Source organism: Scleropages formosus, chromosome 2 (genome assembly GCF_900964775.1).
Source record: "Scleropages formosus chromosome 2, fSclFor1.1, whole genome shotgun sequence".
In the NCBI taxonomy this organism is placed as follows: Eukaryota; Metazoa; Chordata; class Actinopteri; order Osteoglossiformes; family Osteoglossidae; genus Scleropages; species Scleropages formosus.
In genome coordinates, this window is record NC_041807.1 from 1489708 (window position 1) to 1630387 (window position 140680).

At 46.1% G+C, this 140680-nt stretch overlaps 8 protein-coding genes and 2 long non-coding RNA genes across 23 annotated transcripts in view; 6 read left to right on the plus strand and 4 right to left on the minus strand.

Annotated features, from left to right (window-relative positions):
• The window catches only part of syt10 (synaptotagmin X), an 8548-nt gene extending 1064 nt beyond the window's left edge, over window positions 1–7484 (plus strand). For both annotated transcript variants that reach the window (XM_029259443.1, XM_018751285.1), the window contains exons 2-7: window positions 563–929; window positions 3058–3616; window positions 5042–5162; window positions 5360–5531; window positions 7115–7244; window positions 7348–7484. In XM_029259443.1, the coding sequence (XP_029115276.1) occupies window positions 563–929; window positions 3058–3616; window positions 5042–5162; window positions 5360–5531; window positions 7115–7244; window positions 7348–7419 (1421 nt within the window). In that variant the 3' untranslated portion in view covers window positions 7420–7484. The remainder of the gene's footprint in view (window positions 1–562; window positions 930–3057; window positions 3617–5041; window positions 5163–5359; window positions 5532–7114; window positions 7245–7347) is intronic.
• On the minus strand, window positions 1033–3155 carry LOC108933895 (uncharacterized). Its single transcript, XR_001966093.1, has 3 exons — window positions 3084–3155; window positions 1314–1384; window positions 1033–1153 (listed from the first exon to the last, which is right to left on the minus strand). It is a non-coding gene; the product is annotated as an uncharacterized LOC108933895 (long non-coding RNA).
• Window positions 7485–23908: 16424 nt separating the features above from the next.
• Window positions 23909–28585, minus strand: LOC108933876 (uncharacterized). The gene is made up of 2 exons (XR_001966092.1): window positions 28513–28585; window positions 23909–23982 (listed from the first exon to the last, which is right to left on the minus strand). It is a non-coding gene; the product is annotated as an uncharacterized LOC108933876 (long non-coding RNA).
• On the plus strand, window positions 28197–42332 carry pkp2 (plakophilin 2). The gene is made up of 13 exons (XM_018751265.2): window positions 28197–28868; window positions 30968–31035; window positions 31299–32005; window positions 32108–32246; window positions 32629–32836; window positions 33279–33456; window positions 36194–36311; window positions 36583–36726; window positions 37060–37236; window positions 38507–38660; window positions 40177–40369; window positions 40891–40978; window positions 42032–42332. Exons 1-13 carry the CDS (start codon window positions 28661–28663, stop codon window positions 42098–42100), a joined length of 2451 nt encoding a protein of 816 aa, XP_018606781.2. The 5' UTR covers window positions 28197–28660; the 3' UTR covers window positions 42101–42332.
• Window positions 42333–45615: 3283 nt separating this feature from the next.
• On the minus strand, window positions 45616–69106 carry bmal2 (basic helix-loop-helix ARNT like 2). Of its 7 annotated transcripts, XM_018751326.2 has the most exons (19): window positions 66082–66155; window positions 65881–65992; window positions 64625–64812; window positions 58264–58408; window positions 57969–58007; window positions 57821–57862; window positions 57220–57377; window positions 56695–56774; window positions 56355–56447; window positions 55252–55369; window positions 54921–55070; window positions 53878–54118; window positions 52669–52775; window positions 52264–52414; window positions 52061–52122; window positions 49748–49862; window positions 48919–49009; window positions 48454–48553; window positions 45616–48349 (listed from the first exon to the last, which is right to left on the minus strand). In XM_018751326.2, exons 4-19 carry the CDS (start codon window positions 58353–58355, stop codon window positions 48192–48194), a joined length of 1797 nt encoding a protein of 598 aa, XP_018606842.2. In that variant the 5' UTR covers window positions 58356–58408; window positions 64625–64812; window positions 65881–65992; window positions 66082–66155; the 3' UTR covers window positions 45616–48191. The 7 variants fall into 7 exon arrangements, with proteins under 7 accessions (XP_018606842.2, XP_018606845.2, XP_018606841.2 ...); XM_018751329.2 differs by lacking the exon at window positions 64625–64812; XM_018751325.2 differs by lacking the exons at window positions 64625–64812; window positions 65881–65992; window positions 66082–66155 and adding an exon at window positions 69016–69106.
• Window positions 67386–83090, plus strand: LOC108933916 (serine/threonine-protein kinase 38-like). Of its 4 annotated transcripts, none has more exons than XM_029249667.1 (14): window positions 67386–67450; window positions 74337–74476; window positions 75057–75108; window positions 75237–75359; window positions 75578–75661; window positions 76103–76226; window positions 76341–76495; window positions 77739–77841; window positions 78324–78385; window positions 78488–78605; window positions 78694–78817; window positions 79092–79187; window positions 80216–80307; window positions 80492–83090. In XM_029249667.1, the coding sequence occupies exons 1-14, from the start codon at window positions 67397–67399 to the stop codon at window positions 80617–80619; spliced, it is 1455 nt and encodes a 484-aa protein (XP_029105500.1). In that variant the 5' UTR covers window positions 67386–67396; the 3' UTR covers window positions 80620–83090. The 4 variants fall into 4 exon arrangements, with proteins under 4 accessions (XP_029105500.1, XP_018606849.1, XP_018606847.1 ...); XM_018751333.2 differs by lacking the exon at window positions 67386–67450 and adding an exon at window positions 70000–70185; XM_018751331.1 differs by lacking the exon at window positions 67386–67450 and adding an exon at window positions 70179–70244.
• Window positions 83091–83588: 498 nt separating this feature from the next.
• med21 (mediator complex subunit 21) lies at window positions 83589–85698 on the minus strand. The gene is made up of 4 exons (XM_018751334.1): window positions 85601–85698; window positions 85163–85277; window positions 84504–84604; window positions 83589–83948 (listed from the first exon to the last, which is right to left on the minus strand). The coding sequence occupies exons 1-4, from the start codon at window positions 85640–85642 to the stop codon at window positions 83769–83771; spliced, it is 438 nt and encodes a 145-aa protein (XP_018606850.1). The 5' UTR covers window positions 85643–85698; the 3' UTR covers window positions 83589–83768.
• Window positions 85699–86425: 727 nt separating this feature from the next.
• tm7sf3 (transmembrane 7 superfamily member 3) lies at window positions 86426–100839 on the plus strand. Its single transcript, XM_018751355.2, has 12 exons — window positions 86426–86748; window positions 88821–88975; window positions 89892–90042; window positions 90276–90390; window positions 92464–92629; window positions 93825–94002; window positions 94126–94212; window positions 95109–95189; window positions 96736–96888; window positions 97050–97147; window positions 97593–97755; window positions 99057–100839. The coding sequence occupies exons 1-12, from the start codon at window positions 86673–86675 to the stop codon at window positions 99308–99310; spliced, it is 1677 nt and encodes a 558-aa protein (XP_018606871.2). The 5' UTR covers window positions 86426–86672; the 3' UTR covers window positions 99311–100839.
• Window positions 100840–103323: 2484 nt separating this feature from the next.
• On the plus strand, window positions 103324–115964 carry slc17a8 (solute carrier family 17 member 8). The gene is made up of 12 exons (XM_029248644.1): window positions 103324–103646; window positions 105690–105942; window positions 107297–107415; window positions 108759–108873; window positions 109000–109087; window positions 110634–110720; window positions 111568–111710; window positions 112105–112254; window positions 112588–112720; window positions 112878–112988; window positions 113939–114066; window positions 114234–115964. Exons 1-12 carry the CDS (start codon window positions 103546–103548, stop codon window positions 114561–114563), a joined length of 1758 nt encoding a protein of 585 aa, XP_029104477.1. The 5' UTR covers window positions 103324–103545; the 3' UTR covers window positions 114564–115964.
• Window positions 115965–130580: 14616 nt separating this feature from the next.
• gas2l3 (growth arrest-specific 2 like 3) overlaps window positions 130581–140680 on the plus strand; it is a 12045-nt gene continuing 1945 nt past the window's right edge. Inside the window, exons 1-9 of one of the 4 annotated variants that reach the window (XM_029249909.1) lie at window positions 130581–130600; window positions 135042–135097; window positions 136053–136230; window positions 136360–136478; window positions 136590–136731; window positions 136911–136974; window positions 137092–137230; window positions 139329–139436; window positions 139681–140680. The exon at window positions 139681–140680 is cut by the window's right edge and continues 1945 nt beyond it. In XM_029249909.1, the coding sequence (XP_029105742.1) occupies window positions 135074–135097; window positions 136053–136230; window positions 136360–136478; window positions 136590–136731; window positions 136911–136974; window positions 137092–137230; window positions 139329–139436; window positions 139681–140680 (1774 nt within the window). In that variant the 5' untranslated portion in view covers window positions 130581–130600; window positions 135042–135073. Of the gene's footprint in view, window positions 130601–130702; window positions 130760–135041; window positions 135098–136052; window positions 136231–136359; window positions 136732–136910; window positions 136975–137091; window positions 137231–139328; window positions 139437–139680 lie in introns of those variants that run through there. The other 3 variants (XM_029249911.1, XM_029249908.1, XM_029249910.1) reach the window with 3 other exon arrangements.

Consider the following 140680-nt stretch of genomic DNA (forward strand, 5'->3'; position numbering starts at 1 on the left):
GATTTACGCGATACGCTGTATTTCTACCTTTTTCTAAGACGCGCTGTTCATGAGGAGACGGACATGTAACACATTTCATATCCCTGGGCTGGGAGTTTGAACATACTTACGTACTGCATATACGTACATGCGTATAGAAATCGTGGAAAAGCAATGTGAGGGACGATGCAAGTTAATGTACATTTTTCAAGTTACATCATGTTCCTTTTTACATTCATAAGAAAAATATTTACACCTGATGCCTTCAGCTGGTTACTTGGGCAAATCATATTAATATGAATTACAAGTAAAATAAAGAGAAGAAAAAATCATTAAAGCACTCCTTCTTATCTATCTTACATGTAAGGCATTATATTGAACGTATTGGTAATTATAAGCATTATGTACTATGTATAAATATATTGGCTCCAAATCAGATTTCTTGAAGAACTTTTGATCCCCTTGTCTTTCTCACAATGTCCCTTTTCTCTCTCCTTTTCTCTCTCTTTCATGTTTGTCTGTCGTACTCATAATTATGGTTTCTGTTTGTCACACTGCTTGTCTGGGTTCTTGTTGTCGCCAGACATCTCCGTCAGTCTCCTTGCCTTGGTCGTCAGTTTCTGTGGTCTTGCCCTGTTGTTAGTCTCTCTCTTTGTGTTCTGGAAGCTGTGTTGGCCAGTTTGGAGGAACAAAGCTCTCACATCTCATGCCAATAACGCCCCTCAGAGTGTCTCCGCCGCACCGCCGCCCGAGGAACCGCAGCCCGAGGAAAAAAGGGAGCCCGAAGTGAAGGTAAATGGCAGGAACTCGGTGAAGGCCCTGGACACTGCCATGAAGATCAGCCAGACATCTCCTGACATCCCAGCTGAGGTACAGACCACTTTAAAAGAGCACCTCATCAAGCATGCCAGAGTCCAGCGACAGACCACAGAGCCCACCTCCTCCTCCAGGTACCTTCTACCTGCTGTAATCGGCTAGCATTTACTCCCTCTGTCAGGTTGCTGGAGCGGCAGAGACGACCAGTTTCCCCATCGTTCTGTGTATGTCGGGGTTTCTTCGGTAGTCCTTCCTTCCTTTGTAGTCCTGGATCGATATTTCTATGTAGTCATGAGTTCCAGTTCAGAACAGCCCCCCAGGTGTGACAGAGGTTGGCACAGGAATGACTGAAGATGTACTGCCAAAGTATTAGTTCTAATTCAGACTAGCGCAGGCACATCTAACAATTGAAATGTATTTTTCCACAAGGTGGTATCATACAAAAAATCCAAATTGCACAATTGCCAAATAATAAAGGCAGGAGATGATGTGAAAAAGCACCAAGAATTACTTAATACCTTAGTACCTTGAAGGGCCGTGTTCCTTCACTCACAGACAGGAAGATTCACCCACTGTTTTGGCGTCGTCCCTATAATCACAGAAAAGCCACATATTCTATTTTAAGTAAGTGAGTCATAATGGCATGGCAACAGTAGTAAACGATCCTAGCAATTAAACAATCAATTCCTTGTCTTTTTGCGCTGCGACCGTGTATTTATTGAGCACGGTGTAATTAGTGATGTAGCGCAGTGGAGCTGATGTGACAAAGGTTTGAATCCCGCAGGACCTGCCAAGCAGCTGCGGCAGAATGCGTCTGCCCTCCTGAAGGGGGCCATTACTGATGCCTGCGTTAGCCGGTCATTGGCACTTTAGTGACATTTAAAGACCCGCGTCTGTGTCTTAATGAGACCCTGATGCTAAGTAGGGGAGGTGTGTGCGCAGGAGCTATTTCTGGGGAACACGTGCCGTTAACACGTAATACATGTCCGGAACTGTATGTTTTATTGAGCAGCATTTCCAAGCGCCTCTGTATCACGTTCCACTCTTGTGTGTCTGGTGACCTTTACAGAGCACAGCAGCCTGTAGACACCCAGCTTAGACTAATGTGCTGTGCTGTTTAGGGCAGCTTATTGCTGTAGGAGATAAATAGTGCTGTCCTTACAGCTGCAACAGAGGACTGAACGTAATGCCTTTGGACTGTGTTGATCACCCTGGGGGGCTGTGCCGGACCACAGTCTTTACAAGTTTCTATTGCATTCATCCCTTTCGTTTTCGCAAGTCTCTTTTGCGCTGATTCTAAATTGGAACATTGATCTTCTTAACAGCTATCTGAATCCAGTCCTGCTTTTTAAATGAATTAACTAAAGTGGATGTTAACATTGGCTGTACACTCCAGAGGCAGGCTTAACATGTTCAGTTCAGTACATCGCGTTAGTGTGCTCACCCGCTGCAGTGCAGAATGTTACACTGTATAGCATGGTATAAACCACACTATACGCATTGCAGCATGTCAGAGTGTATACACAGCAGAGTACACGAAATTGGAGCAAGTTGATCACAAGTAGTAAATGTTACAGAATGTCGGTGTGTGCTTACCCAGGCCAGTACAGAATTTGACAGCTTGTCTTCTGAGGAAAATTTTGTGGACATACTGTATCAGTATAAGCCACTTAAAACATGCCTATCAAATGTGAAATGTTTCCGATTTATTTGGCTGGATGCTGACATTTTACTCAGTGCTAAAAAAAATGAAAAATGTATATGCTGATGCCAGGAATCATAGCTTTCATATTAATAAAAATAGGCATACACCATATTAGTTTAACTTTGCTTCTGTTTACTATTTTGTTTTCTTGTTTTGTTACTTGAACACTAATGATGGTTTTGCTGTAATCATCGCATTAGCTGTTTGTGGTAAAAGGTGATAGTTGCTAGGAGACAGGTAGCAAGAAAGAGTCAAGGCTCTCAGCATACAGGTCTTTTAGGGAAAAGATGAATGAGCTGCAGTTCTTTTACGAGGATTTCTGCACCTTTGCTAAAGTCTTCAATAAAATAATTAGATAGTTAGGATCTCCTCTAATAAATTGTCAAACCATAATGAACATACTAACACCAAGAGGCTGTTGTGCCTTTTCAAAAACTGTTATTCTGAATGAACTGAAATTTTGGGAGCGAGTATTGACATGAGAACATTGCAAACTGTGACTCAGCCAGAGATCCAGGTCTTAATATACCTGTCCAACACCTGTGCATATCCACCAGGCACAACTCATTCCGACGTCACCTACCACGGCAAATGCATGTGTCAAGTGTGGACTTCAGCATGGAAACTTTGCCCATGCGGCAGCCCTCCAACAGCCTGGGTAGGATCAAGCCGGAGCTTTACAAGCAGAAGTCCGTTGACTCAGAAGATGGGAACAAGGAGAATGTAGAGACGTGTGGCAAGCTGAGCTTCTCACTGCAGTATGACTATGAGAACCAGAGCCTGGTAGTGAAGATCCTCAAAGCTCTGGACCTTCCAGCAAAGGACTTCACCGGTACTTCGGACCCCTATGTGAAGATATACCTGTTGCCTGAGAGGAAGAAGAAGTTTCAGACACGAGTGCATCGCAAAACACTCAACCCTGTGTTTGATGAGACCTTCCAGTTTCCGGTGGAGTACGATCAGATATGCAACAGGAAGTTGCATTTTAGTGTATACGACTTTGACCGTTTCACCAGCCATGACATGATAGGGGAAGTGTTGGTAGACAACCTCTTTGAGCTGTCTGACCTCTCCAGAGAAGCAATTGTGTGGAAGGATATCCATTGTGCTACAACGGTGAGTATGGCATTATTTCTCTATACAGGTCTGTGGAACTTGGAGCTGTAAATTTAGTCATGAACACCTTTTCCTCCAGCCTTCTTTAAATACTACAAGTATATAATTATTTCATGCTGTAATCACTCAATGGATTTATTCACATACTCTGAAAGATGGAAGCACTTAAGCACCAAAAAATGGCAGCTCCTTGGCTTAAATAGCTAGAAGTATCTGCATGTCTGTTGTAATGTGATGCTGTGGGAGTGGGATGGCACTGTCTCAAAGGAGAACATGGGAATATCCATTATAACTACATTCATGAGTAAAGACAAAGGATCATTACCATTACATTTACTTTTATTCATTTAGCAGACACTTTTGTCCAAAGCGACGTACATCTCAGCAAAAGTACAATTCATGCATTACATTGAGAGAAGGAGACATAGCTGCAGACATGAAAGTCTCAAGCAAACCTAGTTTGTTCCCTACCACTTGCTGCACCGAGGTTCATCGTTCAAGTAGGTGCATAAGACACAGACAAATCCTGATACCCACACCAATTTTCTTTTTTTTTTTTTTTTGCCATTAGCTCTTTCCAGGCCTTAGATGATGAAAGGAAGACATTAGCTCAAGCAACCAAAGCACAGCATCACGATATGGCTGTGACTAACATATCTTTGTTGGCCTTTATGTCAGAGGTTCCTGTCCTTTTCTAACCTAAGGACACATTGTAGAGAAAGACAAATAAAAATTTAAAGAAAATGTTGCAGTTTGTCATACTGAAAATTGATTACATTCACATAGAATTATGTCAGACTGCAATAGCATAGTAATATTTTATGTTTAACTTTTATTTAGTTAGAGATTCTTATTTTCAAAGCAAGCCTGAACTTCAAGAACCTCTGATTTATGGAGATGTTGTAGTTACTGCCTTTATTCACTGATGTCTGTGAACCCATAACTTGAGAACATTTTAGCGCTGTTCCGTTTATCGTTTTGGTCATCTTGTGAATGTTTGAAGCAAGTTCGTCTGCAGTAAATATTATTTGTAATCAGTTATGCACCAGGGATGAATGGGGGATTTTCTAGGCCTGTTGAGGCATTCTAAACCCTGGATATGCCAATACACATTATGTACTGTTCCACTGAACTGTGCAATTCAGCTTTTAACAATATCCCTTAAAACCAATTTCACTTAAACCAATATTCTATACCTTTAGTGCTAGAGTAAGGAAATGAGGTGAACATCTATACGAGAATTTCAATGCAAGTGTTTGTAATTGTGGTGTTTACGCGGCATTGAGCAAAAGTTTATACATGTCGTAGTCTCAGATTTTACCCTGACACTTTTCTTATGGCCATAACAGCTTAGCTTTTGGATCACTAAAAAGTAGGAGTGTAGTATCTGTCTCACGCTTGTAGTAACTCCTGTGTGTCCTGTAGGAAAGTGTCGACCTGGGAGAGATCATGTACTCACTCTGCTACCTGCCCACGGCTGGGAGAATGACTCTGACTGTCATCAAGTGTCGAAACCTCAAAGCCATGGACATCACAGGTTACTCAGGTATGCCACTGGCAAACTAGCCAGCCTCTGTAAGGAAGAACTTCTAGCTTGCTAAGAAATTACCTTATTAGCAATGCCTGCAATTAAAAATAAACGTTTCAAGGTTTCATTACTGATTGGCACATTGGTAATTAATGTTTTCATTGTTTCTTTTAAAGAGTAAATAATGATAGGAGTGTTTCTGATTTCTTGTGCAGACCCTTATGTTAAAGTGTGGCTGATGTGTGAGGGACGGAGATTAAAAAAGCGAAAAACAACAACAAAAAAGAACACGCTCAATCCGGTTTACAACGAGGCCATTATTTTCGACATCCCTCCAGAGAATGTGGAGCAAGTTAGTCTGTCCATCATAGTGATGGATTATGACCGGTGAGTTTAACAACTGATGTAATTTAAAATGCCTACTGGTACATTTACAGTTTCCCCAAAGCGGTGTTTAAGTGTAGAAAACTGCAACACAACAAAGAGGTTTAGATACAGATGTACCATTCTCAAGTCACTTTCTATGTCTGATTCAAAAGATTTTTGCTAACATGCCTTATTTTAGTAACCTATAAAATTGAGAGTCAAGACAGGATATACAGCAGGCGTAATGCTAATTTATGTAGTTCTTAGGAGATGAGGAGTGAACGGGATCACAAAGAGATGGGTTTTGAGACCCTTCTTGAATTTTGGAAGGTTCTCAACAGTTCTGAGGGAAAGAGGGAGCTCATTCCACCACATCAAAGTCACTACCAAGAACCTGCAAACTTTGGATTTTGGACCCCTTGCAAATGGAACTGCTAAGCAGTGAACGATAGAAGACCACACCAGGGTACTGATCCTCTGACTGATTAGCCAATGCAAAGAGAGGGGAGACACAGGAACACTTTTACCAGGTTGAACACAACTGGTGTCACCTTATTTTGGATCAGCTCAAGAGGCTTGTTGGCAGAGGTCAGAAGACCAGACAGAAGGGAGTTTCAGTAATTCAGGCAAGATATCATAACCTGGACCAGGAGCTGGGCACAGTGTTGTATGAGATGCAGACGGATTCTTTGAATGGTTTGAAGAATTTGTCCATAGGATTGGGTTATGGCTTCATTGTAGTGTAGATGTGGTCAATCATTCAAGCAGAGATGTCCACGAGGCAAGTTTCAGTGCAAGAGGATACATCTGTGGCGGCTAGGAGAAAAGAGAATAAAAACTGGGTATTGGACATGGGTCAAAGTAGCAGTGATAGGAGAACCCATGCCGAGAATAAGGGGCTCTGTACTAAGCCCTGCAGAGCACTGTGCCATGCCAAACCACTTGGTAAGGCATATGTGATAGATATGACTCATTTCATTGAAAATCCTTTGACTCCAAGCTGTTCCAGTTAAGAAAGTATCATCCAGAGGTTGACAGTGACAGTGTCAGTACGGAGAGACCAAGAAGAATGAGAACAAAGAAAAGGAGGCAGCTCTAGCTGAGACAGCTTCTTGCTCCCAGACTGACACACATCAAGGAGATCATTTTGGTCTTAGAATGCAGACAACCGGTTGCATTTCTATTCAGCAGCATATAATATTTCAATTTCCTTTTCAAATTCTCATTTTCTTCACTGCCATTACCTTCGTATAGAAATGGTACGAGGTATATCTCATTATCAGACTTCCACCAGTAACCCATCCCAGGTTTTATCTGTATACTTTACTACACCCAAATGCCCAGTATAAATCCACCTATATGCTTCAAACTGCCACTGGTGGACCTTCTTTATAAGGTACATACCCCTAGCAGCAGACTTTCTATGATAGCTTAGCAACCCTACAGTTATAAAATATCAAATATATAGAGGGTTTCTTTGTCTACACTTACTTCAGTAGGGTTATCACGTTTTGTTTTCCACTTCATGAAGGCCTGCATAATCAGCGGTGTTTTATAATTCAAGTGTTTTGATTTTGCTGAAGGTTCTATATTCTGTTTCTCAGGGTTGGACACAATGAGGTGATTGGTGTGTGCAGAGCGGGACCAGATGCCGAAGGTTTGGGTCGAGACCATTGGAACGAAATGCTAGCCTATCCTCGAAAGCCCATCACACATTGGCATGCCTTGGGAGAGGTAAAGGGTTCTTGTTTTTTTTAAGCCTTTTTCAAGAAAACAGCAACAGTTACGGTCATTAATATGAAACACCCCTCCTTTTTCGTCTGCTGTCTCTCTACAGTGGCCAGGAAGGGCCAGCAGCTTTGACAGTCAGGGGTCCTGTCCATCACCCAAGCCTTCTATGACTCCGTAAGACAGCCTCAACATGAAAAAAATACTAACTGATTCCTATAGATTTTGTTCACATTAGCAACATATTCTGTTTTTTGTTTAAGGTATGGGAATGTAAATTCTACAATGACTGTCTGATATGGTTTTCTCAAAACCCAGTCATCTAGAACTTTGTTTTAGCTTGACCCATTCCAGAACTCCAGACTTTCACCCCGATTTAAGAACTAGAGGGGAAACAATGCCTATTTGAGAAATAAGATTTTAAATTTGAAACAATTTTCAAAAAGTTTTAAAATGTGTCCCCCCAGAGGATAAGAGACCTTGTGGTACCATAGTGTGAGTGTTTAGAGCTTGTATTTCAGTTTCTTGACATAAAAATGTGATCTGGTTACACTTTAGAACATGAGAAGTAATGTCTGTTTCAAAATAATATCAGGTAAGCTTTGGTCTCCGTTTTCAAGATTGATGTAGGTATTACTGTTGTTGTTGATTACAAACATTAAGAAAACCTAATCCTGGCCAGAAGATGCCTGGCCAGTCTCTTTGAACTAGGAGCTAAAATAGCAGTGCTCATCTTGGGGGAAAAAAATGCATGTTTACATCTTGCTGTGATACTCCAAAAAGCTGTGTTCTGTGCAAGGTGAAACTGTAACTCTCAGAAAAGTATATATGCCAGATTTAATTGTTTTTTAAACTCTTACCAGTATGCCATAATGTGGGAACACTTAGAAGCAATGTAAAACTGCTGAAAGCAAAAAACTCTTTCTACAAGCTGCAAACACATTGGAGGGTTTTACAAGGGACATCTGGAGTGCTGGAAAAAAAAATCTATGTAGACTTTGAGAACTGGAAATGTGTTCGGTGCTGTGAGAATACTGTTGATTTCTTATTTTTAAAAAAGTGGCTGATTTGGGCCAATTGATCAAACCGCTCAATGGAACTTGATATAACATGGCTTGATTTTGTTGGGATTATACTTTCATATGTGATGTGTTTCGTCTTGTCACGTTTATGCTTATCACAAGGTTCTGTCAGGCAGCTTGTTCTTGGACAATTGTTCATCAGAGCTTTTGTTTGGTATCTCACAAGCTCATTAGAGGTGCTGTCGAGCAGCATGAATTGTGCTTTGTGTTGCTTGTAGGACCCAGTACGGTAGACTGGGGGAACGGTAGCCTAACGATGTAGCTGAATGTTTCATAACAATCACTCTCTTGGGACGAATTTAGACGACACTGCGGCGACATCCACTTCAAAATCAATAAACATCAGGGATGTCCTGAGGGTATTGGATGGGGCAGATCAATTCCTATTTCTGTTCTCAGACACATTCATACAGTCATTAATAAAACAACAAAGAACACCGGAGCTTTGATATGCAAGTCCTAAATGTTGTATAGCTCAGCATTTCCAATGGGCTTTGAGTACATTCCGTCTTTCTTTACAGTTTTTATCAATAACAGGAATCTCATGTGGTTCTCTGTATATCCATGTTATTAAAAACAATATATCGAAGTGTCAAGCATGTAATGTAAACACTTTTACGTGAATAATTGTCACTGATCAGTGAATTTGAATGGGTCATATTTGTAGTACGTTTTGCTATACTGAATAATGTATTGTGTATAAACACCAGGTGGTGTCTGTATATATTTATTTTTAAGAACATACATTGAATATGTCATGTCTTTATTAGTGGAAATTATGAAATGGTATTTATAATAATGTATTTTGTAGGATTGTTGGTTGTTTTCTTCTGTGTTTATGGAAATATTTTGTACGCAATTTGTTGCCTTTATAAAAACTAGGGAAATTAGTCCACTCTTCTTCCATGCCAGGATTAAGTGTATCTGCTACTTGACATAAAATGGATGTTTATTTTTTTTATGTATAACTCCCACAACAGTACTTAAATGCTACAAAATGTTCTGTTTACATTTTGTGATAACTTTTGTAAAAAGTCGCAGTAAACTTGAAATTTATATTGTATGGTTCCAATGTATTTTTATTAAAGAATCTCAGATTAAAATCAGTAATTTTTTACCTTGAGCTTTTACAAGAAATTTTTTTTCGGTGCAACTATTACATGGTAGTAAACACATATGCAAGGTATTACCAAAATTGTGGTACACACTGTGACTTTACCATTAGCCATGACTATACTTATTTTAGTACTGCTCATAATTTCAGTATACATCTAGACTGTTCAGTTTAGGCCATGTCATGAGGAATAGAAACAGCATTGTTTGACTGTTTTCAAAACCTTACATTGTCAAAAATTCAAACCTAATGACCTTCATAAATGTAAACCTTGCCTTAGTTTAGGCCAAACATATTCAATATTGCTCACTTACGGTTTCGATTTAGACGTTACGATTAACAGTCATTCGTGTTTGTTGTGTAAATTTTTCCATTTGAAACCATCTGAAGCCGCTCGTCCCATACGGGGTCGCAGGGAGCCAGAGCTTCACCTGGCAGCACAGGGCAAGGGGCTGGAGGGGGAGGGGGGCACACCCAGGATGGAACGCCAGTCCGTCACAAGGCACCCCAAGCGGGACTTGAACCCCAGAGGCACCAGAGAGCAGGACCCAGTCCAACCCACTGCACCACTGCACCCCCCCATTTGAAAACAAGAGGGCATTATCTGAATGTTCTTACTGTTCTCTCTGTTCGCCCAAGACAAAGAGATATTCTTTCTGTACAAAACAAACCCCTTTGAAACAATCTGTTCGTCGATTTATCTGAGAGTTTTCAAATCCTTCCACAGTTTTCACATTGCTTTTTTTTTATCTCTCCACTTTAGCTAAATATTAGAGTTCACATCTGAGACCAGGAAAATGAAGGTTATATTTAGCCAAAGACAAATCACTAAAGCTGTGGGTGGCTTGATGAAAGAAACAGTCTGCAACATGGGTGACTTAGTACCCAGACAGAAAATCACCTGATAAAAAAAGTAATGGTAATGATTCATGCTCAATGTGTCAAAAGTAGTTCTGTAGGGGTTTCAGAAAGCCTCTGTTCACCCTTATAATTGACTTTGTTTAGTGTCAGAAATGAGATCGATGCAAAAGAAATCACTTTCCTTGCAACTGCTTAAAATTACAGGAAACATTTTGCAGTTGCTCACGAAACTGAAAACTATGTAAAATCCCAGACATAATAAAAATGTTATGCTTTAGCCTTGAGTTGGTCAGGGAAACATGTCAACCTGTTGCTCACTATCAGCTGAGAGGCTTATGAGAGAACATTGCTAACTTCAGTTCCTTTGTAGAAGCTCATTCCTTGCTCTTCAGAAATCCCAGTAATGGACATGACCTGCAACATGAAACCAGAAAATGACGGAACCATTCACTTTCACACAGACTGAATGGAAAGCAGAGAGTATTAATGACCATCAGTACTACACACCTTTGATTGAAATAAACCCAGCTAAAGAAGGGAGCCCCAAGCATGAGATAGAACATGAAATTACAGCTGGAAAAAACTTACCCAGGCATAGTTTAAGACTGTGCCAGTTTTCTCATGTAAAAATAAACATGACCAGCTGGCAAAATAACACCTGGGGAACTTGTCCTGTTTTTTGAGACACATAGGGACCCCATTTTCATTTCCAAATTCCTAAGTATCAACTGCCAGAAGGAAAATGCAGCTTGATCTGTTGATTTATGTCACATGGTTTAACCTGGGATAACAAATTTTATACGTTCTGAGCCTATCCTAGAAGCAGAGGGCAGAGTAAAGTCTAGAAAGGACGGCAGTCTGTCACAAGGCACATTCATTCGCTTACACATAAAGTCTCTACAGCTAATTTAGAGTCACACATCCAATAGAAGCACATGTTTCCACTGTGAAGAAACTGGAACATCCAGAGGAAACCAACACAAATGCAGGAAGAACATGCAAACTTCACGCAGACTAAGCCCAATCCAATCCCAATTCTCAACCCACAGCCCAGGAGTTGAGAGACACCAGCACAACCCACAGTGCCACAAAACCGCCCCAACAGACAGTTCTAAAATTACATTTTATTGTATTTGGTAAATAAGCAATGTAACGACTTATCTAAACAGATACTACAGTATAACATCCCCTTCAAACAAATTTGTACGGGTTTATGATTTATCTCTGGGCAATCCTTGGACTTGGATGCCTGTGCATGGGCTTTATTGGTAGTGGCAGGTAATGGGGCTAAGTATGGAGTCTCCAGGCAACAAGCAAAGTGCTTTAGCTGTGTGGCTAACTACAGAGTCTCCTGGCAACAAGGAAACTACTTAAGCCATGTGGCTAATTGTGAAGTCTGCAGGCAGCACAAACACCTATGTAGGCTCTATGTGGTTGTCTACAGGGCCTCCAGAAAAAAGGGTGAACCTCTATAGATGTGTAAACTATGAGTTTCCAGCCAGACAGGGTAGTGAGCTGTCTGATTCATCCTCCTTCCCCCCCATGACTCCTATCATGTGGTGGCCCTTCACATTGTGGAGCCTGTCAGGATAATTGCAGCACTGTCAGTCATTAATGCAGAGGTGTGGGGAAGGCATTTAGTAATATGTAGGCTATTAGTATGAGAGAAAAGGTATATACCCCTTGTTCGCCAGGAAATGCCACTTCCCAATGCTATGATTTTAAAGAAGCATTAATGCTCACAGTTTCAGAAGATGCTTTAACACCGCATTGCCCTATTGCCTTGTTGTTTTGTTTACAGGATTTCCTAGCTCTTCATAAAAAAACTTGTAACCTCAGAATCAGAAAAGAATTAAAGGAGTTAAATGAGGATCAGTTTAATGAATTGAGTTCTTCTGGAAGGATAACAACTCACCATCCTTCCTTGTTGCAGCAACTAGATTGAATTGTTTTTTTATCACACTTGTTTGAAATCTACACTGATGTATCTTGTCAGTTACTCTATTTTAAATAATTTGACATTATGCAGAAAATGTATCAAATTAAACATAACTGGATAATAAATGCATTACCACTGTTTTCAGTTGCAGCATCTGTACAGCAGGACTGAGCTTGTTGAAATGTTCAGCGATATCAACTCTGAATGGAATCTAATGAAACATGACATTTATGTCTGATAGGGAAATGGGTATTTTGAGATATGTGAATATATCTCCTTAAGGATTACTTTTCCTGCAATGTGTTGAAAACAAACCCGCACTGTGATTTGCAGAACATTTGCCATCAGCAGGTCTTGCTATGCTACCAACATGCAGTGCTGTCAACACAAAGTCCTTAAACAAACATTGCAAAGTTTGTAAACCTGCCAGGTCTGAGAGTTCTTCCAAAAAGAGGAAGAGCAGTTTTAACAGCCAGGGATTTATGGGTATTTTTGAATAAATATTGATATTGGGATTTCTGATATTTTTGATCACGGGGCTGCTGGGGTGCTTGTACATATAGTGGGCTGGCAGTTATTGGAGCCATTGATGAACTTCATGGACAGGTCCCCACTGTCTGCCCCATGTCAATATCAGAAAATGAAGACCAGCTGCTGATGATTTGATAATCAAGCTATGATATTTACGGTCACCAGTACATGGAGAGAGAGACAAGTACAAACTTGGAGAGAGCTGACATGCAGCAACAGCAAAACTTCCAGATGCTACAAGTGGTTTAGGTATTGTGTTTTATTTAGTTGAAGAATATTGACTTTACTAGCGTTCAAGTTTCTCTATACATTAGCCTTGATGGGCCTTCAAACCACAAATTTTACTCCTTTTTTTATTTACATTTTGTTGAGTGGTGCTTTTAATACATGGTAGTCTTGTAGTTCATAATTGTTATAAGTACAGAGAAAACTGAAATATTCAGTTTTATCCAGGATAAAATTCTGAATTTATTGTTGAGAAAGTAGCAAATTTACTGCAAAGGGGGAGGTATGTAGAATACCCATCATACAGAGAATATCAAGGAGACATACAAGAGAGCATAAAGTACTTGGGAAAAATTAACCAAGTTAAGCATTAAACATACTCTTTGGATTTTCGCTTTTAAAGTTTATAATATACTTAAATCTGTAGTGTCACATTCTCTATTGGCCATTTCAGAACACTGAATATGTGTTAATTACATTTACATTTATTCAGCAGACACTTTTCTCCAAAGCAACTCCCAGTGAACTCTATGTAGTGTTACCAGCCCACACACCTTATTCACCACAGTGACTTACACTGCTAGATACACTACTTATAATGGGTCACTCATCCATACATCAGTGGAACACACTCACGAACTATGGGGAACCTGAACAACATGTCTTTGGACTGTGAGAAGAAACCAGAGCACCCAGAGGAAACCCACACAGACACAGGGTGAACATGGAAACTCCACACAGACTGAGTGGGGCTCGAACCCACGTCCTCTCACACCACCCAGGTGCTGTGAGACAGCAGCAACTACTCGTTGTGCCACAGTAATGTATCATTGCATAATGTAAATATGTTTTCATGCATATTACAATAATGTTCTTATGTAAGTTTCTTGAAGAACTCCCTCTTTTATTTCCACAGGAAGTCACAGAGACAACAAGATTAATATCCTGCTGGGCCTAGGAAATCCCTCTTATACCACTGGATAGAAGCAAGTCCCAGTTCAATTTGGGATAGAATGTCAGCAGCCTAACAGTTCTCTCCGTTTAGTCCTAATGGAGGTTTAATTTATACCTTAGAGTGACTGGCCACATCCCATGCGGAAATGCATCTCCCCGCAGTTTGGTGTCAGATGGAAATGTACTACTGAAAGTGCCCTGCACATACATTAACAGTGACTAATGCAAAAGAGCTTTTCTTCCAGGCATACTCATTACTGAAACTGAACCACTTGATGTGCTTTTTGAGGGTCTGAGACCATGAAGTTTGTGTATAAACACACACCAGAGGATGATTAAATTCACATTCAGTTTTCATTCCAAGTAGAAGAAAGGATAATAATAAACCATTGTCTTACTATTTTAAAATCGTATTTCATTTTGACACTACCTGCTGAGACACCTGCCACAACACATTAGACCAGTTTATCAAAGTAAATGTAAGCATTGCCAGCTCAGCTCTGCTTTTTTGTAGGTTACTGTTTTTAAATGAGACCCTGAAAGCTATTTGATGTCTTTAATTGGTTTCCAGCACCTCCAGCCACAGGTTTGACCTGTTAAGTGCCCAGAGAAGTTAAACTGTGTGCAGGCCAATAATCACATTTATATCACAAATAAAGCCATGGCTAGCGATTCCACCTTCGTCCGTGTTCTGCAATAAATGGTTTAGAACAAGTAGGAGATGGAGATCTGGCGACACTGGCATGTTGTACACCACTAGTTATGTCACTGTTTTGGTTCCTGAACTTGTGAAGACTGGTTTGTTTCCAGTATCTGGATGAAGTGGACATGAAATTGGGGCAATTTGTACGACATCATCTCAGACTATGCCCTGCAGGTAACCAAAGCAAAGCAAACGTACTTCATCAGAAGGCAAACAACAGGAAAAGCACTGCTCCTCTTACACAGCAATCAGAAAATGTGAAAGGAATCGTATATTGAAGTAAAAATATAATGAGGCCCTCTAGAATACTGAGTACTTTTAGATGTTACTTAACATCATGTTTCCCTTGCCTGCGAAGTGTTCAGCAATGCACCTCATAATATCCAGACTTAAGTGACCATGACTAAATAGAAATGATAGCAACAAAATTTATTGAAATATTGTTCATTTCCAGAGACGTTTTGATATTTATCTTAGATTCAATGATACAACAAACACAATACAGTCTCTGTTGTTTCTAGTTTTTTTTGTCGAAATACAATTTCCTTAGTGTAATTAAACATTCCATTTCCATTTGATATGATCTGACATTTTAATGTCATTACCTCGTGTATTAGGTAACCACATTAGATAACTTCAAAACACGGGTGGCTGGAATCATCAGGTTCCACATAATGTGATCAGAGCGGTAGCTTCTATCATAGACAAAGCCTGATGACACAAAATTCCTTAGATTTCCCTTTATCTACAAGTAGAAGGCCTAAACTCAATGTTCTGGTCTACCTAGGGTGACCCACACTAAACCCTAAACATTGGTGTGCTTAAAGTGCAATCACATGCTTCTTGTGACTCTCTAGACAGTTTTAGGATTTAAGCAAGACACATCAGCAAATGACATAACGCTTGTTCACTCACTCACTTATCGAGAACTATTGATCCTAACGTATGGCAGCGGTGGTCTGGAGCCTACATTAGAAGCACAGGGTGCTACGCTATGCTCAACATATAGTGCTATGAAAAAGTATTTGCCCGCTTTCACATTCTGTCTCTTTTTGCATCTTTTTTTGGCATTATTATTTCACACTTCAAATAAATGTATAAAAACAACACTGCCATAATTTTTTCTCTCAGGCTACATTTATAAACTATTAAAACTCACAAAAAGAATTGATCAGATTTAATGTCTAAAAGCTGTAAAAAAACGGAGAAAACTGAAAATGGGCAAATCATTTTTATAGCACTATATCTCAATGCACTGAAAATAAAAAAAAAGCTGCAAAACATATACAGGGTCACCAACAGATTTTGGGGTAACTTCTATATTGTTTGGGATTTAGTCAATGAAAGAACACAAAAGCAACAGCAGTTGGCAAAAATAAATATTTATTGTGGTCATTTACTCTGAAACATCCAGAGAACATGATTATCTATAAAGAATAAGTAGGGACTGAATTTGTAAGTAAAAAAAGAAGAGTTGTTAAGGTTTCATTTGAAAGTGACTGTCTGAAGGACCTCAATTCAGGCTTCTGTTACATGTTTGTTTATTCTCTCTGATTGAGCTAAAAATGTGCAGCCAAATGAGAGGCCCAGCCATTTCCTGCCAGCTGCCTGCATTCTGCTGGCAATGAAAAAAAACAAATTTAATCTGGCCACAAATAGCTAATGAATTTATCAACTGAACAAGCCTGAGTAAGATGAATGACATGCCACATAATGCTGTATGACTAGAAGAGACACGTGGACATCAGCCTCTGTACAAATATATCCTGAAATGTTACGTGTTCTAAAAGTAACCCTTTTCAAGTCCTCTGTTAAATAACATTCCTCAGACAGACAAATAACTCCGACTTATAGCTACCGTAGTTTTCTTCTTTGGTTGACAGCCAGCACTAGTTGCTGCTTATATTACACCTTACACTAATGCGTAACACCCTGGACCACAGATGCTAAAATGTATGCTGGTTCTCAACGTTAACTCTTGACTAACATGGAAATAATCTTTTCTCCTGGTGTTTCAGATGTTAATCCATTGCAATCAGGTAGTGTAAAGCATACAGTGATGGAGGACCATGTTTGGGAAATGCTGGATTACATAATGTAATTACTGCAACTTTTGTCTTTAGATCATCCAAAAACAGTTCTCAAAAGTATATTGTATCGTGCACAGAAAGACAAATATGTGTGTGATGCCCATTATACAGCAGGTATAAATTAATCTGTAGTAACAGGTTTCCCCGAGGGCAGAATGTTCATAACAGTCTGGCTATTGTATTAAACTTCCAAATAAGCACCTCCTTTTCATGAAATTCTAGTGAAGTTGCTAGTTGCAAACAGTGGGAGATACATTGCTGCTCAAGTTGGATCTGGCTATCATGCATAGCACCCCAAAAACTTAATGAATATTATAGGAATATGAAATAAAATCCATAGGCTAGATAGGATGGGTGCAGTAGTGTACACTCTGCTGGATGCGCTGGAATTTAGACAGTTGACGTTAAAGAATTAAACTGAGCAACAGAAAATTATTAATATGGGGTGAGAATTAAGGGAAAAGGAAACAGATTCTCTGCTGACACAATCTGTCATATGAATATCTGCAGATGACAGCTTGGGGAGGGGGGATGCTGACCCCAGAAGCCACATTATAGATCACCAGTCATCTTGGGGGAAGGTGACTGCAGAATGCTTCAAGCTGACAGTCTTGAGCTCCAAAGCAAACCCCTTTGTGTTTCTATGGAAACATGCATCCCCACAAAAATTGCCTTTCTTGCTCAGCCCCAACTTGCTTCAAGCATTCACACAGTGGATTGTGAATGGGTCGCTACAGTTCTTGTATTTCATAAAAATACACCAGGAAAATGTCTGATTGTATATAGGCAGAACAACAATCCAATAAGCTGATCACATTCATAAATGTAAATATTTAACTGTCAACAAGTGAGCAATTCAAAAAATACAGTTTCAAGATCTCAGAATATATTAATGCTTAACAAGAATACTGCACTGAGGTAGAAGGTCAGTTACCAGTCACAATAAAGTTAGATTTTCGCACTTTGAAATTCAACCAAGGTGAATTTTACCTGTGCTGATGGTTACTTCAAAAAAATTCACTATCCATAAATGATCATTTTTGTTCTTCCACAGCTAGGCAAACAACGAGGTATATCGGGTCACTTATCAAGTTTGGAAGAGGTATTATGTTTATCACATGGGTGCATTCAGCAATGGATTAAAATCCATTCAGCTGAATCATACACAATCTGACAGGCTGTGCAGCAAACCAAAGACCGCATAACAATCCGATTAATTCTAAGGAGCAAACTTGTTTACTTTAGTTTGGTTCTGCTTCAAGACATTGTCTGAATTGTACCTGCAACCCTACTGTGATAGCACTACCTTGTTTCACTGGTGAAATTACTGATAAGCAAAGAAAAGGGTTCCATTTACTGCGCTTCTCTTTATTTTTTAAAAATTTTGCTACTGCAGTCAGAACGTTTCAGGTGCTCTGGCGCCACCTAGCGAACAAAAGTAAGTGCTGTCTGTGTTCTGCGTTGGTTTCAGCACTTTAACTCGCCTATTCAAGTTACGACCATTCGACTTATGATGACTTTCAGTGAATTCTGTTAGAGGGTTTTGACTTAAAAAGCATTTCTTCGCATTTACCAGGACTTATTTTGGATATGGCCCGTGTCTCGAGCAGCACGAAACATTTACATTAATTCATTCAGCAGACACTTTCCTCCAAGGTGACCTACATTGATTAATTACTAGTATCTAGTTTACACCTTCATCCAAGGTGACTTAGTCACCTATTTATACAGCAGAACTATGTGTCGCTCTCTCTCTCTCTCTCTCCCACACACACACACACACACACACACACACACACACACAACGAGCAGTTTAGTGTGACCAATCCACCTGAGACACTTCTTTGGGAGGAAACCATGGAGAGAAAAAACACAATTGACACACTAGGGATGTCGAATCGTACAGCCAAGGTGGTGTGAAACAGTAGGAAATAGCTCGGACAGGCAGGTAGACAGTCACACAGTATCAAAAATGCCTTGTTATGTTGTATTACTTCAATAGTTACAGTATGTTAGCTATTGAAATCATTGCGCCCATTTTCATGAGAGGTGGTGATATTTTCAGACAAATCGGTGTCACCAGAGGAGATCAGGAAAGCATATAGCTTTTACAGTTAGAAGAATTGGTAATTAAGTTTGGAAATTATGACAGTTTGTGTTAGGAAGGGCTTCGCAGGACCACCTACCTTCATAAGGTGGTGGAAGACTGTATACAGTATATTGTATAAACAGCCCTTGTGTAACATACAAAAAAAAACTGCTGCAGTGACTAATAAAAATGTATAACCTTTTTCATACATGGTTGTTATTTGGTAGAATGGAATTTTTGCCATTACATCATCATTACTGTATATACTTTGTACGTCTTAGCACAGTCTCAACCAATGAAAACCTGCAAGTAAGGCAAGAGAAATACCAGATTCAATACTATAATAATAATAATAATAATAATAATAATAATAATAATAATAATTTTTCAGGAAAGGAATTCAAACCCGGATCCTTTGAGAAAATTGAGATATGCAACTATGAACTCAGCTATTTAAATCATATAAGCAGCTTGAAAAATACAAAGAACCGTACACTAGCATAAACAAAGCCTTAATTTCTTAATCAAAATGAAGGCCATCTAACATTAAACACTCTGCAATGTTACAGCAGCTCTAATGGCATATTGTCCATGTGATTTTCAAAGTGAAAGACACATAGTGATCTTGTAAACTTTACTTACATTTATTAATTTAGGTTATGCTTTGTAAACTCCACCGAGGGATTCCTTCGGGGTCCCCTGCCGGTCCCAAGCCCGGATAAAGGAGGAGGGTTGGGCATGGGGCTAAGCGACCCCATCCCGTAAAAAACCCACACCGCTACAGAAACGCCAACAAGTACTCAAGACATCTCGGCCTTGGGCGAAGATGGACTTCCAGCTGGAAGTCTTATGACGCGGAATGGTGAAAGCCAGAAGCATCTGGAAGCTGCTCAGCCGATCACCATCCTTTCAACCAAGGCCACCCTTAATATCGGGACGTGGAATGTGAGGACCATGTACGAAGCTGGAAAGGGGGCACAGGTGGCCGCAGAAATGAGGGCCTACAGACTCACCATCTTGGGAATCAGCGAGTCACGGTGGACTGGCTCAGGCCAGAGAGGCTATTATCGGGAGAGATGCTGCTGTTTTCAGGACACGAGGAAGACAACGCCCCCCACACCCAAGGTGTGGCTCTGATGTTAAATAAGACAGCCCAGAGAGCTCTCACCGGATGGGAGGCCCAAGGACCACGCATCATCACAGCAACCTTTAGAACTAAGATGAGAAGGATTAGCATGAATGTCGTGCAGTGCTACGCCCCAACTAATGACAGCGATAAAGAGCAGGAGGAGGAATTCTACAACAGACTGCAAACCGTCATCCAGAGTTTGCCAGGAAGACACGTCACCATTGTCATGGGAGACTTCAATGTCAAGATTCGTAGCGACAACAGGGGCTATGAGGAGATTATGGGGCAGCAAGGACTAGGTGAGATGAATGACAATGGAGAAAGATTTGTCAGCCTATGTGCCACAAGCAACCTGGTCATTGGCGGAAGTATCTTCCCTCATCGAAGGATTCATAAGGCAACCTGGGTTTCACTGGATCTATCTACAGAGAACCAGATAGACCATGTGTGCATCACAAGGAGGTTCCGGAGATCCCTGCAGGACATACGCGCCATGCGAGGAGCAGATGCTGCCTGAGACCATCATCTCTTTGTGGCTCACCTCAGGCTCAAGCTAAAGAAGACATGGACAGGAGAGACAAACCAGCGCCAGAGATACAACACCGCCCTTCTCAAGGAGGCAACAAAGTTAGAGGAATACAGACTAACCCTCACCAACAAGTTCCAGGCTCTGCAGGAGCTTCTGGATGAGGAGACTATTGATGTGAAATGGAAGGCAGTGAAGGAGGCAATGATAACAACATGCCAGGAAGTACTAGGCCCCAGGAAATACAGCCACAAGGAGTGGATCTCAGTAGAGACCATGAAGAAGATACAGGAAAGGAAGGAAAAGAGGTTAGCTCTTAACAACAGCCGCACACGGGCCGAGAAAGCCAGAGCACAGGAAGCATACAGGGAGGCCAACAAAAGTACAAAGAGGAGCATCAAGATTGACAAAAATAAATACTTTGACTCTCTGGCTATTGAGGCTGAAGAAGCAGTTCGACAAGGGAATATGAAAGATCTATACACCACTACAAAAAGCTGTCCGGAAACTTTAACAAACTAGAAAGGCCTGTAAAGGACAAGGAGGGAAGGACCATCACTGAAGATGAGGGACAGAAGAAAAAATGGGTAGAGCACTTTGAAGAGCTGCTTAATAGACCAGCCCCTCAGGACCCACCAGACATCCAGCCAGCTGCTGTAGACCTGCCTATCGATTGCAGGGAGCCCACCAGGGAGGAGATCCGTAAGGCCATCAAACTGCTGAAAATTGGCAAGGCAGCAGGACCTGACAACATTCTAGCAGAGGCATTGAAAGCAGACATCGAAACCACAGTAGAGATGCTATACCCCCTTTTCAAGAAAATCTGGGAGGAAGAACTTGTCCCAACAGAATGGAAGGAGGGATACCTCATCAAGCTACCAAAGAAAGGCGACCTCAGCAGCTGCTCCAACTATAGAGGCATAACACTCTTGTCGGTTCCAGGCAAGGTGTTTAATAGGATCCTCCTCAACAGAATGAAGGACACAGTTGACCAACAGCTCCGAGACCAGCAGGCAGGATTCCGGAAAGAGCGATCCTGCACAGATCAAATAGCCACGCTGCGTATTATATTGGAGCAGTCAATAGAATGGAACTCACCACTCTACATAAACTTCATTGACTATGAGAAAGCCTTTGACAGTGTAGACAGAGACACCCTGTGGAAGCTGATGAGACATTACGGAATACCAGAAAAGTGTACCAACATCATCAGGAACTCCTACGACGGGATGACCTGCAGGGTGGTGCATGGTCAGCAGCTCACTAGCGCTTTCCAGGTGCGAACAGGAGTTAGACAAGGATGTCTCCTGTCACCATTTTTGTTCCTGCTTGTGATTGATTGGGTGATGAAGACCTCCACAGCTGAGAAGCGACTTGGGATCCAATGGACACCTTGGGAACAGTTGGATGACTTGGATTTTGCAGATGACCTCGCCCTTCTCTCACATACCCACCAACAAATGCAGGAGAAGATCAGCACTGTGGCAGAGAACTCAGCACGAGTAGGTCTCATCATCCACAGAGGGAAAAGCAAGATACTGAGGGTCAATGCAGGCAAGGACTCTCCAATCATACTTGATGGTGAAGCGTTAGGAGAGGTGGACAGCTTCTCCTACCTTGGCAGCATAATCGACAAGCAGGGTGGGACAGACGTCGACGTCAGAGTCAGAATAGGTAAGGCAAGGGCAGCTTTCCTGCAACTGAAGAACGTGTGGGGGTCCAGAGTTCTGACAGTTAAGATCAAGACCCGAATTTTCAGCTCCAACATAAAGTCAGTCCTACTTTACGGAGCAGAGACCTGGAGGACCACCGTCACCACCACAAAAAAGATACAGACATTCATTAACAACTGTTTGCGACAGATTCTCAGGATCCACTGGCCCGTGATCATCAGCAACCAAGAGCTATGGCAGAGATCAGGACAACAACCAGCTGAGGATGATATCCTGCAAAGACGCTGACGATGGATCGGCCATACTCTGCGAAAGCCAGCTTCAAACACTGCAAGAAGACCCCTCACGTGGAACCCCCAAGGCAAGAGGAAGCGAGGCCGGCCAAAAAACACATGGCGACGCCACCTGGATGCAGAAACCAACAGGATGGGCCACACCTGGGGAAAACTGGAAAAACTGGCCCAGGACAGAGATGCCTGGAGAGCCCTTGTTGACGGCTTATGCCCCAAGAGGGGTAGTAGGCATTAGTAGTTAGTAGTAGTAGTTATGCTGTGTAACACACCGAGGTGGTTCAAAGGGGGGGCGGAGCCGGGGAAGGAACAACGGCAGCTGACAATAATCAACGCTTCTATTTCTTCCCCCAGCAGTGAAGTGAGTGAGTCTGAGGACCTCACAGGAGAGACGACCTTGGGAAGTGAGACAGCACGACCCTGAGAGCGACAGCGACCCCGAACTCCGCGTTCCCCACCTAGCACCCCTATGGGACATCAGGTCCCTGCACCCCCGTTTCCGCCTCCCCCGTCTTTCTGTGAGCCCCGCAACCCATAAACCCCCCCCACACTAGCAACTCACGCGACTATGTCTGCCCCTTCTTCTTACATGCTTATTTCCAAAGGAACTTACAATTATTTACCCTTTTATACAGCTGAGTAATTTTACAAGAGCAATTTTAATGTAAGTACATAATTCAAGGGGACTAAAGCTGGGAGTTGAACCTGTAACCTTTGGGTTCAACAGCAGTGATGTTAAGCACTATACTACCAGCAAAGCCATACTAAAAGCTGATTTCTTTGTATTATAAACATTCACAAGCCAAATTATCTGAATGTCTCCATCCATGGTGTAGCCTGCTTCGTGCCGTTTCCCAGATAGAATACAGACCTCTGTGACCCTACACTATGTGTGCAGGAATTAATAATGAATGAATATTATAAAATATGTTGGTGCTATTGTGGCCATGCATAAAAATACCTTTTATTCTGGAATTTTAATTAACGTGTTGACATGTTTTTGTCTAGGAACCAGATATTTTCCATAAGAAATAACGGTAATTTGACCCCTCTCACAATGGGAATTCACACAAAGGGGTGATTTCATGGACAGAATTAACCCTGTTGCGTGACAAATGATTATACATAAATTAAATTCAGATGGCTTATCCACAAATGGAAAGGATAGGCTAATTAATATTTTAAAATTTTGCTTAAGACTGTTTGAAAGTGTTGAGTTTTATCACGATAAACACAGGTAAAAATGAAGCATGTAACTTAGCAATTTAAGACATAGCCTGAGAAACCTGAAGTTTTGCAAATACCTTTCTCCCTACCTGTCATGTTATCAAGGAGGTGACGGACTCAAGTGAAGGTCCACTGTTTATTTAGCAGAGGTATCCGATAAGGGGCAGGTGAAATAGAGCTGGCTCAGCAAGGTTCCGCGATTCGGTCGATCTGGTGCCATCCTTTTATGTGTCTTCTCCCTGATCTGCCACAGGTGCACCCGTTTGTAGTGAGGACGTTGGGATCTCGGAGCCAGCCGATCCGGGTGGTCCCTGTGAAAATCAGAGATAAGGACAGGATCCAACACATCACGGGCTGGCACCCAGCATTGCTCTTCTGGACCATAGACCTCCCAATCAACCAGCTACTGCAATTCCCCTCTCCGGCAGTGGGAGTCTAGGAGTTCCCGGACTGCATGCGCGGACCCCCCACCCACTTGTACTGGTAGAGGAGGAGAGACTTCCACAGGCTGTTGGTGCAGGGAAACAGCACAGGACTTCAAGAGGGACATGTGGAAGATTGGATTTACCTGCCACTTGGGGGGAATTGGAGCCTGTAAGAAACTGCAGTAACGCGACAGAGGACCTTCAACGGGCCGATATACCGAGGGCTGAGTTTCTTGGCGGGCAGCTTCAGCTGGAGATCTTTGGTAGGCAACCACACTCTCCGGCCTGGCACAAGGGATAGCAGGCGCCGATGTCTGTCTGCTTGTTGCTTGTACCAAAGCCTGCAGAGTTGGAGGTGCCACTCACCAGGTTTCTACGTTTTCCTTGTACTGAGCGGCCACCATACTGTAGCCCCGGATAAACCGCCTGTAGAAGTTGGCGAACCCCAGGAACCTCTGCAATGCCTGCACTGTCCTGAGACGAGGCCACTCTGTCACTGCTCGGACTTTCTCTGAATCCATAGCCACCCCTCCTTTGCTCAGGAGGAAGCCGAGGAACGTGACCTGTTCCTGGTGGATCAAACATTTTTCCGCTATCACAAACAGGCGGTGGTGTAGTAGGCATTGCAGAACCTCCGTTACCTGTGTGATGTGTTGTCTCTTGGACCTGGGATAGATTAAAATGTCGTCCGGGTACACTAGAACCCCGTTGTTGACCAGGTCACCCAACACATAGTTCACGAAAGCCTGGAACACACTGGGTGCGTTAGCTAGGCCAAAGGGCATTACGAGATACTCATAGTGGCCCAGGGTGGTGCTGGAAGCCATCTTCCATTCGTCCCACTCCCAGATCCGAACCAGATTGTACGTACTACAGAGATCCAGCTTGGTGAATATCTGTGCCCCATGCACTTGCTCAAGTGCCGCAGTAATCAAAGGTAAGGGATGAGGATATTTGATGGTGATGTTATTGACACCCCGACCATCGATACATGGACGGAGGCCCCTGTCCTTCTTACTAATAAAAAGAATCCAGCTGAGGCCGGAGAGGTCGATGGTCTAATGATGCCTGCCTCCACAGCCTCGGTCACATAATGGTGCATGGCCTCCTACTCCGGCAACAAGAGGGGGCAGACCCTGCCTCGGGGAGGTGTTGTACCTGGGAGGAGGTCTATGGCCCAGTCCTGGGGTTGGTGTGGGGGCAACACTGCTGCTTGCTCTTTACTAAAGACCTCCTGGAGATCATGATATTCCACAGGAACAACAACCTTTTGGGGATTTTCAGAGCCGTCTGCCGAGGTGGCCCTGCGTGGCACAGACAGACACGTCTTTCTGCACTGAGGCCCCCATGCGATAAGCTCCCCCTTACTCCAGCAAAACACTGGATTGTGCTGGGCCAGCGAGGGAAAACCCAGGATGAGGGGAACATCTGGGGTTTTGATTAAAAAGAAGCTAAGCTGCTCATGATGACAAGCCCCTACTCTAAGATCCAACGAGGCCATTCGGACCTCCACCACCCCGGTCCCTAGGGGTTGTCCGTCAAGGGCGCTCACCCGTAACACAATGTCACATGACCTTCAGGGCACACCCTGGGTTTCTACAAAGCCGATATCCATAAAATACCCCGCGGCTCCCGAATCCACCAGGACCCACATGCAAACCCGGTCCTCCCCCAAGTACAGGACTATAGTGAGTTGTGAACCCATATGGCGCACACCACCAACCTTGTCTCCCAGATGGGCTGGGCAGGCAGCATGGAAGTGACCTGAAACACCACAGTAGAGGCACAAGCGGTCCCGGAAGCGGCACTGCCTTTCTTCTGAGGTCAAGCGTCTGTGCCCGATCTGCATGGGTTCGGGTGCGTCTCCGGGGACGTGGGGAACTGGTAAAGGCAGCCGGGGTCTGGGTTCTCTGTCACGGGCCAGGTTATCAATGGCCACTGCGGTCTCGATGAACTGATCCAAGGTCCAGTCCTCCCCTCGATACTGGAGCTCTGCTTGGATCTGGCGACTCAGGCCAAGTCGAAAACTCACCTTGAGCAATGCCTCATTCCAGCCACTCTGCTCCGCCAGGGTCCGAAACTCAAGAGAGTAATAGGCCACTTAGCGATCTCCCTGTCGTATTCGCATCAAGCGATCGCTGGCGGCACAGGCTGACAGGGATTGGCCGAACTCTGCCTTAAAGCATTTCTTAAATTCGGCATACAGTAGGTGATCTGGGCGCGTTTCATCCAGGCAGCCATAGCCTACTCAAGCGCCAAACCTGTCGGTAAAGCCAGGAGATAGTTTATCTTACTTTCAGATGTCTGATACACATAGGGCAGGCTGGCGAAGGTGAGCTCGTAATGCATGAGGAACCCTTGACATCGTGCAGGCATGCCGTTGAAGCGCTCTGGGGTGGCTAGACGTGGATCTTGAACCGGGACGGGCGGTGCTGGGGACATAAGCACCGCTGTGACTCCCTCTGCGGTCTCAGTCTCAGTCAGGTCCAGTACTCCCTTCTCCTGCAGAACTTGGGCCAGTCACTGAAATGCCTCGGCGAATCTGGTCAAAGTCTGCTTGTGGGAACTGAGACGAGAGCACCTGCTGTAAATGATCCAGCACCGCTGGGTCCGAAGGTGAGGTGGAGCCTTCTGTTATGTTATCAAGGAGGTGATGGACCCAAGTGCGTGTGCACTGTTTATTTAGCAGAGGTATCCAATAAGGGGCAGGCGAAATAGAGATGTCAAACAACAAGCAGGAGTTACCGATGAGCTAACATCAGAACAGGAGGAATAATCCAAAGCCGTAAACTGAAGAACAAAGCCAAAAGGTCTGGACACCAGGAAACCATAGAGAAAAGGGCACAGGAATTGGGAAAATGATCACGGGAGAGATGGTAGGAAAGCATTGACAAAGATGTGCAGTTGGCTCAACGAGATCCCACAATTCGGTGGACCTGGTGCTGTCCTTTTATGCGTCCTCTCCCTGATCTGCCACAGGTGCGTCTGTTTGTGCTGAGGACGTGGGCGTGACACTACCGTAGCAGCATCTTTTGAAAAAGGTACTTTACCTGAACTGTCTTAGTAAAACACCCAGCTATATGAAGTGGGGGGAGGCACGGTGGTGCAGTGGCGCAGTGGGTTGGACTGGGCCCTGCTCTCTGGTGGGTCTGGGGTTCGAGCCCCACTTGAGGTGCCTTGCAATGGACTGGTGTCCTGTCCTGGGTGCATCCCCTCCCCCTCCAGCCCTGCGCCCTGAGCTACTGGGTTAAGCTCCCGCGACCCCGTATGGGACAAGCGGTTCAGAAAGTGTGTGTATATGTATATGAAATGGAAGTCTTGGTTTGGATTAAATCTTCACCTAAGGAACAGATTAATACATTTATTCAGTAAAAAGTTGATTTTATGAAGGTTATCTCATCGAAGAAATTCTTAAATATAAAACTAGGCAAGGTAAGTTGAGATAAAAGGATAGAGCCAGTATGTAAACAACATTTAACTCTTACTGTTTGCATAAAGCAAAAATACTACACCTTGCCACTGAGCACTGAATGAAGGTCTACACCTCCAGAACTAGGTGTCACAGCAAAGAGCCTAAGAACCCAGTCCATTAACACAGCCAAGATTTAGCGCTTTGCTGACCCAGTGCCAAAGCATGAAACCGTATACAGAACAGAACACATTAAACCTCACCCTCTTCCCACCACCACCTGTGACTAAGCACCTCATTTATGAATAATTTACAACTGAGCAAAATGAGTCTGACACACAAAACAGTCACTCACCTTTTCCCACTATGGTTCAAGCCTTTAGTGATCACATTGCATTAGGAACCTGGTTTGAAAGACAGTACCACATAAAGGGTGGTCTTCACTGGATGCAGAGACTGCTATTGAGGCAGTAATAACTGTCAATAATAACAGAGCCAACTACAGATGCCAGTGGCACCAACGTATGTAACTTGCTGATGTATGTTACTGACTGTAACTAGGCTATAATTTTCAAGAAACATCTAGTAAATTCCAGATTACAGAAACAAGGCAAGATAACGGGAAGATTTGTGCTTCTAAAGAGAAGCCAATAAAGCCCGTAATTTCTAGGGGATGTAATAGGATGTAATGCGTGGAGATGAACGTGCCTCGACCGGCTTATGAAATTAGGAGACATTAGTGACATTTGTGCGTGATACTCGGGCGTTGTGCCAGTCACCCCCCTCCCCCCAAACCCCGAAAGCAAGGCCTCTGGTTCACTGAGGGAGGGAGTGGGACGGGCCTTGGTTTCAGTGCAGGATATTTACAAGAGGACTCTAACTTCCTCAAACTGGAGCTGCAGAGAGGACAAGGCAGGAAAAAAAAACACACAGTACTACTGTACTTCCTCCACTGGCTCTTGTAAAAGAATAGACCGGCGGACCACACCCTCGACGGGACGCCTCACCTGAGCTGAGTCACCAGCACACGCATCGCGGGCCACACAAAGGCGACAGCAGCTCGGCTGACTTTCTCACACACGTCTGCGTGAAAGTGCTACGTGCACAGCGCAGACTTGACTGGCGAAAAGCGAAACAAGCGCAGGAACGAGGGACATGGCATCGACCGACACGGACTTCTTCATCAAGTCGGCGCTGCCCGCACCGCAAGGCGCCGCGCTGCTGGCTGACGACACGAGCCTGGCGCTCCCGCCAGAAGGGGAGATGTGCGGCGCGCGCGGGCTTTCGGCCGACAGGAGCTCGCGTGTCCAGCGCCAAGTGCAGCTCACGCTCACGCGGAAGAGCGCGAGGAAGCCGCCCAACGGTAAACGGACGCTTCTCGCGCCCGATTCAGTCGCTGTGCGGGCTCGCGCTCAGAAAGGCGCGTAGGAGGCGTGTGAAAGATGATGGGAGGCGTGACTGCCACGTTCAAAGTGTAGAAACAATACTATATTCTATAGTACAATATTATATATTTGCTGTAAAACAAAAGTTAACACGACTCCTTTTTTTATGTAAACATCATCTTCAATAATGTACACAAACTGTATGTGTGTCTCTCTTGAGGAGTGTGTGCCCGCCTCACTCTCTGTTCATTTTCTGAATAAACACCTGAAATAGACAATAGTTCATTAGGTTATTAAAAAGGATAAATCATAATATTGTAAGATATCTTTTTTTTTTTTTTTTTCCTGTAGTGCTTGTTTTTGAAAATAATTGAATTTTGGGATGCATCTACCTTCTTGAATAATAATTATGGCGCCACACAGTACCAAACCATATGTAAAAGAATCACACACTGTTTAGAAATTAAGAAGAATTTCAGTAATGAAACTTGGAAATATATTCGTTAATAAGAAGAGTAATATATAAGTCATGTAATAATTTCCTGTTAAGGACATTACAGCAAGAATTAGATGCTCTGTGGGGACTGAGTGTTACTGTAGACTGAGGTAAAATGAAATGCCAAGTTGAACTGAACAGCTAATCACAGTTTCTCTTTATTTATATGTCCTCAGTGCTCTTTTGGTAAAACCCAAATAAATATCCCCTCAAAATGTTTTGAAAATCATTTGCTAAGGAATGACCTTATTAAACGTAGTGTGCATTCTGTTCTCTGTACCCTGCTCCAGAAATGCAGATTTATTTAAAGGTTATGTGTAATAAACACTGGTATACAGTGTATTTTCACTTGCTAAACATTCTTTGTTTACTTTCACTTTGGTGTTCGCAGGAAATACAAGGAGATTCTGGTTTAGTGGCCTCTCAGACATGCCAGTAATGGTGCATTGGTTCTAATATACAGACTGTAGTTATTATTTGTTATTATTGTATTGTTTCAGTTTTTGAATGCAGCTGAATATTTTACTGGAGTCATTCAGGTTTTTATAGCGCAACCTGCTGCGTTCTGCCTGCGTTTACTGTACATTTACATGTATTCATTTAGTAGACACAACGTACATCTCATAGAAAATACTGTGTTCATTGCATTAGCAGAAAGAGACAGAGCTGCAGATGTGTGATTCTTGAGTACAGTTTGTTTCCTTCACCATATAAACCGATGTTCACACACAAGTAGCTGCATAAAACTTTATCAGAATATCGACAATTCCTGATCACCTTCCTAGTCGTTTTTTTTTTTTGACATATGTATACGCATTTACATTACATTACAGGAATAGCTGCGTAAAGGATTGATCTGGGCACGATCTTAAAGTTATAGTGTATGAACATTTATACTTTACATGAACTTAGGAGATGATGGGTGAAGTGAGTCTGGAAGAGGTGAGTTTTAAGGCTCTTTTTAAATGTGAACAAAGATTTAGCAGTTCTGAGTGAGATGGGGAGGTCGTTCCACCACAACGGAGCCAGAACCGTGAACCTCCGTGCTTTACCTTTCGTGCGCGGGACCACTAAGTGGGCAGATGTGGAGGAGCGTAGCGGTCTGGTTGGGGTGTATCAGTTGATCAAGTCTTGTGGATAGCTGGGAGCAGTTGTACTGATGCTTTTGTAGACCGTAACCAGGGTCTTAGGCTCTATATGAGACCTGCTACCCCACAGAGAAGAAAGACACAAAAAGTTGGTTGACATGTCTGCTTACGGAAGTTCTGTGGCATGCAGCAGGAACTGAGTCACATTGTAGTTAAGGCTACATGAAAGATCAATGAGGAAGATCCTGGTTCAAATCTTGCTTTAGCTGTACTACCCTCGAGCAACATACTTACTCTAAGCTGCACCAGTTAAAAACCCTGCTGTTACAGGTAATTATAAGTAGCTTGTTCTGCAAGTCTTAGCATTCTGTGTTGTCTCTGTGGCAACTAAATAGTAATAATGTCAAGGCGTCATACACTCAGAATGGGAGAGGTCCACGGGCCGCACATATCTTGTCATGTTTTATCAGACAATATATCTACTTCTTTTTAGGGATCCTGCAATCGCAGGACCCCACCAGCACATCTGGCGATGGAAGAGGATTCCACTATGTAGCGCAGGTAAATTTGTTCATTTGTTGCATCTCGGTGTTTGCTGTTTGCTTTAAAGTTTGTTGTCACACTTGTGTCTTGGAGAGGCAGGGTTCTTTCTGGGTTTGGGGCAAAGCATTTAACTGTGGCTGCTGGGTGAAGGGATGGACAGGAATTATGGAACAATTTTGAGCCTGAGCCTAACTGGTGGTGTTTGTCTGATGCGTGGATGTGAGCATATGTTGAGAGACAGTGTATCTGATTGTTTGAAAATGAATGTGATTCTTTTAAAGGACCTTGGTCATGAAAGCGAATGGAAGCAAAGGTGGGACACGGTCCGGAAGAGCCAGAAGGTGTCAACGTGCAGGGCGAAGGGGTCACTTGTATCCAGCCCTGACCTGTCCGTCCATGCTATCCCAGGCCACAGAATGCTCTACTCCGAAACAACGCACCAAGGGTCCTACACATTACCCACCCACAACCTTGTTGCATCCAGGACCTCCCAGCTGGGCAGAACATGGGCTTCTGGCACCCCCAAACACCACTACAGCGTACATGAAACCTCCAGGAGTGGATTAGGGAGCATGCGTGAGACCTTCAGGAGTGGAGTGGGAAGCATGCATGAAACCTACAGAGGAGCACCAGGGAGCATGCGTGAAATCTACAGGGGTGGAACAGGGAGCATGCATGAGACCTACAGAGGTGGAACAGGGAGCATGCGTGAGACATACTGGAGCAGAGCAGGGAGTATGCGTGAGGCTAACAGAGGGGGTGTGGGCTGGCGCCAGCAGAGGTCCGATGCAGACAAGCCACAGCCAGACAGCTTGGCCTTCCTGGGGACACTTCATAAGGACATCGGAGCCCAGATAAACAATCAGGGCTCTTATGCAGCTTCTCTGGTCAGCATGGAGGTGGACGGCCTGATGGGGCAGACAGGCCTGACGCAGGACATAATCCACTCGGAAGTCCAACAGCTTCCTGGAGAAAACCTGATTGGACAGTAAGTAGTATCTTTTTTTAATTGAGAAAAAAACTTGTGACACATCATTAAAATTATGACCTTTGGGGATGATCAGTGAAGTAATGTAAAAATTTCATACAGAAACCATGAAGGACCAGGGATGGAACTGATGCTGGAAAGGGCTGTGAAACTACTGGGCAAGGAAACCCCCAGTGTGCAGGTTTCTGCCACAAACTATATTCAGCACAAGTGCTTCATCAATCCAGAGGCTAGGAAGAAGGTAAACCAAAAGTATGAAGTTGACCAGCAATTTTAGGACCCCTCAAACACTCCCCCAGAGAGAGCTGCTACATGGTGGTTTAGTTCCATTACTAGGAGGCTAGTGGGTACAACCCAAGGGCCCTGACTATTTGGACTTGATGATATGAATGTTCTGTTTTTTCTTTATTCATCTGTCTACCTCCAGAGAGAATGTAATACCCATCTGATGTACTTCTGATCCACGAATAACCCCCAAATCCACGTGCATACACACCGTGCCTCAGACAAAGTTACTTAAATGCTTATTTGTTGCAGTTGAAATTGCCATATCCTGTTTCAGGGTGGGTCTATTCATTGTATTTGGTGAAAAAATGTCCTTCTTTGTTGATGTGTGTGCCCAGGTGTTGATCCTGCAGGGTATACCCAGACTGATCCAGCTGTGGCACAGTGACAACGAGCAGCTCCATAAAGCAGCTGCTGCCACTTTGCGCAACATCGTCTTTGAGAACAATGACAACAAAATGGAAGTTAAGGACAAAGGTGGCATTGAGAGCTTGCTGAGCGTGTTGAAGAGTACCAGGGACACAGAAACCAGGGAACAACTTACTGGTGAGTGCAGTGAGAGGGAAAAATAAGCCAGCGGTGGATGGAAGGGAATGAAGCTCCTGCAGAACAATGTCAAATTATAAAGAGAAGGGAGAAAAGCTCAGAACTAATAATGTTCACTGTTTAATGGAAAAGGCTGAGGCTCTTGAGAAGCTTATAATTTTACCCTTTGGCACTTATTAAAGATGGAAAGTCTTCTGTCTAGCTGATCATTTTTTATATCAGCGGCAGGGCCCCTTCTGGGACCGACCCATCAACTTTTCGGCTGCTAAGCAAGCCCCATAAATTTTACGCTGCATGTACCCTCTTTGCATTTAGTGGTGGATGCCAGAAAAAATACATAACCTTTGAAATGATAAAATCATATCTGGACAGCTGTATTTGCGACCGCTTTTGTTGGCTTATGGATATTTTCATTTTAAAAGGTCCTACTTGCGTTTTCCAGGCTTACTTTGGAACCTGTCATCCCATGACCTTCTGAAAGACTACCTCTGCAGAGAGGCCTTGAAGAGCCTCACAGACACAGTCATTGTACCCTTCTCAGGCATAGCTGAGGGAGAAAACCCAAAAGATGACCTCCTGACTGACCCTGACACCTTTTACAATGCAACAGGCTGTCTGCGGTAGGTACTTATCAGTAAGTGTGCCTGGAATTAGACCAGCATGACTTTCAGATAATGGAAGTTAACACCTTCTGAGACACTAACTCCAGCAATTAAATGCATCGTGACATTGAATAAGTAAGGGTTCAATATGAAGCGCACAGAGCAGGGGTCAGACGATAAGAAGCCTTGTACTCATGGAACTCATTATTGGGGGCAGCTGGTAACACAGTGGTTACAGCTGCTGCCTTTGAACACAGAGGTAACAGGTTCAAATCTCATTTCTAGTTGTAGTATCCCTGAGCAAGCTTCCTACCTTCAATTGCTCCTGTGAAATTACCCAGCTGTACAAATGGGTAAATAATTTTAAGTCACTTTGGACAAATGTAAATATAATGCATTTTAGTATATGGCTTCAGATATGTCATCCTTCTTACCACAAACTAATATTTTGGCTCAGACTGCTCCTGAACTGCACAGTCCCTTAAGGCTTAAGGTTTCTACAACTGGAAGCTCAAATGCTGAGATGGCAGCGAAGGAATCGGTGATTATCCTGAAAAGTGTAGGCAAAGCAGTGTAGTACAATAATGTCATTCTTCATGGTGCTCAACTGAAGTTATATATCCTCAAAGCCACTTAAAGATAAAAAAGTGATCCTTGAACATCTGAACATGGTTGACATCAAAATACCTGCCTGCATGATCCTGTTGTCTGTAACTTCTAAGGAAAGGAATTTTTCCTGTCATGCTGCCAGGAGAACCAGAAACCTGAATCCATGCCCAGTTCTCCAGCCGCAAACAAACGTGTTCCACTGAGAGTTGTGGTTACCTAGCAACCCGTTTTAATACAAAAGCTGTTCAAATAAATAATTAATTAGATCTCTTCCTTCTTAGAAAGCAAAATGTGATGCCCAACATTTTGAATAAACACAAAAAAAGATTTATTAACAAATTTTACTATCCACATTTGCAGTTCTCACTAGTAAAGATTCTGGCAAACTGTGTTATAAGGGTCCAAAGTTTCTGCTAAATAAATGGTCACAAAACACAAGGCTTTTCTCCAGAGCAATTTACAATATCGTGCTGTTATTTACCCTTTTATACAACAGGGTAATTTCTACTGCACTCACTTAGAGTAAGTACTTTGCTCAAGGCTACTACAGCTGGAGGTGGGAATTGAACCTGTGCCCTTTGGGTCTAAAGGCAGTAGCTCTAACCACTACTGTACCACCTGGCCCTGATATTAAAATAGTTACTGCCCTCATACTGTAAACAGTTCTTTATATGAATAGTTGCATTTTTAGTGTTGCATTAAAATAGTTGATGAAAAATAAATTAGGATTGACACTCATTTTATTGTTTTTTTTTTTTTTTTACATGAGCAAGGTAAAGTACAATAATTCCAAGAATTATGCTTTAGAGTGAAACTGTAACTTGCTAAGCAAAACACTGCAGTTTCCCAGTTCCCCAGGTTTCCACAGCTGCCTTTTTGAGAGCCACATTGTGCCAAGGGCAAAGGCAGCAATCAAACCTAAATTTGTTGTACAACCAGGAATATTCACGTCAGCTTGGTAATCAAACTGATCAGTGAGTCACAGCTCAGTAGTCGAATGTGTGATAACATCCGGATTCTCTGGGAAATCACTGGCAACCGTCCCGCTGGGAAGCAACAAAGAACCTTTGTCCGTCTAAACAGTGGAGCTACACACTGATCGTTTGGCACGACCTCTCTTTAAAATACTGCCGACATCACAGGAGTTTGTATTCAAACTTGACATGCAAAGTGGACGTCTTGTTGCTCGTTGCCAGCGGCAGTCCGAGTACTGTTGCCAACAAGAGGGAGTATGTCTGGAACAGGAAATGAAACATATTCAAAGTAACCCTGAGAGATAAATGTTTTATTATTTTGTAGGATTTGTGTTTGTTTACATTTATTTATTTCGCAGGCATTTTCCTCCAAAGCGACTTCCAATGAACTCTATGCAGTGTTACCAGCCCAAACACCTTATTCGCCACAGTGACTTACACTGCTAGATACACTACTTACACTGGGTCACTCATCCATACATCAGTGGAACGTACACACTCTGTGTAACTCACACACTATGGGGAACCCTAACAGCATGTCTTTGGACTGTGGAAGGAAACCAGAGCACCCAGAGGAAACCCACACATACATGGGGAGAACATGTATACACCAGAGTATACTGTTTCTAGAAGTATTCTTTCAGGTGGCACTTCTGAAACAATTCCAGTTATGCTTGAAAGGTACATTATGAATTAAATCTGTTGATAATGTTATATGTAAACAGCAGGGTACCACAGTGAGTAGTGCCACTCTCAGAGGGCCTGGGTGGTGCAAGAGGACATGGGTTTGATCCCCACTCAGTCTGAATGGAGCTTGCCTGTTCTTCCAGTGTTAGGGTAAGTACTTTGCTCAAGGCTAGTACAGCTGGAAGGGGGAATTGAACCTGTGCCCTTTGGGTCTAAAGGCAGTTGCTCTCACCAGTACTGTATCACTTGGCCCTGTTCAGGTTCCCCCATAGTGTGTGTGTTCCACTGATGTATGGATGAGTGACCCGGTGTAAGCAGTGTATCTAGCAGTGTAAGTCACCGCGGTGAATAAGGTGTGTGGGCTGGTAACACCGCATAGAGTTCATTGGAAGTCGCTTTGGAGAAAAGCGTCTGCTAAATAAACGTGATATTTTCTGCAATTAAAAGCAAGCTGGTTGTGCGACTGAGCTCTGTTTCACCTGCAGCAACCTGAGCTCAGCGGGGCCTGAAACTCGTGGAGCGATGCGGAACTACATACCCCTCATCGACGGACTGGTGCACTACGTGCAAGGAACGATCGCGGACCACAAGCCCGATGACAAGGTAGCTGGGATTCTGCATCTGGAGCAGCGACAACAGATTTGGCAGTTAGGCTGTAACCAGGAGAGGCCGGCTTCTGGCTTTGCGTGTGTCTGGTTACGTTTCCTGCCTCAGGGGAGGAGGGAATGTAAAACTGGTCGAGGGAAGACCGTGAACGTTTTGTATATTCGTGGCATCCTGAAAAACATTTCCGTATCGCTTTGGCCACATGTACGGGCACTTTTGAAACGAAACTCTTGAGAACCTCAGGAGGCAGTAATGTCTCTGCTCCCAGTCCACAGAGAACTGCATCTGCATTTTGCACAACCTGTCCTACCAGATGGAGCATCTGACCAGTGTTCACCAGTCTCTGCAGAACTTGGCCCCTAGAAGCAAGGCTCTCGGTTGTTTTGGGTCCCGCAGCAGAGACATGGCACAGGTAGCATGTCACAGGGAGGAGTTCCACTGGTTCATCCACTGTTTCTAATTGATTAACCGTGTAAAATAAACTGCACAGCACCAGCAGCATTGTATTATCATCGTTGACATTTTAAATATTGACCACGTTCTAGTGTTTCTTCAAAACTGCGTCTTTCCTTTCTCTTGTAAAGAAACCTCGTCAAAGTTTTAGGCTGGGTCCAGCGGGCTGTAGTGTCACAACGTTACTTTTTATTAGTATTTTTTTGTTCCGGAATCGTAGTAACTCATAGAAGTGGTAGCCGGCAACTGCTGTACTCCTGTGGTGACACAGGCTTTTCTTCTTGGGCTCCAGCGCTCTGAGAAGCATCGTGCTCTTTTGGAAGAGAAGAGAAGCCCACATGGTGTGGAGTGGCTTGGGAGCCCCATCATTGTACGCATGTACCTGTCTCTCATCGCACGCAGCAGCCGCAAATACACGCTGGAGGCTGCCACCGGAGCGCTGCAGAACATCACAGCTGGGAACGGGAAGGTAACCATGGAAACCCCAACTCCAAACTCAGGCTGAATGTGGCATAATGCTGGCACCGGTCAAATCAGTCACACAACATGTCTGTTTTAATAAACTAAGTGTGATTGATATGAGTACATTGCCTTGCAGTGCTCAGCTCCGCCATTGTATGGGTCCTTCTGACACCGTGTTGGAAGTCTTCGGGAACGAAGACCACACCTATATACAGTTGACCCTTGAACGACGTGGGGGTCAGGGACGCCGACCCCCAGCGCGGTCGAAAATCCGCGTATAACTTCTGACTCCCTAAAAACTTAACTACTAACAGCCTACTGTTGAGCGGAAGCCTTACCGATAACAAACAGTCGACTAACACATATTTTGTATGTTATATGTATTATATACTTTACTCTTACAATAAAGTATGGTAGAGAAAAGAACATAAAATAAGAGAAAATACATTTACTGTATTTGATACTGTAGGTTTACGTCATCTGTTTACAAGATGAATCATCTATCAGTACCTACATCAATATTCTCTTACATGATACAAAACACTGTAGATGTTATATGTATTACGTGCATGTTTTATGGAAGTTAATAATAAAATAGACTAGTAGCGACATATATTTTATGCATTCAGGACATACACAACTTTTTCTTAATTTTTTCGATATTTCTAAGCTATGCAGTTCGTCTGCGAGTTTTTTCAAATTGTCACAAATCTCCAAAAAATTTTTCGATATATTTATTGAAAAAAATCTGCTTATAAGTGGATCCGTGCAGTTCAAACCCGTGTTGTTCAAGGGTTAGCTGTATTTATGAGGTGGCGAGAAACATTTTATATTAATTTATGAAATAGCCAGCTTTCTGTGGTACTATGTGTGTCTTCAGTTGTAAAAGACTGAGCAGGACTAAAATATACAAAAACTGCATAGGCAGCTGGTAGCATAGTGGTTAGAGCTGCTGCCTTTGGCTCCAAAAGTCCCTGGTTCGATCCCTACCTTTGGCTGTCGTACCCTTGAGCAAAGTACTTATCCTAAAATTACCCAGCTGTGTAAATGGGTAAATAATTGTAACCTTAACACTGTAAGTTGCTTTGGCAAAAAGCATCAGCTAAATGAATTAATGTGAAACATTTATTTAATGTCCCCGATCCTTTTAAAACATTTGTGCAGGGCAACATTTTTGTAACGGAAAAATGAGTAGCGGTGAGAGTAAGGGTGGCATGGCACTGCGTCTTGTGTTAACAGCTCAGCATATGATTCATTGAGGGGATTCTTTTTGGCAGCTGCCATTTACCATGGTCTACACCATCGTGCAAAAGGAGAATGGACTGCAGCAGGTGAAAAGAATGCTACATGAGGGTGAACCTGATGTGAAGAGGGCAGCAGTGTCCTTACTGAGGAACATCTCCCGCTATAGCGAGGTGCATGGCGAAATTGGTGAGCCTCCCAACAACACAACAATCCTCCTAGAGGATCCCCTGCAGAGTATCTACTTTTCGCTGGGTTAGGTATCACTAGTGAGTACGTACGCGTTACGCACTCACGCTTGTATACATGTAAGAAGGTTGCCGGACATCACTAGGCCGGAAGGTGTGTAGGTGCAACTAAGGAAATATTATCTTCCACCCTTCTTTAATTATACAATTACTTGAAAAGCAGGACTGACCCAGCATGACCAATATGCACTAACTGGCCATTTTATTATGTACATCTGCTTGTTAATGTAAATTGCCTGTTCTTTCAAACGGCGACTCATGTGGTTCCGACGCACTATACGGTCGACTCCTGAGATACATCTGAGTTAAGGGAATTAGACTTCTTCATGTAATGCCTCTACTGTGTCTTACAAGGCACTTCTTCATTTACAAGGACTGAATTTAGATTTCACACGCCTCCAGACAGCTGAGTAGCATTTATTAATTTAGCAGAGGCTTTTCTCCAAAGTGATGTACAGTGATTATTCTGTAGTATTGGGTAGTAAGTGCAAAACAGCTCAGTACGATAGTGGTTTGCAGAAAGGCATCTCAGAATGCACAACTTCTGAGCCTTGAAACAGATGGGCTTAAGCAGCAGAAGATCACAGTGTTCCACTCCTGTCAGCTAACAACAAGAAGATGAGATTACAGAGGGCATGTTATCAGCAGAAAGAGTGAAAAATTATTACCTGAGCTGACATATCTCGATTTTTGCGACATGTCGATGATGGGGGTCAGAATTTGCCAGCACGAATCCATCAATCCATTCATGTATGAAAGGTGTCAAGGTGTGAGGAAAGGTTTTTCGGACACATCGGACCCCTTAATGGCAACGGAGCATCTCTGGAGTACTACGGTATACAGTAAGTAACCATCATTGCTGCCCGGGTGCATCCCTTCATGGCCAGAGTCTCCCCATTTGTAAACGGATGCTTCCAGCAGGATAATGCAACATGTTGTGAAGCATGCATCATCTCATTATGGTTCCAAGAGCATGGAAATGAGTTTAGCTTACCTCGGTGGCCTGCATAGTCCCCAGATCTGAACCTAGCCTTGGAGATAAGATAGAATGGAAGGTTTGCAGTGTCAATTTGGGCTGAACAATCTGCAGGAGCACTGTGATGCTAGTTAGTCAGCATAAACAGCATAAACCAAAATCCATGAGAAATGTTTCCAGCACCTTATCAAATCCATCCCTCAAGGAATTCAGGGTTTTCTGGAGGCAATAGAGGAACCTACCTAGTACTAGGTAGGTCCACCCAATAAGGAGTCCAATGGGTGGGAGTTATTAGTGGCTAATAGTGAAGGTGTGCAAATGTCTACCTGTATTATCTCTGGATCTTCTGATGGTGAGCCAGTCGCTCCACATCCATAGAAGAATTCATGAAGTAAAACCTAGAGACAAAGCAATTGATTTGTTCATTATTATACATAATCCCTTTACCAGGCAAGCAATTTGTCGTTATCCCTCCCTCCAGTGCAACAGGTGTTACCCGAGCTGGTTGCATTGCTACCCAGCTCGGATTCCAGTGCGGACCTCCCTTCAGAGGCCGCGGTGACGGTGTGTCAGATCCTCATCAACCTTAGCCGGAGTGAAGGCTTCAATGTGCGCGCCATTGTAAACCAGGGCGGACTGGGAAAGATCATCAGCATGAGCACCAAGGAGAACGGGTTATTATTATTATTTTCTTCTTCTTTGTCTTATTTATTATTAATTTGATGCTTTGCAGAAGCTTTTATCCAAATGGATTCACGATACTTGACCTATTTATACAACTGGGTACAACGGTACTATAAGCAGTAGCAGGATTTAAACGACAGCATTCAGGATACACATCTATGGAACATAGTGGCATCATTAGAATAATTCCTTCACCCCTGTGTTGCTCCATCAGGAGTGAAAATATGTAGAGTTGTTTGAAACTGCTGCTTAGCCTGGACTAGCAAGATGGATCACTTTAGTACGACACACGTTTACAGTGTATAATGCTACTTAATCCCTCAGTAGTGACAGAATTCCTTCGGTACCACTTCAACTGTAAGCAGAGTGTGAAAATATTCTGAAGGATTCAAGACAAAGTTCTCCACTATGTACGGAGGTGCTTATGAAATTGCATTAGTTACAGAAAGAGGGAGCGGTGCAGATGGTTGCCTCGGCTTTGCGAGGAAACGACGGTGCTCCTGTGTTTCAGGTTCGGTCCGACCAGGACTGGGCAGGCGGCCTCGGTTCTCCTTCATGCCATGTGGAAACACAAAGAGCTGCATTCGGCGTACAGAAAGGTGAGTAGATGGAACACGGTCCGTAAAGGGGCTTGGCAGGAAAGAATAGAAATATTCTGCTTTTCTTTGAGTAAGAATAATTAAAGTATATTTTTCTACTGTTTATTATTATTATTTTCTCCAAAGCAACTTAGAATGTAGAGCTACGTAATGTTATTTACTCATTTATACATCAGGGTAATTTTTACTGGAGTAATTCAGGTTAAGTACTCAGGTGTTGCTCAGGGGTACTATAGGGGAGCTGCATTTAAACCTGGGTTCTTTGAGGGTATGGTGGTGGCTCTAGCTGCTGTGCTGCCTGCTTTTAACATTTCTTTTTGGGTGTTCCTGCTTTAATAATCCTTCTCGTCCATTCAGCTGACGTGGTCATAGTCACGGGGGTGCCGTGCAACGCCAAACCCTTCGAACACCAGATCATGCTTTCTATATCATGCACCAGACAGCCAGCGTCTGCAAACTAAACTGTCATATTTTGACCGAATAATTCCTCATACTTTGTCATCTTTCACTGGGTGCATTATGGGTATTCTGCAACAATGTCAAGCTGAGCAATTAATATACACCAGAGCACACAATGGCCATTGTTTATCAATACCCAGAGTGAGGACTTTAGGTTGTAACATTTGCTTTAGTGGTTCTCTCATTACACGGCCACACTGAAAATCAGGATGCGCACACAGGAACACGATGCAGCATTTCATGTAAATACAAACTGCGACGGCATCCCTTCCCAGTATCCTTAGGCTATAAGCATATTTATTAGCGTGTTCATGTGCTGGGGTTGGTTACCAGTAAAAGTGGTTCCATGAGTGGTACAAGTTGTAGAGTCCAGATAAGTGTCTGAGTAATAGGGAATTGGTGTACCGCGTCTTACTCTATTATAGATGCTGCCCTTGATTTTCAGATTGATAAAACCTACAGATTTTGCTTGTACTGGAACGAATCCATGCTGTTGTTTACACATCAGGCCAGACTGACTCTTGAGCAGGATGCAGATATGTTTGACCTTCCATAACAATAGTTATATGGTATTCTTTCCTTGTTCTTCTGCAGGCTGGATACAGGAAAGCCGACTTCATTAACAGCAAGACCGTCAAAGCTCTCAATTCAGTAGAAAATTAGATGGGAGAGAATAGGCATCTAATGACACATGTAAAAGTGAAGCTTTATGTGAAACAGCCCTATGTGAACTTTGTACATAAATGATCATTTGACTTACAGAATACAAACCAATATTTATATTGCAGTTGTGTGGCAAGAATCATTTTCGGAACAAAATCATCTGTTACAGACATTTTCATACACACATTTTCAGAACCACTTGTCCCATACGGGGTCACGGGGGAACCGGAGCCTACCCGGTAACACAGGGCGTAAGGCCAGAGGGGGAGGGGACACACCCAGGACGGGACGCCAGTCCGTCGCAAGGCACCCCAAGCGGGACTCGAACCCCAGACCCACCGGACAGCAGGACCGTGGTCCAACCCACTGCGCCACCGCATATATACTGGAATTACAATTCTCCCATGACAGCATTGCACACAATTTTTTAAAAGATTGGTAAACTTGTGTAAGTATCAGTTTGAAAACATTTTGTACCAATGCATTATAGAGGAACTTGAGTGTCAGTGCAAATGCTTCAAATCTGGCAATACTTCAGTGAAAGAACATGTATGCCCAGATAAGATGCCAGAAAAAGTTTGTAAAACCTTTGGAATTATTTGGATTTCTACATTAATGTAATCTGATCATTCTCTAAGCCATGATAATAAACTCTTATTAAACATGTACATTTTACATTTCCATGTCTGTTTAAACCATCTGTTCAATAAAATCAAGGTCATTGATGGAAAATGTATGTGAACCTTTACGAAGATGACATTTTAGAAAGAAGGTAACTGCAATCAGACGTTCCAATCAATCCAGCTGTGGGTTTGACCTACCCTGGTGTATTCAAAAACTAAAGATGTTTTGGTTACATGGTCTTCACAAAGGAATTCTGTTGATGCAGCCTATTTAAAAGATATTTCAGAGCACCCTAGAAGAGTTGAAGTTCATAAGATTAACAAGTTACAACAGATCTGGGCCTCTATCGGTCCACAATTTACATTTACTCATTTAGCTGATGCTTTTCTCCAAAGAGACTTACAATGTTAATGTTACAATTATTTACCTATTTATACAGCTGCACAATTTTACTGGAACAATTCAGAGTAAGTACCTTGCTCAAGGGTATTACAGCCAGAGGTGAGGCTCAAACCTGCCACCTTTGGGTCCAAAGACAGTCGCTCTAACCACTACGCTACCAGCTGTCCCAATTAGGGAGATTATTTACAAATGGAAAGAATTCAGCATCACTCCTACTCTCACTGGACATGGATATTCTACAAAGATCAGTACACTAGGGTACACTGTACAATCCACAGACAAATTACAAAGAACCCAAGAGTGACAGCTAAGGATCTACATGCATCTCTTGAACTTGATGAGATCTATGTTCAGGGGTGTAACATAAGAAATACCCTGAAGAAGACCGGTGTTCATGGGAGGGTACCACAGCGGAAACCACTGCCCTGTAAAAAACATTGCTGTCCATCTCAAACACCACATCAATGTTCCACAGCACTACCAGGACAATGTTTTATGGACAGATGAGACAAGAGCTGAACTTTTCGGCAAAAGTGCAGTGTTATGTCTGGAGAATACAAACACTGCATTCTAACACCAAAACCTCATCCCAGCTGTGAAGCCTGGTGGTGGGAGTATAATGCGGTGGGGCTGCAACAGAATGGTAAGGTCTCTGTCTATCTAAAACTCAGACACTGGGTCATACGATGTGACACTGACTCAAAATATGAGTAACTCAGAAAGAATTGCTCAAATAAAATTCTTCTTATTTTATAATGGCCAAGTCTGAGTCCTGACCTCACTCTCATGCAAATGCTGCGGCGGTTATGCAAGCAAGACATTCCAAAAACACAATTTCAACAAGTTTTTATATAGAGAAATGGGCCAAAATACTTCCTAAATGTTGTGCAGTTGTGATCAGCAGCTACATTTGGTTGGCGTTATTACTGATAAGAGGTTCCACTAGTTATGAAACATAAGGATCACATAATTTTTCCATCAATGACCCTGATTACTGAACAGAGGGACTAAACAAAGATGGAAAATGTTAAGCTTGTTGAATGAGAGTATTTATTGTGACTTGGATTAAAGATCAGATCACATTTTAGGAGCCATTATGCAGAAATCCAGGTAATTCCAGCAGGTCCATAAACATTTTTAACAACAGTACTTCAGTGAACTTTTATCAGCTCAGACAGGTCAAAAGATCAGAAGAGACAGCTGAAATTTGCACAAAAAAAAAAGTGTGCGCTGCAATAAAACTCGCCAATAATGATTAAAGTTTGACGCACTGGTACAGGTAAAAAGACTACATGGTGAATGTGGGGGTTCCGGCTTTGCCTGCAGCCCCTGTAGGGGAAAGAGTCTGCTTCCAGAAGCTATGCTCACCAATCTAGAGGTGACTGCAGGAAAAGAAAGCTGGTTTCACCAAAATGTTCTCAAACGATTGACTGATAACAGTAAAGGTTTTTTACTGTTCCATACATTCACAGACACCTGCTGCTGTCAGCCAAACTCATTCCCATAACCAGATCTAAGACTAAACTGCTTCACGTGACCGTGATAGACTGAGCGGGATTCCTATACCTTTCACACAAACTGCTGAAGATGCCGAGGATCACGTGGTCTTCCAATGTGGAGAAAAGCATCACAGCCCTTGTAGAGTCACGCCTATCAAAACACTGTATACCGCGATTACATCGGATGAGGGTTACCTTGGCGGATGCCAGCAGGTTCTGGTCACCAGGAGTGACGGTCACTTTCCGCCACAGAAACAGCTGAGCGGCAGGCTGTGCGACTAACTGGCTGTGAAAGGTTTCCGGCTTAGAGAAGTGTTCACCGATGATGGACACAGAAACAGCAAACATTTGACCTTGAAGGGCAAATAAAACTTCTGTCTGAGCCCCAAAACTGTGAAAAAAAATTCCCTGCCTCCACAGTACATACACAGGAGTGCATTTCCATGAAGAGCAACAGCAGGTCATAGAGCTCCACCCTGTGGAATGTTGGTATATTATTTAAAGTCAACTTTGTCCTGTATACAGCATCTCTCGCTTAACATTGAAATTAGCAGTGCCTGGGACACCACAGATTTGAGGGGGGGGGACTAGTGTTTATTAGAAATGTACCTACGGGACACCCTGGAGATGGGCAGTACTACCCACACCAGGCCACCAACAGCAGCAGCAAAAGACATTACAACGAGCTCAAGTGCTTCATTGTCAACAAAATAAAATCTAACTGCATCGACGGGACCAACGTGAGCGGCTCTTCCGGCACGTTCCAGAATTTGGTCTGAAACACACCGTACGGAACTTGCAAGGTCGTCCCAAAGCTGAATCGGTACAAAGGGTTATGTGTTTCTGGAGCCTGATTTGAAAGCTGCTTCACGTGGCCCAGTAAGGCAAAACAGCCATTTGTCCTAAAACTTAACAGTTTTAAAAAAAAAAAAAAAAAAAATGAAAAGCAGCATGCACACTATTAATTCAAAAACAAAAAAGGAAGGGGGAAGAAAAAAAAAAAAAAAAAAAAAAACACAAGAAAACCCTTTCAAACATGATATTACATATGCAATGATGATTACTAATGATTACTATATTAAGTATATTGCTAATGATTAATATATTAACATAGGACTGGAACGCCGGAATGGGTGCCCTGTGTGTCGGCATGCAGTCCCTTAGAGCCCCACTGTCCTCACACATCCCAGGCGCCCATCCAAAGCGCACACACATACAGTACTTGAAACGAGAAATGACATCTAGTGCCTACTTCCGGCACATACCACGGAATGGCACGTTCTATCAGTTCACCTGCTTTTTTGGAAAAGGCCTTTGACATAAAATGCAATTTTTCCCCACACGTTCGACCCTCGAGACAATTTCCTCAGAAAAAGTTAAGCCCCAGTCGTCCGCTCGCCGCAAGCAAATGGTTTTCTTCAGATGCCCTGAACATAGACCCAGCATGAGGAACTAATTCAAGATAGCTTTAGGAGTTTACCCTTATTACCAGGGTAAGCTGGCAATTCTGCCATAGAATGCAGCGCTCCCGTGTCCGTGCAGAAAGGTGCAAGGCACATCGGGGCTGCACCGGGCCTTGGTTCACCTTCTCTTTTACACGCAGCCTTCCTGGTTCTGGGTCCAAAATACAGGGCAGGGGGTGGGGTGGGCAGAGCTTCTGCAATGATTCCAAAAGGCCAAAGTTCTGAACATCTCTTTACTGGCACAAAAATGATTTTAAATAGTCAGGTGGAGCAGAAGTAGAGACAGCTTGGTAAATCTAGGAGGTAGACTTGAATAATACTCTGAGACCAGTAACACAACACAATAAATTATTATTCTTTATCAAGATCCTGGTATCCCAAGTGAAACATCTACCATCCCTCAGATATGGCTATCAGACCGTGGCAGTAAATGGTTGTACCACTATGTTTACTTCAGCCAAAACCAGGCGCGCTCCTGCCTACCGCACCCAAAAGAACCGTCTCCCAGCACAAATCTTGTCTTCTTACCGTTCGCTGGGGTTGCCTTCTTCAGCTTACACTTTCAAAACTTTTTTACTTTTTGTCTGGCTTTTTACGAAATGCTGAGATTTTACAGTTCGGATTCAACCTCTAAAAAAAAAAAAAAAAGTATCTAAATGTATTTTACAGACCCCAAGTAACAGATGATGGAAGCCATATTGTTCAGTACAAACTCATGCTTGGATTTTTTTTCTTTTTTTTTTTTTTTTTTGTAAATTTTAAACACAGCAGTTGTTTCATGTTGATATGCCTATGGCACCACCCTTACCGCACATTCTCGAGCCCTAGCCATTCTCACGGGAGAGAATGTTCAGTTCAGAAAGGCAAGCACATGGGTGAAAATCTGACCTTTCAAATTGTTCATCCTACATAGCAGCATCCAGGTCCGTGTAAAGTCACGAGGCAGGTGACGTGGGTAACCTTGGGCTGTAAACCAAGTGTACAGCGGAGAAGCTACAGCGAGATGGGGAATATTCACCCAGATGGCATTTCGTCAGGACTGGATTCATATTCCTGCTCCGATGACCATCACTGTTACACAGTTAGACATGCGTGATACCAGAAACCTCCAACGAAAACCAAAAGTGCTTCGCACGACTGAACAGGTGGACATCTGGGGCGCCACCTCCCTGCCGCTCCCTGAGTTACACACAAGCTGTATGAATGTGGACCGCTTTAGGTTCTCATGTAATAGCACACTTTTTTGTTTTTTTGCTTCCGCTGCAGACCTTCCCCTACTGCTGGCTGTTGATTTAAGGCCGAGTCACACGCAGAAAGTTAGAGGTTCGCCGATGGAGGCCTGTGCTTCGGGTTCACATGGCTTGCTCCATTCTGGACGCTTGGTTATTGTTTCGAGCTTATGGCAGGAGTGTGTTGGGAGTTGCCTGATCTTACCGAAAGACGAAGTTTGTGACCGAGCAGACTCAAAGTGAAGCACCCCCGCACCCACGTCCACCCCCGCAGCCCCAAAAATCTTACGAAACCCCCGGCAAGGAGGCCTCCGGAGCCTGCCATCTCTCTGTTGAGGCACAGTCCTCCAAATCCATTGTGCGTTGCTACATACATCCTTATTTCAAGTGTAAAGTCAATGGGGGGTGGGCAGGGCAGAGGAGGTAAGCGCATCCCCCCCCCACCTCAGTGGAGTTCAGAAATTCACAGCGGGGGGCAAGCCAGAAAGCCACGGTCACAAGAGTCAGTCGTCGTCAGAGTCACGGTCGCAGTCAGTCGTAGTCAGAGCCTTGGAGTCCGAAAGGAAGAGCGAGGACCACACAGCAGTCCCATTCTTGTTCTGCGTCCACTTGAGGCACAGCTGTGTGCTCTGATCTTCCAGGCTTTTGGAGCACAAACAAAAACATTTCGCTTTCTCATTTAATCCTGCATTCAGTCATTTGTGTTCTCTCAGAAAAGCAGCATTCCCCCAACGAAAATAAATAAAAACTGAAAATGGAAAAGGAAAAAAAAAAAAAAAAAAAAAATGTACAGTTGCTGCATAGTGAAGACCGACAAATACCTAGAAGAATGTTGACAAAAATCCCAAAAGCACATGTCATAGAAGGCCGAGTTCTACAGGGACCAGTGCATCTCGTCAAAATCTACAGCCTCTCCCAGATTGGCGTCCGTGTCCAAGAGGCTCATGATCACCGCCATGGCGGCCTCGTCGTTGCTCAGGCTGCCCAGACCCGGCCCCACCACACTGTCCAGGTCCAGCTGGGAGTGGTCCCCTGCGGAACAAGCAGCACCCGGGGACACCGTCACTACAAATTATTAGAAAATGCCCGTTTCTATTGCGCGGGTAAACGTACACGTAGTATAGACAGGGCTGTACCTGCGAGAGGCTCGCATGCAGGAAACTGTGATCCGCGGCTCTCTCCCTCCGAGCCAGACCTGCCAGGCCGCTCCGAGTCCGCCGCCTCTCCGTTTGGCACCTGGGGGACGACGAGACACGAAAGTATACTTTCCACAGCAAACGCTGGGTGTTGCAAGTTGCCATCTACAGTGCAGTGTTACTATTTAACGCAAAGCATCATTTTAAGCAAACCGTGGAAGCTTTTACCCGAGCTGCCAAAAAACACGCAGTAAAACACAGACTTAAACACCCAGCTGGATCACACGGAATCTGTCTGTTACCCTTTTAAAGAGATCATTGAACAGCTGGCTCAGGCAAATGTGCAGCACTTAGCTGGGCCAAATGTTTAGCAGGGCCAAACACTTGGCAGCTACTTGCCATCTAACAAGCAGCCCAGTGAGGAACCCTGGAGGAGGGTGGGGGGTTGCTCTGCCAGGCACTCACATTGGCACTCGCACCGGTCAGCGCCAAAGGAGACTTGTCCTGCAGCACGCTGAAGGGGCTGGCGTTACCACTTGACGGAGAAGAGTTCATCCTGCACACAAAAGCACACGTACAGCAAAGCTCTAGAGACAAAACTCCAGGAGCGGTAAAAAATTAACACCCCAGAACACCTTTTAAGAGAAACCAGAAGACCTGGCACAGAACATCCAAGAGCAGTCAGTCATTCCACGAGAGCTCAGCTACAGGCTGTGGGACATGCTGGTTTAATTTAATTTACTTTAATTGCAGATTTTACAATTAACTGCATTAGCTGGGGGGGGGGGGGGCAGGTTTGGCTGGGTCTCGCCCTCTGGTGGATCTGGGGTTCGAGTCCCGCTTAGGGTGCCTTGCGATGGACCGGCATCCCGTCCAGGGTATATCCCCTCCCCCTCCAGCCCTGCGCCCTGTGTTGCCAGGTCAGGCTCCGGTTTGTCGCGACTGCGCTCGGGACAAGCAACTTCATCCAGTGTGTGTGTGTGTGTGTGTGTGTGTGTGTGTGTGTTAGCTGGGAATGCAAAACAGTCTCTCTTTTACGGATTAGGCTTTTTCCTTTTTTTTTTTTAAATAAATTTCAGATATACTGCAGTTGTAATTTAAAGACTGCAACATTAAAATTTCTATTAACTTCTAGCTACATGAAAATTAAAACTGATTTATAATGACTGGAAATACTCAGGTACACTCGCTCCCTATTATCCAGTCATAATTCATTAATAATCTGTCCCCTGCTGGGCTGCTGCCACACAACCAGTAAAAAAAACAAGGGCATAGTACTGGACACCAGACCCACCTGTTGAAGTCCAGCAGCTCATTAGCTATTTGGGTGCCAATGCTGCCAGCATAGATCATGGAACCAGACCCGCTGGAGATGCCTGGGATGATGGGAAAGGTCTTCTTGGCTTCATCTACACACACAGTTAAACACCACGTCAGCAATATTCTGCTTGGATTTAGAATTACAGCCGAAGAGAAGTCACCTCTTACATTTATTTGGCAGACACTTTTCTCCAAAGCTGCTTACAATGGATACTATGTAGTGTTATCAATTCACGGCAGTGATTTACACTGCTAGATACACTACTTGCAATGGGTCACTCATCCATACATCAGTGGCTGGCTGGCACACACACACACACACACACACACACACACACACACACACACACACACACACACACACACACTATGGGGGAACCTGAACAGCATGTCTTTGGATTGTGGAAGGAAACCAGAGCATCCAGAGGAAACCCACACAGACACAGGGAGAACATGTAAACCCCACACAGACTGAGCGGGGATTGAACCCACACCCTCTCGCACCACCCAGGCGCTGTGAGACAGCAGCGCTACTCGCTGTGCCACCGTGCCGCCCACTTTGCTACCTCTCTTTGGGAACTTCTAAAAACATATACAGTATTTATTCATTTACACTTTTCTCCAAAGCAACTTACAATGGTAAGGTTACAATCATTTACCCATTTATACAGCTGGGTAACTTTACTGGGGCACTTCAGGGTAAGTACCTTGCTCAAGGGTACTACAGCTGGAGGTGGGAATTGAACCTGCAACCTCTGGGTCCAAAGGCTGCAGCTCTAGCCATTACATTACCAGGTGTCCCCAGAACTAAATTCCAGAGCATCATAAGTAATTCACAGCCATTCAGAGACAACATACTGAATACAGTGAACTCATCCTTCACAGAACTGGGTCCTGCATAAAAGGAATTCGGTAGAGCAGTTATTCAAAGTGGGAACCCTGTGACTAACAGACCTTCAGTGGACCGTTTTTACTCACAGGAGCCCAGAGTACTTTACATTTACATTCACATTCATGCACTCGATAGACAATTTTGTCCAAGGCGATGTGTAATTCAGAGCGCGTAAAAGGACATTTCGGTAAGACGAGGACATTCAGGCACAGACATGACTACGAAAGCACGGCTTGCTCGACGAATGCCGTTGTCATTTTGCTAGACCTCTGTACGCGAGACTAAAAGTACAAATATACAGCTGATCGTTGAGCCGTAGGGTGGTGCACACGTTTTGCGCAGCCGTCAGGACATCGGGAGAGAAACAGGTGTGAAAGAGACGGGTTTAGAGGCCCTTGTTAAATGCAGGGAGTGATCTGGGAGTTGAGGGACAAAGGCAGTTTACTGTACCACATGGGAGGCATAATCACATCCTAACAGACCTTCATTTTTGGACACCTCGCGAGCAGGACAAACAAGAGGGCAGAGCTGGATGAACAAACAATTTTTGCACTAAATAAACCAGAATTGGACCTCAACGTACTTTACATCTGCGCCACCGTTTTGAAATGCGAGTAAGCGGGTACTGCGGAATAAGTGTCGCAAATAGAGGTGGTCCCCGACTTACCCATCTTAAGGCGAAAATATCATCGGTCGAAAATGCATTTCGTACACCTGACACGCGGATCACTGTTTCTGCCCAGCATCGCGAGAGAGTATCGCTCCATGTAGCGCTTGGCCGGGGAAATAATTTCAAAATTCGAGGTATGGATTCTACCGAATGTCTATCGCCAGCTCGACATTGTAAAGTCTTAAAAAATCGTAAATCGAGGACTACCTGCATGGTAAAAAACGCAGGAGTAACAGCGGCAAGGGAGGGGGGCGTGTCCCACCCATGCTGAAACAAACCCAATTTGTCACCCAAGTAATTGTGCATAACTCCACTGCGTATTACATTGCCGGCGTGTTGAAATCACCGATTTGTTTGAACCGTGGAAGGACCACGTCCCCTGAAACTTCCCACGTAAGGTGCGGTGTTCGTTATTGCACGGTACGGGTTTTGAATATCCATTTCTCACACATAAAATAAGGTTTAATTTGGCTAAAGGAGGTTAGTTTGTGGTGTAGGGGAGTCTCATCTAAACACCGTGCAATTATCATGATCAAATACGCTGGTTTCATTATTTGATTGTTGTTTTAGTGGTTTAAAAATGTGTGAATAAGCAGGGGAAACCTGTATATGCTTCCATTATAGCCCTAGACCTAAACCATGTTACCATGTTTTGAAGAGAAGTCTCACAAGCTGAGAAGTTTGGAGAAAAGACAACTTCACCAGCACCACAGTCCAGCCCTCACCTTCAGGAGTCTTTGAATCGCTGGGCTGATCCGATTTCTCCCCTGACGCTCCAGTGCGACCCCTGTCAAACAGACGAGCGATTGAAGAAGGTTCTGGGAAATGGCACATGGAGCCTCTTACTGCATTGTAGGAAATCGTGAAAGCAGAACTTCTGCTCAAAAACAAAAAAAAAAAAAAAAAAAAAAATCTTGGAGATACTTACGATATGACTGTATTGGTTGACACTATGTATTCTACTTCTTTGGTCCAGGGATTTATAAAACTAAACCACTGACTTTGTAGCGTGACAAAAGAGCCATATTTTGTTTTAAACTTATAGCAATTTGTTTCAATCTTCTCTTTACTCCTCAGTACTGTAGGGAAGAAGGGAAAACACAGTTCAGAGGGAGACAGAAAATACTGACCCATGCAGAAAAGTGCAGAAATACTTAGAAGAGCTGTGGCAGCAACCTAACAGCAACTGGAGGCAAGCGCTCCATTTAGGAGGAAATATTGCGATGCGTAATTCAGGATAAGGCCACCGGTAGTTTATATCGAAGCGACAGTTCATTCCTGTACTCGAGACATTGCATCCAAGGGCACCGTGTCAAGCAGCTCCTGAACTCACCTTTCCTGTGCCTGTCTGCCAGGTGCGCCAAGTCATCCTGATGGAAGTACTCGTAGCAAGACGTCCCCAGGAGCTCCTGGGGCAGGTAGCCCAGAATGGTAGTCGCTCTGCGGAGAACGAGGGACAACACTTCACAGAACCTATGTCACCAGTCCGGCAGGTGGCCTGGATAACAGTTTCATCGTCAAAGCACGAAATTGGCCACACAAGACCCAGTCCCTTCCTGAATTTCACATCAGATCAATTACTCCTCTGAGACGTTCCTAATGGCATCAGAGCCCTCGTTCTTCAAGTCACTCTAAGAAAACTGGCTTCAAAGCCTAGTGATTCTTAAGCTTTGTTGATATTCCCTTGCGCTTCTTCTCAACTGACCCTCTAGTTACCTTACACCAATGGAATTCTAGACCAAGACGCAGGAACGAACATCCTGCATCAGCCACGTACGTATATACGGCATCCTCAGCACCCACCCCACTGCACGGATTCCAGCAGTATTCCCCTTCGCCCCTGACCACGACCACAACCACGACCGCTCATCACCGCCAACCTGTTTTCAACAACTGTTCCGGTCCACCATGCAGTTAGCTGTTCCCCGCAGCCTTTCAGTGTTTGGTTTCACCATACATTCTAAGCCCTCCGTGTTTAACGTGCTTCTCGTCTCGCAATGATCCTACTCTATAGTAGCCTGGCGACACAATTTCTTCTCTTCCATCTGGTCATGCAATGAGTAGTTCATATCAGAAACGCCATTACATGCCAACTGAGCTCTCATACTACATTGAGTGTTGCACTTACAGGTTACTCACATCTTTTTCATATGCTCACATATTTTTGAGTATGACGTGCACTCGTTTGCGGTTATACTTGAACATCATGAAGCGCTGTTGCACGGTGGAGCCCACAACATTAAACTCTGGAATGCTGGAAGTCTTCGTTGCAGCAGAGCACAAGTCTGTTTCGGCATGCGTTTAAATAACTGTAAAATAAGTCACCGAAGCTCGAGAGACTCAAGACAAACTACAGCATCAGCCTGTCCAAAAACATTACACCTCTTCTTCTTGTCCCCTCTTCTCTAATATATCATTCGAATGGTTGTTCTTATATCACAGATAAAATGGGGGGGGGGGGGGAAGGCCACTGATTTACTCCATTAAGGCAGTGAAATTTACGTTCCTGGCTGGAGAAAAGGAGAGGAGGACATTTGTTTACCGTTGGTCCACAAAGGTAAACTTTCCATCCATGGCGTAACGGGTGACAAACTCTGTCGGCTTGACCCTGACCTCTCCGTTAGACTGTGGGCCGGCGTGGGGGTGCACCCGGCCGACGGCCACCAGGCAGCTGAAGTGGGAGCTCTCCTTGTCCGCTTCCCCTTCTACCTCCGCAGCCAGCTGGCTGGCCGGCCAGCTGCGCATGTAGCCTGTACAGTGCACAGTGCAGTACCTCTGCGACTCTGCAAGGGGAAACAGAGGACACACGCCGCTGCCGGGGGCGAGTACAGGTAGTCATCGACTTCCACTACATTACCTACATTTATTCATTTAGCTGAATGACGTTAGGCTACTTACAGTCATTCACCCATTTACACAGCTGGGTAATTCTACTGGAGCAATTTAGGGTAAGAACCTTGCTCAAGAGTACTAGAGCTGGAGGTGGGATTTGAACCTGCAACCTTTGGGACTTAAGACAGCAGCTCTAACGACTACACTAAGTTATCTACGACAGCTCGTTTACAACATATGTGACTTATGAATACTGTACTGTACTTGGGTTGTTACGCTACATTAGTGTCACTTTAACATGAACTATGTGTGACATTAGTGGAAAAATAAAGCCCTGTGATACAATACAGTAGGTATATATTCACATTTACTCAATTAGCTGACTCTTTTCTCCAAAGCAACTTATGACGTCAAGCTACTTAGAGTCATTCACCCATTTACACAGCTGCGTAATTCTACTGGAGCAATTTAGGGTAAGAACCTTGCTCAAGAGTACTACAGCTGGAGGTGAGACATGAACCTGCAACCTCTGGGTCCAAAGGCACCAGCTTTAACAGCTATGCTAGCGGCCGTCCAATACGCTACAACACATGTGAATTGTTTGTATATCCTTATGGTATACAGGGGTTTCCGACTTATGACAAGTCACCGTAACGGAACCCTGTCGTACGCAAATACAAATATAAAGGGACCGCGCAACCACTGTCTTGGAGTCCGTCAGATGGATCGCAGCTGCCCTGATGTCCAACTTACCTTTCTTTTTTGAGGTATTGGCCTGGAAGCCCTTCTCCTCCACCTTCACCACCACGCGGTTGTACTTCATGCGACAGAAGAAGGACCTGCGAGCTCCAGAGCACAGGCGAGCTGCACCAACAGGAAGGTCTGCCTGCACCTGGAGTCCCGCTGCAGGGAGCAGGCACACCGTCACCGAGACCAGTCCAGTACCGAGTGTCATCGGAACTGACCTCGACCGTGACCGGAGAAATCCCTCTCCAGAATCAAGCAAACCAGTCTGCACATCCAGACCACTCAAACCAGGTATATTTAATTTACAAAAAAAAAAAAATGCTGACTTTAGACGTACTTTTCGCATCTATCAGCCGCTCGCGTGGGTGCAGTTCGCACGCCGACAGCTGTTCCTTCACTTTACCCATGTCTTTAGGGTGGATGTAGTCGAAGAGGCTCTGTCCAATCAGCTCTGCCTGTCAGCACAGACATTAAAGTCACTCACAGTACAGTGGGTTCCTCAACTTACAAACACAATTGGGAATGGAAGTCTGTTTGTAACTCGATTTATCCCCAACTCCAAAGTCACATTTACCAGTAAGTCCCTCCGCTTATTAGGAGGTTAGGTTCTATAATTTAAAAAACCTCAAATACAGCAACAGTACATGGGGGGGAAAAAATAACTCAAACACTCCCTTCTATCCATTATCAATAAACACCGGTCCAGGGCAACGTCGAGGTTCTCTGAAGAACAGGGCACGAGGCTGTGGAGCGAAAATGACTCGTGTCGCTGGCAGATAAAGACACCTAAACAGAAAAGAAGTCTGGAGCCAGCTTAGATGAATTGATTTCCAGAGTATTTACAGCGATATCTAGCAAAGGGCTAACAATGGGCACTCAACAGGAGTTTGTGAGGACAATATTTTTTAATGGTAATTTTAAAATTATTTTGAATATAGGACAAAATTAATAGAAACTATTTTAGAAAAAATCTTGGGTCTTTTAATTTATTATAACTATGTGTGACATTTTGAAAGAATCTAAGTCGCAAGTAAATAGGCTCGTGATGGGCTCGTCAACAAAGACGGCTGAATTGATAGGACTGGCTGAGACTGACTGAAATTCGAGTATAACTGCGGCACAGCAGGTAGAAATAGTGGCGCGAAACCTCTCAGTCCGCGCGGAATTCACATGTCCTCCCTGAGTTTGAATGCGTTTCTTCCGGGTGCTCTGGTTTCCTCCCATTTTGGTAAGAACCCCATTATTCATAACAACCGGCCCGATAAAGATGACCAACCAGACACTATAGATTGGATATCATACCTCTGAAAATGCAGTGTAACAGTGCCCGTTTAGCCCATCTGTACCGACAAGACGGAGAAGTAAACATATGTTCTGCCACCTGTCATTGACATCCTTAACGAAACACAGTACAAGAAAGATCACGACCCAGGAACTCACCCGACTGTAGTTAAGTATCTTGGAGACTGACTCTGACACAAAGAGGATCTTTCCCCGGTCACACCCCACAACAAACAAGAACCCATCTGCAGCCTGGGGGGGTGACAGCCGCAGAGGACACGGTCTAAGCACGTTTATCAGCCAAGTGGCCTAACACATGCTGCACGCCATCATGCTTCTTAGGCCAGAACCATGGTTGCAGGGTATCTTCAGAGCAGGATTTAAATAAAGATTAAAATCTTAGAGCCAGGAAGCCAGCAAATCATCACAAGGGACCCATGTGTAAATCAGTATACGGGACTCAGTGGTGACTCAACACATCTAAGGAAAAGGTGCTTACCCTCAGGACAAGGTGCTTGAGCTCATCGTCAGGCAAGAATGAAGGCTTGTAGTTGGCTTCAGTAAAGGAGCCAGTGGCACCTGGGGGTAAAAGAGCGCTCAGTATAGTCTCTGGAAAACATACTGCCAGTCCAGCCCAAGCTACACCCTTGACTATGACCTCCAAGACACCAACAGTAATAAGAAAGAAAGAAAAAAAAATCTCTGCTTTCCATTAAAAAAAGGGAAAGATCTACCTTAATGCAGATGAGGAGTTCTACAGCGGATACGCTTCGGTAACAGCACTATGGTCGGCTGCTAAAGAACCCTTCTGTTCAGGACCCATGTATGTACGGGAATCCTCCCGAACATTGTGGAAACGGGAGAATTTACGGTGTAAGTAGGACTAACCGGAAGTGGGACAAAGCACGGGTGCTCCTAAACACAGCACAGCTCAGAAAGTTGTTCACTGTCACTTCATCTACTGTCTATTTATTTACTGTCAATTTATTTGTGCACTTTAACACGCAGTACGGGCGAAGCCTACCTTTTAGAGATTTGAGGTGCTGGACAGCCATGCGAAGCACTGTCAGCTTGTCCAGCTTGCGGGACATGGGGTTACAGGTAGGAATCATAGCGGAGAGCTCGTCAATAAGGTTGTTCATCTTGTCCCGCCGACGCTTCTCGATTTGGCTGTGGGGCTCCCTGCAAGATGACGTTTATTTCTCAGAGGAGTCACAAAGGGCAACCAAAGGGCAGCGAAAAGCAGCCTTCCTGCAGCACTAACCCAAAGATCTTCTCCATCGGGGACAAGCGGAGGAAGCTGCTGCTGCTGCCGCCAATGCGCTTTTAACCGTTTCTAAAGCCACGGGCGTGCGAACGGCAGGCAAAAGAAAACTCGTTTTACCAACATTTCTCTCATTTGTTTGAAATAATCTCATGCGGTAAAATGAGTTACCACCATGTTCTTCTACCGTGCTGCTGTTACAACGGTTTATAACAAGCGCAGGGCTAGTAGCGCAGCTGCCGAGAAGCATAAGAAACAAAAGAGTTAAAAACGTTACAAGTAGATCTGATCACCTGCATACCTGCAGAAAGATGACACTGTATCAACACTTCAAATAGAAAATAAAGAAAAATAAAGTTACCTGAAACACTTAACCTTCACTTGCTGGTCATCTCCTTCAGACCTGTTTTTGAATTGGAAAAAGAAAAGGAAAATTTAAACCGCAATCGTGCGATGATACAACTATGAAAAAAAACACCCGTACTAAGAATTTAGTACGATAGTCATACTTGTCCTGTTCGTCCTCCACGTCCACCTCCATAGCATCCCTGCGAAACAAGTGGAGAAGGTTCACAAAAGCTTCCCGCTGTAAATGCAACAAACCAGCACTGATCCCCACAAAGTTTATCGAGCTCAAGGAGAAAAATTACTTTCTCCGAGAGATGCAGAGGCATTCAGTTCACAGTTATGTCCTGCTACCAGGACAGTGTGTACACACACACACACACACACACACACACACACACACAGGTGCCCCAGAAGACCGCACCACGGTCACAGACACACGCACCCTGACGCACTCACTGGTTCTCCGTGCTGCCTTTGCGCTTCCTGGGCAGCTCCATGCCCGCCCCCACAGAGCCCGAGGCTTTGCTAGCGACTGAGCTGGGCGTCATAGAGCCGGGCAGGGAGACAGGGAGGCTCTGGCTGTTCTCCGCCAGCACATCACCTGGGAAACGAGAAATGGCACAGCTGATGAGCGCCAGCACAGCCGCCAAGGAGGCGTCCGCCCGTGCAACACATCTGGACCACGACGCTGCGATGTGGCTCTCGCCGAGGAAACTGTGACAGCAAGTCTCCACGTTCTGAGGGACCCAGTAAAGGAACTCGGGCTGAACTTAAAGAGCTAATCGGTGCAACCTGCTGTATTCTTTTTTTTTTTTTTTTAGATAGAGGTCATTTTCTGTGTTATGATCCAGGAATATCGCGTTCCTGGACACACGCTTTTCCGTGAACTCGCAGAGAATACAAGCCCTGCCCCAAGGGTGAGGCTCAGAAACACAAAGACGGGCCCTTTTCACAAAAACAAAGACACAGGAGGTAATCATGGGAAAAATGTGACAGCTGTGAAGCGCTTCTTTCTGGATCGGCTGTCAAACAAAGAATCAACCCAAAAACCCATTTAATAAACCCACGGTCCTCTCGGCCCGGTGCCACTTGTGCTCCGGCCCTCCGTCACCTCGCTGCAGGGCTGCCCCGTTTCGGGGGGCAACCCTCCCCCCACCGCCCCACGTAGCCCCGGGTCACTGCAGATAAAGCCTCCAGCACAGAGCGCACTCATTGTGGGTCTGCTCCACATTCTGGCGCAGCGTGGAACTGGGATCGCTCCAGTTTCCCTCGTTTCAGCTGTTACACAAGCTCTGCCGTAACATGCTGCCACGTGTCCTCTTTCGAAGCAAGAGCACATTTCCGGCGCATCTCCCGTCCTGTCAGCTGTCGAAAAACAGGGCTGGAATAAAAAGCATCGTACCCACTTAATCCTTCCCACGTGTCGCGTGCTCGGTGAACGCGAACGCACGGCCAAACCGGAAACCGGTGGGTAACGGGAAAAGGAGGACGCACGTCTGGGTCCAAGTGGTGCTTCACGAGACCCTGGTGAAAAGAGAGCCACAAGGGCAGGGGACTCGTAGAGGGGGGAAGAAAAAAAAACACTAACTAAAATCTGAGAAGAATGTATTCTCTCCTAACAAGGAAACCTTGACCCACTCACACATGCAAACACACACACACACACACACACCATCTGAAACCACTTGTCCCATACAGGGTCGTGAGGAGCCACAGCCTAACCCGGCAACACAGGGCATAAGGCTGGAGGGGACACACCCAGGACGGGATGCCAGTCCGTCGCTGGGCACCCTCAGCGGGACTCGAACCCCAGACACGCCGGAGAGCAGGACCCGGCCAAACCCGCTGCGCCACCGCATCTCCCCCTAACACAACCAACTGCAACAGCAAACAAGCAAACAAAGCTGCGAGGTCAGATGACAATTTCCACTGTCAAACTGGACATGTGACCAAGTTTAAAATAAATAAAAAGACACAAACACAACTACTTCCTTCAATTGCATTACACTTTATTTTTCATAATAAGCCCCCGCGGCGACGAGCGAACAAGCACGATAAGTCACCGTTCCCACAGCAAGTCCACCGGGAGCTCGGGCCACGTGGCCGAAGCCTGCGGCCTGCTGGAAGGCTCGCCAGGCCGGGAGGAAAGCAGGCCTGCTCTCGCTGCTATTTATACCCTGCTCCACAGACACACTGACCTCAATAACAGCTAACAAACCAACAACCTGATTTTTAATCCCGCGTTCTGGAGAGGGGATCTGGAGCAGGATTATTGGCTTTGGTCCACACCTCCTCGTCCACACACAGACGCTCGCAGTCCAGCCTCTGCTCTATTGACAAGATGAGCCCCGAAGTCTTTGACGCAACGGAAAGCGGTGCGGAGCCAACGGTGCCCGGGATTACGACGAATTCTCCATTTCAAATTCATAACGGCTGCCGCGCCCTTTCGCATTCCACGCGTCTGCAAAAACGGCGCGAGTTCATTCGAGCTCACGTGAGCCGAGACACCTGAGGGTTGTCACCTGCTCACGACGGGAACAAAGGAAAACCCTTCTGCTGAGTCACCAGGAGGTGGCGCCACAGAAGCCCAGTGCATGAACACCACAGTGTTCCTGTAAAGTAGTGCACCCCCTAGGTGACACTCCATTATTAAAATCCAAAACAGGATGACATGAAGGTGCCGCGCAGAGCGGAACGCGAACTCAACGAAAGCTCCTGCTCAAGTGTCCCTGAGGCTTTGCGGCGCAGCTGCGGCCGAACTCCGCGTCACTCGGCCGGCAGGCCGAAACGGCACAGGCCGCGCTGGGCGGGCGCCCTTGCCCTGCGGACTCCTTCACCGCCATACCTGCATCTCGTCTGCCACCTCATCCAGCTCCGGCCATTACTGCGCCCTCCCACACGTCCAGCTTGGACAAAGTCCAGCAGCAGCGTCCACGCGTACAAGACGACAATCAATACCGTCGTTGCGTGCTACATGTCCCAAACGCCCTCCTGCAAAGGACTCGGGGTTCACACACGAGTCGAAGAGCTGTGAGCTCTCCTTCAATTCACGCCTGTTCATAACTGTCCAAAAAAGGCGCAAAATTTACTGTTTGCGTCCATAAGTTCCCGGAGTCGGGACTGCAGGACACAGGAGCGCAAACAGCTGGTCTTGCTCAAGAAGCTGCTCCATAGCTGTGTGGGAGGGCAAGGAAAAGGAGGAGAAAAAATGCAGTAATGATGTATATAGGTTAAAAACTTTTACTGCAAAGATTCGTTATTTTCAGGCATAATGCTGAGGACACACTTGTACGGCAGGAACTGCTTTTCACTCTGCTTTTACCCTGATGAACGGGCCCTGTGTCTCCCAGAAGCACAAGCAGTCTCCTCCTCAAAGATTGTGGAACAGCTCTACAATGCCAGTCCTGAGGAGACCAGTAAAGTTAGTGTGTGCTTACACACACACACACACACACACACACACACACACACACACACACACACACCACAGTCCTGAAAGATACTGGAAAATAAAAGCATTGGACAATGTTCGGACTACATGCACGGTCTCACAGCGCCTGGGTGGTGCAAGAGGATGTGGGCTCAATCGCCTCAGTGGCATTTGCATGTTCTCCCTGTATTCACATGGGTTTCCTCCAGGTGCTCAGGTTTCCTCCCACATTCCAAAAAGATGAATTTCAGGTGAATCGCAGACCCTAAACTTCCCTGTGTGTGTGTGTGTGTGTGTGTGTGTGTGTTGCTCTGATGTACAGATGAGCGACTGACTGTAAGTGTACTGCAGTATCTAGCATCGAAAGTCACCTTGGATAGAAAGGAGTCAGCTAAACACTACACAGTGTTCTCTGAGTCGCTCTGGAGAAATGAATAAACGTAAATGTTCAAGAGTGCGGGCAGCAGTTGGAGGCACGTTTAGGAAACTGGGCAATTTCTGACCGAAGGATTGCTGGTTCACGGCCCAGGAATGCCTTAGAGTAGGATTTCCAAACCTGCAGTCCAAATAAAAATATTATGCTATTTCTGCCTAGGGGGGCACAGTGGCGCAGCAGGTTTGGCTGGGTCCTGCTCTCTGGCAACTTACCCATTTATACAGCTGGGTAAATTTACAAGAGTGATTTAGGATAAGTACTTTACTCAGGGGCACTACAGTTGCAGTTGGGATTTGAAGCTGCAACCTTCACATCCCAAGGAAGCAGATCAAACCACTACGCTACCTGCTGCTGGAATATGTCCTTCCCAATTTATTCATGGACACGATTATTAAAATGGGTCTGAATAAAGTACATTAACAGGTTAAAGTAACTTTTCCCTTTATGCAACTTACATGCTTGCCTGACAGCAGCAAATTTAATACGAAGCCGCTTATTAAGCGGGCGGGATGCTTTGCTCCGGCGCTCACACATCGACATTACACACCAGCAGTAGGAGAGCAGCTGCGCAGAACTCACTTGTTTTCTCCGGAAACGGTCGCCACGAGTTGACAATGCGAGCAGAGGTGATGCAAACCCATCGACCCAAGAAAGCAAGCTGATGTTGAGGGAGCTTTACGCAAATCATCGGTGTTAAGAAGAACTAACCAAAAGTAGTAAGACCAGGGTGCAATTTCACAAAGCTGCCAAACACACATTTTGGTTATTAGGAAATAACAGAAACAGACTGGAAAAAAGTGTCTCCAGTTGTGTTATTCCCCTCCGTTTCTATACGTGAGCATGTGGGGAAGAGGTTCAGAAAATGCTTGTTTTGACGCTGAAATTTACACTTATTTATTTAGCAGACAGTTTTCTCCAAAGCGACTTCCAAAGAACTCTATGTAGTATTACCAGCCCACACACCTTATTCACCGCAGTGAATTACACTGCTAGATACACTACTTACACTGGGTCACTCATCTATACATCAGTGGAACACACACTCTCTCTGTCACTCAATCACACACTATGGGGGAACCTGCAGAGCATGTCTTCGGATTGTGGGAGGAAATCAGAGCACCCGGAGGAAACCCACACAGACACAGGGAGAACAACCAAACTCCACACAGACTGAGTGGGGATCAAACCCACATCCTCACGCACCACCCAGGCGCTGAGACACAGCAGCACTACTTACTGTGCCACCGTGCCACCCTGAAATAAAATGCGATAGCAAGACTGTATGGCAGCAAGTACCCATGCGTCATTACAATAAGACACAGTGTAAGCAATCAGACTGCCTAACGAGTAATTTGTTTTTACATGGATGTCTCCAAGAAACTCACTGATGTTAAGAATTAAATATGCTGCAGGCTTGGTCAGCAGGAACACCCACGAGTTATCGACCCTTAATGACCAAAGAGATTTCAAAACAAAACTGCTGTCTTTGTAGATGGAGTCCAAAAGGACCAGGAGCACCTCAATATGCCCCTGGTGTAACATGACATTGCCTGATCGCATGCTGCTGTGGGAGAGAGAGAGAGCGACACACACACACACACACACACACACACACACACACCCCCCCTAAAGAAAGAGCCACAAAACCCCGTAAAACATCCTTATTTTGGCCGACCTACTTTCATAAAGTTAATCATATAACCAGAAGACTGGGCCAAGCCTGTCCAGTAGGGTAGGGGCTCTCAGCCTTGGTCCAGCTGTGGGACTTGCACTGTGAATCACTACATAGTTCTCACCAGACATCCACTTCCTTTATCTTCCACATCAACTAGATCAAGCTGATTTTCTTTGTATTTTACTGCAAACACCACTTCGCACAAAATCTGGGTCAAATCCACACTCGCAAAGTCGCTGAGAGCTCCAGGATGATACTGTGCGGGGAGAGGAATGCAAGGAGGGTCTTGATACAGAAGCATGGAGTACTGATAATGCAAGCGGTTACCGTGAAACATTTAGACGAAAAGATGGGCTGCTCTGAAAACACAGCCCGTAATCGCAGACATCCCCACAATTAAGAATGGTCCATCTGCGAGACCATCCACAGATCGAGCAGATGGTGACAAAGACCAACTTCAAGACAGCTGGTAGCATAGTAGTTAGAGCTGCTGCTGCCTTTGGATCCAAAGGTTGCAGGTTCGAGCCTCACCTCCAACTGTAGTACCCTTGAGCAAGCTACTAACCCTAAATTGCTCCAGTAAAATTACCCAGCTGTATGAATGGGTAAATAATTGTAAGTCACTTTGAAGAAAAGCATCAGCTAAATAAATAAATGTAAACTTGGGACCACGTGCACGTCGATACAAGGTGAAAAAGAAAACTTGCAAGTGTCAGTGCAAAACAGAAATGAAAATATACTCTTGCGATTGTCATGACAGCCCTCGAATACTTCCTTCAAAACTCCAGAGCAAAAACATCATCCTCGGGCAAAGTCCTGAATTAACATTAAAAAACACCTTCCCATTGTTTCAGTCTAGACTGACAGTGCTTTACAGGGCAACGTTACCATCACAGACACATTTTTCTCAGAGATACAATTACTGCAAACTGGAAATGGTTATGGAGCTGATATATTTAGTGATTTTACCCCCCAGCTTCTTAACACACCAATACTTACTGACTACGCCATTAATACTGACAGGTTCTCTGAACTGTTTAATTACTTTAAATCAAGTCCTTAATTTTAAACTTATTTTATCGCAAAAAAAGCTTTATCAGGTTGAATTGTGGTTAAGGACGTTAACACAAAGCTGGATACTGTGGATTTCAGCCCTGGAGGGCCCTGTTAAGGCATCCCGAAGAAAGGTATTCAACCCCACATACTTGAGTAAAAATACCGATATATTAAAACATTAAATAATAAAAGCAAATCAGAGTAAATCATTCAAGCTCACTGGAACGGTGTCTTCCACAAAACCGAGTGGAGAACTGGAGGGGACCAGAGGTTGTGCTCGACCTCCAGAGGCGCTCACAGGTGGAAGTGGTGCGTGACCCAGAGCACAGGCACTAGGGCAGCTCGAACAGGTACGACAGGTACGTGTCACACCTCACACGTTGGGGCGGGTCTGAGCGCACAACGGCACTGTGGGTAGAGCAGAGCATGGCTTCACAGCAATCCTTGGTTTTAGGTAACTAGGTGTGACACAAAGAATTAAGTAGAATTTAGAATAAAATTTTTTTTAAAAAAACCTTGTCTTTATTTCAACTTGAAATTCTTCACCCAGCATCAATGTCAACCCAATATTTGTCCCTACCTAAACTTGAAGAAATTGAACAAGATATACCACCATCTTTCCAGTCTATGTATTCCTTTGTTATTTGAAAATCAGTTCTTTGTCAAATAATTTTGCCCCATATAAATATTTTTTAAACGTTTACTCAAAGACGTGCAATCCCACAGCAGCATTCCGATGACACGGCCACATCACTGGACTTACACCAGAGGTTCTCTCCGGAGATGGTTTTTCACGTTCGAGTTGCTGAAATTTGGTTACTCCGTCTCAAGAGCTTCAGTGGCCACTACTCTCTCCTTAAATGAAGAACTGCACGTTTTGTTTAATAAAAACCTTAACTTTAAGTTCTGGGAATCAACGAATTTAAGGTGATTACACACTTTGAACCTTTCATTACCAAAGTAAAAACACAGGCGTGAATAACAAGGCAGCGTGGTGGTCAGAGCTGCTTCCTTTGGACCCAAAGTTTGCAGGTTTGAATCCCATCTCTGGCTGTAGTACCTTGAGCAAGGTACTTACCCTAAATTGCTCCAGTAAAATTATCCAGCTGTGTAAAAAATTATAAGTAGCCTTAAAAGCGTAGGTCGCCTTGGAAAAAAGCAGCGGCTAAATGAATACCTGCAAAGCGGCCGGAATTTTAAGCAACCCCAGCAACATTCCTCTCCGCAACGGAATACTGACAACGGACAGGCAACGTGGATTAAAGGTTCAGACGGGCCGGATTCTGGGCGACTGTCAATCTGAAATGTTAAAACCAACTTAAAGCTCATTCTATACGCTGGTTTTTAAGCAGCGCGAATTACCACCACGTACAACAAGTGTGCTGTTGGTCTGACCTACATATTATATAACCTTGGAGGTGGCCAGTTGGACCTGCACATGGATCGGAGATAAGAGAGGAGCATCTCAACACACACCTGGCGAAAAGGGGCAGAACGCAGCCAGAAACGAGCCTTTCTGACGGAACCCGCAGTTCTCACACGGCCCCCTTTAACACCTCCGTACGAGAGGCTCGTGCATCACACAGACCTGTGGAATAGTGAACGGGATCAACATCGACACTTTGCTTGGAAAAGCCACAAGAAAAAAACCCCCCAAATGCGAGGTGTTACACGTACAGTGAGGTATATTCCTTTATTTACTACGCTTTCGCTGTCAATTCGCTCCCACTCCTCTACTCTGGTGGTGCTTCACCTGCAACACAAATGGGTGAATTGAACAGCCCTGATGTGATGGATATGTCATACTTTGTTTGTCCCCACTGATATACTCACGTCCATTATAATATTACTGTAACCTGGTTGCACATAGTATTTTACTGCTGTTACACAACAACAAGCACTGAACGCTGACCATGTTAAACATGCAACCGAGTAGAAATATGTACATATTCAGTAGTAGTGCAGCATATAACTACAGCCAGTTGGATGTGGAAATAAACCAGTGTCTCCACGAATTTCGTTATGGCAAAGCATTTCTTTTTTCTTATACTTTCTCTGTTACATCCTCTAGTAATCCGTCAGCATCATAATTCATTGAATCATTGTGCTTCCATCTGTTCCTTCCACCATCGACTCGGACTTCAAGTCCCTCCTGTTTCAATACGTGTATTCGGTGTGATAAGGGGAAATAATCGCTGAGTGAGACACTTGAGTCCCGTTATTCGGCAATATTAATATTTTTGAGTGGGAAACAGTTGCTGGAAGCAGCGAAGCGCCGAGGCGCCGGATCAGAATGTTGTTTAAAAAGTAACGTGAGGCGCGAAGCGAATTGAAGCGAAGGCAATTTCGCCTGACGAGACGGAGCAGGGCGCGAGAACGATCCGACCGCCGCGCGAGGACCAGCAGCAGCAGCAGCAGGACGGCGGTCAGCGCGCGAAGATGGTGCTCGCGGTGCCGAAACGAAGAGCAGTGAGTGCGTGAAGAGGCCCGGCGAGCGGCGCGCGCCTCTCCGTGCACATCTCCGCGCGGGCGGCTGCGGCGTCGGCGCGAGGCAGCCCGCGCTCTGTCATTCCCTCCTGTCACTCCGTCACGCTGCGCGCCCCTCGCTCGGCTGCAAACACACACACACACACACACACACACACACACACACACACAAGACGCGGCGAAAACGCGCGCGCACCGGCGCCGTCGTCGACTTTACCGCGTGGATGTGGCTGCGTGCCTCCGGACGGGCGCACCGCGGACGCTCAGCGCGCTTGTGCTCCACTGAACTACTGACCCACTTTCTGCGCACCGGCGGCAGCAGCGCCCTCTCCTTCGGCCGGCGCTCGCCTCCCGCTCCCGCTACACCCAGCCAGTCCAAAGAGGAAAAAAAAAAAAAGAAGAAAGAAAAAAAAGAAAAGTCCCGCAGCGCGCTCCCGGCGGCACGCTACCTGTCCGCTCTCCTGGAGCTCCGTCACCGCCGCCAGCCGCTGCGCTCCCCGACGACATGGCTGGAAGCGGCTCGCCGGGGCCCGGGACCGCGGCGCATGTGGAGGAGGCGGTAGGTAGGACTTGTCGTGGGAGAGGAAGGCGCGGGAGGCGGGCTGACTGTCCGAGCGCTTGTATAATTGACTTTATTTTTCCTGCGCCGAGGAGGGGAGGGGGGGACACTGAAACGTGCGAAGGGAACACTTTGTGCAAATCAGGACGCGGGGTCGGACCCCGGGAAAACACGGAAGAGCGGCCTCCCCTCCCCCACCGCCTCCATCTTCGCTCTCTGTTAATCGCGGAGCCAGCGCGAGGTAGCGAGGAAGCGAGGAAGCGAGGCAGCTCGCGCGATACGACGTCGAGCGGCGCGTGGGTGCCGCGCGGTCCGGAGCGCGTTCGAGTCGCGAACTTCTGGCTGTTGCCGTGCGGAGCGGAGAGAGAGAGAGAGAGCGGGAGAGAAAGGGCAAAAAAAAACAGTTTAATTTGTAGTGCTGCGTGATGTACTCGCAAGAGGGTGTTAGTGTTCTTAGCTCCTTCCTTCATTCCATACATACAGTGGCAGTCGTAACGTTTCACTCACTGCTTCTTTTTTAAGCGTATACACAGCACTTTATTCCTCTAATATGTCTTTAGTGATATTGTTTTTGTCAGTTTAGGGCAACTGGAAAAAATGCCAGTCTGACTGTACAGTCAGGGTCCCTTTCTAATAAATCATCATATGATTCATATGCAGTCGTTTTTAACGTGGGAATTAACGAGGTATCCAGTCAGTGCGAGAAGCACTTTCCTGTCGCTCTCTGGACTCGTTTTATCTTTCGCCCGATGTACTGCGATTCAGATCTTTTACGTAAAAAAGGGGACCTTCACGTGCCTCTCCAAGAACGTGCGCTCGTTTGACCTACTTATTATATAACCTTCGCACCGTCACGTGCCTCTCGCACAGTAACGCATTTGCGCCCGGAGGGGGGGTTCGGGTTAGACAGCCTCACACACACTCACTCAGCAGGTGGTGTGACCCACGCAAACAAGAACATAACTATGTACAGTATATATTCAACGGGGCCGATAGAATGAATTCTGGGTAAAGGGTCTGCTGTTATTTTCCAAAGCGGATTGTGGCGGTTGGTCTTTTAAAGGTGATTTAGTGCTGACTCGGAGGTGGTATAAACGCACATTTAGCTTCCCTAATAATTACTTCTGTTTCTCGCCTTCCTCTTGAATGGCATGTGAAGAAAGTGGCACAGCCCGTCGCAGCGCCCCCTTGCGGCAGGACGCGGGAGCGAGGGAGTGCAGTCGCAGCACCTTCTCCGGCTGTCGTCACGCGGCGCCGCATTTCACTGGCCTCGCGGGTCATCGACCTTCTCACTAAACGTGTTCAGGTTACCGACCGTCGTGGCAGCGATGAAGGAAGGATTCGCGGTTCCTGATTTCACTGTTCGCCTTTACACCGGTTTCCCCAGTACCGGTCTCGGACTACACGATCGTTGTCTGGGCGCGTGACACAATGGCACCGATTCCACTTTCCGAGTTTTTCCCCATGCTTACACTTTGAAACAGGGTAAACCAATCAGGTGGCATTAGAGGCCATTATTAAAGTTGTCCCTACTGCTAAAACACATTTTGTGGGAGTTTACTCACAAGCTTGAGAAGCGCTGCGCTCGTTAACCATTCAAGTCGCCCAACGAAGTGATGTCTGGGATTTTTTTGACTTCGCTAGGAGACAAATGGCTTTGTTCTGGCATTATTCTCAATTCATGCTTATTCTGGCAGGAAAAAAATACTGTCCAACATGTACCTTTTTGTTTGCTCACCACTCGGGCCCAGTCACATTCTATTGTATTCATCCCCAAGCCGAACCATTCAATTCGGGCGCTGATCGACCGTCTGCCAATGTAAAATATTGAAAAACGTGGTATGTACCCAGTGCCTGAAGTGCTGTGTTACCTACTGTGTGTGAAGAATGGAAAGACGCCATGCGGTAGGCCTACAAGTATCAGTCTAAAGAGAAGGTATTTTTGTCCAGAAGTAAAGGGACTGTGATGTAACCAGTCAAGCATCTTGGGCACATTATTAGTCCTTAAAAGGAAACTCCATTGCTGGAGGCAGTGATATTTCACAGGAAACGCAGTGACATGTTGTGAAAACGATTTACATTGTAATGATCTGTTTTCAAATGAAGTGCATTTGCACTTTTGCGTTCCTGACTCCTGACAGGAGGACTGACGGTTGAGCTACATACAGCGATGCCGTCCATCCATTGTGCCATTGCGTTTTTTTAATGTCTTTAACATATGCAAACCTAAGCCTTAGATAACGTGCAATATATGCCACGGTCACCTAAAAAATTATATATAGAAAAAAAAGACTTCTGCTAGTTCTAAACTCGAAGCGGAGCTGTCGCAGGTCTTCGTTGTTTTAATAAGGATTTTGTGACACGCCCGCGTTTGCTCGGATCGCGAAGTTCTAAACAAAGCGTGTTTCTCGAACGTTTCTCTCCGACAGGAAGTGTTACTGGAAGAGTGCGCGCCCTCCCGCGCCTGTACTCCACCAATCCCGTCCCTCGCCCAGTGTTTTGATTCATTCAATAACGTGGAGCTCCGGTCCGAGCCGTTCTGCGAAACACATCTGTCAGAGCAGGAACGGCGGCGGCCGGAGGCCACGCCCTCCAACGCCTCCACTTAGGATTGGTCAGCAGAAACATGCGCTGTTCCGAAGCCGTGCCCCATTGGCTGGTTGCGATGTCAATAAAGTGACGGCGAGCGTCATGGCGTTCGCTGCGTGTTAGCAGGAAAAGGAAAGGACTGGCGGGTAGGTATGTTGTGACTAGAGAAGGCAGGACGAAGGGGCTGGCTCTGTGAGGAACAATGGTAAACACAAAGTTTCCTTAATATCGATGACAGATGCAGAGGTAGATTTAAACGGACATCCACGGAAGATTAAGCAGAAGGGACGCTGAGTACCCGCAAGTGTGTGAAGTGGTAAAATTATTATTTGCCAGTTACTAGTTAGTGTATTTCGTGAATTTTAATTTAAACTAAGCCGTTCATACACTCGATACTGCAGCACGAACCGAACAGAAGTAAGATTACAGACATCGAGTCTGGCCACGCTGGTGAGTACTGCGGCAACCGTTGTTGAACTTTCTGTTCGAAAGGGACGAAAATAAACACAGCCGCGTCGAGAGTCGGGACCGTGTATAGTATTTGATATGATGATGAACGCAAATCATTGATTGTCTGCGCCGAAGGGTCATTTTGAAGCCAGTGAGCGCGGCCCTTTTTCCTGTTAAAAGTTTTTTTGCTGCTATTTTTGCGTGACAATGTGGCTCATTGTCCCACCGGGCCGGAGCCGAGCTGCCAGTATGCAAATATCCAGGTGAGACGCGGACTGACGTCATGAGCGCGTGCCGTATGCGTCCGGTGACGTAATTCTGAACGTACACTTTGAGTTGAGTTACGTGAGTTAAAGTACATTTGACTTCGAGGCAGCGGGTGTGTTGGAGTCAGTTTTATCTGCTCTACCATTTGGCTTCTGTTGCAATGAATGGCTCCTCACTCAGTGTTAAGTGTTCATCGCTTAACGCAACAATTGAATGTTCACTTTGCTCACAAAGTTAGGGAAAGTGAGTCTCTTCCTGCTTCCAGTATTAAGTTGATGTGTGTGTGTCTGTCTCCACCAAGCCAAGGTGCTCATTTTGACCCCATCTTGAGCTGTTTCTCCAGGAGTCCGTCAAAGTAGATCTTCAGCTGCAGGTCCCATGTGTTGTGATGCTGGGGCAAACTGTGAGGGGGGGGGGGTGTCCAGTTGTGTGTGTGTGTGTGTGTGTGTGTGTGTGTGTGTGTGTGTGTGTGTGTCCAGCTCACGGCTCAACGGCACGTGCAACTTGAGAGACAAGCCTAACGACAGCGCTTTCTATTTCCTGCCGGGAGATACAGGGGTTCCACCTTTATTAAACAGTTAGTCGTCCGCAGTCACACCCTTTGTGCACATGAAGTGGCCTCATGTTGCCTTTGTGTTCCTCGCCCGTCCCTCATGCGTTAACGCAGCATGACAGCTTTGCTTGCTCTGGCCATAATCCCGGTGTTCAAATTTGGATAGTCACTGTTCATATTGCAAAATTTTAATGTGCTGTACATTATTTATATATTTGTTTACTTCTTTTAGCAGAAGCTTTTCTCCAAAGAAACTTCCAATGAACTCTGTGTAGTGTTACCAGCCCACACACCTTATTTGCCAAGGTGCCTTACACTGCTAGATACATTACTTACAATGGGTCACTCATCCATACATCAGTGGAACACACACACTTTGGGGGAACCTAGACACCGGGAGAAAATGCAAACTCCACACAGACTGAGCAGGGATTGAACCCACATCCTCTCGCACCACCCAAGCGCTGTGAGACAGCAGTGCTACTTGCTCTGTCACTGTGCCATCTATCTAATATATATGTATATGTGTGTGTCTATATGTATAAACATTTTTCTTTTCTTTTTTTTTTTTTTTTTTTAAAGTATTTCAAAGGATCACTCAGTGAGAACATTGTTTTAGTATGTGTACACTATGTGTAAAGTATCCTCAGAGAAGTGCTCTTTTGGACTGCACTCTTAGTTTATTTTTATATTTGATGCAGACTCTTCCTGCTAACCACATTACCAGTGTGTCTGTGGCACATCAGGTTCTCTGCAAACTCATCAGAGGCTTGAATTCTATCATTATGTGCAGCCTTTGGCCAGGTTACTGTTAGGGCTGCTCTGGTCTAGCCTTGGTAACAGTGCTGGCTATCCCCTCGAACCCTAACCCACATCCCTCTTTGTATGGGTTCCATCGGTCTCTGTGGATCAGGTGTTTTCCCCGCAAGCAATGAAAAGGTTACGTCAGTCCTCATTTGTTAGCTGCTTTAATTTATGTTGGCTGTTTGTTGTTGCTTGAATCCAGAGTGCTTTTTGATTAATCATTTCTTTATTCCACTGACCCTTTCATTTCACTGCTTGGTCTTATGAATTCAGTTCAACTTTTCGTTCCAGGCTGCTTCTTGTTCAACAAATACTGCTTCCATTCTTAGCTAAAGGATCTCGCAAATTTTTCATGCTGGAACCTGCCTCCTCCCTCGTACCCTGACAGCACCCAGTGTGTTTTTGTTGGCAGAGCCTTGCAGAGACTAGGGAATGGCTTCCTCCGTGCACCACGCCTGGCACAGGGGTGTGGTCTAGTCAAAAATCCCCTTGTTTATGAGATGATGGCATGTTCTCTTAATAACCACAGTTTCTCAGATCTCCTTCTTCATCAGACTATGAGAAAAGCAGCTCTGAGCTGTGTGTTTCCTGCATACGAATATGTCAAATGGAGAGCTACCCCTGAGTTTAGCTTGTCTCCACTCACACAAACAGCTCCGTGCGATGGCGTGTGTCTTGTGACCTGTGGGACATTAGATGATGATGATGATGATGATGTGTGTGGAGACCTGGGAGCGACCAAGTGAGCAGCTGCTTACACAGCTTTGTGTTTCTTTCTGTACTATGGTATTTATGAAATGTGCAAAACAACAGTATCAGGGGCAGGTTCACAGGTCAGGGTCTAAAGGCCCCACTGCCCTTGTACATCTGCATGTCTGTGTTTTGGAGACATTTCATAAGTAACTACAGTGCAGTCTTATGCGAGAAAAGTAGAATAACCAGTTGTTAACTACATCTTGGGGTGGCACAGTGGCACAGCAAGTAGCACTGTTGTCTCACAGCGCCTGGGTGGTGTGAGAGGATGTGGGTTCGATCCCCACTCAGTCTGTGTGAAGTCTGTATGTTCTCCCTGTGTCTGCGTGGGTTTCCTTCAGGTGCTCTGGTTTCCTTCCACAGTCTAAAGACATGCTGTTGGGGTTCACCCATAGTGTGTGAGTGACAGAGAGAGAGTGTGTGTTCCACTGATGTATGGATGAGTGACCCATTGTAAGTAGTGTATCTAGCAGTGTAAGTCACCGCGGTGAATAAGGTGTGTGGGCTCATAACACTACATAGTATCCATTGTAAATCGCTTTGAAGAAAAGCGTCTGCTAAATAAATAAATGTTTTGCTGTATGTTCTATTGCTTCGTGTGGAATACAGCTCCCCCAGCAGACAGTGTCATCTGAATCTGGAGTGATAAATCCCAGAAATGCTGCTTTATCATAAGAAATGAAATGCAAACTGTTTAACAATATCTAGAGGTGGTTCAAAAACTACTTTAATGATCCAGCAATGCTTTGAAATGAGAGGAGGTCACTGCCTGCGGTATCAGTCTGGTCTCATTGACATCCCCTGTCTTTCATTTATCTTGTATAATGTGAGAAACATTAGTAAGGCGATTGGGAACAAACTGACCACAGTATTCTCTGACCGTGGTAGAAACTGAACATGTGACACTGGAAGTGCCAAAGAGTTACTGAAAGGATAACAGAATATATGTTCCAGTTATTCATGCCATGCAGTTAGCCTGACTAAACAAATCAGTGTAATCCTTTATGTACGTTTTGAAAAGATCTCATGTGTAATGAAATTATAGTCTTTTGTCTGTTGAGGCACCTTCACCGATTTGCTTGGTCACAGCCAACAAAACTCCCGGTATCCAACTAGAATAAACATGCCCCGGTGGGCAGAACCCAGAAGACTGTATCCATCATAAAGCAGCTCATGTCATTTGAGGACCGTGTGGAAAATATGCCGCTGTATACACGATACTCATTATTAGCCAAAAGCCTTGAATTATTCACATGTGATATTGATTATATACTATATTCCAGTCCTGTGATATTAACTGAACTTTGCATGTCTACGCTATGAAAAATGACTAGTAACCTGGTACATAAAACAGTATTTTCCCTCAGTTGAAAACGACAGCCAAGAAAAAGTGTATCAAGAGGGAGAAGAGGGTGAGCTGTAGGAGCAGATTGAAAAGGCTCTTAATGTGAGTTTTGTCGAATGTCTTAGGTTAGCATGGCTGTTACTGGGGGGACGGCAGCTTCCCTCCCAATGAGCAACCACACACGGGAGAGGGTAACCGTGGCCAAATTGACCCTGGAGAACTTCTACAGCACGTTACTCACGCAGCATGAAGAGCGTGAGATGAGGTCAGTGTTTGCTCCGTTTTCAGATTGGAGGAATCCTGCTGGACTGTAGCTCTAGCGTGTCGTGGTGGGGGCCCTCCGTTAACTCCAACACCAAATTCTTCGAAGCCACGTCGGGGTCATGTTTACCAAGTATGCGAAGCACTGCTTACCCAACAGATTGAATCAAATTTCTCTGCTGCAAGATGTTCCAAGTCAGTTTGGAAAATAACAACCCACATCTAAACTGTGTTCTTTCTATGTGGTTCACTCTGAGTGCAGGAAATGCAGTTTAGATGACAAGCCCGTTGAAGGGTTTTTTTTTTTTTTTTTTTTTTTTTTCTCTCCTCCCTCCCCCCCCTCCTCTTTTATTTAGTGTCCTATTAAGTGTCATTCAAGACATTAGTCTGGTTGATGAATACAGTGATTAAAGTTACGAATCTCCTTTAAAAAAAATGTAGCAATATGCTTCCCTGCAGAGTCATTCGTCTTTAGTCATATTTCAATAATCTTTCTCTTGTAATATTACTGTTTTACCTTGTCTGGTTACTGCAGCCACCCAGAAAAAGGAACTTTCAACATTTATCACTGGTTGTCTTTACAGGCAGAAAAAGTTAGAGCAAGTTATGGATGAGGAGGGTCTACAGGATGAAGAAGTAAGTTTTTTTTCCCACCTTATACCAGAAGGACTTTTCACCTGACACAAATTTGCAGCTGCTGGTTTACAAAGTTCAGATGTTTACTTCTGCTGATAACGACCGTCATCCTCCCCCGCTACCTGCAGAAGATAATGCGTCGCTCCCAGCATGCCCGCAAGGAGACAGAGTTTCTGCGGCTCAAACGCACTCGACTGGGGCTGGATGACTTTGAATCCCTCAAGGTCATTGGAAGGGGGGCCTTTGGAGAGGTGAGTATCACTGTGATGCTGGGAGACTTGTGTTAATTGCAGGTTAATAATAAATTTGAAGCAATTGCTGAAAATTAAAGCGAAAAAAAAAAAAATGAACAGTCTCAATTAGTTTAACACTGCAGAATTCATAGTGTAGCAGTGAAAGTGGTTCTCTTCAGCTTTGGCCCAGGTGCTGAGTACAAGGTGTACGTTCTGCTCTCTGGGTGTCACCTTAGGTGCGCTTGGTGCAGAAGAAGGACACGGGCCACATCTATGCCATGAAGATACTAAGGAAGGCAGACATGCTGGAGAAAGAGCAGGTCAGTTGGCTGCGTCTGGAATAATACGTCAAATAATACTATTTCCCATGACTGTGTGGTAACCAGTTTCAAAGGCAAATATGAGCACTGTGACTTTGAAGTGAGAATACTATGGTCTAAATAAGTAAAGTAATAGACCATAAATAAGTGATAGACTGAACCACAGCATAGCGGTTGATTTTGAGCTTACCAAAGGAAGGCACACTCTTACTTCTGTTTAAGCTTTGACAAGTGTAGGTACTTGTGCTCTTGAAGAAGTTTAATCTTGAATATTTTCTTTTCTTTTATGAAAAATCTCTGGAATCCTTTGCAGCTGGGAGAAATTTTGTTTAATCTGGTTGGCTGTAAACCCTGAAGTTATTTTACCTAGTTGCTTCGGAGTCACATCCTTGTTTTTATTGTTTCACTGAATGCCCTACGCGTTTCCTCCTTCCTCTACAGGTGGCTCACATTCGTGCCGAGAGGGACATCCTTGTGGAGGCAGATGGAGCCTGGGTTGTGAAGATGTTTTACAGCTTTCAAGACAAGCGGAACCTCTATCTCATTATGGAGTTCCTGCCTGGAGGTAAAGCATGCTGAAAGAGACTACAACAAGAATAAAGCTGAAGTCGTCCCCCCCCCCCCCCCCCCTTCCTTTCTTTATATAAAGGATCACAATCTGCCATTTTTCTCTCTGTAGGTGATATGATGACCCTTCTAATGAAGAAAGATACTTTGTCTGAGGAGGCTACTCAGTTCTACATTGCTGAGACTGTGTTGGCCATTGACTCCATCCACCAGTTGGGCTTCATCCACAGAGATATCAAGCCTGACAACCTGCTGCTTGACTCTAGGGTTAGATGTAAACTCTGTCATAAATTACAACCTAAAAGCATATGCAAGGCCTGGACAAAATAAAGGAAACACCTAACATTAATATCAAAGACCTAATAAATAGTAGGGCCACCTATTGCCTGCAGAACAGCTTCAGTCCTCCTTGGAATAGTGTCATACAAGTCCTGAACCTATAGTAGGATATTGCTGCACGCAGGATATTTAAGAAGAAAAGCCTCCAGTTCTATGAGGAATGAAGGGGGTGGAAATGTACTTTGCACTCTGCACTCAAGCGTTTCCCATACAGGTTCAATGATGTGTAGAGCTGATCATTAGGCGCACAATGGAGGGTGTTTCAGTTGATCTTGGTGTGTATTGGGCTATTATCATCCTGGAACATGGGAACATCATGAGGGAAGAGCGCTTGTACTTTAAGGACACCCGCTTCTGTAAAATGGCTTCATGTTCCTTGGCCGTCGTACAGCCATGCAGCGCAAACACTGGCCCTAATAGCTTCCACGTGATGGGTGGTAATGCCATTATGGATCCCCCATCATACTTAATGGTTAGAATTAATCCACATCCTTTTGGCTTTCTCCATATGTAAACGTGTCTAGTTGTAGGAAATGGGATGAACGATGACTCCTCAGACCATATTACTTTTTCCATTGCTTGAGGGTCCAGGTTTGGTGTCCCTTAAACCAGGCTGTGTGACTTTGTCTTTGAACACAAGCAGTAATTGGCAATGCAGTAATTCTCAGATTTCTTAAACTCACAACTTACAGTTTTTGTTGAGACTGGGTCACGGAGATGCTGATGGTGCTCCGTTCTGTGGTAATTTTTAAAGCTGTATTTTTGTGGCATTCAGCGGTGGTCCTGTCTGTCGACGAGCTTCAGTTTACAGCCACTGTTCCTCTGGACACGTTTTAAATAATTTTGCATTTCTTCTGACTGACGCGCCTATAATTTGCGCACCGACTACTTGGAGCTCTGTTAGTTGGCCCATGTTGCTTAAACTCGCATACCAAAGTGCTAATTGTTAGACCTCTTTTACAGCTGACAAATACTGCTCGCTAGCATGTTTGTGGTGTCCCTGTTACTTTGTCCACTTTTTGTACGTGTGTGTTTAATGGTGATAGACCCAGGCGCAGACACCAAGTTGAAGGCTTCTTTTTTGTCGTGACCATTATTTAAAGTTGGTTTCATATCATTCTCTAGATTTGAGAGCGATGCATTTTAATAATATTTCTGCTTGTCCCACCAGGGTCACGTGAAGCTTTCAGACTTCGGCTTGTGCACAGGACTGAAGAAAGCGCATCGAACTGAATTCTACCGGAACCTCACTCACAATCCGCCCAGCGACTTCTGTATGACACAAGCTCATAGCTTCTCTCTCTTACTGTCCTGCTCTGTGATCTGTGAATTGCCAGCATTGTATGATTTTTGATATGTTTTCTTTTGTAAACTGGTTGTGATGTCTTCTTTTGTTAGATTCTTACTAATAATCACCTGTCACCTTGACTTTTTTCACAAGATAAAAACTGAGTAGTCAGATGTAGTTTGTGCTGTACTGTAGATTTTGCATGGAGTTTAAAGGTAAGTTTTTAAGACTTTATTTTTAAAATAGTATTTTTATTGAACCTTTTTTTTTTAATGTTTTCTGTGCAATTTCATCAACATGTATAAAAATGCTTTTTTTTTTTTTTTTTTTTTTTTGCTGTTAGTAGTCTAAAAGATTGAATAATACTATGTTCTGCTATGTTATAGTAGGATCTGTATTCAAGGTCATGAAAGCTAAATGGAGGTAAAGATCACACTGTTGAATACATACTGTGTCTGTTTTGTACAGCCTTCCAAAACATGAACTCCAAGCGAAAGGCAGAAACATGGAAGAAGAACCGAAGGCAATTGGTGTGTGTGTGTGTGTGTGTGTGTGTGTGTGTGTGTGTGTGTGTGTGTGTGTGTGTGTGTGTGTTGCTGTGCTGTCATTCACTGCGGGTCTGTTTTCTTTAGGCGTACTCCACCGTGGGCACTCCAGACTACATAGCTCCAGAGGTGTTCATGCAGACCGGCTACAACAAGCTGTGTGACTGGTGGTCTCTGGGAGTCATCATGTACGAAATGTTAATCGGTAGGTCAGGAATGCTTTTCCTCCTCTTTCCTGTCAAGTTCTGGAAAGCCTGTCTCTCATCTCAGTGTAAATCTAATGTTTCTTACAGGTTACCCTCCTTTCTGCTCTGAAACACCTCAGGAAACTTACAGGAAAGTCATGAACTGGAAGGAGACACTTGTGTTCCCCCCTGAAGTGCCCATCTCAGAGAAGGCAAAGGACTTGATCTTAAGGTTTGTGGTTTTTTTAAAAAAAAAAAAAATCAAATTTATACAGAATGCAATTTCTCATATACTTTTGATCAGGCATGAAACATATTATCAAAGTGTGATTGGAAAAATATAGTAACATATTGGCAAACTCACAAAGACTGTAGCAGCAAGGTGGTGCTGTTGCAAAAAAATTCAGTTTGGCTGCTGAGCCATCCAGTTTATTTCAGGGAAGCAGTTTATTACTTTCAGCAGTTTAGTACAATATTGGTCCCACTGGACACGTGTCATTCCTCAGGTACTGCACTGATGCTGAGAATCGAATTGGAGCTGGGAGCGTAGAGGAAATAAAGAGCCATCCCTTCTTCGAGTCAGTGGACTGGGAGCACATCAGGCAAGGGTTTATTTTGGTTGTTTACTTATTAAGTGCCTTTGAGTCAAATTTTAACCCACGTAAATAGTGACCCCATAAAATAATGCCTCCAGAACAATCTGTCCTTCATTTGTTGTTTATTATTGAAACCACTGGGGGAAATGCATGAAATTACAATCATGTGCTGCTTAATGACGTTTTGCTTAACGACTGATGGCATATATGACAGTGGTCCCATAAGATTTATAACGGAGCTGAAATTCTTATCGACTAGCACCGTCGTAGCACAGTGTCTTCCTCACGTTTGTGGTGGTGCTGCTGGTGTAAAAAAAACCTACTGCGTTGCCAGTGTAGCACATACAATTATGTACAGTACATAATACTTTATAATGACAAACCCCTATGTTACTGATTTATGGATTTACGATACTGTACTTTTTATCATTTTTAGAGTGTACTCTTTGTATTTATAATTTTTTACTGAAAAACAGTATGCTGTGTTATGCCGGCGACAGCGTCATAAATTTTGTGTTTACTGCGTCTCTTGAGGGGGTTGCAGTGGCGCAGTGGGCTTGGCTGGATCCTGCTCTCTGGCGGGTCTGGGGTTCAAGTCCCGTTTGGGGTGCCCTGCGATGCACCCAGGACGAGACGCCAGTCCGTCCCCTCCCCTTCCAGCCTTACGCCCTGTGTTGTCGGGTTAGGCTTCGGTGCGCCGCAACCCCACTTGGGACAAGCGGTTTAAGACTGTGTGTGTATGCGCGTGTCTCTTGACTGCATCGAGGCTATACCGTCTAGGTTTGTATACGTACACTCTATGATCGAGGCTATACTGTCTAGGTGTGTATAAGTAAACACTATGATGTTCGCACAACGACCCATTTCTCAGAACATATCCCCGTTATTAAGCAACGCATGTCTGTACATTTCTTTCTGAAAACATTAATCCAATAGTACTCCTAAATTCTGTGCTAGGGTTTAATGCAAGCAATCGGAGCATAACTGAGTACATTTAACATAAGAAGGATGTTTAACTGTCTTCTGTATCATAGGGAGAGACCAGCTGCAATTTCAATTGAAGTCAAAAGCATTGATGATACTTCAAACTTCGATGACTTTCCGGAGTCCGATATCCTTCAGCCAGGTAAGTAATGTTCCGGGCTTTCTCAGATGTTCCTGGCCTCTCTTCAGTGCACAGTGCCAAGAAGAGAGAACGAGTTGTCACTTTGTCTTCACACATTCTCCTACCGTAGCCTACTTTTGTTCTTGTCATTGTGTGGGTTCTCTCTAGCTGTCTGTTCCCAACTAATGTTCTTTTCTCTTTTCAGTAACAAATGCCACAGAGCCAGACTACAAGTCCAAGGATTGGGTTTTCCTAAATTACACCTACAAGAGGTTTGAGGGCCTAACCCAACGGGGAACCATCCCCACATACATGAAAGCAGGGAAGGCATGACTGATTGCCGTTGAATAGATGGAACGGAGGGGTATGGACCTGAACTGGGCTAAGACCATAGAGGACAAACATACAGACCATCGGCATGGTGTAAGGACTCCTGGGTAGAAACATGAGCTATACCATGTTTTACGCAGGTTTGAAACACACGGACTGTACCACCTGTTGGGGAGTACAGGTGCAACAGCTCCTCTGTTTCCCTGCAATGTTAGGAAATGTGGATGAAGGACAGTGAGCAGCTGCCGCTTGCACCGTGTCTCTCACCTTAACATCCCTCTGCCACCAAATTCAAACGCACCCAAGGCAACCCCACTTACGTGCATAGTTCTTCTACACTGAGATGAACGGTACCTCAGACGCTATCAGGCACTTATTTACATATCCTTTGGGTGTCATTATTTTTGTCTAAATTTTGGTTTTGTAAAGTGGTGTTTTGATTCTCTCCATTTAATTATCTGAAGTGGAGGCAGCTCCTCTTGGACATGGGAGTAGAAGAGCCTAGTGCTGTATAGAAAACAGTGCCATGGGAGAAGGGGAATGTTCCAGAAGGCATGGTCTCTGTTGCCTCTTAACTAGTTAGAGCTGAAATCAAAGAGACCTGAGTCATGTGACAAAAGGAGAAGTTATTTGTGGATAATGTCTAAAATGGAAAACTCGAGTTGTGTTGTGTTTTGTGTTGCCTTGGGGATGTAGAGACTTGACTTTCCAGAAATGTCCTCAGAACATCTGAAGGTGACTAAATACAGAGACCATACCTGCTTTGTTATTCAGGTGTGCTAATTAAAATCGTAAAACCTGAATAAAAAAAGTCTTAACACTTTTTGCCTTCTGCTTTTCCTAAAGCAAGATATGCAGGAAAACAATCCCTCATTTTCTGCCCCTATGAGAGCATTAACGAAAGAAAAGTGAACTAAGCGGACATCTGCAAAACCCTTAATACGAATATGTTTTAACTAATATGCGTTAAGCCCTTTCAGTACAATATCAGAAGCTAAAAAAATGTAAATCTGTACTCTCCAGTTCACTGAAGGCAATACAACTTATTTGACATTAAAACTTTGATATTCACTTCTTTTTATTTAGTGTGCTGGGTTGCCACAGAATGTAAAAGGGATAAACTCAGTAAAAGTAAGAACAGCATCTCCACTCTCCAGAAGAAGGAAGTAACTGGGAGAGTATGAAGGCAGGTCCTGTGTATGACACTGTGTGAATTCTTACATAAGGGTTTTGTGCGTTCAGTAGGGATATGTACTGTATACCTCAAAATTATCCCATGTACCATGAACTCATACAAAAACTGTTCCGTTTCCTTTGACATTATTCAGGCTGTTACGTGCAATGTCTGCTGTATTAGTACTTACTACTTTGCATGGGCTAATGTCTTAAAGGTGTTTTTGCTAGCTCTGCAGTTAAAATATTTTGTTAGCAAGTCTGGTCAAGAGACTGAAACCTAATAAACGTATTAGTGTTAGTTTATTGGGGACAGATTGGCACATTTTCACTGCACTGAATAATAATGTGTACATCGGGAAAGAGAGAGTTCTGTCACACTACTACTATGGAAGCGCCAATCCTCAGTTTGATTAAACTGCCTGGCTTCCAGCGTAACGGTCACATGTACTGTGCTGGATGCCATGGAGTTGCCTGATTTCTGGTGCATCGTTCACAGGTGTCAGTGCTCAGACTGATGAGCTGCCTGAATGGAACGTGGTATCAGTACACAATACTACTGCGCTGTCTCATTTCACCGCCCTGCATTCATGCACATAGCTTCATTCTGAGAAATATGTCTCAAAGACTGCTGCTACAGCGATAATTTCTAGTGTTTTGTAATGCACTTTGAGATGGGGGAAAAAAATATGTATTTTGTAACTATTAGAACTACATTCATAACCCCCACCAATGATCCATAAACAGTCTGAATGGTTTACTATATAAGGAACAGAAAGCTATCTGGCAAAAAGCAATTTTGCATCACGTGTAACCTTGGCAACATAAAACTTGATAACGTGGCTTTGTAATAAATATTGACAAGGTCTGCTTAAGTTACCTTAATTTATACAATTTCAGATAGTGGACAAGTTGCTGTATATAATAAATACAAGGAAACAATTTACCTTATTAGATCTGGTGTCTGCTGTTATAACCATAAAAACATATTTGGTTCCATATTACTGCTGCTGTTGTAAAGCTGTGACAAGGAAAGATGCACATATAGAATTAAAAGTACTGTTATCCTAAAGACCTGTGTTTTGAAATCTAACTGAACAATCAATCAGAATGATCAAATTGAAAATGCTAGTCCTGTTCATCACCTCTTTTGCCACTTTCCTGTTGTCCAGGCTTCGGTTTGCACCGTACAGGAACCCTCAGCCAACCATCACTTACTGAATATTAGCTGGCTGAAATCATGTATTAAAACATATTTCAACATTAAAAAAATCTGCATCTGGCAACATTTAAATCCACTGTGTCCTTCCACTATCTCTAGTCTTCTGACATGGCACAACTGATTTTACAAGAAAATCTAATCAAGTGGGAAAAAGGTAATTTATTACTAATTTTACAGAAGGCAGTCATTCAGCATACCCCTTGGTAATCTCCTTAATTAATTTGTTTCCCCTTTTACTCTTCTGGTAGTAATAAATCAATGCATTAGTCTTAGAAAGGTTACTCATTGTTAAAATTTAATTCACTGTGCCAAATATAAAATCAGATTTTCAAATGCTGTTGGCAATGCAAGAGAGCATGTAGAGCTCCAAACAGGTCTTAGTACTAGTTACATGTATTTATTTACCTCCAGAGTAATTCATGGTGTCATGCTACATACCATGTCCTGAAAACCTGAAAAGTAACCGCATGCCACACCATCCGTAAATGCATCTAGCAGGCCTATTTTAGCATACACATCCTCATATATCCAACATAAGCTTACGGTATTATAAGAAATGCTGAGAAGTGAGGAAAGAAAATACATACTTTAATGAAAAAACAAAACAGTATTTACATAAGTTTGGAAGAGGTTTTGTTTTCTTTCACAAAGAAGCCAAAAATAATACTTTCAAGGGACTTTAAAAGGAGCTTTCAGACAGACTGCCAGCATTAAGTTCTGCATATTTGTTTGCAAATCTGACTCGTGTCTCCTGGTGTCAGGAGTCCAGTAGTGAAGGCTGGCTGGGAGCTCCGCTGCGCGTCCGCAGCTGCGACTGGGCGATGTCAGCCAGCGCACTCTGGATCTTTTCTAGCAGCATGTCCCCGCGGTTCACCACCTCTTCCAGCCGTGTGGCAGCTTCATGGTTCTCCTCCTCCAGCTGCCGCAAGCTGGCCGCCTGGAAGGATGAGAGGGTAGTGACGTGGTGAGTTTGACAAGTCCCTCAGTGTACTTCAATGTTGTAGGCTTCTTTAAACATGTACAGAGAAAGATTTTCATATAGTGTTTTTGTGTCCTCATTCACAAAGTGTCAACATGAATTTAACTAAGGATCATTTGAAGAAGCAAGGAATTATATTAATATTAAGGAAGAAGCTTAGTCTTTTTGACAAATCAAGCAGAAGCAATGCTCATTTTTGCTGAAAAAACGAGACCACGTTGACAACTTCGAGCCCGATTAGTTGAAACGATAGTTAAGAACAAGCAGTATTTTACTGAAAGGTTTTACAGGAGCACAAATCTATCCCAGACAACATATCTGCAGTCTGCATGAGTACATGAGTTTTAAGTATAAACCGACTTTGACCCTACTTGAAAATATGATAAAAATAGAAAATAGATTTTTAAAAAAAAAAAAAAAAAAAAAAAATCAAGCCCATCAAATGTGCTGCAAGTGCTTCACCCAGAGGATACGTGTTCAAATGTCCCGACCTCAATCGGAAAGACCTTGTACCTGCAGTGCAGCGGTGGACTCCTCGCTGGGCAGGGAGTCGATCAACACATCCACATCCTTGGCTGTTCGGGCGATGAGGGCAGCAAAAAGCTGTGCGTACTCTGAAAGATTGACAGCCCACAGAGACTGTACTCAATTAACAAAATTTTAATGTGCTTTACATTATATGTTTCTTACTTCTTTTAGCAGACGCTTTCGTCCGAAGCAACTTCCAATGAACTCTACGTACTGTTATCAGCCCACACACCTTATTCACCGCGGTGACTTACACTGCTTACACTGGGTCACTCATCCATACATCAGTGGAACACACACACACTCTCTCTCTGTCACTCTCTCACACACTATGGGTGAACCTGAACAGCATGTCTTTGGACTGTGGGAGGAAACCAGAGCACCCCCACGCAGACACAGGGAGAAAACGCAAACTCCACACAGACCGAGCGGGGATCGAATCCACGTCCTTTCGCACCACCCAGGCTCTGATACAACAGCGCTACCCGCTGTGCCGCCGTGCCACCCCACACTACGCAGGAGTTGCACGGCCGGCTTCCGAATCAAGCGCCATGAGGCGGAGCAGTGTGAGCAGCGCAGCCCGATCGTGTCCGATCTGCAGAGCAGAGAGCGGCAGCCCAGCCTAGAGGAGTGTGGGGCTCGACCTTCGGTGGGGTTAGACGGCTGGTCCTTGTTGATGGTGGTCTGGATGTTGCTGAAGGACGCCGGAGGCGCACATTGCTGTAAAACCCCGATGGCGTTGCAGAACTGATCGGCGAGCTGCACAAGAGCAGAGGAGAGAGAGATCGACAGCACAAGAGAGTATTGTCCAAGTGAATGCCAGAGATCAAGAAACGCGGGAAACTTATTGAATAGTAATTCCTGCGTGTACACGCTAAGACTAGTATGGTATTTCCTGTCATTTTTGTGTTGTTTCGACTCGACTCAGCCTTCCAATCGAAACAACACAAAATGACAGGAAATACCAATAAACCTTTTCAACAAGTAACATCGACTGAAACCTGCTACACTTAGCTATAAAGCAACACGTTCAATCGGGTAATAAACATTAAAGATTTCTTTTAAACGTAAATTGCACGTACCGAATTTACAGCATCCTGTAGCTGCGTTAGCCTGTCGGCCATCTTTGTAGTATCGCTGTATGCTGCTGCACCGGAAACGATATAATTGCTTCTAGCACCGCTCCGTCGCTACTCTGTCAGCCATCTTTGTAGTCCACTGCTGCACCGGAAATAGTCAGAGTCCTCTTAGTGCGGATTCGTCATCGTCCTGTCGGCCATCTTTGTTGTGTACAACTGTACCGCACATGCGCGTTATTGAGGGCTGTCAAACCACCTGACCAGCGAGAGCGTTCACTGTCACAGGTCCATCTCTTTCATTATCGTAACATAGCGGTACACGAACACCCTAGAAAATATATGAGATAGCTTACATTTTCATGTATTCATTTAGCAGACGCTTTTCTCCAAAGCGACGTACATCTCTGATAGAAAATGGAGTTTGTGCTTTACATTAGGAGAAAGAGACACAGCTGCGGATGACGTGATTGTAACGTAGTTACTTAGTTTGTTTCTTTCCACATATGCACCCAATCACACGAGTGGCTGCATAAACTTTCTCAGAATATATATCGACGATCCTGATCACCTTCCTACTTAAATAAAAATGAACATTTACAAACATTTAGAATATGAAAACTGGGGGAAAAAAAACACTAGTATTAATTAAAATAATTGTAAAATAAATCACTGACCAGCTCACATGCTGCTACTCGCTATGTAATAGTCAATAAGTCGGCAATTCAATGACAAGTTAAGTTTTAGAGTACGTTTCGGGAGGGGAAAAGTACATTTTGGCTTGTTTTATCCCCAAATGAAATGGGTGGGCGGAAGAAACGGGTGCGCGATGAGACCACGAGGGAGCGCGTGCAGCGCGACAACAGTGTGTTGCAACGTGACACAAGTGAGCGGAACGCAACTCGTGCTGTGAGGCGCCCCGACCGCGCGCAGCGCCTCCTTCGTGGCTGCAGGATGTGCGCGAGACGTCGCTGGGCGGTAGCCGGAGCTCGGAGTCACTGCGCTCGCGTGCGGGTCCTGCGCGCGAGCCGCGCTCGAGCCCCGCATTACTATTCAAGTCGCGCGGCCGGGCGGGAAGATGCCCGCGCAGCTGTGGCCGGCGGTGTCTCTGCTCGTCGTCATGTGGGACGGAGTTCTGTCCCAGACCGCAGCGGGTGAGTTCTCCTTCTCCTAAGTTATTCGTTCAGCTTCACGCTTTCGGTTAGGATTTATGCGTTTGATACGTGTTCCCGGTTTTCAAAAATCTGTGTTGACTTCGAGCTATTAGTATAAGTAAATAATTATAATGGAACGCGCTGTGCGTATGGGAACACAGCGAGCGCTATAGGCGCTGAAAGAAATTAATTAATCAAGTAATTAATTTTGATGCGAGAGCCCGTTTTCTTCAACGACCTACGTCTCAGGTCAGTATCCTTAATTTGTGGTGTTTTTGTTCCCTGTCTCTTAATGCTAACAGACATTCACCGCCTTACAGTCCCTGTGAGTCCCCACAGCGGTTGAACGCGCAGTTCACATTTTACCCACAATCCTCAACTCTTTACAATAAAGGCAGTTTTCCCGCTCAAACGTGACTCTTGCCTGTAACGCGGGTCGCTACAATAGTCCCTTATTTGTTTTTGAAGGAGAGCAATTCTAATTATGAAACATGTACAAAAAGCCTGCTGTATTATTGAAAGGTGCTGAAATGTTCTTTTTCTTTGTGCATTGTATATGTCATTCATTGCTTTGATAATATATTATGCATGACAGGGTAGACACACAGTGTGCTTTTTGCTCTTTTTCCCACTCATTTGTTCTTTGGAGCACTTGGCAACAGTGCTTTACACCAGCGCCCACTGCATATCTTGCACTTTGCTTAGTTTTTGACCACCTTTAGTACAGTAATACTTTAATCTTACTTATTCCGCTCCAAGTGGAATATGAATTGGAGGATAAGCAAAAGTTAATCATATGATTCTATTTTGGACATAATGTAAAGGCCTGTAGAATTTGTGTGAGAGTTTCCATGTAAAAGAAAAAGACCGTTCGTGCATTTTAAATGTTTACTTTCTTTGCCTTTACTGGAGTTAAGAAACGTAATGGAGCAGGGAATGCGCATTTCCCTCCATTTGTTGCCCTATGTGGACTCTTTCTGCAGGCCCTCCTGTAGAAAAAAACTTTAAATATGTATTTTTACAGATTTATCAGCTTTGAAATGCAAAAAAAAAAAAATCTTTTTCTCGACTTTGTGAAAATGGAAAAAACCACAAAGACAAGAAAGCTGAGTGACACAGTATGTGAAAAAGTATATTGCTTTATTACATTTATGTTACACAAAATATAGTTTTATTTGTTCTTAAGTATATCTGTGCTGAGAAAAATATTTCACTTAGCTTGTACACAGGTCCAAGCATAACAAAGTCTTTATTCTAAGTATTTTTTTTCTTCCCAAATAGAAAGTTCAGAATGTGTTCCCAGTTCTGACCGTGGTCCGGTGTGGGTTCTGGTGGTGGGGCTGGTTTTACTAAAGTTGTGGGTATTCTCTAGGCAGGGTTTGAAGTGATAGGGTTGTGCGCCACTGTGCATTTTAAGTCATAATCATGTGATGAACCGAGTTCTGCTGAGGGCTGCACTCAAACCCCTGATGCCGTAATACGCAGGAATTCATGCCAGCAAGGAATCTGGGTCACTACCCTTGGAGGGAACAGCAATGAACATTTCTCATGAGCAGCAGAACTTGTAACATATCAATAAACACAAAACTGTTTAGTTTTTTCACTAATACATTTTCTTTCATTCTTAAATTTTTAAATTTACTGTAAGATTTCATGATGAATATTCCTCATGCAGACAAGCATCAGGAAGGAAGGCTACTGTTAGCTCACCATCATATAAGAATAAGAATATTTATTGCTACAATATTTCTGCATTGTTATTTTGACACGCGCCAGTTTCTTTCCATAAGCAAACTGATCCAAATATTTATATGACCATTGCTTAAAGCTGTGATTTGCGAGTATCGTTTGATCTACCGATACCTTGAATATTGTGAAGATGCTTCTTATGACATCTGCTTTCTGCCGTTTCGGTAGTCTGAGAAACATCTAATAATAATAAAAATCTTGGCTCCAAAACACATGTAAGGTGGAATCTTTACTGATACAGCTAATGGACAAAGTTAAGCATGAAATAGTGGATAGCTGGAATGCTTTGTTTCTGCCACTCAGGGGGATTTTTCTTTTTGCAGATCGGGTTGTATTTTCCCTGGGAACGTTCAAGAACATTAGTCTGGCTGAAAATGCCACAGTTCAGGCAGTGGTCTCTAGGATCCCGGCCGAGGTTGCGTTTCTCATCTTGCAGTTTCACACGCAGCAGTATAACATCACGTTGTCCTTCTCAAAGGTAAGAGTCATGCCTGCTAAATGTGACACTGCCTTAGGCCAAGTTGAGAGACACTCCCACTGAACACCACACTGCCTTAAAGCAAGATCAGTCACACCCACTTCCTGAGGCATTTGACACCAGTGCCAAAGTAAGTTTCCCGGTGTCCACTAAGTTTTACACTGTCTCGTGCCAAGGTGACAGGTATGCCCACTGAATTTGACGATGCTCTACACCAAGGTGACTGTTACCCCCTTGAACACCACACTGCCGTATACCATGTTGAGAATCACACCCACTATACAGAAAAGCAGGCATCCTAAGCAGGGTCGCAGCAAGCCGGAACCTAACCCGGCAACGCAGGGCACAAGGACGAAGGGAGGAGGGGACACACCCAGGGCGGGACACCAGTCCATCACGAGACACCCCAAGCAGGATTCGAACCTTAGACCCCCCCGCACACCAGGCACAGGCCAAACCAACCGTGCCACCATGCTCCCCTGGCGACCTAACCCCCCCCCTCTGGAAATTTCCTCTATGTCCTTTGGGGGACCAGGCATCCGGCAAGCCCCTCTGAAAAACTGAGCTGTTTAGCGGGTGTGATTCTCAACACGGTATAGGGCGGTGTGGTGTTCAAGGGGCTGGCAGTCACCTTCTAAACCAGGTTGTGTCATGTACACTGACTGCCACCCGGTCCCACAGAAAGCTAAGAGCCGTACCTCCAAAATTCGGTACTGAGATACACCAAGGTGAGTCACACCCGCTCAATTCCACACTGTTCTAAAGGAAGGGGAGAATCTTGCCTGCTCAGTGCCGCATTGTTTTGCACCAAGGATGGAGGAAGGGTATTTTGGTTATTTATTGGTTTAACCCGTTGTGCACTTTGCATTTACTGACTCAGTTGCTTTATATCCATCTCCTGTCATCTACCAACCAGGTCCCTACGCTTAGCTCATCCCACACTGCCGTGGATTCCGGACTCCTTTCGCCACTTCTGATCACCCAAACATCGCTCGACTGGTACCTGCTCTCCCCTGAAAATAGACCCCTGACAAGCGTAGGTGTTATCTTGGCATACGGCAGCAGTGGTACGCACCCCTTACTGTTTGTCTATAAGAGTCAGTTGTGCACACACTATTTATACCGTACTGTGCGTCACACTTGACAGCACTGACCAATGCATGTTTCTAACCACTATCAGTCAGCTGAAGAACATGCTAACAAATGTCCATATAAAAGACAGTATTATGTTAAAAGGCTATAAGGCTCTTAGCGCGCCGTACTAAGTACTCCGTTTGTCTACTGTTGTCTCCCTCTGAAGACCCTGTACCCGGAGGCTGTAGCGGGGATAAGAGCTTTGACCCCAGCGTCCACCTGCAATACAACCTATTTGTGACGACAGTCACTATTGCTCCTGCCAACGCTGGATACGCTAGGTACTTACTGGCTTTTTAGTGGCGAAGCTCAACCTTTCCATACCGCTCCATGTCGCTTCGGAGAAAAGCATCTGCTAAATGAACAGATGGGAAAGTAAATGTAAACAGCTGCAAAACCGTTCAGTGGTCCATTGGGTCGCTTATTTAAAAAGATTAAATAAATCATTTCTTTTTGTTGATTATATCTCTTTCAGTCCCATCTGTGGCCATGTGTGGAGTGAATGTGGCAACAGGAGCAGGATAGAAGGGGTTTGAAAAACTTTTGCTTGTATTGTATGGTGTTAAGTGGGGGTGCGGGGGCGCAGTGGGTTGGACCGGGTCCTGCTCTCTAGTGGGTCTGGGGTTCGAGTCCCGCTTGGGGTGCCTTGCGACGGACTGGCGTTCCCGTCCTGGGTGTGTCCCCTCCCCATCCGGCCTTATGCCCTGTGTTGCCGGGTAGGCTCCGGTTCCCCGTATGGGACGAGCGGTTCCGAAAATGTGTGTGTGTGTGTATGGTGTTAATGTTCACGCACCGCAACTTTATGATCATCCCCAAATGAGCCTTTACGCAGCCGCTACTCCGGCGTTTTATGTAAATGTTTCTGTAGCTTACGGAAAAAAATTGGTAGGAGGCTATCGGGATTCATCTGTCCTGCGTTTTGTGCACCTACTCGAGCGATGAACATCGGTGCATCGAGTGGAAAGAAAAAAAACTGAGTTTCTTAAGAATCACATGTCTGCAACTATATCCCTCTTTTTCCTAATGAACAAATTGTATTTTCTCTGAGATGTACGTCGCTTTGGAGAAAAGCATCTGCTAAATGAATACATGTAAATGTATTAAAATAACACAAACCAAAATCTTAACATGGATAGGAAAAAAATAAAGATGTTTAAAACAGCAAGAATTCTCATATCATTCTGCAAATCAGCTGCCTTATATTTTTGTCTTTTTTAACCAGCGGCTTGTCCGACATGGGCTGTGCTGGGGAGTTGCCCATCAAGTTTAGCCTTGTCACATGCCCTCCTTTCTCCTCCCACCAGCTCACACTTGATCGTAATCTCCTGAGTATTTTGGTTTTTCTGTTTTATTTAGCTCGTAATTAACGTGGTACCGTGAAGCTGTTGCTAAGCCGAACAATTTAAGTTGAGTTTAACGTACTACTTGCATTGTGCTTTTCAGTGAATTCCTGCACCGGAGACGATATTAGCTGGTAGTGCTCTTGTGGTAATGAAACGTCTCATTTATCTGAATATTTTTAACTTGGAAACCTAATTAATGCTGAGCATGAATTGATCAGTCCTTTAAATGATTGAAACTATTGAGTATGTAGTCTTCATGATGACTGAGTGATTAAAGTAGTGAATTTAGTTTCTTTTAATGATGAAGCATTTATTTTTTATTCATGTTTGTATTGTTACACAAATACTAAGAGTGCTCATAAATGACAGTGGATGCTAAACCACTGCAGCTACTTATTTTCTTGTTACATTTGACTGATGCTTTTCTCCTAAGCAACTTACACTTATTTATTTACTCATTTGTGCAGTGGGGTACTTACCTTGCTCATGGGTACTACAACCACAGGTGAGATCAGAACCTGCACTCTTCAGACTGCAAGGCAGCAGCTCTGACCAAAACACTACCATTCGTACCTTTTTAAAGAAGGATGCTCCTTTTCCACAGCTTCCTGCCGCTAGTCAAAGATGAAAATCCAGCCGACCAGCGGTTTCATTCAGCAAACAGGAAGCTGTTGGAACTGATTGTTTTTCAATTTGCGGTTCTTTGGGGTTCTCAATAACAAGGCACAATAAGCCTGAAAAGTCGGTTTCTTCCAGATGTTGTCCATCACACATGTGCACTTCTCACCTGATATTCACCATTAGGGATGCACGCACTTGCCCATCTGTGCTCCCTTTTTACACTGCTCAGCTTGTCTTTTCCTCCTTGTACCAAACACAAAGACCTTCCAGGGTCTTCTTAAGTTACTTTCCAGTTAAGTGGAATTTTACCAGAAGCACAAACGCTATGTTCTAGAAACTTCTACAGCAGGCCATAGCACAGTCAGTCCTGCTCTTTATTCTCTTTGTCAGGGGGGCTGTCCTACCAACGTGTAACGCCACCAGGGGACCTAGTGCTCGTCTGGAGTATCATGTCTACCAGTACTTTCTGCCAGAGGGTGACCTTTCGGAGCAGAGCCTTCTCAGCCACATGCAGGCAGTGGCCAGTGTGGCGAGCATGACGGCGCATGGCACTAAGGTGAGTGTGCATTAGCCCCCTGCTGTATTTGTGGCCGTGAGACAGTAGACGTATTCGACGTATTCGAACACTGCACCGCTGAACCAGCCAAACGTGACTGCTCTGAGTCGTGCAGCCAAATATGGCTACTAATGAATTAGCCTTGCGGTGTCCAGCATGCTGCCCAGGAGGTTTAAATCTTCCGCTTCATGTACTCAAGTCCACAAGCACATCTGTGAGATCACTCATATATTCTATACCTGCCATAAATAGTACAAGGTTAAGTGGTATCCACAATAATGGACTACAGTTGAAACTTTTTTTGTAACACACATTTGAACACAATCCATACCTTAAAAAAAATATAATAACGTACAAATTTAGAAATGTAAGATTCGGTGTACCTGCTCAGGACAGGCAGTTATTGAAATTGGATGGATGGATGAATGGATGGAAGATTCAGTATCTCACTTACTGTGATTTTTACATGTGAGTCGCTCAGACCAGTTCAGCATAATGATTGTGGCCCTTGGCCAAAAAAACTTGGATATCCCTGAATTCGCCATACGAATATGAGCGGTGTCAGTTATACACATAATCGTAGCTGCATTGAATTATCCGTCAGTTTTTACAAGGTACCTATATAAATAAGGACGTTTTCTTAATCAAACAAACATAACTGCTATCTGTCATTTTACCGTGGATGAAATTAGTTACCTGTGTTAACGCGACTGCCGTGAATTAGACGCACAGAGGTAACGTCTGGATACTGTTACAGTTTGCACACAGTTGCACAACTGATTCCATTGAAAAGCAGTTATTCCGCAGTGCAGATAAATCGTTGTACAGGTGGCCCCCGATTTACGATGGGGTTACGTTCCCTGAAACCCATCATAAGTCGAAAATATCGTGAGTCGAAAATGCATTTAATACACCTAATACACGCCTCTGCGTGACAGAACGGGAGATGCGGATGGCGGCCGCTGCCCAGCATCGCTCCGCGTGTCGCTTGCCCGGGAAAAATTCAAAATTCAAAGTATGGATTCTACTGAATGTCTGTTGCCAGCTCACCATCGTAAAGTCGAAAAAATCGCAAGTCGAACCATCGTAAATCGGGGACCACCTGTGCGTTATTCACATCTTCTCACGTTTTTTGACTTGTATGTTGTGCGTCATCCTCCTTTTAGCCCGTACTCAGTCCTTTTTTTCTCCACAGCTCATCACGTGGGCCGCGAGCGAGAAGCTGTCGGCATCGTTTAAGTCCGTTCCTGGCCAGGGCGTTATATATTCTGTCGTCGTCCGGGACCCTGTGCTCAACGCTTCCGCCTCATATGTTCCTGTGCACACGTATGCCTGTAGCTTCTCCTCCACCCTGGACAGCTGCATGACTATCGGTACGTGACCATCATCTACTCATTCCCATGATCGTCTGGCATCTCACGATCAACTCTAGATACTGTTCCTATTAGGCATTACTCTCACGTGTCAAAATTAATGTGCTTCGTCCTTTTTTCCAGGAAAGGTGTCCACCAAGATCTTTTTTACCATCGCTGGTTTTGCGGGCTTCTTCGTTTGCTTCTTTGGACACCAGTTCTTCAAATGCGGTAAACTCACGTGTTTCCCCTTGCATTTGCTACGCTGACGGGTGAATCCCATCAAGCAGCTGGCCACACGGACTGAAGTAGCGCGAGCTGGCTGCATAAGGAATGCCGCGGTTTCACTGTGGAAACCGAAAAGGAATTCCTTGAGGATTCGTTTAGTTGCACCACTGATTCAGCTGAGAAAACAGTTGCTCCACAGAACAAAAGTATGTCAGTGTGCGTTCATTAAATTCTTTAAATTATGGTCTGCTGGAGGAAGAATTTCTCATGTCGTTTTAAGCAAATTACACAAAATCCCTTCAGTCCCAGTTGAAGGACTCTGGCAACCGCTAAGGAGCAGGAACAGACCACAAGTAACAGTGATTGACCTGGAGGCATTTTGTGATAAAAATGAGTACATTCACAAATAATTATGGATTATTTGACAAAGTTATGCTGGTAAGAGAAGTGGAAATAATTTCACTGGGTTGACATTTCACTTCTTTGTACTAATAATAGATTTGCTGTGATTTATTGTTACACATATTAGTGCTGCATTAATGTGTTGCATTGCATTGCAGCAGTTTCCCTAAATATTGAAAAATAATAGAAGTATATGACAAAACACATTTCCTACTCTCTTTGAGCAAATGATTCACTCCTTGTACCAGCCAAAATGCTTTTGCACAAAGTGAATGTCCTTTGTGAAAGTAAGCCCCAAATGTGTCAGTGGTGCTTACGAATTATACTCCACGTATGTGTAGGTGACCCACTGTCCTCATACTGCAGTGGTTGTGTAGATGATGGGTTAGGTTGAATGTTTGATGGTTTGACCTTAAATTGATTTATCGGACTGCGCGAATGGCTGAATAGTCTTTGCTGAGGATTCTTTACCCCCCCCCCCCCCCGGTTCCTCCTAGAGCTCTTCTGTTTGGGCCATGCCTTTGCGGCTGTCGTCTTCTTTGTTCTCATCACAAGGACCACCACCCTGGAGTATAACCGTGAGTAAAGTATTAAATGTTCATGCACCATAACTTTATGATCATGCCCCGATAAGCCTTTACACAGCCGCTACTCCTATAAGTAAATGTGTTAAAAAAAAAAAAAAAAATTTGTAGGAAGGTGATCAGGATTCGTCTGTCCTGAGTTTACGCACCTACTCGAGCGATGAACATCGATGCATCAAGTGGAAAGAAACAAACTAGGTTTACTTAAGAATCGCATGTCTCCAGCCATGTCTCTTTCTCCTAATGTAATGAACACATTGTATTTTCTCTGAGATGTACGTTGCTTTGGAGAAAAGCGTCCGCTAAATGAATACATGTAAATGTAAAATGCATCTCCAGTTTGTATAAACAAAATGAAATTTGCACCGCATTATCATTCATGAAAATTATAAAAGAGTCCATTTATAATTTATTTACTTTTTTGTCTTGTCTGTTTGGATTGCTTGACTAGTTTTGATTTGGTCGAGAGTTGTCTGTTGATTCATGTGGTTCTTGTTTTTAAAGCCGAAATGTTACTTCCTCCACAACAAAGTTTGAAATAAATATCCATTGGAGTCACATGCAGCTTGTAAAATGTTGCCATGGTGATCACGAAAGCTTGGGAAATGGCCTCGAGCAGTGATTCCATGTCCTCCGCTGCTTAGCATCAATTTTGAAATTCCCAGAATGAAATCATACAGCCTGGGAGAACATCAGAGAAAATAATTTGTTTATCTACACGTACTACACTCCATATATATGAGTTTCGCACATAATGGAGTTAATTTATTCTGTGAAGTCGGCCCCTCGGTCAACTACCATTATTTCTTATGGAAGCAAATCGGTTCCTGGACAAAAAATATGTCACCGTAAATAAAGTAAAATACCAAAATAAAAGTTTTTTTAATGCACGAGTGATTGTACTAACATAATAACATCTTTTAAAATGATATTCTCAATGTTTCGTCCATTCGTTACGAATAGCTGCTGTCCAGAAAGCATCGAGGGTGAGGCAGCCTACAGCTTGGGCAGCAAGATTTTTATGATTTGGCTCATGGATTTTTATGATGTTGACGAGATCATTGTCTATATTCCGTATTTCACTGTCCAAAGCATGCATATGCTGTGCCGTTCGAGGTACAGAAGACATTAAATGATGTTCATTTGGTGCAAGATGAGAGTTTTATTTGCCGTGTTGTAAAAATATTTGTTATTAAAGCTGTTTATAGGATTTAAACAGGTGAATTTTTACCTCATAATACACACTGACATACCACAATAAAAATATTTAACTGTAAGACCTTGTAGCCTTCTGCCACATATAAAGCCTCGTGCTTATGTTGCGTGCTAAGATGCAGTATGTCTGAGCTGAAGCGTAACCCTGTTTCGCAATATGTAAATTTCAGTTTTTGCAACTGATACAAGAAATTAGGATTTTGCCTTTGTGTGTAATGCGCCGTTTCGCGCTTCAGTTTTTGCGGTATTGAGTGAAAGTTGTTTTGTCGGTATCCGCGCCGGAGCGGTTCCGCGTGGACCGGATGTTTCCCATGTCCCCTTGCAGTTCGGTTAGCTCTGACCGCTCTGGTGGGCGTGGTCGGCGGGGTTCTGCTGGTGCTGAGCTGGTGGCGGTTTGGCTCGGTCCTCTGCTGCGTGCTGGTGGTGGGGCTCACGATGGGCTTCCTGCTCGCTGCAGCGTTCTTCTTCACGCCTGTCGGTGAGTCTCCGCGCCGCTGATCTTCGCAGGGGACCACGGTGTCGGTGCAGCCGCTCGCATCAGTGTCTGGCCTTTACGTTAATGTGAATTCTTCTCGTTAAAACCTTCCTTTCTTGCGTGGCGGTCCCCCCAGATGTATTTTGAACTTCGATGTTCCGCAGGAGAGCTGCTCATCTTCCGCTCCGGTGCTGTGTTCTGGGTCACGTTCGGCGGCATCGTGTTGCTCGTCCCGCTTGTCTTCGTGCGCTGGCCGAGAGAGGTACGTCCTACGAAGGAGCCTGTGACGCTTTCTACATACACGCACACTGTTACAAACGGTGTCATTGTGTCGCATACGAAACGTTTGCCGTCCGATGTCAAGTTCTCCGCACTGCCGTGAAGGTTTCCTCTGACATGTACGCTGCTCTCTGTGATTTCTGGATTTCTCCCAGCTTGCCCGCCGCTGGATGTTCGTATCAACGTATTTGAAGGTCATTAAAAAAGCAATTATTAAAAGACTAGTAGAACAATTTTGTATTATGTGAGCTGTGTGAAGCGTGGCGTGTCTAAAATATTATATGGACACAATGGATTATGTGAGAACAATTAAACGGATGACTTTAGAGCGGTAAGTTAAGTGTATACAGAAAAGGGGGCTTTGCTTCTCGTTGTGCTGCCGTGTCTTAACGTCTACACGAGTGTATTAATAGTCTTCTTTCTCTCAGGGCAACATAATGACATGTGGAGCGGTTGGGGCGTATGCTGTCGTGCTGGCGGTGAACAGCTACGCGTACACCAGCCTCTCCTACATCACCCTGGACATCCTTAAGCGTTTCCTTAATAACAACTACAGCCGGACGTTTACCAGCATGCCGTTCCAGGACATCGGTGCGTGGCTCCTCTGTCAAATTTACTCTCGGGCTCGTCCCAGCATCGCCTGCTAGGACAGAAGTCTACAAGTGTGTGCGCGTGCCTTAAGAAATTACTCCTGAATTCGGTCATTCAGTCGCGTTGGATAAAGGCACCATTCATTTACTTGTTTCACTCTTTGGTTGATAAAGCGGGGGCACGGCGGCACCGCGTATGTATTTGGGGTGTAAGCTAAGCGGATGCCGAAGGAAATTTGAAATAGTTAGGCTTAAGACCAATACCGTCCTGTAGTGGATACACTATGTAAAATGGGATGGATGGATGGATGATGATAATCCTACATTTAGATGCCACTTTCATCTTCTCATCTAAAGTTCTGTGTTGCAGTGAGTAAGTTGCACCAGCATAGCGCATGGGAGAGTGCGGCTTTTCAAATCGACTTCGCCAGTAGCACAGCTAGAAAACGGTGCCTCTGAATTGTGTCAGTGCCTTAAAGATTCCTCAGAACCTCACACTGATTGTAAAGAACAGTGTGTCAGGGGATCCACGGTTTAAAAACCTTGTTAGGTGCAGGAAAGACGAGTTCATTCACAGGTTAGCGTGAGAGATTTACACACTGAAGGTGTAGTCTGAAGAGGACTAGAGTTCATTAATTCATTGACGGGTTGTCAGTCGAATCACTGCTTGTCCACTGCAGGGTTGCGGTGGGCAGGGAACACCTTGGACAGGATGGTAGTCCATCTCAGGGCAGTCACGCACACGCTTATTTACTCACATACGCACGCTGCCGGCAGTTTAGAGTCATCGCTTTCCCCGAAACATGTCTCTGGATTGTGGGAGGAAACCCGCACAGACACGGGGAGAACATGCGAACTCCGCATATTCTGAGCCCGATTCAAACCCGCGTCTGACTCCGCAGCCTAGGAGCTTGGAGGCACAGGCACTAGCTGCTGCACCAGTGTCTGCCCTAGTGCTACAGTCTGAATCTGAAGAATGAATCCAAATCACTGCAGATTGCTAAGACATGTCAAGCTATAGTGTAAACCTTTTTTGTGATATGTAAATTTCAGTTTGCATAATTAACGGAAAGTATTAAAGGTGCAGTACTAAAGTTTCATCCCTTGCAAGGTAAAGAATCGCTTCGCAACAAGGCCGCTCAGCTTAAATGTGAAAAATGTTATTTGGTTTTCCAAGTCCTCTTCTTCGAATTAAGGTTTCACAGTTTTGGTGGCATATGGCATATGTTACGGTAAAGCGTGGTACTTCACTGGTTCTCGTGACGGTATTTTCATCTGAGTGCCTGTGGCTGTTTCTTTCAGATTACATTATGCTTACAGTATGGGCGGTGCTGGGCGTGAGTGGCGTGGTACTGCAGCTGCACCGCGAGCGCACACGGCCCTTCTTCCCCCCCAGCCCTTACCTCATGTGGAAGCAGGAGCGAGAGCGGCGCAAGACAAACGTCCTGGACCCCAGCCACCACATGCCCTCTTTGCCCCGACGGCTCCAGCACTGGCTCCTGGGCGCGTTTCACCGCAAAGAGCCGGCTGGCGAGGTGACGCCCCTCCTGCTGTGAGGCTCTCCCATCGTTCCTCCTGTTAACCTGCACGTTCGGGTTCTACCTCTTGTCCTGCCGGCCCCGCCCTACCCGTTGACGTATGACCTCTGTGGGGCTTTAGGTGGGACTGGCTTTCCGGCGCAGAGTATGCCATGAGATACCGCACGTGTCCGCCAAAGGTCAAACGCACTGGAGAGACTGGTAGTCGCCATCTCTGTCCTGTGTCTTATGTGGCTGCTGCTGCCCAGCCACGTTGTGCCATTTGTCGTGTTTGTTGAGTCTGTTGGCCGGACGCAACGCGGCCCGCCGTAATTTGCGCCATGGACTCGACTGGACCGAGCTTCTTCTTTTCTACATACAGTACATTTTTGTGCTTCTTTTGACGTGCTGCACGTTCTGCTTTGCGCGGTTCAAGGTTACGCCGAGGGTTCCTTTCTATAAGACTTGTCTCGGAGCTGCGATCGCACTTGCCTCGGTTGCTCTGAAGCTTCCGAACACTTACGGGCAAAATGTTCATGCCTCGGGTGAAGAAGCGAAGTGTCACTGTGATTTGAGATGCCTGTCGCCAGAGGGTTCTCTTCGCCACTTAATACATCGTTTGGATATGAAATAGCATCCGTTCATTTGGCTGATCCTTTTCCCCAAAGTCACTTACCACATTAAGGTACTTACACTTACTGCATTTACCCGTTTGTACAGCTGGGTGGTTTTTCTGGGGTTATTTAGGGTAAGGACGTTTCTCAAGGGTATTGCAAATAATGGTGGGATGGGAACCTATGCCCTTTGGCTCTACGCACTACACTATACTTCACACTGTCTCTTTTTCACTAAGTGAGTTTACCAGGTTAAGTTGAATGGCGCAGCACAGTGAAAACCCATGGACTCGGTGGCCCTGCTGCCATGATTGACCTGCCTGGTGCTTCATATCCACCTACAGCGACGTCCTCTGTGAAACTGCACCGAAACGCTATGTACTCTGGTTTATATTCAGAAAAATTAGTGTAATTATGCGTGAGCTTACTTGAGTCCTTCAGCAATCTGATTTTTGTATGAAGTTTGTTAAAAACCTGTTCTGAAACTTGTAGAAGTATTATTAGCATAGCTGACACTTTACTAATTTATTCTGAAAACGTGTTTACGTAATAAGCAAGGTTAATTGTGATTCGCTAAGCGTGATTGCGTTGTGCGTGAAGGCTAACCCGTTCTAACCGTCTCTTCATTTCGGGGCCAGATTTCAAAGCATTTTATTATTTTCACTCTATTCTGGTTGTGCCGTGTAACTGTACTGCGCTGTGAAACAGGGTACTTACTCTCCAGTACTGACTTGTGACCAAACATCGAACTGCACGCCTCTCCCTGGCTTCCCGAACATGTCAAACAGAAATGTTTCCAGTGACGTGCGTCACATTATTGTCTAGATTTCATCGTTTTTACTTAAAGATGTGCCGTTGCTGTTGCCGAATAATATTCTGAATAAAATCTCTGTTTTGTGGTCAAGCTTCTTGTTTTGATTAAATAGGTTTTGGCATTTGTCTCATCGGTTTACTTTCCCGCTTTGCTTTCGTTCGCTTTCCTTCGCTAAGGCTTTCATACAATGATTAATGTGAGCTTTAAAAAAAAATAAATGTTAAAATTTTCAGTGTCAGCCAGAAAATGACCCTGCAAATGAATAGTGTTTGTAAGATGCTCATGTTCAAAGTTTAGTGTCGTATGTGCAAATACAGTGTACAAGCACTATGAAATTCTTGCTTGAATGCTTCTCCATGTTTTCCAAACGTTTACATTTACATTTATTCATTTAGCAGACGCTTTTGTCCAAAGCGACGTACGTCTCAGCAAAAATACAATTTGTACATTACATTAAAAGAAAGAGACATGGCTGCAGACATGTGATTCTTAAGTAAACCTAGTTTGTTTCTTTCCACTTGATGCACCGATGTTCATCGCTCAAGTAGGTGCATAAAACTCGGAATCCTGATAAGCTTCCTACAGTTTTTTTTTTTTGAACATGGAACACATGGTATGGTAAGTGCCGAGTCGAAGCCGACCCATAGCGACCCCTCGCGTGGTTTTCGAGGCGAGTCAAAGGAGGAAACAGAGGTGAGATGCCAGGTCCTTCCTCTGTATGGCGAGGGAGGCAAACACAGGGCCACCGCACCACAAGCAGGACTTGAACCCCCGACCTGCCACACAGCAAGACACCAGCCAAACCCACCGTGCCACCGCTCCCCCTGCTGGAACATATACATGAAGCAAAGGATTTTTTTGTAAAAGTCTATCCATCCACCCATTTTCTTGCCCGCCGGTCCTTCTAGGGTTGCAGTGGCAACGGAGAGCAGAGAGGCCCGGCCACCCCCGCAACTTCCTCCAGCTCGGTCTGGGGATCCCCAGCCGCTCCCAGGCCAACTGAGAGATATAATCCCCCTGCCCACTCCTGCTGCCTGAAAGGCATCGCACCTGACCCCTATGTTGGACCTTGCAGGTGGTGGGCCCACATGGCCCCCCACGATGCCTTTTCGGGCTGAGCCCGGTCGGGCTACGTGGGCTGCCCGGCCACCAGGCGCTCACCTAGGAACACTACCCCCAGGCCTGGCTCCAGGAGTAGGTCCCGGTGACCCTATTCAGGGCAGGGTAAACATTCTCTTGTTCCCATTTGCCATAGGGGTTTTGTGGATCGTGTTAGTCTGGATCTTCACTCCAGACCTGGTCACCATAGGAGACCCTACCAGGAGCATACTGCTCCTGATGATATAGCTCTGGAGATCCCTAGATCACGCAAGCCCTTCCGCCACGCCAAGGTCCCGATCCAAGAAGGGTTTTTGTAAAAAAACCACTTAAAATTTAGTTGGAACATTTCCAGTAATTTATTGTAGTGCAAACTGGGCTTGTTTAACACTACAGTTACTGATTGCTGGTGCTGCTTTCCCCTCGTTGCCCTGACACGCTGTGAGATTGTATTTTCAAAAGCAGATATTTTAAAGTTTCCACCTGATGTGTCCGCGCGAAAGAAAGATGGAACTTCGATGCGAAATGAACGTGGGAGAAAACGAGGGGCGGGATCGAGTGTTTTCCGACCGGCCTGCTGCGACACCGCTGTACCTGTAGGAGGCGCCACCAGCACAACGATGCCGCCAAAGCGCCGCTGCGCTCGCGCTCACGGCTCTCCGCCACTTTCCCGCCCGTCGCGCTGGGTTCCTTTGTCCTTCCGCGACTAAGTGCCCTTCAAACACATACCTTCTTCATCCAGCATTAGGTTATGGACAGCTCAGCAAGCTGGATTCGAAAATAATATGTAATAGAGTGGATTCGAATATGTATGAAGGTAGAAAAAGAGCCGCGAAGTGCTGTACTTTATATGCTGAGGTAAAGTACTGCGTTGTTACTCATCGAACCGGCTTTACTGTCCAGGGTTTTCTTTTCAGGACACTGAAAGACTACACTGATCCATTAAGAAAAAAAACGAAGACTTTCTCAATTATATAATGCCAAGAGGCGAAAAAAGGAGATGAAAACCAGAATTAAAAAAATAATAGGCCTAATAATTTCCGGTACCAGAAGCTCAGGTTCCTGATGATGGCCCTGCTATTATTATGAACATTATTGTCATTCAGGTACAACCCTCATTCACGGAGAGCCGGTAGTGCAGTGGTTCCGGTTACTGCGTTTAGAGCCACAAGTTGCAGGTTCGACTCTCACCTCCAGCTATTGTACCCTTGAGTGAGGTACTTACCTGCAGCGCTCTTCCCAAATTACTCAGCTACGTGGCTGATTATAAGCTATTTTGGAGAAAAGTGTCAGCTTCCGCGTGTCATTTTGTAAAGGATACGTAGACGCAGATGTTTGCCGTCTGTTTGACGCACCTTCGGTGTGGCGCCGGGAGGCTCGTGTTGCCTCCGTGCTCGGCAGGACGTAACGGGGGCTCGGCTTTGCGGTATTTAAAGCGGGGCAGGGTTCGGCCCTTCGGCCGGACCTCGGCGCCCTTAGGAGTGGAGGGGGCTTCTCGCTGCTCCGGCTCGGTGGGTCTCCGGCACTCGCGGCTCCGGCAGGGACTCCCGGCCTGGACCGCGAGGGCCCTGATCTCCACCCCCGCCCCCCCGACACGCACACGCACGCACACGCACGCACACATACACACACAGCCTCCCCCATAGCAACTGGTAGCAGCGCGTGTCGGCGCACAGCTGAGGGCTGAGCGCTGGGAGGATGAGCAGGCGGCTCTGAGGCTACACACAGCAGAGGCAGCACGAGCAGCGATGCCGTTCGGGGGGTTGGCGGGGCTCAAGGAGCAGGTGCTGAAGCCGGGGAAGGAGGAGGTGAAGAATGCCATGGGGAGCTCACTGGGACACCTGCAAAGGTAGGTGAGGATGCGAGGGCAACGGGTGATGCTGGCCGGGACGGGTTCCCTGGGACGGGCTCGTCCGGCACCCCCCGCTTCGAGAGAAAATCGAGGGTTTCGGTTAAATCGCTCGGCTTCGAAAGCTTTGAACGCTTTTCCTTTAAATACGGTTTGCCGGTCACGTTATTTTCGTTCCGTTACGCGGCTCTCTTGCGCGTGGTCGATAGGGGCAGTGTCGAAAGTAATTTTTGCCTATTTAAAACTTGCAAGGCACCCGCAACCATTTTTACGACTGCGTGGAAAAGATGCCGGGCGATTTCTAGAAAAAAAAAAAAAACAAGGAGCCGGAAGGTTTTCGTAAAAAAGAATTAAAATAGCGATTCGAACAAAATATTATTGAGGAACTCTTTTACTTCAGGGTCGGCACTATTAAATAGCCCTTTCGGCTTCTCTCCGGCACAGCTCAAGTAAGTTAGGGGTGATGTAACCTAACGTTTTATAGAAACATGCTTTCTGGTACATATTTCATAAGGAGGAGATAAATATAGAACAATGAGTTGGTGGCGTCTGAATGCAGTCATTTGGTTCTGAAAAGGACACAAGTCCACTACGCAGAACCGCCGAACGCATTATTATTGTAAGGTATTGTACGACCGGAGGCGTAGGAGGCGCACAAGGGAAACTGGCGCAGACGCCATCTGATTGACGAGTTTAGTGTCAGAGCGACACAAGAGCCACATCCCCAGATTATTATGGGAATTTCGAGAAGATTCAACTCATTTCACCACGCAGTCCGTCCATCACATTCTGTATCTTATTTGATGGCTATGCGGGTAATCACGGAAGGAGCGCATCATGTAACGAATGATGCGTCGAGTTATAGTTTTCAAAATTTTGTCAAATACATTGGTTAACGTTGAAAAAATATTAGCATCATCATTTGAATTAAATTTTTCTCTTGCTGTTGCTTTTCAAATGCAGCGTGTGGATTCACCTCCAGCTGCTGGTAATCTGCATTAAAAAGAGACAAGGATGTGGCTCGTTCCCTGAAGGCGCCGATCCGGGGTTTGGTCGTCTAGCTGAGTGGCACGTCCTCCTCCTCGGTCTCGGACAAAAAAACCCCACACGCTGCGTTCGACCGATCTCTTTGGAGCAAAATCTCGATCGGTTGCTCGACGGCTTCGTTAAAAGAGCGCTGCTGATAACTTTCCTCGATCCATCTGCACGATATACACCTGAAAGCGATCCAGGTTTCCCTCCCAGGAGCCTCTTGCCGTACCCCACGCCTTCCAGCGACACGAATCTGACGAAGATCCTTCCATCGCCCTCCCTGTTAATCTCTTAGGATGAGCTCTCGAGTTAAAAGGCTGAGATTGTTTGTAAATGCTCACGATGTGCATTGCTCTCCGTGTCGGGGTTCGGGAGGGAGCACGGAGCTGTGCAGGATGCCCTTGTCCGGCACCTCTTGCGAAATGAGCTCCGTTTCAGCTCCATTTCAACAAACGGAGGCCAAGCGTTCTTTTCCGGACGCGCTCTTTCCCTTCCCCTTATGGCACCTGCCTAACGCAGAGCACTTCTCCCCACCTGGGAGGACACTTCTAAAGCCAAATCTGGCTCCATTAGTGCTGGTGGTGGCTGCCTCCTCTTTGCTGCTGTTGATAAACATTTACCCAGTAAACAGCTTTGCGTGTTTATTTTAGAAATGGATTTTTTGTTTCGGCTCGACCGAGAGAACACGCGCCTCGGACTCGTGGATTGGTCAGCGCGCGGTGTTCGGGGGGGACCGGCGCACCCTTTGTCGCCGCGGCGTCGTGCAGCTGCCGGGCAAGTTGGAACGCGGCATTCACGCGGTACAAAAGAGCTTCGTCCCGAGTCCGCGCAAACGGCACCGGACGTCCGAAACCGCGAAGCGCACGGGACTCACAATAGGAGGCCTGCTCTAATGGCCGTTCGCCTCACGCGATGCTGTATCTGCGCGCTCGTCGGGTGAGCGGCAAAGATGCTGAGCCCCGGATCCCGCGCGCTGCGCTGGGGCGCAGATTTAGCGAACTGTGCTTTCAGGAAGGTGGACGGCACCCACGCGGAGGAGCCGGAGAAGCTGGAGCTGACGGAGGACGGGAGGCCCGTGGCGGCCGCGAAGGCGACCCCGCTCTGCGACTGCGGCTGCTGCGGACTGCCCAAGCGCTACATCATCGCCGTCCTCAGCGGCCTTGGCTTTTGCATCTCCTTCGGCATCCGCTGCAACCTGGGGGTGGCCATCGTCGAAATGGTTAACAACAACACGGTCTACGTCAACGGCACGGCCGTCGTTCAGGTGGGCCGCGATCGAGGCGATCCTATCCGACAAATCGCGCGTAGCTCACTCGCTCTGATCCGCTCCAGCGGTACCGGCACCGGTAGCGCGCCGCAAATCTAGTGACGCTTCGGCGATGACGGTGGCAAATCGGTGCGATCCGGTGACGCTCCGCTGGAGTTCCGGGAGGCGGATCGGAGAAGGCAGCAAGCGGCAAAATGGAAATGCAGCTGGAAGTGCTCAACACTCACGAACGTGCCACTTTCTGCAGCTAGAATCTGCGCTGATCCCTCCGAGCACATCGCTCGCGTCGTCACTTTCCAGTATTCTGAATACGTATTGTTATTGGCATTATTTATTGCTCTTTTTGTGTGCGGCGCTGTCCCTTGTGCTGTCTATAGTCTGCGGAGCAGCATTCAAGCAAGAATTTCGTAGTACTTTGTACACGCTACTTGTACTTGTGACAATAAACCTCGAAGTGGAAATTAAATGAACGATTAAAGAATGACGGCGCGGCGGGAAATGGAATCCGGTGTTTGGCTCGATGCTAAATGAGGATGTTAAGATGAAATGCCGAGTAGAAAAGATTTGTTACCGTGAAACGAGTACATTCATTTATTTCTGTAGCAGACGTTTTTCTCCGAAGCGACTTCCAATGAACTTTGTGTAGTGTTACGAGCCCACGCACCTTATTCGCCGCGGTGACTTACACTGCTAGATACACTACTTACACTGGGCCACTCATCCCTACATCAGTGAAACACACATACTATGGGTGAACCTGAGCAGCATGTCTTTGGACTGTGGGAGGAAACCAGAGCACCCAGAGGAAACCCACACCAGTGGAACACACTCTCTCACATGCTATGGGTGAACCTGAACAGCATGTCTTTGGACTGTGGGAGGAAACCAGAGCACCCAGAGGAAATCCACACAGACACAGGGAGAACGTGCAAACTCCACATAGACTGAGCGGGGGTGTAGCCCATGTCCTCTCGCACCACCCAGGCGCTGTGAGACGGCAGCAGTACGCACTGTGCCACCGTGCCTCGGAAAATGTATGGAATAACTTGGCACTGGTTCGTGCGGATCTTTCGGACAATAATCCCTTCCCCGATCCTCCTTTCCCGTTCTCAGCCTCCCTTTGTCTCCCGCTTGTCCCCGTGCACCTCGCTTGTTGGCAAATGATGTTGCGTGTCGTAGGCTGTGCGATGACACCTGTGGTGTGCGGTCACCGGTGGCTAGCGCGTGTGGTGCGTGTGGTGCGTGTGGGCTGTGTTCGGTAGGCTGGCTGTTTGTTGGTGTGTGAGCTGTGTGAGCTGTGTGTGCTACGCATGTGGCAGCTCAGTTTGGCTTCTTTCATCTCACCCTCCAGCCAGCGCAGTTTAACTGGGACCCTGAGACTGTGGGGCTGATTCATGGCTCTTTTTTCTGGGGCTACATCGTCACGCAGATTCCCGGGGGCTTCATCTCCAACAAGCTGGCTGCAAACAGGTGAGCGCCACACGTCTCCCGCACCCTGTGCGACAGTTGCACTCTGACCGCATCCTCGGGTGTACGGAAGTCGTTCGTAACTCTTACAGTAACATTACTCTCTCTGCAACCCAGCGAGACAACTATCTGCGGAGAAAAACCGTCATTTCAAAGAAGAACATTTCCGATCGAACGTTTACGCTCCCACGCTTACCTGCGCCGTCTGTTAGGGGTACGAGCAGAATCGAAGTTGGACAATAGAGCAGAAGAGTATCCGGCAAACAGTACAGTACAATATGACAGAATTCTACAGTACTGCAGGAAAAGCCTTGGGCAGTCAGAAAACCCAGTTTACCTGGGACTCTATCGCTTTGGTTTCATTTTCGCTTCCCTCTTTTTTAAGTAGAAATGTATTTAAATCTCAATCAGGCATTACAGCTTCATGGGAAATACTTCTTAAAACGGTGTTTTACCCAGGCGGGGACGCAGCGGGCTCGGCCGGGTCCCGCTCTCTGGCGGGTCTGGGGTTCGAGTCCCGCTCGGGGTGCCTCGCGATGGACTGGCGTCCCTTCCTGGGCGCATCCCCTCCCCCTCCGGCCTCACGCCCTGTGCTGTCGGGTTAGGCTCCGGCTCCCCGCGACCCCACCTGGGACGAGCGGTTTCAGCCAGCGTGTGTTTTTTAATCCATGATTCATGCCCATCTTTCTTCCGTGACGTTGTGTTGCCATGTATCGTCCGTTGCAACGGAGAAGCTACGGCGGAGAAAGGGTTACCCGGGCCGAGGTGTTGGTGAAGGCTGACGAGAAGACTACAGCCTTGTAATAAAAGCTTCACGGGAAAAGAGAACGAGTCTCTGACAGAGTTAATAATTAAAGATCCAGCCTCTGATTTCTCAGTGGAAACTCCACACCCCGCAATATTACAGGTGTCACTTACAGTCGGGGGGGAGCGCGAGCCTAAGAACGGGAGCTGGCGCTGATGGGGGTACCTCCACTCACTATGATGGCCGTGGTCGGAATGGGAGCGAGTCGAGCTTGAGTTGAGCTGGGTTCTAGGTACGGTTCCGCCGGGTTTGTCTCGGAAAGGTTGGCCGCGACAGACGTCGAGCTGGCCCGGGATCCCGGAAGCTCTTTTCAGAAACGTGTCGCTCCAAAAATCACAGCTTTTCTCAGAACTGAGACTTTCGCCCCACTGAAGTGTTGGCTCCTCAGCTACAAATAAGAGTCCGGTGTCTGAAATGCACGTAACAGACATGCGCCACGGAGCAGGGATGCGGCGTAATGTGGATGCTCTGTGTGTCACGGGCTTTCTCTGTTCCTCAAGTGGACTTGCTCTCTGTAACACGGGTGTTGTGTGTTCCTTAGGGTATTTGGAGCAGCTATTCTCCTGACATCCCTGCTTAACATGTTCATCCCGTCGGCGGCGAGAGTCCACTACGGCTGTGTCATGTTCGTCCGAATCCTGCAGGGCTTAGTGGAGGTGAGTTGGTCACCGGGCGCCTGGGAGCGGCTCAGGACGGAATCCGTCTCTCAGCTCCCTTCTGCGGCGTGTCGGATCCTGCCGTTAAGGGTCAGCGGCAGTAAACGCGCTGCATTTGCGTGGCAGGGAGTGACATACCCGGCGTGCCATGGGATGTGGAGCAAATGGGCGCCGCCGTTGGAGAGAAGCCGGCTAGCAACAACATCCTTTTGCGGTGAGTCGCTCTGCTCTGTCCGCCTCGCCGTACTTGGATCGCCAAAGCCTGAAAAAAAATAAATCCGGGACCTGCGCGGCACGGCGATTTCCTTCGTCGCACAAGGTTATGATGTCGGTCAGAGGCACGAGGTTGCGTAGCGGTTCGAGTCAACTTGCAGTGGGTTCAAATCCGGCTGATTCGGTAGGACCGTGAGCGGGGTACCCTGAGTTGATCGACTTTGGGTACCCTGCTCCATTAATGGGAATGTACACACACACACACACACGCACACTGGCTCAAACCGCTCGTCCCAAGCGGGGTCGCGGCGAACCGGAGCCTAACCCGGCAACACAGGGCGTAAGGCCGGAGGGGGAGGGGACGCACCCGGGACGGGACGCCGATCCATCGCAAGGCACCCCGAGCGGGACTCGAACCCCAGACCCACCAAGGAGCGGGACCCGGCCAAACCTAACGGGAACGTAACTAAACGTAACTCGTTCGGCACGCAAACATGTGATTGTAAGTTGCCTTGGAAACAGCGCCAGCTAAATAAAAGCTGTCATGAGGTTGCTTAAAATTTTGTCGCCTTGTTGGGAAACATTTTAAGTAAAAAGCCTCCGTCAAAACGAGCAATGGAAATTTACCGCAGTCTGTCAATCTACTGTCGCATTGTGACTAATGATCGTGCGCCCATCTCTCCTTCACGTATGAATCACCCTCTTACATCCACTAAGGAGTTAATAGCATTTCTTTGACAAATGAGCAGAATCTGTCCTAAAAAATGTAATGACAAAAAACAAAAAAAAACGGAGGCCATGGAGTGCTAGGCTGGTCCTCGTTAGCTTTGCGGATGTTTATCGTTGTGTCTGTGGAATGTATTGAACGACCGGCTCTTTAATGAGCAGGAGCCATGACAACACACACCGCGGAGCCTCTCCGCACGGCTTCTGAATGGAGACGGCTGCCGCATTATTCGCCGCAGATGGAGCGATGCGTTAGCTCCTGTCCGAAGCACCCTTGTGATTTTATCCTCTTCTGAAATCGTGCCATCGTTTCAAAAACAGGAACTATTTTACCTTACTAATATATGAGTGTTTGCTTTCTGGAAATAGTTCAGGTTTTTAATATACCGTATCTCACCCGCTATCGATAGCTGCTTATCCTAAGGCAGGGTCGTGGCACTGCGGCGGTGGTGCGCTGCCGTCGGGACAACGGTCCATCGCAGGGCAGTCGCACACCGCGTGCAGTTTTGCGCTGGTAATTCAGTGCTCTTCCACTGTGGGAGGAAACCAGAGCACGCAGAGGAAACCCATGCTAACACTGGGAGAACATGCGAACCGCGCACAGCCCGAATAGGAGTTTGACCGACATCGGGTCACGGAGCCCGGGTGCCGTAAGACACGTGCGCTACGAGCCACATCGTGAACCATCACACCGCCCTTAAAACACACCTATTAGTTTGCAGCATATTATTTTAAAAATAACGTTGTCTTTGTATTGTCTCCATTTTTCCAGTCTCATCAGGGAATGCGTTACGGATGATCGTACCCCGCTTGTCTTGCAGGGTCCTATGCAGGTGCGGTGATCGCAATGCCCCTCGCTGGCGTGCTGGTGCAGTATGTGGGTTGGCCTTCGGTCTTCTACATCTATGGTAAGGCGGAGGTCACGGGTCACAGGTCACAGGTCACTGCTGCATGAGGCTTTAGAGTGTGCAAGGAATCGCAGTGGGAACACATCCGAGCACCAGGTGCAGGAACGGCCTTCCCGTCCCTTAGTTACCGGTGTCGACAAGCTCCGGTGGCGGTCGTCGCCATACCGTCCCTCAACCTGAGGACCTTGTACCTCGACCGTTCCTCGGTTTGACCACGGTTTCAACCGTCCTCTTGAATTCGGGAAGCGGTGTCCTTCACACCGTTTTCCCGGCGTGAAACGCACCGATTCTCGGCGCCACGATGAAGCATTTGTTAGGCAGAATGGAATTAGAGCGAGACGCTGCCCAGTAAATCGAGATGTTAAGATAAAGGCGACGTCTAGCAAGAGCGCTGATAAAGCACGGCGCCGAGCCGCGGAGGAAATTACCGACGATAAGGCCTTTATTACCCCAAATGGGTTTGGCTGAACAGGTCTGTCACCTTCGTGTGGGTCGGGAAGGCGTCGCTTCCCAGGACGCCTTAGAGTGCCCCGTATTTCTGTCTCACGGCCAAGAGTTTTGTTTTGCGGCCGCTGGTTATTTTTAAGTGGGGGGGAGGGGGGCACATATTTTCTTTTTCTTCCCCGCGGTTTCACTGTAAAGATCCAAAGATATGGTTTTTAATATCTGGCCCCGAAACTAATCTCGTTCAATTTAAAACAGCAGTAAAACACCAGAAATCAGCCAACGTCTTTTGAAGCCACTTAGAGCCACACAGCTGGTGCGTAGAGACGCGGTCTTTGATGTTTGCCGTATTCCCCGCGTCGAGCCGCCCGTGACCCCTGACTTGCGTCCTCTGCGCTTCCAGGTGTGTTCGGGATGATCTGGTACACCTTCTGGTTTCTGCTCGCTTACTCGAGTCCCGCCGAGCACCCGACTATCAGCCAGGAGGAGAAGACCTATATAGAGAGCAGCATTGGTGAGGGAGCCAACCTTCTCTGCGCCACTGAGGTATGCGACCGTCCCTCACCGAGTCCGCACGGCGTACGGCGATACCTCGCCCTTAATCGGTTCCGAAGGGCGCGACTTAAGTCGAAAAACGACGGGAGACAAAATAAGCCCTAAAAAACCGATTTATACCCCCTATAATTAATTACTTAATTTCTTAATTAAGCATTCCCCTTAAGCGCGTACGCTTCGATCGCGTCAGCCGACCGAAGACGAATTCCGCTTTTCCGTATTTATTTAACAAAAAACCGACGTGAAGTCGAAATGGACGCAACGCGAAACGACGTAGGGCGAGGGATCGCCGTGTTATTACTGTACTCGCTCTTCGGAGCCCAGCCGACGGATGCTTCTTCTCACTTAGCCCCCCCCCCCCCCCCAACATATTGTCCTTTTGAAGAAATTCAAGACGCCGTGGCGACACTTCTTCACCTCCATGCCCGTCTACGCCATCATCGTGGCCAACTTCTGCCGAAGCTGGACCTTCTACTTGCTTCTCATCAGCCAGCCGGCCTACTTCGAGGAAGTGTTTGGCTTCCCCATCAGTAAGGTGGGCACTGCCCGGAGCTGGGGATAACGGGCGAGACCGACGGGTTTGCACCACAGTAGAGGAGACGAGGCCAGAAAGGAACATGAAATCGTGCCTCAAGGAGTCACATTTGAAAGAGAACCAACAATGGATTAATCGCAGTTTAGCTCTGCAGCAGATACGTAGCACAGATTTTTCCCACAGTAATTAGAGCCTAAGACTCATAATAATAGTGAGATTGCCTGGGTTTAAAGTGATCCTCACAGCACATCTGTCACTTAAAGGCCTTGTCCTGACGCTCCAAATCCCGGCAGAGTATTTTTGGGATGTCATCCGATGCTGTGTTTGGCTCAGGTGGGTATCCTGTCAGCTGTGCCCCACATGGTGATGACAATCGTTGTGCCCATCGGGGGACAGTTGGCAGATTTCCTGAGGAGTCGCAAAATTCTCTCCACCACAACCGTGCGCAAAATCATGAACTGTGGTGGTATGTAGAATCCGTGCGTGTGCTGTAATTTCCTCAAGAGAGGTGATTTCGCAGCGGACTTAGCCAGCCGCTGCTCATAGACATGTGCTTCCTATCAGTTAAAGACGCCGTGTCGGCAGTCCCGCGGAACTGCAGAAATGCTGTGTGTTCACCGCAGGGTTTGGGATGGAGGCCACGCTGCTGCTGGTGGTGGGCTTCTCCCACACGCGGGGTGTCGCCATCTCTTTCCTCATCCTGGCCGTGGGCTTCAGCGGCTTCGCCATCTCAGGTGAGACGACACGTCGGCGTCTGCCGTTGACATGAGCTCGGTCCGGCGTCATTTACGCAGCGCCTTTGGCAGCCAGCTGCCGCCGGCGAAGAGCACAAATCGAGGCCCGCGTTCACGGAAACCATGTGCGGCGAAGGCAGAAGGCGACACGAACGGGACTGGAAAGGTGCTTAAAGGAGGAAGGAACCTCTAAGCATCCGAGGCCAACCGGCTCCCGCCCCTTATGAGCAGCATACTGACGCGGTGCAGTTAGGAACGTAATATTAGTGTTGAATAATGGGGTGAAGGACGTGGGCGGCATGGTGGCGCAGCAGGTAGCGTTGCTGGGTGGCGCGAGAGGACGCGGGTTCGATCCCGCTCGCTCTGTGTGGTTTGCATGTCGTCCGCGTGGCTTTCCTCCGGGTGCTCTGGTTTCCTCCCACCCTCCAAAGACACGCTGTTCAGGTTCACCCGCAGTGTGTGAGTGACGGAGTCTGTGTGTGTGTCTTCCGCTGATGCGTGGATGAGCGACCCAGCGTAAGTAGTGTATCTAGCGGTGTAAGCCACCGCGGTGAATGAGGTGTGTGGGCTGTAACACTGCATAGAGTTCATTGGGAGTCGCTTCGGAGAAAAGTGTCTCCCAAATAAATGAATAATCAGTGAAGTTAGCTGTCATCCAGCTGCCACCAGTCTGGTTTTGAGGCGAGGGGCAAGCAGTAAAAAATACACATGCTGCGAAACGCAATGTGGTAAATCATCTCCAGTTGCTATACACATCACCAGCTGCCGTACGCATCCCAGCCTTGTCCCACCTTGTCTTCTGACACAAAGTTCGAGAATCCGCCATCCCTAAATCCCGCACATCTGCCACGAGCTTGCATTCCTGTATCGTTATCGCTTCGCCCGGTTGAAATGAGATGCGAACGGCTCTTTGAATGGTTTTTCAAGGCGTTTTCTCTCGTGATTCCCAGGGTTCAACGTCAACCACTTGGACATCGCCCCCCGCTATGCCAGTATCCTCATGGGCATTTCCAACGGGGTGGGCACCTTGTCTGGCATGGTATGCCCTCTCATAGTGGGAGCCCTGACCAAACACAAGGTAGTGCTCCTGAGCCAGTGACATTACAACTGCTTTTGATTGCAAAAAATGCTTTATTGACCGTAGGCTGCGGCTGACAATAAGCATAGAAGCCTACGGTCAATGAAGCATTTCAGCTGCTCACCTGCTCTTGTCCCCCCGTCCCTCCTTCCCTTTGTGTCCCGCAGACTCGGCTGGAGTGGCAAAACGTGTTCGTGATCGCTGCCGTCGTTCACTACACCGGCGTGGTTTTCTACGCCATCTTCGCTTCCGGAGAGAAGCAGGACTGGGCGGACCCGGAGGGCACGAGCGAGGACAAGCGCGGTTTCGTGGCGGACGACGAACTGGCCCAGGAGACGGAACCGAACAGCGAGACCGGCTTGGCCGCCACGAAGAAGATGTCGTACGGAGCCACCACCGAGAGCTGGTCGCGCGCGCACGACCGGACGAACGAGGACGACGGGCTCTCCGGCTCTTACCACCGTGACAACGGGACCTTTCCGGACCCGGGCCAGTAACTGCCCGGCTGCCTGGGACGTGTGAGTGTGCGCGAGCGACGCGGCTGAAGGACACCGTCCTACGATGACCGTCACGGTCCTTGCAGACAGGAGCTCCGTTTCCCTTTCACGTCCGCCGGCACGGGTTCGAAAAGCTGAAAATGACCAAAACTTTGTCAGCACCGCTATCTTCCTCGCCCTTTACTTTATGCATTAGGACCGTCGTCTTCCTCGTCCGTTCTTTCATTGCGCTCTTATTCTAATAAGGGAGTCTTACCGCGGTCTGCCGACGGGCCCTGTCGCGGAGGAAGGAACGGCAAACGCTTGTTGTCGGTCCGGTTCTCGTGGGAAATGTATGCGGAAGGGTTATCGTAGAAAAGACCGAGGAGCTCGGCGAGGATACAACTACCAATAGCAAGCGACGGCCGAACTGGCGCGTTATTTATTACGGGAATAGTCATTTAGCGCTTTATGTCCAATTTATGCCCCGTGATTAAGGGTTTGTCTCTGTTAACCATAATGGTTACTTCTTTACTAAAGAGGGATTGCTGACGCACTGATTCGTGCCCCTTTAACGAGCAACACTTTGTACAGTAAGCGAATTCTGTCTTCTGTAACATATTGTCTCAATGTTTACCTGCTTTACTGTGTTTGTCGACAGTTAGAGCACAGATTCTCTCTCCGGTCACCTGTGGAGAAGCTTTCGGATTAGTTCTAGATCCCCCAGCTTACAGCAGGAGCTCCGCTCATCCCTCGGTCTATAAGAGGAGATCTGCTCATCACTCCCTCTATAAGAGGCGCTCCGCTCTGCTCATCCCTCGGTCTATAAGAGGAGCTCTGCTCATCCCTCAGTCTATAAGAGGAACTCTGCTCATCACTCAGTCTATAAGAGAAGCTCCGCTCATCCCTCGGTCTATAAGAGGAGGTCCGCTCATCCCTCACTCTATAAGAGGAGCTCTGCTTATCCCTCATTCTATAAGAGAAGCTCCGCTCATCACTCAGTCTATAAGAGGAGCTCTGCTCATCACTCAGTCTATAACCGGAGCTCCACTCATCCCTCAGTCTATAAGAGGAGCTCCACTTTGCTCATCCCTCGGTCTATAACAGGAGCTCCACTCATCACTCAGTCTATAGGAGGAGCTCTGCTCATCCCTCAGTCTATAAGAGGAGCTCCGCTCATCACTCAGTCTATAGGAGGAGCTCCGCTCATCCCTCAGTCTATAAGAGGAGCTCCGCTCTGCTCATCCCTCAGTCTATAGCAGGAGCTCTGCTCATCCCTCAGTCTATAGCAGGAGCTCCGCTCATCCCTCGGTCTATAAGAGGAGCTCTGCTCATCACTCCGTCTATAAGAGGAGATCTGCTCATCCCTCAGTCTATAAGAGGCGCTCTGCTCTGCTCATCCCTCGGTCTATAACAGGAGCTCCGCTCTGCTCATCCCTCAGTCTATAGCAGGAGCTCTGCTCATCCCTCAGTCTATAGCAGGAGCTCCGCTCATCCCTCGGTCTATAAGAGGAGCTCTGCTCATCACTCCGTCTATAAGAGGAGCTCCGCTCATCACTCAGTCTATAAGAGGAACTCTGCTCATCCCTCAGTCTATAAGAGAAGCTCCGCTCATCCCTCAGTCTATAAGAGGAGGTCCGCTCATCCCTCACTCTATAAGAGAAGCTCTGCTCATCCCTCAGTCTATAAGAGGCGCTCCGCTCATCACTCAATCTATAGCAGGAGCTCTGTTCATCCCTCAGTCTATAAGAGGAGCTCCACTCCGCTCATCCCTCGGTCTATAAGAGGAGGTCCGCTCATCCCTCACTCTATAAGAGAAGCTCCGCTCATCACTCATTCTATAAGAGGAGCTCTGCTCATCACTCAGTCTATAACCGGAGCTCCACTCATCCCTCAGTCTATAAGAGGAGCTCCACTTTGCTCATCCCTCGGTCTATAAGAGGAGCTCCACTTTGCTCATCCCTCGGTCTATAACAGGAGCTCCACTCATCTCTCAGTCTATAACAGGAGCTCCGCTCATCACTCAGTCTATAAGAGGCGCTCCGCTCTGCTCATCCCTCAGTCTATAAGAGGAACTCTGCTCCGCTCATCTCTCGGCCTATAACAGGAGCTCCACTCATCTCTCAGTCTATAACAGGAGCTCCGCTCATCACTCAGTCTATAGCAGGAGCTCTGCTCATCCCTCAGTCTATAAGAGGCGCTCCGCTCTGCTCATCCCTCAGTCTATAAGAGGAACTCTGCTCATCCCTCAGTCTATAGCAGTAGCTCTGCTCATCCCTTAGTCTATAAGAGGAGCTCCGCTCCGCTCATCTCTCGGCCTATAACAGGAGCTCTGCTCATCCCTCAGTCTATAAGAGGAGCACCATTCCTCCCACAGTCTATAGCAGAAGCTGTGCTCATCCACCAGCTTTTAGCAGGAGTTTGGTTGATGCTCAAAATATAGCAGATTCATTTCCTGAATTAAATTGGTGCAATTAATTTTGCTCAGCTATAAATGGTTTTTCTACATGCAGGATAATGAAACAAGAAACGTGAAAAAGTACCTTCACAGTGTTTCGTCTTAAAACGTCCATTAATTTATATTATTACTATTTACATTTATAGTGTTGATAAAAAATTGTGATAAAACATACATAGGTATTAAAAATATGCTGGTTTTAGCAATATGAAGAGAATATAAAAGAAGCTGAATTGAAATAATATAGAGTATTTAATACCCGACATTTGTATAGGATATATTTACAAATTTATTGAATTTTGCCGTTTGACAACTTTTTTGATGTGTTTCGCTGTTTGCCAGCCTTGTGGCTGTTGAAATCCCTCATCGTTCGGTTTCTGGTGAATTTAGTGAGAAACATGAACTGAAACATCATTGTGCTGTTCTTTGTCATACCTTTATCATGATTAAAGTGTCTTCTGCTCTGAAAGAATACAAGCTGTCATTTGTCAAAATTCTGCTTTAAATGGGAAATATGCATGACTGACAGGCTTGCGGTGACTCATTTACAAACACAGGTAGGTTTATTGTAGAACAGTGATGGAGTTCCGTGGGACAAATATGGTACTTGTTCCTGCTCTTACACAGATGGTGGGATGTAAGGTACAGTCATACTTCCTGCCCTTACGCAGACTGCGGACACACATTTACATTTACATTGGTTAGTTCTGAAAATGCTTTTCTCCAAAATTATGTTAAGCTAAGGATATAGAAATTCACTCAACACACTGTGGACTTCGAGGTTGTACTTTGACACAGGTACGCTCCCTGCACTGTAAAAAAATACTCTCACCCACAGTAATTTATAATGGTCATTTGCTGTACATAGTCACAGTCAAGCGCATTATTTGTTTTTATATGTTCAGCTGTAATTGAAGGGTTGAACGACTGGCAGTTCTGCTGCCATCCGTTGAACCTGTTGTCTTCCACGAGTGTAGACACGTGAGACAGAAGTTGTCTGATTACTGCACACAGTCCACTGGAGGTCTGGTCCATTCCCATGAAACGTTGGAGGGGGAGGGGACACACCCAGGATGGGACGCCAGTCCATCACAGGGCACCCCAAGCGGGACTCGAACCGCAGAGCAGGACACGGTCCAACCCACCGCGCCACTGCACCCCGCGATTTGAATATATACATGGCAAATTAAAGCATCATTTAAAAATCTACATTTTGCCAATTGTGCCTACTGGTTTTCATTCCGATTCATTCTGCTCAAGCATCCTGATTAGGACTTAATTATTTGTACCCTTATCCAAGTGCATTTCCACAAAACCCCAAGTGCACACCAGCTACAAATAGCAGCTGGATCCAGCTGAACATTTATTTTTCTAATATGAAAAATGTCTCTGTAAACTCTATTGACTTCAGGTGGGTATCGGTGCAGTTGCTTCTCGTGCTTTTTGGGCCGTCCATTTTCCCACGACTCCAGGACAATGGCGAGAGACGCACGCACAACAATCCCGCCCACATAAATGACAGCAAACAGATGTACTTCCTTTCCTTTCAAATTTCCACTATAAGGACATTAAAATAGCCCTTAAGCAACGCAACAGAGAGAAGCAGCTGAACCCAATTCCAACTGAACAAATTCATTTTCAGTGGCACGTAGAGCAAAATAATAAATAAGTCACCAAGCTTTTACAAGCGGCACGGTGGCACAGCGGGTAGCGCTGCTGTCTGACAACACCTGGGTGGTGTGAGAGGATATGGGTTTCATCCCCACTCAGTCTGTGTGGAGTTTGCATGTTCTCCCTGTGTCTGCATGGGTTTCCTGCGGGTGCTCTGGTTTCCTCCCACAGTCCAAAGACATGCTGTTCAGGTTAACCCATAGTGCGTGATTGACAGTGTGTGTGTGTTCCGCTGATGTATGGATGAGTGACCCAGTGTAAGTAGTGTATCTAGCAGTGTAAATCGCCGCGGTGAATAAGGTGCGTGGGCTGATAGCACTACGCAGAGCTTGCTGGAAGTCACTTTGGAAAAAAGCGTCTGCTAAATACATATAAGATCTCAGCAAATAACCTTGGGAGATGTTTTCAAAACGGGAACATCACCGATACACGTTGTAACTGCGACCCTGCTAACGTCTCTGCACAAACCCCTGAGCTACAGACCGTTCTTGACTGCACGGTGTGGTCGTTCCTTTGTTGCCGTGGAGATGTGGTGTCTTTGGCGGTGTGATGACTGATTCCACGGTCTGGCGATACAGAGTGCTGTGACGGGTGAGTAGCCTACAGAAGCTATTGCCACGGGTGCAAAAAGGCCCATTAGAAGATAATGCCATTATTCTGCGCAGGCATGGCCAATCTGCCCAGCATGCATTAGGTGTGTCTGTTCCTATTAGGACAGCAGCTCTCACACACCCATCTCATCTTGGTGGGTAAATGAGCTGCTGTCAGAGGAGGGGCCTTCAGTCATTTGATAACCTGGGACCTCAGCTCTGCTCCATAAATGAGCGTGGCTATTGGCATTTAACCCCTTCAGCAGGGAAGGGACCTGATTGAGATGCAGATGAGCGTGGAAGAGCTCATAGGTTATGTAACACAGACACAGAAGGTCAGTACTGCTTCTAGCACTCTTGTTAGTGCTGATGCTGGAGGAGCTGTGACTATTATAAGCATACAAACGCAGTGCTGTGCAAAAGTCTTAGGCACTTAGATGTTTCACAGAAATATTTGTTTTAGACGGTTATTTAATGTCTTCTGCATTAGTGTCAATGGGAAAGAGCATATTTTAGATTTCCAAGCACACACACACACACACACACACTTTCAGAACCGCTTGTCCCATACGGGGTCACGGGGAACCGGAGCCTACCCGGGAACACAGGGGCGTAAGGCCAGAGGGGGGGGGAACACACCCAGGACGGGACGCCAGTCGATTTCCAAGCATTCCTTTTGAAAAAAGTTATTATTACAGTAATAGTTTTGTATGTCGTTAAAGAGAGAAAGCACACACACACACACACACACACACACACACACACACACACACACACTGGCTGAAGTTGCTTGTCCCGAGCGCGGTTGCAGCAAACCAGAGTCTATCCTGGCAACACAGGGCGTAAGGCTGGAGGGGGGGTGGCGACACACCCAGGATGGGACGCCAGTCCATTGCAAGGCACCCCAAGCAGGACTCAAACCCCAGACCCGCCAGAGAGCGGGACCCGGCCAAGCCTGCCGTGACCCCGCTTGGGACAAGCGGTTGTTGACGATGGATGGCTACTAAGCTTTGTAGGAAGTTTATTAATTAAGAACATTATTTTTGGAAGCATCTCACTTTACAGTTTTTTTCCTTCAATCGCCTAAAACTTTCGCACAGTACATTTATTTACAATGGATACTATGTAGTGTTACCAGCCCACACACCTCATTCACCGTGGTGACTTACACCGCTAGATACACTACTTACATTGGGTCACTCATCCATACAACAGTGTGGAACACACACACACACACACACACACACACTATGGGGGAACCTGCACAGCATGCCTTTGGAGTGTGGGAGGAAACCAGAGCACCTGTACGAAAGTCACACAGATAGGGAGAACGTGCAAGCTCCACACAGACTGAGTCGGGATCGAACCCAAGTCCTCTCGCACCATGCAGATATTTGGATTCTGGGGAAAATTCCCTGCTTTTTCAGAGTCTCCTTCCTCATACAGCGGTCCTTCTGACGCATTACTCCTACTCAGCTCTTCAAGCGCCGATGCCACACCAGTGCGAACGATGTCTGCCGGCAGCTCGACGGCTGGTATGAATTTAATGCCGCTCCTGTTTCCCAGGTGAACGTGCGAGGCGTGACGGGGTGTGACGGGGTGTTGCAGGGTGTTGCCCGGCGGTTGCGACCCCCTCCCCGGAGTCCAGTCGCCTCTCACCTTTCCGCTAAATGAGAAGAGGGAAAGGAGAGCTGGGCGCACCATGCATTGTTAATGCCTGTCATTGTGATAGTCTCCCAGTGGAAGAATGTGTAATTACCTGTCCCAGACATGTGGCGTACACACGGCTCCGCCACCACGCTGTCATCATGACTGGTGGGCTGGTGTCTTCTGTCAGATTCAAACTGTATTACTGTGACAATTATCAAATGCTATAAAAGGAGTCGGTGCACACCGCCATTTATCACATTTTATTGTTCGGGCCGATTTACTTGTGTGCGCTTCACTCAGACGTGAAAGGCGGCAGGAGGGACTTCTGCTGCTTATTTTCCGCTGGCTTTAGACCGTGCTCTCGCCTTCCGTATACAGGCCATTCGTGAAAGCGACTGTTTCCAGCTAGACGAGACCCAGCGCCAGCGATGGCACGCCTCGCAACATTTCAGGCTGATTTCCGCGCGTTCCCGTGCTTGCGGCCGAACCGTATAAACGAACACTTAGAAGGGCACTTTAGGGGAAATGAAGCGGGTAGGAAGAGATTAAGTATATTTTCCTTTTCTGCTGCACCTCTGCTGCTTCCGCTTCTGCTTCTGCCTGAATCGCAATATCCGGCCGACAGCAGGAAATTAGCCAGGAGATGCGAGCGCCTATTATGCCGCGTCGCGCGCTCGCTTTGCGATAAAGATGCACGAGGTTCTGATACCGGATGCCATTGCCTTTACTACACACGTGCACTTCTGCGCGGACACGAGCCCCACTTTGCGGACGCGTTACGGTTCTTCTGAATCGCCGCGCCGATTACGGCACGTTCGCCGACAAGCGGCGTGTTCTGCGAAAATGCCGCGGAGCTCTGCGGATGTGTTCGGCGCACCCATGAGGGCACGGCGTGGCGGCTGATCCTGAAGAGGAGTCACCTGCGAGAGCGCTATTGTTCCGAGGGGTGTGTGGGGGGGGGGGGGGGGGGCGAGGCGCTGCGCTCCGGGTTGGCCCCCGGGTGTAGCTCCCCCATGGGAGCGGAGTGGACTCGGCTCTCTTCAATAGAGCTCCGGCCTTTGTTGTTCGGAATGAAAGCGGGGCTTTGTTGGGAGACGGGAGACTTCTCATTTGAGCGTGTGTGCGGGCACTGGGCGTGGGGATGCTGGAGGTGGGAGGGGGTGCATAGATAAAGCAGAAGATGATTAAAATTGAAATGTTAGGGCAGGGAACCGGTGAGTGCCGGCGAGAGCTGGGCGGCAGGGCTGTCCGCCGCTGTCAGCTGGGAGACGAGGCTCGGAAAGCTCGTGTTGCTCATGAATTCTGCATCGGGGATCTATAAATATTGCACACGAACGCATTCGGCGAACCCGCCGCCCCCGCCGCCCCCGCCGCCCCCGCCGCACATCCCTCCTTCTCCTCCGTTCCCTCGCCGCTCCTCGGGTCTTTCGGGCCACTTTCAAAAAGGCTGCGGCTCATCGGGAGGGTAGAGCTGTAAAACGAAAGAACGCGACCGTTTCGTCCTTCTGTTGTCAGGCACTCGGCATCGAACCCGAAACTTTGGACCGCTGCCTTAACGGACCTTTTGGGCTCGGACCTTTCGCGCAACGCCTTCCAGCAAAGGTCGTGGAAAGCAGGACCGCACACCTCTCACGCATCTGCTGTCAAATGTAACGTGACACAGCGACATGTCCCACGTGAAAGTATGAACGTTTACTTGCGTAGCGCAACTGTGCCGAAATTGCAGCACGTGTCCCGCGCCTAAGTGTACCTGCGCCTCCTGGTCCGCGGGTGCGGCGCCCTGTCCTCGGCTGCATCGTGCGGAGGGATGCTCGTCCCCCCGGGTTGCAGAACCTCGGGAGCCGGGAGCGAAGAGCCCGCGGCCGAGGTGCGTCGCCCCTCCGCCCGCCGCTCTGATGAGACGGTGGGCTTTGTCCCTAATCGTGCCATCACAGGCGTCATTTGTCCCCTCTCCCTCTGTGGGCAGCTGACATTTCTGCCTCCGGGAATCCCGCGGTTAGACTCCCCCCGTTCCGTCGGGCCGATGGCTGTCCGTCACGGTTATCCGTCCATCTGAGAGCGAGACAGTCTACCGACGACCTTTCTGATGCTGAAAGCTCCTTTCTCATGCTGATTTTCACTTGCTGTGGGGGTGGGGATGGAGGGGGGGGGTTCTGTCTATCCTGGAGGTACAAGAAACTCTTGCAGTGTTTTCAGGACTTTGGAGGGCAGCAAATATAAACAGCTCTAGTTAAGGCGGGTCGGCTCATAAGGAGGCCTGTCAGTGACTGCTTCCTTGGATCCGGTTGGCTGTGCTTTTTTCCCCCTTCTATATTAACATCGCTCATCTCTTTAGGTCATCATTTACAAACAATTTCTTTCTTGTCGAGCATCGTTTCCCTACAACAAGACCCGAGGAAGCCGACCGACCGGCCGGCCGTCGCACCGCCGCCCCACGCTGACTGAAGTTGATCACCAAGCACCACGATGGACGAGACGTACCCGTGTGAACCGGGACATCAAGTTAACGCTCATCTCCAATCTCATGATTAGTTGTAAACTGACTTAAAAATATTTTTAATTTAGAATCCCCAGGAGGAGTGGGCAGCCACTGGCACTTGGACCCTCAGATGTTTCTTTTCTCCCTTGACTTTCAGTTGAGAGTTTTTGTTCCTTTCCTCCGTGGCCAGTAGGTTTACTTATAGCTTTAATAACTGCATGGATAATGTATTAATCTAGTATATAGCCAACTATCTTATTTATTTGTCTTATCCCCTTGTTCAGCGCTCTGTGTCACTGTGTGAGAGGAGAGCTCAGTAAAAAGGAATGGGATGGAATGGAATTGAATTGAATTGAATTGAATTATTACTAGTGTTTGGTTGCTGGGGACCTGGAGCTGTCTTATTAACAGCTGGTACAGGTAAGGAACAAAATTATACACCAACCTATAGAGGAGAACTACAGATTTAACATAAAGGTCAAGGGTCATGCTGGCAAGTGCAGCGCTTTGTCTGGCTGCACTTCACCACGTGGACTAGTGTTTTACAGCTCTGATCCCCAGCGAGGTGAATGAACAGCGAGTGAGAGGAACAGATTTCATAGCCGGGACTTGCAATATATATGGACTTTTTTGGTATGTGCCTCGTCGCTGAGTAATGTGGCGTACTGATGCTTAAACCTGATGAGAGGTTTCTAATGGGTTTTAGAGGGCAGATGTAATTTAATTTTATTCCGTACTTCTGAATAAAATTAATTTTTTTCAGTATTTCTTACTGATATCATCCACTGATTTTAGGTACAAAATGATCACCAAAGAAATACTGGAATTTATTCACTTTTATTCTATCAAAAAGTTTAAATTATTAGCAGTGTTTCGTTATTCTGGTAATTCGTTGACAAAATGTAAACTATTTATAATGTATGATATATTCAGTACAGGGGTGCAGTGGTGCAGTAACAGAATGGCACAGTGGGTTTGCCTGGGTCCTGCTCTCCAGTGGGTCTGGGGTTTGAGTCCCGCTTGGGGTGCCCTGTGATGGACTGGCATCCTGTCCTGGGTGTGTCCCCTCCAGCTTTGTGCCCTGTGTTGCTGCCTTAGGCTCCGTGACCCCGTATGGGACAAGCGGTTTCAGATGGTGTGTGTGTGAGATATATTCTGTTTTCCTGAAACAGGTGATAGGCAGTCAATACAATTCATATAATATCCCATTTAATCCAGTACTATAATTATAATAAATCATGTTAGCATTGCTAACTGCTTTTAAAATATTAAAATAAACATTTTAGAAAATGTAAAATGCCTGTGATCCATTGTCTGATTTCCCCACCCGGAACCATCTCCTCGGTGGTTACCAGTCTGGTTTCAAAGTTGGTCACTCCACTGAGACGGCCTTTCTGACGGTATCTGACGCTCTCCAAGCCACTAGAGCCGCCTCCCTCTCCTCGGTCCTCATCGTCCTCGATCCTGCATTCGACACAGTCAATCACCAGATTCTACTCTCCTCTCTTAGTTAGCTTGGGATCAAAGGTGCTGCACTAAGATGGTTTGAATCTTACCTCTCTGGCAGATCCTATCAAGTGGTCTGGCGGAGCTCTCGTTCTTCTTCTCTGCCTCTCTCAACCGGTGTTCCGCAGGGCTTGGTATTGGGTCCTCTTCTTTTCTCGATCTACACCTCCTCCCTCGGTCCGGTCATAGCCTCCCATGGATTCAAATACCACCGATATGCTGATGATACCCAGCTCTTCCTCTCCTTTCCACCTGGTGCGTCAGACATCTCCGTACGCATTGCCGCCTGCCTGTCGGACATCTCTTCATGGATATATGATCACCACCTCCAACTCAACATCTCCAAAACGGAGACTCTTTACCTCCCAGCTGGCCTGTCCTCCTGTCACGACCTCTCGATCAAACTGGACAACTCACTCATTTCCCCTAGCTCCTTTGCTAAGAGTCTGGGAGTTACGATTAATGCGAGTCTGTCATTCTCTCAACATATTGAAGCCACAACCCAGTCCTGCAGATACATCCTGCATAATATTCATAGGATCCGTCCCTACCTCACTACTGACTCCGCCCAACTACTTGTCCAGGCCATGGTGACTTCCCATCTGGATGCTGCAACTCTCTTCTGTGTGGCCTTCCTGCTACTGCCATCAGACCTCTACACCTGATATAGAATACCGCGGTACAAGTTGTGTTTGACTTGCCGAAGCGTTCCCATGTATCTCCTCTACTCATTTCTCTGCAAAGGCTTCCTATAGCTGCTTGAATCAAATTCAAGACTGCTCCCAGCTGTTTACAAAACTTGATCAACCGCTACACCCTAACCAGACCCCTTCGCTCGTCTACTTCTGCTCACTTGGTGGTCCTGCGCACAAAAGGTAAAGCCCGGAGGTTCTCGGTTCTGGCTCCATTGCGGTGGAACGACCTCCCCTTCTCATTCAGAACTGCAGAAGCTCTGTTTACATTCAAGAAGGGTCTGAAAACTCACCTCTTTTGGACCCATTTTGCCCAAAATCTCTCCAGCTCATGTACGGTGTAAATGTTCATGCACCGTAACTTCATGATCATCCAGATAAGCCTTTACACAGCCGCTACTCCGGCATTGTATCTGAATGTTTGTGTACCTTATTCTTAAAAAAAAAAAAAAAATTGTAGGAGGTTATCAGGATTCATCTATCCTGCATTTTATGCACCTGCTCCATTGATGAACATCGCTGCATCAAGTGGAAAGAAACAAACTATGTTTACTCACATGTCCGCAGCCATGTCTCTTTCTCTTAATGTAATGAACACATGATTGTATTTTCTCTGAGATGTACGTCGCTTTGGAGAAAAGCATCTGGCAAAGGAATAAATGTAATGTAAAACACAATAAAGGAATAGATATTGAAATTCTAGCAAAGAAATTCTTTTCCACCTCATTTGTTCTTGCTGTAGGTCATGTGAAAGCATTTTGATGAGAGATTCTCTCCATTTAGGCTCATTTTCAAGTTTCTCTTCTGAAGCCATGACTCTTCATCCTGACAATTTGTGGAAAGTACCGCCCCCTAGTGGCACTAGAGGCTCCGACTCCTGGTGGAACTGTTACATTGAGGATATTAATGACATCCTTCATTAAGATAAGATACTTTATTGTCGCTGTATGCAATAGAATGAAATTCCATGTGGCAACCCCCTGAAGAGCAGCAGCACAAAGAACACTTGAGACAAACAAACAAATAAGAAATATTAAAGTGGCATCTTTCTCCCAGTGACTTGCAATGTCACACGATCAACTATGCAATGATTCATTTTTACGCATTGACGCAACTGCATATTTTTACTGCAGCAATTCAGGGTAAATGTCGTGATCAAGGGTACTGCGGAACGAAAGTGAATTTAAGGAGTGGGACCTTCGTACTATAAGGAAGCAGCCCTACCAACTTCGCTACCTGCTGAAACCAGGAATGTGACTAAACAGTACATTGTTTGAGAACTCCGAGAAAGTTTGAGGATGTTTTAAAAAGTCATACTGAAGTTTCACTAATTTGTGTGGCTCCTCAGATCAAGAATACAACTGGACTGAAAATCTGTTCGTAACTCAAATGATACGTTTATGATTTCAAAATTACTTTTACTGCTAAGTCACATTCAATAGCACCTTTATAATAAAGACATTTGTCAGTTTATTTATGATTAGGTTCTGTAAAAGTGCCCTGTTACATATAGGTGTTGTTGATGCCATCGAGTCAAGCCTGACCACCCATGTGGCTGTCATGGCAAGGGAGGAACAGAAAGGGGTTGCCAGTCCTGTTTTCTGTGCGCTGGGGGAGGCAGGGAGCCGCCACACACCCACGAGCGGGGCTCGAACCCCGTGCACCTCAAGGAGCCGGTACCGGTAACCGTTCGAACCTGCCAAGCCACCACATCCTCCTCCATTATAGAGTAAATAAAATAAATTACAAAAGTAATTGCACTTTTCATTTGAACATTTTTATTCACTTCAAACAACATTCAAATTAAAACATTTTAAAAAGTAAGATTTAAAAGCTTTCCTTCCACAAACTGTAATTTATCGTTGAAAGATTTAATCCCAAAAAATGTGCAACTTTGCTCATCCTGTTGTTGAAAACACACACAAACACCAGACACCAGCTGCAGACACCGTAGAGGGAGTTAAATGAAGGCGATCCCACCCTGCTGCTCGGCATGGTCCGCAGAAACTGAAAATCTGGGAGATGGAGAAAAGAAAAAGTGCTATGAAAAATAAGTAATCTGGAGGGAACGGTCATATTTATCTGCTACTTTTCTCCAAAAAAACTCAGGATGTTAAGCTACCTACACTTCTTTACCCATTTATAACTGGATAATTTTACTGGACCAATTCAGGGTAAGTATGTTGCTCAAGAGTACTACAGCTGGAGGTGGGATCTAAACCGATAACCTTCAGATCCAAAGGAAGGAAGTTCTAACCGCTCTGCTATGAGATTCTGGATGCATGTTGGAAAATGTGTGACAAACATTGGTAAGACTAGGAGCAAGCGTACACTGACAGACAAGTAAAGTCACCAGCTATATAACTGTAGCAGAAAGTTACACGTCTGTGGTTAACATGTACGGTCAAGCCCAGTTTGCATAACTGCAATCAACCCCTACATGGCTGAGCTAAACCAGCAAAAGGACATCGTGCAGAGACGAGCGTTGTTTGAAGGTGCAATGGTAGCACAGCGAGTGTCACGGGTGCCTCGCAGCTCCTGCACTGTGCGATTGGAGATCGGCTTCGTGTGGAGTACGAATGTTCACCTCCATTTTGGCGACGGTGGCACGGCGAGTAGCGCTGCTGTCTCACTGTGCCTCGGTGGTGCAAGAGGACATGGGTTCAAATCCTGCTTGGTCTGTGTGGAGTTTGCATGTTCTCCCCGTGCCTGTGTGGGGTTCCTCCGGGTGCTCTGGTTTCCTCCCACACTCCAAAGACATGCTCTTCAGGTTCACCCATAGTGTGTGAGTGAGTGACAGAGTGGGTTTCAATACAGTTCAATGAGTGACTCATTGTAAGTAGTGTATCTAGCAGTGTAAGTCACCATGGTGAATAAGGCCTGTGGGTTCACAGCACTACATAGTATCCATCGGGAGTTGCTTTGGAGAAAACACGCACACACTTTCTGAACCGCTTGTCCTATAAGGGGTCGCGTGGAACCGGAGTCTAACCCCGCAACTCAGGGCGTAAGGCTGGAGGGGGAGGGGACACACCCAGGACGGGACGCCAGTCTATCGCAAGGCACCCCAAGCGGGACTTGAACCCCAGACCCACCGGGGAGCAGGACCCGGTCCAACCCACTGCGCCCCCTGCTTTGGAGAAAAGTGTCTGCTAAATAAATAAATGTCCCTATGGGTTTCCTTCCTCAGTCAAAAGAGTGAGTGGGGCAAACATTACTTTCCACTAAAGATTCATGCTTTGTGTTTATTGAAGAGTCTTTGTAACTGTAACCGATAAGCAGTGTCTGTTACACTTCAGTCCATAAGCTTGTTTGTCAGGTACCGATCGGTTCTGATTGGTGGGATACATTGAGGCGTCTTCTGAGCCCCGGAGATTCCAGTGGCGCAGGTGATGGCTGAATCCAATTAGATATAAATGGATCAGATTTACCTCCCATTAAAACCATGAGGCCACGGGCTCACCGCATACAACGGCTTCGCGGTGGTGCATTGGCGCTGTGTCTCTGCCCAAACGCCACAAAAATCTCACTGAAGCGTTGTGAGCTGTTAGCTGATGTTGACCAAGAAGACAATCTTCAGTCTAGCAGGGGGATTCTTATTCATAACCATCTGCAGCTGAAGAGTAGACAATTATAATGCATATGCAGTTACTTGTGTAATGTACTCGAGTTTATATACTGGTGGTTTGCGACAAATTGACTGTACTCAAGAATCGCGCGACTGCATGCAAAATTCTCCTTCCGTCGCTGTAATGCATAGCCACTATGTTCTCTGCGATGTGTCACTTTGGAGGAACGCATCTGCTGTACGAATAAATGTGAACGTTCAACAACAGTAACGCATACTAAATAACTTATTGCAAGGACTTGTGTTAATATTTAGTGGATTATTACGATTTTAGTGCTCAGAGTCTTTCTCGCCACTCAAACTTAGTGCTCCTCCTGCAGACAGATTTGCTCACGACGGAGGGGGTTTGTCCCTAATCAGGGGACCATGAGCCACGGTGTGGACAGCGAGCAAAGAACAACAAAAGACCGTAGCGAGACACTGTCGCCATGGTTACAGCTGAGGGGCGTTTCGTTCATGCCTTCGTTGTTTTGTGTCTGGAACATGCGGAGATAAAGGGGGACTTGATGAACATCTGAGTGTAGAACTTTGTCCTTTGAGTCACCATCATTGACGGTGGTGTAGAAACCTCACATGTTTGTCCTAGGGTCACCATTGACTCTTTGCCAGGAAAAAGAAAACATGATGTAAAACTTTAGATGGATGTTTAGAGGGTGTGCCTTTGTTAAACGTGAAAGTTAAATGTCCAATCCCTTCTATGCTGGCACACCCAAAAAAAAAAAAGAATCTATTTAGATAGTGAACAGCTGGACTGCATTAATGCTATTGCCACTCCTTAGCTAAAGCAATTTTTCCAATGATTCACCCATTTCTGGAGGAGGCTCTTCTTACTGTGTATGAATTCAGGGTAAGAGCTTTGATGAAGGGTCCTGCTGCTCGGACCAGTAAGCTTCAGATTACAAGACAAGGAACCAGTTACAACCAAGCTTTCCGTCTGAATCTCAGTCCTGCCCGAACCCCACTGCTCGTGTCAACAAACAGGGCAAAGTGAGACATCCAGTAAACCCCGCCGCTTCCGAACCCGCTCGACGCCTCCCGTGTACTAGTGGAAAAAAAAGGGAAAGAAAACGTGCGCCGGACTCAAGTTTTCCGCGGCCCCGCCCATCTCCTGGCCCCACGCGCTTAAGCCACGCCTCCATCGTTTTCCCGCTCATCCTATTGGCTGTTTCGAACAGCGCTCGCGGCTCCGCACCGCGTCCCTTGTCGGGTCGGGAAAAGTGGGAGCTCGGGAGGCGCGCGGCGGTTGCTTTTACGCTCCGAGGCCCCTGAAGGAGTTCGGAGACGCGGCTGAGGAGCGCCGGTAGCGAGGCGTTTCGGAAAAAAGCTGAGCGACGACGGCGCGTGAAGAAGAGAGAGAGAGAGAGCGAGAGGAGACCCGATGCTGGTGTGTGTGTGTGTGTGTGTGTGTGTGTGTGTGTGTGTGTGTGTGTGTGTGTGTGTGTGTGTGTGTGTGTCTGTGTCTGTGTCTGTCTGTCTGTCTGTCTGTCATGTGCAGCCGAGTACTTGGTTTGTTACGCGCCTTGCTTTACACTGCGTTTGGGAGGTAGTTATACGCGGTGCTGCTGCTAAAAATGTTCTAACTACTTAAAGTGCTCAGGGCGGAACGAGTGCGGACAAGTCAAAGTCACAGTTGAGCAAGTTTGTTACTCACTGCGGTGTGACGTTACGGTTCTAATTTATTATTCGACTTAGGGAAAGTTGAATGAGGCGGAGACGAGACTCAGACTGGTGATAATAATGTAGAATTTAGCCGAACGAGTGTCTGTGGCGCCGCCGCTGTTTCGTGACGTTTCGCCTCGAGACTCGAACGAAGAAGTGAACCGGCGGGGAAAAAGCGGAGCCCCCGAGTCGTGTGTGTGTGTGTGTTAACAAATTGTTTAACGTTGTTTAACAATGATTTGGCATCGAGGGGTCGGTTTGAGCAGCTATAAAATAATAATTCTGTGAAAGGGAGTCGTTGCGAAACCCAGAAATAAATGACAGTCGGTCGACGAGTCAGTGTGTCCGTTTTGGAGACGAGGAGTTCTGTCCTCCTGTTCACCATGTGTGACTGAATGTACATTCTTTCTTTCTTTGTTACAAATACTCACTCAGTCTGCTGCTTTTTAATCAGTCGTGCTGCCTGTTTGTACTTAAAAGAGGACTGACTGGTGTTATGAGCTGATAAGAAAGGGAAAAATCAGTGCAACTCCATTACATGATCATGGTAGGTATTTTGGTTTCGACTCGAACGCAGGCTGATGATGTAGGTGATGTTTGAAAGACTTGTGCCCCTATGATGTAAAGATGCCATTTCTCACATCCGCCGTGCGGTTCATGAAGTTCTTGTTTTTCCAGGAGCGCGCTAGATTCTCCTGGATGGGATAACCTTTGCGGGGGGCCGAGCTTCCTGCCTGTCCCGCGAAGTAGCGCACGGGTGGCAGGAAGGAATCGCAGGTGTTTCCCCGCGACGGCCGTCCTCCGGGTGCCCCGGCCCCTTTGGCCCTTCGTCTCTGATGGCACGGTGCTCTTAACGCGCAGGATCGCAAAAGGTCTTCGAGCCAAAAAGGAGCTGCTAATAAGACCGCTCTCGACGCTGCTTCTGCTCATCTCGCTTGATGCGTGTCGGTGCGGCCACCGTCCGGTGCCAGCGGAGCTGACCGTTAAACGTAACACCTCGGAAGTTTCCTGGCACGCGTCGCGTTTGGCGTAACCCTGTCCTTGGTGGTCATGTAATCGGGATAACCCCTAGATGCAGACTGCCCTTAAAGAACCCCCTCCTTATCCCAGGATTAAACTGAGCTCCTGGGGGACCTCCAATCCCTGGGGCTATGTAGGTTTAAAACCCTTGTACCCATGAACCCTCCTCCCGATTCACAGGGGTTACGTGGGAACAAAGCCCGCATTGTCTTAAGCACCGTTTTCAGGGCTCTGCGTCAACTTACTGTGCTGTCTTGTTAGTTCGGTGAAGTTCTTGCGTATGACGTTTGCTCTGTTAGTTTTGTAATGAGCTTTATATTGTCACGGTGGGTTTTAAATATTGCGTAACTCTCGTTGCCGTAGACATACCGCATGGCATGTGCGATCTGGTTTTTCGTGGCATTCTTACGACTTCGTCTCGAAGTACTCGGGTTGGCATCGGCGTGATAGTCGTTGACTCAAGCGGAGCCCTTGTGTCGGAGGCCCGGCACAGTAGTAGCGCGTGACGGCGAAGTAGAGGTCGGGACGTGGGGGGTCACGTTGGGAACAATGGCTCATCGAGGTCACGGTGGGTGTTCCTCTCGCTTTGGCCGTGGTGCACTGGGGTGTCTTCTCTAATCGCGATTTTCCATATGCTTAGGGCGTGCTTCTTCGTGGGCATGGCCAGTACAGAAGGGAGATGTTGGAGATCATCCCCCACCCCTGCAGATGCACACTCTCGCACTTTTGCACAATGAACAGCACCTGCCTGCTCTGTTATGACTGCCTGGTGGTGAAGCTCCATCCAGGACAGTTGGGAATAGATCTGATCCTCTTAAGTGATTAACAAGGAAGGCTGTCATGTCTGGTGGAGGTACATTTGGGGCTTGTGTTCGTTCCAATTTGGGAAAAACACATTTTTCGGCCGCTTTAGATGCAACTAATTTAGCGAGCGTGGAGTATATTGAAGGAACCGAGACAGTTTATGTGCTCAAACAGTCTTGGCAAATCGGCTTTTCCCTGCAGTCAGGTTTACAAAAAAGGTGAAATGTAATGAAATGCATAATGATATTTCATATTTCCTGTTAACGGTATGTTATTGTACTGGATACTCGGCCTACAAACACAAGTGGGACCAGGAGTTTGCTTGTAACTTTTTTAATTTAGTTTTTTGGTAACTCCAAAACCACTTTTATAGCACAAGTCACAATCAGTAAGAACTTAATAAAACAGATGTCCTGCAAAATATACTTGTGGATTAGGCTCTGTGAAAATCTTGAATATAGCTTTACTAAATGTTGAACAAAACTTGGAAAGAGATTTCTTTTCTTTTTTTTTTTTTTTAAATCTTGGAATCGAACTTAAAGACAAAATGACTGAAAATGAAGATGTTCACTCTTTCATTGCCATTGTGGGCAGGATGCCTCAAATTACTGGCACCTTTCGAACGAGCAGCACTCGCATAAACCAGATACAAGCTGTAAACATCGTGGAAGGAAGCTGAATTAAGGTGGTAAACACGGGTCACCTTTGCTCCATACTGGCAAAATTTAGAAATTAAAGGAAAATATTTCCCAAAAATGGCATAAAGGTCTGAAAACTTGTAACGTGTGTGCGCGTGTCCAGAAAGCCCCGGTGGCTCTGATCGCTGCCTTATCAGAGCTTTTAATGCTCACTCAGACACATGCTCACTGCATACTTGAAAAGTTACTTTTTGACCAAGGAAATACTGTCGTGGCACTTTACATTTATTCATTTAGCTGATGCTTTTCTGCAAAGTGATTTACAATGTTAATCTACCTACAGTTACTATTTGTAGAGCTGGGAAATTTTAGTGGGGCAATTTAGGGTAAGTACCTTGCTCAAGGGTACTACAGCTGGAGGTGAGGCTCGAACCTGTGACTTTTGGGTCCAAAGCCAGCAGCTGTCCTGTATTGTTACATACATTTACACTTATTTATTTAGTAGATGCTTTTCTCCAAAGCAGCTTCCAATTAACTCTATCAGCCCATGCACCTTATTCACCGTGGTGATTTACGTTACTTACACTGGGTCACTCATTCATACATCAGAACACACACTCTCTCTTACTCTCACACTATGGGTGAACCTGAACAGTATGTCTTTGGAGGGTGGGAGGAAACCAGAGCACCCCCCACACACAGGGAGAACATGTAAACTCCACACAGACCGAACAGGGATCGAACCCATGTCGTCTCGTAGCACCCGGGCGCTGTGAGACAGCAGCTCTACTCACTGCGTCGCCAACTACATCGGTGATTGTGGAAATCAGTTTCATAAGAAGTTGAGAGTGGGAAAACGGTAACGTGCTTGTGTGATCGATCTTTCCTGTACTACAGTTGATCAGTATGGCTGTTTTTAATCCAAATCCTCAGTGAATTCTTGTCTTCTGGGATTACGGTATTTGAGTGTCACAATGAACTCGTCTCCGTCTCAGACACAGCTTTCTCTGTTTTCCTACTTTTCCGCCGTCTGGCGCTGACCTTCGGGGGGGACGGAGAGCCGTTCGGCTTCCGCTGTCCTGCCGACGCTCCGGATGCTCAGCGTTCCTCTGCAGCGTGGCCTTTTCGTGTGCCCGTTTTTTTTTTTTTTTTTTTCCGTGCCGCGCTCCGCACTGGGCCCGCGTCATCGCTGCTCGCCTCCACCTTGACATTTACTGCTCCGCACGCTGCCCTTGTTTTCCTCTTCCCCAAAAATGTGGAGGGACTGAATTGTGTGGATTGACAGAGCGGTGGGTGAAAGGGCTCATTCCTGAGCCTGACTGTCCACGCTGGGGAACAAAGGGCACATTGTGCACCCCCGCACACAACGGCTGCGTTTTCGCTCTCCCTCGCCGTTTGCGCTCGGCTCCGACTCCGTCCCGCTGGCCATATCGCCACCGCTGCCCTTACCGATCTTTTCTTCAGCCCAACAGGAATATTAGGCGTCACCGCTTGCGGGGGGTGGTAGGTGTCCAGCAGAGCTGTGGGGGCTAAGGTGGGCTTTCGGGGGAGTGGTGTGTTGCCTCCAACCCAACAGATTGGCGGTTGAGGTGTTGCGCTGGTGCTCCGGTCCTGATTTTGAGTGCGCGGCTGCTGCGATCTAAGCTCAGCGCGCGGAGGACTGCTCGGAACATCAGGACTAACGGGTCTTCGTTGACTTCACAGGTGCAGGCAGCGAGTCTCTCCTGATCGCAGCGATGGCAGTTCAGGCTGGACTTCAGGTAGGTTCCGTGCTTTCGCCCGTCGTCTGTAGCGCCCCGATGCCGTCTCCCTGCAGTTGTGTCCTTAGCGCACGGCCGCAAGTGAACGCGGTGCACCGCTGCAGCAGCAGCTGGATGGACCCCGAAGGAACGTAGTCCAGCGGCTTCTCGACCCAAGTTCCACAGCTGAAACTTTTTTCCCCTCTCCCGTCAGAGAAGAGCGGGTTCCGCCACACACTCGCACGACACCTCAACTCTCGAGGTCCTTTGCTTAATGCCCTAACTGTTTGTTTATCTGCAGGACCTTTTTTTTTTTTTTTTTTTTGTTTGCCTGCCAGTCTTATGACACCATAACATTGTCTTTTTTGTGGCAGCAGCTCCCGAGAACCTCGTCATGGGCACAAAGAGGAATCGGTCCATCTCCATGGTATCAGTGTAAATTTACACAGATTTGTGTTTGAAAATGCCACATGACTGAGGTGTAAGTGAGCTCACGCAGCCGTTGTGGCCTTCTGGGATGTGCCTTTTCCTCTCGATTCCCCACGGGGTTTGGTTTTCAGTTGAAATTCCTCTGGTCTTACTACAAGGAATCAATTCTGCAGCAATTTTAGTATGAAGAGAAAGTTCTGATTTACCTTCAGGCCACGTGGGAAGGCTGAATGTGTGTGAATCGCGGTGCTCGGGTTGTGTGTGTGACTCTCCGTTGGGAACTGTTTTCAAGAAAGACCTTGTTCTCTCTGATTTTAATGGCTGTCTTCTGTTTCTCTCTCGCTTAGAGCTGAGTTGCTAGCAGTAGACGTATCTTTGACTCGTTGGACTCCAGAATGTTTTAGTAATCGCTGTAGATGTTTACCCTCAATCTGTTTACTCTCCTCAATGTTCCCTGGAACTTCACCTTTGTTTAGTGTAAGAACTATTCTTTCACTTCATGCTGTGGATTCTCTGCAAGCTGGTTCTCCCTCTATCCGCTGCCTAGGTGTGGCTGGGGGAGAAGTTTGACGCACCCTTGCCGGCCCCCCGCAGCCCCCTGAACGCTCGCCATGGCCCAGGCTTAGGGGATGTGTTCCAGTATGACCAATGGCTAGCGGTGCGGCACGAAGCCACCCTGCTGCCCATGCAGGAGGACCTGGCGCTCTGGCTCTCCTCCATGCTGGGTAAGTAGAAGTGGGGTAGTGGAGGGCAGAGGGCTGCCTGTCTGTACGTGTTCTTGGGCCAGCTTCGGGCCCGCCTGCAGAATCCTGTACGACTTTCCCCGTGTGCCCTGCTTCTGATTTCCCCGCCAGGGCAGGAAGTATGCGCGGAGCGCTTCATGGAGGAGCTAAGCAACGGAGTCAAGCTCTGTGAGCTGGTGGAAGTGTTACAGAGCAAGATCGGACAGAGCTGCGGCTCAGACAGGTTGCAGGTGAGGGACTTGCCCTTAGACAAGTCCTGCACTTTCATCACGGCGCAAACTCGCACACAGTGGGTACAGGCGTATGGGTGCGTATCGTCCGATTCCCTCGTTTTTCCCCAGCACTTCCCAATGAAGAAGGTGGCGTACAGAAAGGATGCCTCTCCAGGATCTTTTTTTGCCCGTGACAACACAGCGAACTTCCTGTGTTGGTGCAGGAGCATTGGCGTGGATGAGACGTACCTGTTTGAATCCGAGGGCTTAGGTGAGCATGCGCTAGTGAAACTGGTGAGTAACGAATTGCCGTTTCAAAGGTACAGCAAGGACAAATAAGCTTCTGGTGTGGAGTTCTGAAAGTTGTAGGAAAGAGAAAAAGACAGCAATAAAAGTTCTGCAACGAGTTAACATCCTGAGCACCTCTGCTTCTGACTCGTTCTTCCCCAGTTCTCCACAGGGAGCCACGGCAGGTGTGCCTCTGCCTGCTGGAGGTCGGCCGCATCGTGTCCAGGTAAGTTTGGCTGCGTAATGTCACGTCGCGGTGGTCTTCATGTCGACGCGGACTGTATTGCTCAGATCTGCTGTGCTCCTAGCTTGTCAGGAAGGTCACCTGTGCTTTTGCTCTCAGGTATGGAATAGAGCCCCCAGTCTTGGTGAAGCTGGAGAAGGAGATCGAGTTGGAGGAGTCACTCCTGCTTTCCAGCAGCCCTGCTCCTGCGGTGAAGACCTTCACCGTATGCTGCCGACATGGAGGCTTGTATCAGGCGGTAAGCAATGTGTGCATTGCACTGTCGCCCTGTCTCAGCCGCCTGTCTCCTAGACCCTCTGGACCACCAGAAGGATCATGTTGGCTGTCTCCTCTAGGCTGTGTGCTTGGTGCTCTTAATCCATTTTTCCCCAAATGAAAAATCATTCAGCTTTCATGTCCACACGGTGAGCTTCAAGCATCTGCTTTAAATCCTTGCTGCTTAATGTGATAGTTGCGTGTAGCGCAGCTCGTAAGGGAACCGGACCAAGCCGAGGTGAGAGCGTAAAGGAATGTTTCTTTGTATGTGCGGTGAGTGTTGTCACTGTTCATTGCTTGGTACAGACGTGGGTTTCTGGACCAATAGTGCCAGTGACATCTGTATTCGTTTGTTCATACGCGTATGCAATATAGCACACTTCCACTGCTCTGCTGCTTCCCTGCTGCCCACAGGCTGTAGATGAGGGGCCCTTTCCCCCCTGCTCTCCATAACTCATGTTGTGGCCATCAGGGTGGAGGCCCCAGCTGCTCTGGCTGAGAAATGTAATCCCCTTAACTATGTGGGAAACACAGCAGTACCGTGGGAACTGTGGTCACACCGTTTCTGGGAATTCCAACCAGTAAAGCGTGGTATAGAATTGCGTGCCTGTTTCTGACACTTCTTGAGAGAAAAGCGTGGTTTAGATGTGGGACATCTTGCTTGTTCTGTGGGGTCTTCTGCGATTTTATTTTCCATCTGTCCTTTTTGTGGTGGTTGATAGCATTGCCAGTTACCAGAGTTTGGATGAACACTTTAATATGTAAACTGCTCATTTGATAGCAGCGGTTGAATCTGAATGTGTCCTTTCCTCAGATTCACCAGATTAGAATCATAATTAGAGATTAGTCAGAGCCTTGAAAAATGAAGAATTTGTAACTTCCAGAACCACTGGAAATAGAATAATTTTTAGTGTTTTGAAACAGCTGCAAAACAAAGTTGCTTTTAATAAAATTGAGTAGATTAAGAGAATTGATCAGCATTTTCCCCCAACAATAAGTTAAGCAGTTTTGGTATTGGCATGTTGTGAAGGTTGTAGGGTGCATTTTAATACAGTGGCATAGTATGTTAATTTGATTAATCCATTTAAGGCTTTCGAAAATAATACTTAACAGAGAATGTAATTGGCAAGCTACGGAATGTTTGGTATTTTATTATGTCTTTTAGTGTACAGGCAAGTGAAAGGTTTTGCTGAAGATGCTTCTCAATCCCTAAACTCAGTTTCAGCTGCTTCCATCCATCCAGAGCTTCAGGTTTCCAACAGCATTTAGAATGTGTTGAAAAACAGGATTAATTTTCATGTCATGCTGGTACTACATTTAGAGTGATTAGTTAACATACTCTCTTGAAATGAATGTACAATATTACATTTTCTATAGTCAGTTTTGTCGTTCCCACAATATGTTGGACGTACGTAGGAGTGAAATGGCGTTTCTTCTGGACCACGTTGTGATCATAGAGAACAACATATATGTATATCAAGTGCAGTGATATTAAAGTGGCTGGTGACATTCTGGATGGGGGGTGTGGTGTGGGTGCAGGGATTGGAGCTCAAAGTTAGGTATGTTAAAGGAGGCAGGAAGAGTTCAGAGTCCTGACACCTTGGAGGGGGTTATGGTGGTTTTGTTGCTGCCAAGTATCAATAAATGATTGTATGTTCTGTTTTAATGTTGTAATGTTTAATTTTGGGGGGCGTGGTGGCGTTGCGGGTTCAGCCGGTGCCTGCCGTGTAGTGGGTCTGAGGTTCGAGCCCTGCTTGGGGTGTCCCCGACCGGCGTCCCGTCCTGGGTGTGTCCCCGCCCCCTTCGGCCTTGCGCCCTGTGTTGCCGGGTTAGGCTCCGCCTCACCGTGACCCTGCTCAGGACAGGCACTTGTTGACGATGGATGTTTAATTTTGGAATGTATAGTATTTGAATTATTGTGATGTCGATTGAAGCCAAAAGCAGATTCTTTATGTAGAAATTTGCGTTCAGTACAAGTCAAGCAATGCTGAAAACTTTCCAGTTTTCACAGCAATGCTTTTGTAGTGTTCCTATGAATAAATTAACCTGTGGTGACTTTTTTGCTCTGGATTGTGACCCAGGTCCAGGACATAGCAGATGGCCCTCCTTGTGATTGCTCTCAGCGGTTCTCCATTGAATACCTCTCAGAGGGCCGCTACCGACTGGGGGACAAGATTCTCTTCATCAGGGTGAGTACTGTGCACCAGGCATCTGATTTGTAGACGACTGTCTACATCACCTAACTCATGCCTTACATCTAATTACATGATGCACAAATCAGTCTGCTGGCACTGGGGATGTATCTGATTGGATCATCCTAGTTTTATATGCTTGAGAATGGGAGTTCATCATAACCTGTTATTGCGCAATCTTTAGTAAACAGCCAACACTTTACAGCTGGTTTCTTTTCATGTGACCTGCTTTGTTCCACAGATGCTGCACGGGAAGCACGTGATGGTGCGTGTGGGAGGTGGCTGGGACACTCTACAGGGATTTCTGCTTAAGTATGACCCATGCAGGGTCCTGCAGTTTACCACATTGGAGCAGAAAATCCTGGCCTTCCAGAAGGGTCCACCAAGTTCAGTGCTATCTAGCTCCCCTCTACCAAGCAGGACTCCCCAGCCACCTACCATGAATCCCCTCTTAGCTGTCAGCTTGACCTCGTCCACAAAGAATGGGACCCAAGCATCTCCACCCCCTGTGGTCTCGCAAAGGAAGACGGTAGCCCCGTCTCCTGCCAGTACACCAGTTCGACCCAGGAAGGGTGTTGCACAAAAAAAGACTCTGGTCTCCCAGGCCCCATTTCAGCGGCCCCAGGATTCTGTTTTGACCGGCCGTTCCTCGGTTCTTCCACCTCGAGTGCCTCGCCATACCCCTGAAACCGTGACTCCCCAAGTTACCCCATCACAAACCCCAAGCACTGTCTATCCTGCACCTTCCTGTAAATATTCCAAACCGTCTTTGGACCCTGTACCTCATTCTGCTGACAACAGAGGCCCCCATTTCCCAGCCTCAGTCTCCCCCACTGTCAAAGATCTGATGAGAGAAGACCAGCAGCAGGATGAGCGTTCCCCAGTGATTACAGTATGCTGTCAGTTGCCGCAGAAGCAACCTAGTCGTCCTTCATTTCATCCGGATATCAAGAATATACATCAGACAGCTCATCCATCCTCCCCAAGAGGGTCTCGGTCAACAAAAGTCCATAAGTGTGTCATGGTACAAGACCTCAAGACCAAGACACCATCCCCTGTGGCTAAATTTTCACCTCCTAAGACCCTGCCCCTTGTAAATAAGTCTCAACTTACTAAGACTAAGGCTCAACTCTCTGCAGCAAAGATGCCCCCTTCCAAGAGCAAAGCCCAACACCCTGCAGCCAAGACTCCACTTCCCAAGACCCAACACCCTTGTGCCAAGTTGCCATCCTCCAAGATCA

Bases quoted from the DNA above. Each gene is read 5' to 3' on its own strand.
- pkp2 (XM_018751265.2), top strand. From the start codon at position 28,661: ATGGCATCGACCGACACGGACTTCTTCATCAAGTCGGCGCTGCCCGCA. The intron at 32,247-32,628 runs GTAAACCAAAAG...GTGTGTGCCCAG, and splicing joins ATCCAGAGGCTAGGAAGAAG to GTGTTGATCCTGCAGGGTAT. The intron at 33,457-36,193 runs GTAGGTACTTAT...TTTCACCTGCAG, and splicing joins AATGCAACAGGCTGTCTGCG to CAACCTGAGCTCAGCGGGGC.
- LOC108933916 (XM_029249667.1), top strand. From the start codon at position 67,397: ATGGCTGGAAGCGGCTCGCCGGGGCCCGGGACCGCGGCGCATGTGGAG. The intron at 76,227-76,340 runs GTAAAGCATGCT...TTCTCTCTGTAG, and splicing joins TATGGAGTTCCTGCCTGGAG to GTGATATGATGACCCTTCTA. The intron at 79,188-80,215 runs GCAAGGGTTTAT...TCTGTATCATAG, and splicing joins GTGGACTGGGAGCACATCAG to GGAGAGACCAGCTGCAATTT.
- bmal2 (XM_029249665.1), bottom strand. From the start codon at position 67,398: ATGTCGTCGGGGAGCGCAGCGGCTGGCGGCGGTGACGGAGCTCCAGGA. The intron at 54,119-54,920 runs GTAAGTTGGACA...TTCCCCTTGCAG, and splicing joins CAATACCTCAAAAAAGAAAG to AGTCGCAGAGGTACTGCACT. The intron at 49,010-49,747 runs GTGGGTCTGGTG...TTTTGTGTGCAG, and splicing joins GAGCTGCTGGACTTCAACAG to GATGAACTCTTCTCCGTCAA.
- med21 (XM_018751334.1), bottom strand. From the start codon at position 85,642: ATGGCCGACAGGCTAACGCAGCTACAGGATGCTGTAAATTCG. The intron at 84,605-85,162 runs GTCGAGCCCCAC...TCAATCTTTCAG, and splicing joins GCCGTCTAACCCCACCGAAG to AGTACGCACAGCTTTTTGCT. The intron at 83,949-84,503 runs GTACAAGGTCTT...TCATCCTTCCAG, and splicing joins AGTCCACCGCTGCACTGCAG to GCGGCCAGCTTGCGGCAGCT.
- tm7sf3 (XM_018751355.2), top strand. From the start codon at position 86,673: ATGCCCGCGCAGCTGTGGCCGGCGGTGTCTCTGCTCGTCGTCATGTGG. The intron at 88,976-89,891 runs GTAAGAGTCATG...TCTACCAACCAG, and splicing joins TCACGTTGTCCTTCTCAAAG to GTCCCTACGCTTAGCTCATC. The intron at 97,756-99,056 runs GTGCGTGGCTCC...TGTTTCTTTCAG, and splicing joins CATGCCGTTCCAGGACATCG to ATTACATTATGCTTACAGTA.
- slc17a8 (XM_029248644.1), top strand. From the start codon at position 103,546: ATGCCGTTCGGGGGGTTGGCGGGGCTCAAGGAGCAGGTGCTGAAGCCG. The intron at 105,943-107,296 runs GTGGGCCGCGAT...CTCACCCTCCAG, and splicing joins ACGGCACGGCCGTCGTTCAG to CCAGCGCAGTTTAACTGGGA. The intron at 110,721-111,567 runs GTAAGGCGGAGG...CTGCGCTTCCAG, and splicing joins TTCGGTCTTCTACATCTATG to GTGTGTTCGGGATGATCTGG.